General features: G+C 62.3%; 8 protein-coding genes and 1 long non-coding RNA gene across 18 annotated transcripts; 6 read left to right on the top strand and 3 right to left on the bottom strand.

The window, feature by feature from the left end:
- Positions 1-7699: 7699 nt before the first annotated feature.
- SEPTIN1 (septin 1) lies at positions 7700-14665 on the top strand. 6 transcript variants are annotated; one of them, XM_074998397.1, is made up of 11 exons: positions 7700-8359; positions 9497-9587; positions 9756-9842; positions 10958-11081; positions 11754-11888; positions 12674-12791; positions 13211-13312; positions 13390-13489; positions 13793-13958; positions 14211-14295; positions 14400-14665. In XM_074998397.1, the coding sequence occupies exons 1-11, from the start codon at positions 7700-7702 to the stop codon at positions 14478-14480; spliced, it is 1749 nt and encodes a 582-aa protein (XP_074854498.1). In that variant the 3' UTR covers positions 14481-14665. The 6 variants fall into 6 exon arrangements, with proteins under 6 accessions (XP_074854498.1, XP_074854494.1, XP_074854496.1 ...); XM_074998393.1 differs by having other exon boundaries at positions 9497-9842; XM_074998395.1 differs by having other exon boundaries at positions 9497-9842; positions 13395-13489.
- A 171-nt stretch (positions 14666-14836) lies between these two features.
- Positions 14837-17260, bottom strand: DCTPP1 (dCTP pyrophosphatase 1). Its single transcript, XM_074998461.1, has 4 exons — positions 17121-17260; positions 16071-16174; positions 15555-15665; positions 14837-15198 (listed from the first exon to the last, which is right to left on the bottom strand). Exons 1-4 carry the CDS (start codon positions 17139-17141, stop codon positions 14943-14945), a joined length of 492 nt encoding a protein of 163 aa, XP_074854562.1. The 5' UTR covers positions 17142-17260; the 3' UTR covers positions 14837-14942.
- A 732-nt stretch (positions 17261-17992) lies between these two features.
- LOC142015068 (uncharacterized) lies at positions 17993-20892 on the top strand. Its single transcript, XR_012646088.1, has 5 exons — positions 17993-18112; positions 18616-18689; positions 19790-19887; positions 20013-20249; positions 20733-20892. It is a non-coding gene; the product is annotated as an uncharacterized LOC142015068 (long non-coding RNA).
- Positions 20893-22278: 1386 nt separating this feature from the next.
- QPRT (quinolinate phosphoribosyltransferase) lies at positions 22279-25727 on the top strand. Its single transcript, XM_074998439.1, has 4 exons — positions 22279-22313; positions 23370-23930; positions 24762-24893; positions 24977-25727. Exons 2-4 carry the CDS (start codon positions 23379-23381, stop codon positions 25187-25189), a joined length of 897 nt encoding a protein of 298 aa, XP_074854540.1. The 5' UTR covers positions 22279-22313; positions 23370-23378; the 3' UTR covers positions 25190-25727.
- Positions 25728-26031: 304 nt separating this feature from the next.
- Positions 26032-30102, bottom strand: MYL11 (myosin light chain 11). Its single transcript, XM_074998460.1, has 7 exons — positions 30026-30102; positions 28694-28783; positions 27886-27961; positions 27670-27774; positions 27266-27344; positions 26611-26659; positions 26032-26422 (listed from the first exon to the last, which is right to left on the bottom strand). The coding sequence occupies exons 1-7, from the start codon at positions 30026-30028 to the stop codon at positions 26318-26320; spliced, it is 507 nt and encodes a 168-aa protein (XP_074854561.1). The 5' UTR covers positions 30029-30102; the 3' UTR covers positions 26032-26317.
- Positions 30103-32939: 2837 nt separating this feature from the next.
- Positions 32940-53756, top strand: TBC1D10B (TBC1 domain family member 10B). Its single transcript, XM_074998383.1, has 9 exons — positions 32940-34402; positions 36904-37003; positions 37399-37506; positions 37595-37701; positions 37994-38108; positions 45809-45874; positions 46142-46331; positions 50896-51050; positions 51375-53756. The coding sequence occupies exons 1-9, from the start codon at positions 33084-33086 to the stop codon at positions 51999-52001; spliced, it is 2787 nt and encodes a 928-aa protein (XP_074854484.1). The 5' UTR covers positions 32940-33083; the 3' UTR covers positions 52002-53756.
- Positions 53757-54077: 321 nt separating this feature from the next.
- Positions 54078-58363, bottom strand: LOC142015061 (sesquipedalian-1-like). Of its 2 annotated transcripts, none has more exons than XM_074998459.1 (2): positions 57769-58363; positions 54078-57622 (listed from the first exon to the last, which is right to left on the bottom strand). In XM_074998459.1, exon 2 carries the CDS (start codon positions 57608-57610, stop codon positions 57026-57028), a length of 585 nt encoding a protein of 194 aa, XP_074854560.1. In that variant the 5' UTR covers positions 57611-57622; positions 57769-58363; the 3' UTR covers positions 54078-57025. The 2 variants fall into 2 exon arrangements, with proteins under 2 accessions (XP_074854560.1, XP_074854559.1); XM_074998458.1 differs by having other exon boundaries at positions 57765-58362.
- Positions 58364-58642: 279 nt separating this feature from the next.
- Positions 58643-65543, top strand: CD2BP2 (CD2 cytoplasmic tail binding protein 2). Of its 2 annotated transcripts, none has more exons than XM_074998421.1 (7): positions 58643-58772; positions 59939-60155; positions 60718-60865; positions 62101-62258; positions 63075-63561; positions 63913-64040; positions 64243-65543. In XM_074998421.1, exons 2-7 carry the CDS (start codon positions 60081-60083, stop codon positions 64351-64353), a joined length of 1107 nt encoding a protein of 368 aa, XP_074854522.1. In that variant the 5' UTR covers positions 58643-58772; positions 59939-60080; the 3' UTR covers positions 64354-65543. The 2 variants fall into 2 exon arrangements, with proteins under 2 accessions (XP_074854522.1, XP_074854523.1); XM_074998422.1 differs by having other exon boundaries at positions 58750-58772; positions 59991-60155.
- A 16705-nt stretch (positions 65544-82248) lies between these two features.
- On the top strand, positions 82249-111608 carry ITGAL (integrin subunit alpha L). Of its 3 annotated transcripts, none has more exons than XM_074998375.1 (31): positions 82249-82513; positions 87284-87371; positions 89165-89282; positions 89487-89581; positions 89695-89759; positions 89984-90098; positions 90743-90870; positions 91730-91881; positions 91958-92111; positions 93385-93529; positions 93935-94011; positions 95186-95315; positions 95408-95544; positions 95706-95846; positions 96163-96372; positions 98936-99066; positions 99205-99362; positions 100993-101144; positions 101352-101483; positions 101857-101930; positions 102943-103084; positions 103619-103729; positions 103824-103906; positions 105085-105168; positions 105263-105335; positions 106096-106203; positions 106516-106593; positions 106818-106940; positions 110679-110777; positions 110946-111056; positions 111136-111608. In XM_074998375.1, the coding sequence occupies exons 2-31, from the start codon at positions 87305-87307 to the stop codon at positions 111277-111279; spliced, it is 3537 nt and encodes a 1178-aa protein (XP_074854476.1). In that variant the 5' UTR covers positions 82249-82513; positions 87284-87304; the 3' UTR covers positions 111280-111608. The 3 variants fall into 3 exon arrangements, with proteins under 3 accessions (XP_074854476.1, XP_074854477.1, XP_074854475.1); XM_074998376.1 differs by lacking the exon at positions 82249-82513 and adding an exon at positions 86295-86862; XM_074998374.1 differs by lacking the exon at positions 82249-82513 and having other exon boundaries at positions 86937-87371.
- The last annotated feature ends 16431 nt before the right edge of the window (positions 111609-128039 follow it).

Here is a 128039-nt window from a genome sequence, read left to right on the forward strand (position 1 = left end):
GCTGGTACGAGGAGCACAGCATGTTCGCTGCCTGCCTCTGGGGGGATGTTTCACCAGCCACGGGCATCCCTTGGGAAAATTCTCCAGGCAGGCACCATCTCCGCCACCCACCTGCGCTGCCTCCAGCCCCCTGCACGTCCACTCAGAGGGTGGGCCCCAGTGGAAGTCACGGGCCCCAGGTTTAATGCTAACACAAGGGGGTTTGTCCTACCCCAGCGCATGGCCGGCCTGGGACTCCTGAGGGCAGGAGTGGGATGGGGCTCAGTGCAGAGCTCGGGAAGTGCAGGGTTAGCCCATCCGTGGCCATTAGCCAGGCTGGGCGCAGAGGTTGCCCCGGTATCTCTCTGTCAACAGCTGGGGACAGGCACTGGGAGGGATCACTCAGTGACCCCCTGCTTGGTTCGCTCCCCAGGGGTGCCCAGCACTGGCCCATGGGGGGGCTGGGAATGGGAGGGACCCTGCTCAGTTCACTCCCCGGGGCGTCTGGCACCGGCCCGTGGGGGGCTGGGAACAGGCGATGGGAGGGACCCTGCTCAGTTCAGTCCCAGGGGCGTCTGGCACCAACCTGTGGGGGGCTGGGAATGGGTGATGGGAGGGACCCTGCTCAGTTCAGTCCCAGGGGCGTCTGGCACCAGCCCGTGGGGGGCTCGTGGGCTGGATGGGCCTGCGGGCTGAGCCCCTCAGTGGGTGGGGCTGGGGGGGGCAGGTGCTGCCTGGGGGTGGCCGAAGCTTGGGACAGGCACAGGGGAGAAAAATGCCGATTCTCCCCCAGCTCGCCACGTGCCCTGGGTACCCCCGTTCCAGTGCCGGCCCCCAGACCCGCTCGGCCACCGCCTGCCCCCCACATGCACTCAGCCAGACCTGACCGCCCCCGGCCCCAGCGCCAGGCCCCTCTTCCCGGGGACTCACAGCCATGCGGGGCCGGCTCTGACGCTGGCGTGGCGGGAGGGGACACGTGGGAACCGACCCCGGCTTGTAGCCCACGCAGGACTCGTGGGAATCAGGGTGGAGTAAAACCCCCGGGGTCGGGGAGGGGCCAAAGGTGACCGGGGAGGAGACCCAGGAGTCCAGGCTGCCAGCGCCCCCCTCCGCGCTGACCACTAGACCCCACTGCCTTCCCAGGGCCGGGAGGAACCCAGGAGTCCGGGATCCCAGGCCCCTCCCATCTCCTCCGCGCTGCGCGTTTTCCGTCCGGACAGAAAGGGGTTAAAACCATAGAGCTCAGCTGCTCCCTTCCTTGGGGGGGGAGTTGTGACATCACAAGGCGGGGGCGCCGAGTCCGGGCCGGGGGGTTGGTGTCAGCTCCGCCCCTCCACAACCGGAGTCAGCCCGGACGGGGCTCAGCGCTCAGGTGCCCGTGGTCGATCCAGAGTGACACCGGAGTGCAGTGGGGACAGGGCGGGCTCTAGTTGATCCGGAGTGACACCGGAGTGCAGTGGGACAGGGCGGGCTCTAGTTGATCCGGAGTGACACCGGAGTGTAGTGGGACAGGGCGGGCTCTAGTTGATCCGGAGAGACACCGGAGTGCAGTGGGGACAGGGCGGGCTCTAGTTGATCCGGAGTGACACCGGAGTACAGTGGGACAGGGCGGGCTCTAGTTGATCCGGAGTGACACCGGAGTGCAGTGGGGACAGGGCGGGCTCTAGTTGATCCGGAGTGACGCCGGAGTGCAGTGGGGACAGGGCGGGCTCTAGTTGATCCGGAGAGACACCGGAGTGCAGTGGGACAGGGCGGGCTCTAGTTGATCCGGAGTGACACCGGAGTGCAGTGGGACAGGGCGGGCTCTAGTTGATCCGGAGTGACACCGGAGTGCAGTGGGGACAGGGCGGGCTCTAGTTGATCCGGAGTGACGCCGGAGTGCAGTGGGGACAGGGCGGGCTCTAGTTGATCCGGAGTGACGCCGGAGTGCAGTGGGACAGGGCGGGCTCTAGTTGATCCGGAGTGACACCGGAGTGCAGTGGGACAGGGCGGGCTCTAGTTGATCCGGAGTGACACCGGAGTGCAGTGGGGACAGGGCGGGCTCTAGTTGATCCGGAGTGACACCGGAGTGTAGTGGGGACAGGGTGGGCTCTAGTTGATCCGGAGTGACACCGGAGTGTAGTGGGGACAGGGCGGGCTCTAGTTGATCCGGAGTGACACCGGAGTGCAGTGGGGACAGGGCGGGCTCTAGTTGATCCGGAGTGACACCGGAGTGCAGTGGGACAGGGCGGGCTCTAGTTGATCCGGAGTGACGCCGGAGTGCAGTGGGACAGGGCGGGCTCTAGTTGATCCGGAGTGACGCCGGAGTGCAGTGGGGACAGGGCGGGCTCTAGTTGATCCGGAGTGACGCCGGAGTGCAGTGGGACAGGGCGGGCTCTAGTTGATCCGGAGTGACGCCGGAGTGCAATGGGACAGGGCGGGCTCTAGATGATCCGGAGTGACGCCGGAGTGCAGTGGGACAGGGCGGGCTCTAGTTGATCCGGAGTGACGCCGGAGTGCAGTGGGGACAGGGCGGGCTCTAGTTGATCCGGAGTGACGCCGGAGTGCAGTGGGGACAGGGCGGGCTCTAGTTGATCCGGAGTGACACCGGAGTGCAGTGGGACAGGGCGGGCTCTAGTTGATCCGGAGTGACACCGGAGTGCAGTGGGGACAGGGCGGGCTCTAGTTGATCCGGAGTGACGCTGGAGTGCAGTGGGACAGGGCGGGCTCTAGTTGATCCGGAGTGACGCCGGAGTGCAGTGGGACAGGGCGGGCTCTAGTTGATCCGGAGTGACGCCGGAGTGCAGTGGGACAGGGCGGGCTCTAGTTGATCCGGAGTGACGCCGGAGTGCAGTGGGACAGGGCGGGCTCTAGTTGATCCGGAGTGACGCCGGAGTGCAGTGGGGACAGGGCGGGCTCTAGTTGATCCGGAGTGACGCCGGAGTGCAGTGGGGACAGGGCGGGCTCTAGTTGATCCGGAGTGACGCCGGAGTGCAGTGGGGACAGGGCGGGCTCTAGTTGATCCGGAGTGACGCCGGAGTGCAGTGGGGACAGGGCGGGCTCTAGTTGATCCGGAGTGACGCCGGAGTGCAGTGGGGACAGGGCGGGCTCTAGTTGATCCGGAGTGACACCGGAGTGCAGTGGGGACAGGGCGGGCTCTAGTTGATCCGGAGTGACACCGGAGTGCAGTGGGACAGGGCGGGCTCTAGTTGATCCGGAGTGACACCGGAGTGCAGTGGGGACAGGGCGGGCTCTAGTTGATCCGGAGTGACGCTGGAGTGCAGTGGGACAGGGCGGGCTCTAGTTGATCCGGAGTGACGCCGGAGTGCAGTGGGACAGGGCGGGCTCTAGTTGATCCGGAGTGACGCCGGAGTGCAGTGGGGACAGGGCGGGCTCTAGTTGATCCGGAGTGACGCCGGAGTGCAGTGGGACAGGGCGGGCTCTAGTTGATCCGGAGTGACACCGGAGTGCAGTGGGACAGGGCGGGCTCTAGTTGATCCGGCGTGACACCGGAGTGCAGTGGGGACAGGGCGGGCTCTAGTTGATCCGGAGTGACACTGGAGTGCAGTGGGACAGGGCGGGCTCTAGTTGATCCGGAGTGACACCGGAGTGCAGTGGGACAGGGCAGGCTCTAGTTGATCCGGAGTGACACCGGAGTGCAGTGGGGACAGGGCGGGCTCTAGTTGATCCGGAGTGACACCGGAGTGCAGTGGGGCAGGGCGGGCTCTAGTTGATCCGGAGTGACACCGGAGTGCAGTGGGGACAGGGCGGGCTCTAGTTGATCCGGAGTGACACCGGAGTGCAGTGGGGCAGGGCGGGCTCTAGTTGATCCGGAGTGACACCGGAGTGTAGTGGGGACAGGGCGGGCTCTAGTTGATCCGGAGTGACACCGGAGTGCAGTGACACTGCCCATCACAGATAAGCCTTTCCAGAAAGTGGCTATGGACATAGTGGGACCCTTCAGCAAGGCAACGCGTTCGGGGAAGAAATATATTTTGGTGGTGGTAGATTTTGCCACGCGATACCCAGAAGCAGTGGCCTTGACCTCTATCGACGCTGACACCGTGGCGGATGCACTGCTGTCCATTTTCAGCAGAGTGGGGTTCCCCAAGGAGGTCCTCAAGATCAAGGGTCCAACTTCATGTCGGCCCTGCTGCAAAGCTTGTGGGACAAGTGTGGGGTCCGGCACACCTGGGCCACAGCCTACCACCCGCAGACCAATGGGCTGGTGGAGAGGTTCAATGGGACTCTCAAGCAGATGCTGAGAACCTTCATGAATCAATACCCCCATGACTGGGACAAGTACTTACCCCACCTGCTGTCTGCATACAGGGAGGTGCCCCAGGAATCCACGGGGTTCTCCCCATCTGAGCTGCTGTACGGAAGGAGGGTACGGGGACCCCTGGACTTGCTCAGAGAAGAGTGGGAGGGGACGGCCTCTCCTGAAGGGGAGTCAGTGGTACAGTATGTACTGACCTTCCGGGAAAAACTCACCGAGCTCATGGGCCTGGCCAGGGAGAACCTCTCCATGGCCCAAAGGAAGCAAAAGGTCTGGTATGACCGTAACGCCCGGGCCCGAGCCTATGCCACCGGGGACCAAGTGATGGTCCTTGTACCTGTGCGGCGGAAAAAGCTGCAAGCGGCCTGGGATGGGCCCTTCAAGGTCGTCAAACAGCTAAATGACGTGAATTACGTGGTGGAACTGTCAAACCGGGCCCACAGCCACCGGGTCTATCATGTGAACATGATGAAACCTTACTGGGACAGAGAGAACTTGGTGCTGGCCGTGTGCAGACACTGGGAGGGGCAGGGGGATGATCCCTTGGTGGATTTACTCACAAGGACTGGAGCCGGCTCCTTGCTGGAGTCTATTCCCCTCTCAGACCAGCTGACCCCTGCCCAGCAGACGGAGATCAAGGAGGTGCTGCATTCGCATCAACAGCTGTTCTCGGACAGACCCGGACGCACTGACCTGGCTGTCCACCGAATAGAGACAGGCACCCACGCCCCTATCAAGTGTGTGCCATTCAGAGCCACAGGGAGGACGGCTCAGGACATAGAGCGGGAGGTTGAAGACATGCTGGCTCTGGGGGTGATCCAACCCTCGTCCAGCCCCTGGGCCTCTCCCGTGGTGTTAGTCCCTAAAAAAGATGGGTCTGTTCGGTTTTGTGTGGACTATCGCAAGCTTAACGCCATCACTGTATCGGACGCCTACCCCATGCCCAGGCCTGATGACCTTTTAGACAAGCTGGGGGGAGCCCGTTACCTCACCACCATAGACCTCACCAAGGGGTACTGGCAAGTGCCATTAGACGAAGATGCCCGGCTGAAGTCGGCTTTCATCACCCCTGTGGGGCTCTGCAAGTTCCTGGTCCTGCCCTTTGGCCTCAAGGGGGCACCTGCTACCTTCCAGCGTCTGGTGGACCAGCTACTGAAGGGGATGGAGAGCTTTGCCCTGGCTTACATGGACGACATTTGCATCTTCAGCCAGACGTGGGAGGACCATGTGTCCCAACTCAAGCAGGTGCTGGACCGACTCCAGAAGGCCGGGCTGACTATCAAGGCAGGGAAGTGCAAGGTGGGAATGGCTGAGGTGACCTACCTGGGCCACAAGGTGGGCAGCGGCTGCTTAAAGCCAGAGCCAGCTAAAGTGGAGGCTGTCAGAGATTGGCCCACACCCCAGACTAAGAAACAGGTCGAGGCCTTCATTGGGATGGCGGGGAACTACCGGAGGTTTGTGCCCCACTTTAGCTCCATCGCAGCCCCCCTCACGGAGCTGCGTAAAAAGGGAAAGCCTGACAAGGTGGTCTGGACCGAGCAGTGCCAAGAGGCCCTCTGCGCGCTGAAGGAGGCTCTGGTCAGGGCCCCAGTGCTGGCAAATCCAGACTTCAACAAACCCTTCCTGGTGTTCACCGATGCCTCAGACGTGGGGCTGGGGGCGGTGCTAATGCAGGTGAATGACAAAGGGGAGAAACACCCCATCGTGTACCTGAGTAAGAAGCTGCTGCCCCGGGAGCAGAACTACGCGGCCATAGAGAAGGAATGTCTGGCCATGGTGTGGGCACTGGGGAAGCTGCAGCCGTACCTGTTTGGACGGCGTTTCACCATGTACACCGATCACTCACCCCTGACCTGGCTGCATCACATGAAAGGGGCCAACGCGAAGCTCCTGCGGTGGAGTCTGCTCCTGCAGGACTACGCCATGGAGGTGGTCCACGTCAAGGGGAACAACAACACCATAGCCGATGCCCTGTCACGCAGGGAGGGCCCCGAACTGCCCCAGTCACTGGCTGAGTGACCCCGCTCAGTTCGGTCTGGAAGGGGGGAGAGATGTGATGGAGTGGGGGGTGTATGTGTGAGTCAGGCTGGATGTCTAAGGCAAGCAGCAGCTCCCAGTGGCTAAGGATGACCCTGGGGCTACAACTGGCAGGTAACACCTCGGCCTGAACAAAGAGGAGGGAGGAGCCGAGCTGGGTTTTTGTAACGGGGGTGGCAGTTAGAGGCGAGGGGAAGAGGAGCTGGAAGGCAGCCAGCCTGAGGAGGGGGAAAGCTACACCCCAGAGGGGCACCCCTCGGGGTCTTCTCCCCAGGACAGGTTGGAAGGACTGTCTCTGGCTGCTGTACTGTCGCTTCTGTGAGAAACTGGACATCTGTTGCCTAATAAACCTGCTGTTGTACCTGCTGAGTGAGAGTCTCTCCTGCCAGCAGACGGGGTGCAGTGCAGGGGGACCCCGGAACCCCATCACAGGCTGGCTGCCAGGACGCCTGGGTGCACCCCCAGATCTCCCTTCTCTCTCTCCCGCAGCTGCTGGGGCAGCCCCCTCTCTGGCCCCCTGCCGCCCGCCTCCCAGCCACGCCTCCCAGTGCCCGGAGTGCGGGAAGTCCTTCCAGCAGAGCTCCCACCTGCTGCAGCAGCAGGCCAGCCACTTGGGCGAGCGGCCCTTCACTTGCGGCGACTGCAGCAAGGGCTTCCGGCAGAGCTCCCACCTGCTCAAGCACCGGCAGGTGCACACCGGCGAGAAGCCCTTCGCCTGTGGGGAGTGCGGGCGCCGCTTCAGCCAGCGCTCCCACGTGGCCAAGCACCGGTGGCTGCACAGCCGGGCCCTGCCCTGAGCCGACTGGAGAGCCCAGGGCCGTGGGACGCCCGCCAGGTGTGGCCTGACTGCCGGGAGCCGGCTGGGCCGGGTCACCGGACGCCCATCGCGCAGGGCCGGATTGCCGGGAGCCGGCTGGGCCAGGACACCGGACGCCCATCGCGCAGGGCCCGGCTGCCGGGAGCCGGCTGGGCCGGGACACCGGACGCCCATCGCGCAGGGCCGGACTGCCGGGAGCCGGCTGGGCCAGGACACCGGACGCCCATTGCGCAGGGCCGGACTGCCGGGAGCCGGCTGGGCCGGGACGCCAGACGCCCATCGCGCAGGGCCGGACTGCCGGGAGCCGGCTGGGCCGGGACACCGGACGCCCATCGCACAGGGCCCGGCTGCAGGGAGCCGGCTGGGCTGGGACGCCGGATGCCCATCACACAGGGCCCGGCTGCCGGAAGCCGGCTGGGCCAGGACACCGGACGCCCATCGCGCAGGGCCCGGCTGCAGGGAGCCGGCTGGGCCGGGACACCGGACGCCCATCACACAGGGCCCGGCTGCCGGAAGCCGGCTGGGCCGTTTGGCTGTGGGGAGCCCAGGACAGGGGTTCCCCACCTGCCACAGGAGGTGGCCGGGGAGAGGCGCAGAGGGAACGCCCCATGGGGGAGCTCAGAGCGCCACAGCCGTGGACGCCGCCACGGGCCGAGAGCAGCTGTGGGAAATGCAGGGTCGGGGGGGCAGGACCAGTCCCCCATCTGGCCCCACCCCCTCAGCTCCAGCCTGTCCCCTCATCCATTCCCCCTCCGTCCCACTCCTGCCCCCAAGGCCTCCTGGATGGATGGGCCAGTGGCTTGGAGCGGGGGCTGGGCTGGGAGGAGGCGGGAGGCCAGGGTAGATGGGCCCCTGGTCGGGTTTGGGGCTGCTGGGCAAATCCTCTTTCTGGCTGCCCCTGGGGAGACCCAGCTCAGCCCCCCAAAGCCCGGCTCCCTGGCACTGCAGGGGGAGAGCGTGAACTCTGGGGACGCTCCGTGGGGGCCGCGCCAGGGCCGGGCTTGGGGCAGGAGTCCAATAAACGCAGGGCAGAGGAAAGGGCGCGCGGTGTGTCCGTCTGTCTGGCCGTCTGTCTGGCCGGCCGGCACCCCGGGGAGGATGCCCCCGCTCCCTGCGGCAGCACCCCCGGGCCAGGCCGGCCTGCGGGAGTGGGGGGGGCCGGCAGTTGGGCGCGTCACCGTTTCCGTCCTCGCCCCGCTGTGAGAGGAAGTGGGCAGAGCAGAGGCGCCAGGTGCAGCCGGAGCCGAGAGCAAACCTGCAGCACCATGGTGAGTGCCCCACCGAATACCCCGGCCCCCGGCGCCTGCCCCCCAGAGCCCCCTGCTGTGACCCCTGACGGCCCCCAGCGCCCGCTGCTGGGAGCTCCCCCGGCCTGTCCCCCCAGTACCCCCTGCTGAGAGCTCCCCCGGCCTGTCCCCCCAGTACCCCCTGCTGAGAGCTCCCCCCCCCGGCCTGTCCCCCCCAGTACCCCCTGCTGGGAGCTCCCCCCCCCGGCCTGTCCCCCCCAGTACCCCCTGCTGGGAGCTCCCCCCCCCGGCCTGTTCCCCCCAGGGCCCCCTGCTGGGAGTTCCCCCCGGCCTGTCTCCGCAGTGCCCCCTGCTGGGAGCTGCCCCCCCCATCACCTGCCCCCTCCCCACAGTGCCCCCGCTGGGAATATGTGGGAGCTCCCTCAGAGCCATCAGCGCTCTGCCCCCCTACTAAACACAGTGTACCCTGCAGGGCAGGGGCTGGGCCCAGGACTCCTGGGTTCTCTCGTGGCTCTGGGAGGGCAGCGGGGCCGGGGCCCAGGACTCCTGGGCTCTCTTGTGGCTCTGGGAGGGCAGCGGGGCCGGGGCCCAGGACTCCTGGGCTCTCTTGTGGCTCTGGGAGGGCAGCGGGGCTGGGGCCCAGGACTCCTGGGCTCTCTTGTGGCTCTGGGAGGGCAGCGGGGCCGGGGCCCAGGACTCCTGGGCTCTCTTGTGGCTCTGGGAGGGCAGCGGGGCCGGGGCCCAGGACTCCTGTGTTCTCTTGTGGCTCTGGGAGGGCAGCGGGGCCAGGGCCCAGGACTCCTGGGCTCTCTCGTGGCTCTGGGAGGGCAGCGGGGCCGGGGCCCAGGACTCCTGGGCTCTCTTGTGGCTCTGGGAGGGCAGCGGGGCCGGGGCCCAGGACTCCTGGGCTCTCTTGTGGCTCTGGGAGGGCAGCAGGGCTGGGGCCCAGGACTCCTGGGCTCTCTTGTGGCTCTGGGAGGGCAGCGGGGCTGGGGCCCAGGACTCCTGGGCTCTCTTGTGGCTCTGGGAGGGCAGCGGGGCCGGGGCCCAGGACTCCTGGGCTCTCTTGTGGCTCTGGGAGGGCAGCGGGGCTGGGGCGCAGGACTCTTGAGCCCTGGCCCTGGTGTGAGGGCCCAGCCCTGGCTGCCTCCGTCTCAGGACAAGGAATACGTCGGGTTTGCCACGCTCCCCAATCAGCTGCATCGTAAATCGGTGAAGAAGGGATTTGACTTTACCCTGATGGTGGCAGGTAAAGAGTTCGGCCCTAACCCTCCCCCGCCTTCAACCCTCTTCTCACCTGGGGCCAGGAGAGAACCCAGGAGTCTGGGCTCCCTGCCCCGCTCCCGAACCACCTGCCCTCCCGCAGCTGGGCAGAGAACCCAGGAGTCCGGGCTCACCTCCCCGCCCCACCCTGCAGGGGAGTCCGGGCTGGGTAAGTCCACCCTGATCGACAGCCTGTTTCTGACGGACCTGTACAAGGACCGGACCCTGCTGGATGCCCAGGGTGAGTGCTGCGGGGGAGGGGAACATGGGGACATGGCCTGGGGGGGAGGGTCGGGGTGCAGGCAGTGGAGGGGAAGGCCCACTGGGATTTGGGGTGAGGTGGGTGCAGGGGCTGGGTCAGACATTTGGGTGGGTGTGTCAGGACTTGGGGGTGAGGCAGGGGGTTTGGGGGCAGGGCATGTGTCAGAGTTGGAGTGGGGGCAGGGTCTGGGTATCAGGATTAGTTTGGGGGGGCTGGGGTAGGGTGGGGGAGGGCCCAGGGGTGCATGGGGTCCTGGGGTAGATCAGGGCTCAAGGATATATCAAGATTTGTTGGGGCTCTGGGGTGGATTGGCGTTGGCGAGGGGGCGGGCTGGATCAGGGCTTGGGGTGGCCCAGGGTGGATCGGAGCTGGCGAGGGGCTGGGATGGGGTGCGGCAGCCAGGCCCAGAAGGTGGATCAGGGCCAGCGAGGGGCTGGGACAGGGGTGGATCAGGGCCAGCAAGGGGCTGGGATGGGGGTGCGGTACCCAGGGCCAGGGGTGGATCAGGGCTGGGCCGGGGGGTGCGGCGCCCAGGGCTAGGGGTGGATTGGGGCCAGGACGGTGGAGCAGGTCCCAAGGCCGGGGGTGGATTGGGGCCGGGATGGGGGTGCGGGGCGTGGATGGGGGCCGGTGAGGGGCCGGGCCTGGGGTGCAGCGCCCAGGGCTGGGGATGGATCGGGGCCAGGACGGGGGTGAGGCGCCCAGGGCTGGGGGGTGGATGAGGGCCAGGACAGGGGTGCGGGGCCCAGGGCCGGGGGGTGGATCGGGGCCAGGACAGGGGTGCGGGGCCCAGGGCCGGGGGGTGGATCGGGGCCAGGACAGGGGTGCGGGGCCCAGGGCCAGGGGTGGATCGGGGCCGGGACAGGGTGCGGGGCCCAGGGCAGATCGGGGCCGGTGAGGGACCGGGCCAGGACGGGGGTGCGGGGCCCAGGGCCAGGGGTGGATCGGGGCCGGGACAGGGGTGCGGGGCCCAGGGCCGGGGGGTGGATCGGGGCCAGGACGGGGGTGCGGGGCCCAGGGCCTGGCGGGGGGAGCAGCGCCTGTGGCTGTCTGGGCGCGGGGGCCCTGCAGCTGGCGCTGCCCCACCTCCCCAGCCCGCATCCCGCGGACGCTGGCGATGGAGCGGCGAGCGGCGGAGCTGGAGGAGGGCGGTGTGCGGGTGAAGCTCACCGTGGTGGACACGCCCGGCTTTGGGGACGCCGTGGACAACGCCGACTGGTGAGGAGCGACCTGCCCGGGCTGGTCGCTAGCAGGTTATATTGACTGGGTGGAGCAGTGCATTGTGGGATGCACTCAGTGAGCCCCGCCCTTCTCTTCCCTGGGCCAGTTCCATATAAGGCCCAGCTGGGGTCTGGGGGGGGTAGCCAGGATCCTGGGAGGGAGAAGTGGGGGTCAGGGGCACCAGGGCTGTGCATTGTGGGGGAATGGCTCTAACCTCTCTTACCCTGCTCCTGGCTGGGTGCTCATACCGGGCTGTACGACCCAGCAGGGACCTGGGGCTCTTGGGGGAGGGATAGAGGAGGCCTGGGAAGGAGGCTGTCAGCACAGTGCATTGTGGGACACAACTAGAGGGCCATACGGGACTATATGGACCAGCAGGGATGGGGCGAGGCTGTGTGTGCGCGTGTGCGCGCGCGTGCACGCATGCGCTGAACCAGTGCATTGTGGGACACAACTGGAGGGCCATACAGGACTATACTGACCAGCAAAGATGGGGGAGGCTGGGTACGTGTGCGCGCTGGAGCAGTGCATTGGGGGACACAACTGGAGGGCCATATGGGACTATACGGACCGGCAGGGATGGGGGAGGCTGGGTGCGTGTGGGCATGTGCTGGAGCAGTGCATTGTGGGAGACCTTCGCTAACCCTGCCCCCCCCGCCCCGGTCCCAGCTGGGTTCCCATCGTGGACTATATTGACCAGCAGTTCGAGCAGTTCTTCCGGGACGAGAGCGGCCTGAACCGCAAGAACATCACGGACGGCCGGGTGCACTGCTGCCTCTACTTCCTCTCGCCCTTCGGCCACGGGTAGGGCGGGGGGCCTGCTGGGCGGGGGGGCATGGGGCCCCCAGCCCCGGGCGTCTCTGGAGGACTTAGGCCACGGGTAGGGCGGGGGGGCCTGCTGGGCGGGGGGGCATGGGGCCCCCAGCCCCGGGCGTCTCTGGAGGACTTAGGCCACGGGTAGGGCGGGGGGCCTGCTGGGCGGGGGGGCATGGGGCCCCCAGCCCCGGGCGTCTCTGGAGGACTTAGGCCACGGGTAGGGCGGGGGGCCTGCTGGGCGGGGGGGCATGTGGCCCCCAGCCCCGGGCGTCTCTGGAGGACTTAGGCCACGGGTAGGGCGGGGGGCCTGCTGGGCGGGGGGGCATGGGGCCCCCAGCCCCGGGCGTCTCTGGAGGACTTAGGCCACGGGTAGGGCGGGGGGCCTGCTGGGCGGGGGGGCATGGGGCCCCCAGCCCGGGCGTCTCTGGAGGACTTAGGCCACGGGTAGGGCGGGGGGCCTGCTGGGCGGGGGGGCATGGGGCCCCCAGCCCGGGCGTCTCTGGAGGACTTAGGCCACGGGTAGGGCGCGGGGGCCTGCTGGGCGGGGGGGCATGGGGCCCCCAGCCCCGGGCGTCTCTGGAGGACTTAGGCCACGGGTAGGGCGGGGGGGCCTGCTGGGCAGGGGGGCATGGGGCCCCCAGCCCCGGGCGTCTCTGGAGGACTTAGGCCACGGGTAGGGCGGGGGGGCCTGCTGGGCGGGGGGACATGGGGCCCCCAGCCCCGGGCGTCTCTGGAGGACTTAGGGCACAGGGGGGCTGCTCTCTCCCTGCCAGGCTGCGCCCCCTGGACGTGGCGTTCCTGCAGGCTGTGCAGCACAAGGTGAACATTGTGCCGGTGATCGGCCGAGCCGACGCCCTGACCCCCCGGGAGGTGGACGCCTTGAAGGAGAAGGTGAGAGTGGGGGAGGGGGTCCCCCAGCCCCCCGTGTTCCCCAGCCCCCCCCACCTGCACCCCCCATTTCCATCCTAGCACCCCAAAGCCCTTCCAGCCTGTGCCCCAAATGTCTCCCCTTGCAGCCCAAGTTCCCCCACCTCCATACATCCCTTGTAACCCCAGTTGCCTCAACGAAGCCCCCAGGCCCCCCCTCCCAATTCCAAACCAGATCCTCTGTCCCATGGCCCCCCCACACCTCAGTGCACCCCGTTTCCCTCCTTGCACCCCAAATTACCCACAGCCTAGCCCCATCTTCCTGTACCCCCTTCTGCCAGAGACCCACCCTCCTGCCTTAGCCCCAGCTTCTCCCAGGGGCGGGGGATGGGTCTGCATCAGGCAGGCAGCTTTGGGGTGACACCTCCCCCCAACACCCCCAGATCCGGGAGCAGCTAGAGGAAAACGCCATCAGCATCTACCAGTTCCCTGACTGCGACTCGGACGAGGATGAAGCATTCAAGGCCCAAGATGCAGAGCTCAAGGTTTGAGGGGCCGGGGGGGGGATTTATGGGGGGGCACTGAGCACCCCATAACCTTCTCCTTTGCCTCCTCCCCCCAGCACAGCATCCCATTCGCCGTCGTCGGCTCCAACAACATCGTCCGGGAAACCGCAGAGAAGGCCTTCCGGGGGCGGGCGTACCCCTGGGGGGCCGTGGAAGGTGGGGACCCTGGGGCTGGGAGTGGGATGGGGCTGAGAGGGGCACTGTGGGGTAGAGGGCTCCAGAAGGAGCACTGGGGGGGCAGATGGGGGTATGGGGCAGCAGAGGGAGTGGAGGGGGGTGTCAGGAACATGGGGGGCAGAGAGTCATTGGAGAATACCACAAGGCAGAGGGGTGGATGGGGGATACTGGGATTAATGGTGGGTACTGGGAGACACAGGGACCAGCCAGGGGCAGAGGGTCAGTAGGGCACAGCTGGGGCACAGCCGGGGACGAGGCCCCTGACTCCCCACTGCCCCCCAGTGGAGAACCCGGTGCACTGCGACTTCCTCAAGCTGCGCACGATGCTGGTTCGGACCCACATGCAGGACCTGAAGGAGGTGACCCAGGAGATCCACTACGAGAACTACCGGGCACAGTGCATCCAGAGCCTGACCCGCGTGGGCGCCCGCGACCGCGCCAGCCGCATGTGAGCCCCCAGGGAGCCGGGAGCCGGGCTGGGGGCAGCCGGAGGCCATGGGGCAGTGGGGAGCCGGGCTGGGGGCAGCCGGAGGCCATGGGGCAGCGGGTGCTGGGCAGCCGGGAGCTGGGCTGAGGGCAGCGGGTGCTGGGCAGCCAGGCACTGGGATGCAGAGAAATGAGCCTATGCAGGCCCCTGTGGGGGGGGGGGAGGGGAGCCTGGGGACACCGGACCCCCCCATCCCATCTCTTCCCCGCCCAGGAAGCTGTCCCGGCAAAGCGCCACGGAGCTGCCGCTGCTGCCGCTGGCGGAGACGGAGAAGCTGATCCGGGAGAAGGATGAAGAGGTGAGGGGGGGTGGGGGGTCTCTGTCCTGTCATATCCAGGCCAAGGGGGGGACTATACCCAGCCCCCACCTGACCGCCCCTTCCCCCTCCCGTCGCTCCCCCAGCTCCGGCGGATGCAGGAGATGCTGCAGAAGATGCAGGCGCAGATGCAGCAGAGCCAGGGGGAGCAGTCGGACGCCCTGTGAGGGTTTCGGGGGCCACAGCACCACCCCCGCATGAGCAACGCCTGGATGGAGCAGCAGGAGAACAGAGCGTGGCCGATGCTCTGGGGCAGCCTGTTACAAAGCCTCCCCCCTTCCTGCACCCCCGCCCAGCCCTGGCTTTGCCCCACACCACAGCCACCTCCTGCAATAAATCGGCCTGTGCTGGCACCGCAGCTCCCCCTGTCCATGTGGGGGCACCAGCCCCCTTTGCTCCAGCCCTCAGGGGTGCGCTGGGGGGAGCCCCAAGAATGGACGTGCTGGAGAAAGAGCTGCCCGCAAGGAAGGTTTTATTGCTTCAGAACAGCAGGGAGAAGAGCCTCGGGGCAGAGCACAGGGGGGCTGGAAGCCGCAGCTGAGAAATGGGGCTCATGGGGCAGCCCCCTCTGCTGCAGGCGCGGCGTTGCCCCCAGCAGGGGCTGCATCCTGCCGTCTGTGCACCGGGCGTCAGTCCTGGGGGCAGGCGCCCGCAGGTGGGGGCTGGTAGTGGGTGTACTTGCGGGCAGAGCCGTGGGCGCGGTCGGCCGGGTAGCGGGCGCGGTTCCGGTCCAGCTTGCGCAGGGCAGCCTGGGGCAGGTCCACGTGGCACTGCTGGGCCAGCGACACCAGGTACAGCAGCACATCGCTCAGCTCCTCCGCCAGCGCCGCCCGCTCGCCTGGCGCCCAGCCTGGGAGTCCCGCCCGCGCCTCCGCCCGCCACTGGCTGTGGGGAGAGACCCGCACCAGGTCACCGTGGGCCAGGGCTCCGCCGCCCCCCCCACGCCAGGGCTCCGCCGCCCCCACCTCCACTGGCTGTGGGGAGAGACCCGCACCAGGTCACCATGGGCCAGGGCTCCACCACCCACCCCTCCACCTACCACTGGCTGCAGGGAGAGACCCGCACCAGGTCACCCTCGGCCCGGGATCTGCCACTGGGTCCCAGTGCCCCGCCCACCCCTGGGCTCCACCACCCACACCTCCACCCACCCACAGCTCCTCCCACTCTCCCACACCGGGTCACTGCAGGGGAGGGGGAGCTAGGTTAGGTCCTGCCCCAGCACCCCCACCCCCCATACTCACAACAGCTCGGCCACTTCGCCCACTTCACCCACCAGCGCCAGCACCAGGTTCCGGGGCTGATGGAACTGGCACCAGCCGCGCTCGGCCACGAACTCTGCCTGCAGCCGCCGGCTGGGCAGGGAGAGGGGGAAGGCGTGAGCTGCTGGGCTGGGGGTGGGGGGACAGAGGGGGGCCCCAGTAAGGCAGGAGGGCAGGGGAGGAGACCATGGCAGGGCAGAAGTGGGTGCTCCTGGTGGGGGGACTGAGGGGGCCCCCAGCAGGGCACAGGGGGGAGAGGGGGAGGCCATAGCAGGGCAGAGGATGTCCCTTGGCAGGGCAGGGGTGGGGCAGAGGGGGTCCCCGGCAGGGCCGGGGGTTGGGGGGGCAGTAGAGGAGGCCATGGCAGGGTGGAGAATGGGGACCCCCAGCAAGGCAGGGAGTTGGGGGCAGAGGGGGGTCCAGGAGGGTGGGGGGCCCCAGGCAGGGCGGGGGGCAGGGGAGCGGCAGAGGGGCCCCGGGCAGGGCGGGGTAACTCACATGTCCTCCAGGGAGGGCTCAGCGCTGAAGGTGAACCCCGCGGGCGCCCCCCGCTCTGCTCCCGGCTCCTCAGCGGCCGAGATCTGCACCGTGGACGGCGGCTCCTGCGGGAACCGGGGGACACGTGACCCCAACGCCCCAGCCCGGGACCCCGCACCCCGGGATGCGGCGCTCGAGTCAGCGCACCGTGGCCAGGGGGTGGGAGCAGGGACCCCGGGGCGGCGGGGGGCAGGTCGGGGGGGGAGACCGGGGGGTAAGTGGGGGGCGGGGGGCCAGTGGAGCAGGGGGCAGTTAGGTAGAGGACCGGGAGGGGCGCTGGGGGGGAGATCCAGAGGGCAGGTCGGGGGCGGGGGGTGCTGGGGGATGGGAGGAGTAAACGGGGGGCGAGGGGGGCCGGTGGAGCAGGGAGCCGGGGGGCAGTTAGGTGGGGGGGGCGCTGGGCGGATGGGAGACCCGGGGGGGCAGGTCGGGGGCGGGGGGCTCTGGGGGGATGGGAGACCGGGGGGATGGGAGACCGGGGGGGCAGGTCGGGGGTGGGGGGCTCTGGGGGGGATGGGAGACTGGGGGGGCAGGTCGGGGGCGGGAGGCTCTGGGGGGATGGGAGACCGGGGAGGGGCAGGTCGGGGGCGGGGGGCTCTGGGGGGATGGGAGACCGGGGGGATGGGAGACCGAGGGGAGGCAGATCGGGGGCGGGGGGCTCTGGGGGGATGGGAGACCGGGGGGGGCAGGTCGGGGGCGGGGGGCGCTGGGGGATGGGAGGAGTAAACGGGGGGCGAGGGGGGCCGGTGGAGCAGGGAGCCGGGGGGCAGTTAGGTGGGGGGGGCGCTGGGCGGATGGGAGACCCGGGGGGGCAGGTCGGGGGCGGGGGGCTCTGGGGGGATGGGAGACCGGGGGGATGGGAGACCGGGGGGGCAGGTCGGGGGTGGGGGGCTCTGGGGGGGATGGGAGACTGGGGGGGCAGGTCGGGGGCGGGGGGCTCTGGGGGGATGGGAGACCCGGGGGGCAGGAGGAGCGGCCAGGGGTGGGGGAGACCTGCCCGCCCCCCCGCACCTGCCCGCGCTCCCCGGCCATGCTGCCCCGGCCCCGCCGTCTCGCACGCCGGCCTGCGCCCTCCAGCCAATCAGAGCGGGGCCCGGCCCGGCCGGCCAATCAGAGAACTGGAAGCAACGAGCCCGGGAACCCAGGGCGCCGACGGGCTCTTGTCGCGCATGCGCAGAGGCAGCTGCTGAAGCAGTTGCCCTCAGCTGGCGTCGGTCCCGGACCGGGAGGGGCGGGACTACAGCTGGGGGCGGGGCCTTGGGCGGGGTTAGGCCGGGGGAGAGGGGCACAGTACCGCGGGGGAGGAGCAGGCGAGCGATGGGGGAGAGGCAGTGGGGAGAAGTGGGGGGATGGGAGCGATGGGGGAGGGGCAGTGGGGGCTGGGAGCAATGGAGGGAGGGGCAGTGGGGGGCTGGGAGCGATGGGGGGGATGGGAGCGATGGGAGGGGGCAGTGAGGGCTGGAAGCAATGAGGGGGGAGGCAGTGGGGGGGTTGGGAGCAATAGGGGAGTGGGGGGGCCAGGAGCGATGGGGGAGGCAGTGGGGGGCTGGGAGTGATGGGGGGTCAGTGGGGGGCTGGGAGCGATGGGGGAGGGGCAGTGGGGGCTGGGAGCAATGGAGGGAGGGGCAGTGGGGGGGCTGGGAACGATGGGGGAGGCAGTAGGGGATGGGAGCGATGGGAGGGGGCAGTGGGGGCTGGAAGCAATGAGGGGGGAGGCAGTGGGGGGGTTGGGAGCGATAGGGGAGTGGGGGGGCCAGGAGCGATGGGGGAGGCAGTGGGGGGCTGGGAGTGATGGGGGGTCAGTGGGGGGCTGGGAGCGATGGGGGGTCAGTGGGGGGCTGGGAGCGATGGGGGGAGGCCGCCTCGCTGTGTGTGTCTTTGCAGGGAGCCAGGCCTCAAGAGAGGGCAGTACAAGAGAAAAGCCGTTTGCGCGGTGGCTCCCAGGGGTTGTCTCCCGCCGCGTTTGGGACGGGGGTGGCTGGCACTCATGGCTTTGGCTGGAGGTGAGGTGCACCCAGAGCGCTTCTCTTTCCACAGCCCGGGGGCATTTGGGGCGTCTTTCCTGCCGCACTCCACCCCCGGCTGGGCAGGTCACCAGGGTCCCCTCTCCACAGCCCATTGTCCTCCTGCAGGCCAGACCCGGCCATGCCAGGGAGCTGGGTCTGCCGGGCATCAGGCCTCTCCCTCTGCCCTCCTCTCGTTATCCCAGGAGCACCCGGCACACTGAGTGCCCCCCGCCTGCACATCCCCCAGGGCCCCCCGTTGTCACACCTCTCTTTCCCCGGTGTTTGTAACTGAGGTGCTCTGTTGCTGTGTGCTAGTGGAATCCCTTGGGGGCTGGGAACACAGACACTCACATGCCACGAAGGAGCAGCTACCCCGGCTGGCCAGGCAGCGATGACCCCTTCACCCCAAGGCTTGTGGTGTGACCCGCTGGAGAGTTGGGAAGGCTGGGGGGTCCCCGTGGCATCCTGGGGACCCCTCACAAGGGCTTTCGTTCTACTAGGAGATACCGTCTGCTTGGTGACCCTGCCCAGGAGTGCGCTACCGAGGACTTACCTGCCAGGTCTCCCTGGCTGAGTGCGTCCACAGTCCCGGACCTTCTCAAGGCCTTGCAGTCCCCTTGTGCATTGGAAATGCGCGTCCCACTACGATCCGCCTGCCATGCGTGGGCAAGAGTCGCTGCTTCATTTCAGAAACCAGACTCTGCCCCAAAGCAGCACCGCAAGGCGGACCCCTCAGGGTCGCGGCAGGGTGGCCGGGGAGGAGAAGGCCTCCCTGTATGTGATGGGGTTCAGGGGTCCCCATGCACTGCACCCCATCCACTGGCAGGAGTGACTCTCACTCAGCAGATACAACAGGAGGTTTATGAGGGAGGCAACAGATGCCCAGTTTCTCACAGAAGCGTCAGTACAGCAGCCAAAGACAGTCCTTCCAACCCGTCCTGGGGAGAGGCGCCCAAGGGGTGCCCCTCTGGGGTGTAGCTTCCCCCTCGCCAGGCTGGCTGCCTTCCAGCTCCCTCTCCCCAGCTTCTAACTGCCGCCTCTGATTCAAACCCAGCTCGGCTCCACCCTCCTCTTTGTTCAGGGCTGAGGTGTTACCTGCCAGCCCAGGTTATAGCCCCAGGGTCATCCTTAGCCACTGGGAGCTGCTCTGCTTGTCTCCCACATCCAGCCTGAGTCTCACCCCTGCACCCCCCCCTCCATCACATCGTATTCTATGGAATAGTAACAGAGAGGGAGCCGGGCTGGTCTATACACGATCAAAACGAAAAGCAGTCGAGCAGCACTTTAAAGACTAGCAAAATAGTTGATTAGGTGATGCTAGTCTTTAAAGTGCTCCTTGACTGCTTTTCGTTTTGATCGTATTCTGTCGTTTCCGAGCAGCATCTTCAAACCCTCCTGTACTGCAGCTTGGGGGTCACTCTGAAATTCACCTTCTTGTGCTCTTCCCTTCCCAGTTACTCCACCTGCACCTGGCTAAAATCTTCCAGGAGCGCTTGTTCTTTACTTTCAAAACAAAAAAGCAGTCAAGCAGCACTTTCAAGTTAGTTAGTTAAACCCGTGAACCCCAAGTGGGGCATAGGTCATCCACGAGGCTCCTCCACCTGGTTCTATCTTGGGCAAGGGCTTCAATCTGGCCCCATGAATATCCCAGTTCTTTTGCTTCCGTGACTGTAGATCTCCTCCATGTTATTCGGGGTCTTCCTCGGCTGCGTTTCCCCTGAGGATTCCATTTCAGGGCATGTCGAACAATGCTGGATGGGGGTTTCCTCAAGGTATGTCCCAGCCATCCCCATTTTCTCCTTTTTATTTGGATCCCCACTGGCTCTTGGCCGGTTCGTGTCCACAGATGTTGATTCGTGACTTTGTCTTGCCATCTTATTTGTAATATGTACCTCAGGCATCTCTTCAAAAACGTCTGCAGTTTGTGTGTTGAGGACCTTGTGGTGCGCCAGGATTCCCAGGCACACAGCTGGACGGACTTTACGTTTGAACTGAAGATTCTCAGCTCTGTTTCAACAGAGATGTTGTGTGACCTCCATACTGGCCACAGAGGTTGAAATGCTGCTGTGGCGTTGCCAATCCTGGATTTGAAGTCTAGGTCAGCACCACCGTCTTTATTCACAGCACCACCGAGGTAAGTAAGTTGTGCGACGCCTTCGAGGGTCTCTCCCCCTAAAGTGGTGTTGTCTTGTTTAGTGTGGTTGACCCTCATAGTTCTAGTTTTACATCCACTGATTTTCAGGCCTGCCTTTGAGGCAGCGCTATCCAGTGCTGCAGCTTTGCTGTCCATATGCTCATGCCGATGTGCCAGGAGAGCAATGTCATCAGCAAAATCGATACCCTCTAATTGACGAGAGAAGGGCCACTGAATACCCCTCTGGTGTCCGCTTGTTGTTTTTAGCATAATCCAATCCATAGCTATAAGGAAAAGGAGTGGAGAGAGCAGACATCCCTGTCTCACACCTGTTGGGACAGTGGGTCTGTCCCACAAAAGCTCATCACCTAATAAATTATTTTGTTAGTCTTTAAAGTGCTGCTTGACTGCTTTGGGGTTTGATAGTATTTAGACTCGTCTGGCTTTCTCTCTGTTACTGTTCTTTACTTGTCTGTGTTCCAGGCTGCCCTGGCTTTTGGCTGCCCCCGTGCTGCAATTTTCTAAACATTAACCAGGGTGAAAGGGTTTCGTCTGTGAAGCCCTCAGGGGAGTCTCTTGAGGAACAGCCCCCGCATGCTGGCGTGGCGGAGGAGTAACACCGATCCTGAAGCAGTGAATAAAGCTGGCAGACTTCACCCGCGTGGATTTGCTGCCAGCTTTTCCTTGGAAGGCAAGCGATACCTTCCCAGACCTGTTGGTGCGGGTTCCCCGGTCTGGGTGTCTTTGGAGTGTTACGAGCTTTGTAGGGAGCTGTGTTCCCTGGAGGCTGCCCGCAGGGGAGTCAGGTGCTGCCCAGCTGGTTTGCTGAGCACCTGCAGCTCCCCCGGGCGGCAGCCTGTGTCTATTGGCGGTGCACATCCTCACAGGCCTCCGTGTGTGTAGCAGAATTTATCCCCCCAGATGGAACAAATGAGAGCGAACCCTGACTGGGACCTGCTGGTTTCCTCATGTTTCCCAGACCATCCCCTCTGCCGTGTCTGTAGCAGACGTTGGACACAGCTCCGGGGGGCTGGGCACATGGGGTCCCCTCTCCTGGCACTGGTCAGTTACACGGCAAATGAGTGAAAATGTTACCCAACCCCCTGGGATTTAACTGTATTTCTCACGTCCCAGAGGGGAGCCGAGTCAGTCGGCATCTTCAAAACCAACACGTCCTGGGGCACCTTAGAGACGAACCGACACTCTGGAGCTGGAGCGTCCGTGGGCAGAGACCCCCCATGCTCCTAAATGTCGGTTATTTGGTGAGGTGCCCCAGGACTTCTGGTTGTTTCTCAGGTACATGACCCAGTGCGTCCTCAAACAACGATCCGCTGGTGTGGGCCCAGCGCCGGTTCCTCGCCTCGCCCAGAGCTGGGGGCTGATTGTCAGCCTACGGCGAAATCTCCCCGCCTCGAGGAGCTGCCCAGTGTTCAGCTACCCGGGGACCCGCAGGCCGTCACAGCGAGGAGACTGGGTCACGCCATACAGAATGCGCACACACACGTGCGCACATGTGCACACACACACTTGTGCACACCTCTATGCACACGCACACAGACTTGTGCGCACAGCTATGCACATGTGTACACACACTTGTGCACACACATGCACATGCGCACACACTTGCTCGCACACCTACAAACACATGGACTCGCGTGCGCACACACTTGCATACACGTACGAACTTGTGCACACCCATGTATGCACAAATGTTCACACTTGTGCGCACACGGCAGAACTGGCCAACTCTGGAGGAGGGGAGGGTGGAGGGAGCAAAGTCTGACGCGGCACAAAACACCACCGTCGCCCTCACCCTTTGGTGCTTGAGGTGCCCCCGTGGGGCAGGGGGCTGGGCACCGGGGGGGCCTTGTCCAGGGCTGGGCCAGGGGAGGGGTGGAGGCTGGGCCAGGACCTTCTATGCCTGGGTGTTTTCTTAGACCCCCTCCCCCCAGCCAGGCCCGCCCCCTACCTGCCCCTCCCCCCTCGCCCTTCCACGCAGGGAAGTCAGACCTGTCCCAGGTCTCCGGCCGGCTGCCTGTTGTGCCAGGGCTCCCTGCTCCCCCGGTAAGACCCCCCCCCGGGGCTCCCTGCCCCCCTGGTAAGAGCTCCCTGCCCCCCCCGCAGTAAGGCCCCCGCCCAGGGCTCCCTGCCCCCCCAGGTAAGATCCCCCACCCGGGGCTCCCTGCCCCCCCCCCAGGTAAGATCCCCACCTGGGGCTCCCTGCCCCCCTGGTAAGACCCCCCCCCGGGGCTCCCTGCCCCCCTGGTAAGAGCTCCCTGCCCCCCCCCCCCAGTAAGGCCCCCGCCCAGGGCTCCCTGCCCCCCCCCACGTAAGATCCCCACCTGGGGCTCCCTGCCCCCCTGGTAAGAGCTCCCTGCCCCCCCCCCGCAGTAAGGCCCCAGCCCAGGGCTCCCTGCCCCCCCCGCCAGGTAAGATCCCCACCTGGGGCTCCCTGCCCCCCCCCGGGTAAGGCCCCCACCTGGGGCTCCCTGCCCCCCCAGGTAAGATCCCCCACCCGGGGCTCCCTGCCCCCCCTTGGGTAAGGCCCCCGCCTGGGGCTCCCTGCCCCCCAGGTAAGAGCCCCCATCCAGAGGCTCAGTGCCCCAGGCCCAGGACCCCGAGGTGTGTGGCTAGGAGCAGGACACCCTCTGCCTTGTGGGTTTGCTCCGGGACAGATGGGGCTGGCCTGGACTTTGCCTTGTGCTGGGGGAGGGGTGAGGAATGCAGGGGAATGATAAGCTGAGAGGACCTTAGAATGGGGGGCAGTGGGAAGAGCTGGGACTGAGCCCCTTCTACAGTGGGGGAGGGGAAGTCTGGGGGAGCAGGGGGTATGTGGGGAGGGGGGGCAGGACCCTGGCTGTGGGGGAGCTCCCAACTGCTCCATCCCCATCCCCCCAGCAGGGGTCACTGGGGGGCAGGTGCTGGTTGTGGGGCGAGGTGGGGGAGGGCTGGCCAGGGGAGCTGCTCTAGCCTAGGACTCTCCCAGCAGGGTTGTGCTGGGTCCACCCACAGTTCCCCTCTCCCACCCCTTGGGGGCACCACAGAGATGCCCCGCCTCTGGGAAGCAGGGCACACTCTGGTACATCTTTGGCCCGGTACCTCTATGGTTTCCCATTGCAGACCAACACCATGGCATCCCGCCCGGACCTCTCCCACCTCCTCCCGCCCCTCCGCTTGCGCCAGCTGGTCCAGGACTGGCTCCAAGAGGATGCCCCAGCCTTCGACCCCGCCGGCTGTGCGGTGGGGGAACGCTCGGAGCGTGCTGTCCTCTCCTGCAAGTCTACCGGGCTGTTGGCTGGCTGCCCCTTCTTCGAGGCTGTCTTCGCGGAGCTGGGCTGCACCGTGGAGTGGGTGCAGCCCGAGGGGGCCTGGCTGCAGCCCGTGACCCATGTGGCGGAAGTCAGCGGCAAAGCCCGGCACCTGTTGCTCGGGGAGAGGACGGCTTTGAACTGCCTGGGCCGGTGCAGCGGTGTGGCCACAGCCGCAGGTCGGGCCTGCCAGCTGGCGCGAGAAGCAGGCTGGCCCGGGCGAGTGGCGGGCACCAGGAAGACCACGCCGGGGTTCCGGCTCGCGGAGAAGTACGCCCTGCTGGTGGGGGGAGCCTCGGGCCACCGCTATGACCTCGGGGACCTCGTCATGCTGAAGGACAACCACGTCTGGGCTGTGGGGGGGATTGCCCAGGTACAGGGGTGGGCTGAGCACCTGGGCCCCATTCTGCCTGTCTCTGGGAACATGGTGGGGCCCCCTAGACAGCCAGTGCAGATGCCTGGATCCCAGACCCCTCTCTGGGCATGAGGAGCGGGGTGTCTCCTACCCAGATGCCTGGATCCCATTTCCCATTTCTGTGGGGCTTCCTTAGAGTAGTCCCGGACACCTGGGTCCTTTCCTGTCTCTGGGAGGGCTGCGATGGGTACTGCAGCCCCGGACGCCTGGGTCCTTACCTGTCTCTGGGAGGGCTGCAATGGGTACTGCAGCCCTGGATGCCTGGGTCCCTTTCCCATCTCTGGGAGGGCTGCAATGGGTACTGCAGCCCCGGACGCCTGGGTCCTTTCCTGTCTCTGGCCATGTCTATGCTAGCCCCAACTTCGAAATGGCCACACAAATGGCCATTTCGAAGTTTACTAATGAAGCACTGAAATGCATATTCAGCGCTTCATTAGCATGTGGGCGGCTGCGGCACTTCGAAATTGACGCGGCTCGCCGCCGCACGGCTCGTCCCGACGGGGCTCCTTTTCGAAAGGACCCCACCTACTTCGAAGTCCCCTTATTCCCATCTGGTCATAGGAATAAGGGGACTTCGAAGTAGGTGGGGTCCTTTCGAAAAGGAGCCCCGTCGGGACGAGCCGTGCGGCGGCGAGCCGCATCAATTTCCAAGTGCCGCAGCCGCCCACATGCTAATGAAGCGCTGAATATGCATTTCAGTGCTTTATTAGTAAACTTCGAAATGGCCATTTGCGTGGCCATTTCGAAGTTTGGGGCTAGCGTAGACGTAGCCACTGTCTCCGTCCCCAGGCTGTCCGGGAAGCCCAGCGGGTGGCTGGCTTTCACCTGAAGCTGGAGGTGGAGTGTCGCTCGCTGGAGGAGGCCTTGGAAGCGGCTGAGGCTGGCGCCGATATTGTCATGCTGGATAACTTCTCCCCGGAGGTACCAAGGAGCTGCCGGGTGCAGGGGGAGGGCAGGAGGGACCCCAGACATCACCCGCATAACCCTGCCCCTTTCCCCCCTAGGACTTGCACCCTGCGGCCCGCGCACTGAAAGCCGCCCACCCCCGGGTGATGGTGGAAGCCAGCGGGGGCATCTCGGAGGAGAACCTCTCCCAGTTCTTCAGCCCATACGTGGACATCCTCTCTCTGGGCTGCCTCACCCAGTCTGCCCGGGCCGTGGACTTCTCCCTCAAAATCAGTCGGGAGACCCCGCCCCCAGGGGAGTTTGCCTTCTAAGACCGAGCACCTCTTTTCTCACGCTGCGTGTGAAGTTTTAGCTCCACGAAATCACGGGTCACAGGTTAAGAGGAAATGATCATGCGTCTCCCCCGTGTCGGGTGCTGGCCATGTTTTCTCACCTTGGCGCTCTCCTAAGAACCAGCCCCCACGAAATTTCCTGACCTGGGAACAAAATTTTAGCTTTGGAAACTCATGTGGTGGGGAGTTCCACTGACCCTGGGTTAATCATCTGCCTCTGAAATGCTCTACCTTAATGTTCCCATTGGGATTCTCTCCTAAGAAGTACCACATCTGGAATTTCCTAAGCCATGTGCGAAATGTTAACGCAACAAGATCACGTATCAGGGCGTTATTGACAGTTACATCCTATGGTGTCTCCAGGAGGTGCTGTCTTGATTTGTATGCTTTCACTTTGCTCTCAGAGCCGCTATGTACTACATTTTCGAAAGCCGCCTGTGAAATCATGTAGCAGAGGGTTCCACACCTTAATGGCTAAAATCATCGTATGCCTTTTCTCTGAAATGGGCTGGCTTGACGTGAGCTCCTCGAAGCAGTGTTAAGAAAGGTCAGATCCCCAATTTCCTGAGCCCCCTGTGAAACTAACTCCATGAAATCATGCGGCAGGGCAGTCCGCAGGTTAACAGACAGGCGACCGTATCTAGTGTCTTCCCTCCCAAACCTGCAGTGACATCCTGACCCAACCAAAGTTACAGGAAAACACCCACAGACTTCAATGGGACCTGGACTTCAACCACAGCTAGTTCGTTAGCCCACCCCAATCCCTATCCCCCGCGTCCTACGCCAGAAGCAGTTGCAACAGGACAGGCCAGGACACCAGGCGAGTTAAAAACAGGTTTCCTCAGCTTTATTGAGACACTTCTCAATTGTTGATATGGGTCCTGACCAGTTTCTTAGGACTCTGGCTGCAGGGTGGGCAAGGGGAAGGCAGTGGGATCCCAGCTCCCCACCCCGGAATCACAATAAATAAGAGAGGCGCGTGCAGGAGGGGGTCCAACGCCAAAGATGACTTGGAGCTGCCCCCAGCCTGGGGGGAATGGGTGGATGGGATCCCACAGCGCCAGCCCCCTGGATGGGGGGCAGAGGGGTTGGGAACGCCTGATGCATTTACTCCCCTTCTTTGTCTTCACCGTGTGTGATGACATAGCAGATGTTCTTGTAGTCCACGTTGCCAGCCACGTCTGGAGGAAAAGCTGCCCACATGTTCTTGATCTGGGGGGGAGGGACAGGAGCAAAAGGGGAGTTAAAATTGGGGTGACCCCACCCTCAAAGCCAGGGTCTTTGCCCCTCGATAGCAGATCCCCCTTCACTGCTGTTGCCAGAGCGACCAGAGTGGGTGGGAGAATCTGGAGGGTAGGATGGGGGGTGGGGATTGTATTGGTGACCCCCAAATTCCTCACCTCTTCCGGGGTGAATCTGTCACACTGAGTGATCAGAAGTTCTTCCAGGCTGTGAGGGGGCAAGCAGAGTGGTGATTAGACACCCCGAATTCTAGGGAGACACCCACAATTTCTCAGTACTGGCCCTCCCCAATGCCCCATGTCCTGGGAAGAGCGCCCCTGCTGGGCAGACCCCCACGCTGCCCCCTGCCTCTAGTGCCCCCTGCTGGGCAGACCCCCATGCTGCCCCCTGCCTCTGGCGCCCCGTGCTGGGCAGACCCCCACGCTGCCCCCTGCCTCTAGTGCCCCCTGCTGGATAGACCCCCACGCTGTCCCCCGTCCCCTGCCTCTAGCGCCCCCTGCTGGACAGACCCCCACGCTGTCCCCCGCCTCCTGCCTCTAGCGCCCCATGCTGGACAGACCCCCACGCTGTCCCCCGCCTCCTGCCTCTAGCACCCCATGCTGGACAGACCCCCACGCTGCCCCTGCCCCCTCCCTCTAGTGTCCCCTTCTGGGCCAAGCCTCCACTCCAGTCCCTAGTGCCCCCTGCTGGGCTGAGCCCCACATGTCCCTAGCGCCCCCTGCTGGGCTGAGCCCCACACGCCCCCTAGTGTCAGTGCTGGGCAGAGCCTCATGCCAGCCCCTAGCGCCCCCTGGTGGCGACAGGGATACTCACAACTGCTTCTTGATGGTTCCTTTGTTGTCCGGATCGAGAATCTTGAACGCCCCCATGATCACGTCCTCGGGGTCAGCACCTGGGGGGCACAGAGGGGGAGAACTGGAGGGTGGGGCATACCAATGTGAGTGTGAATGGGGGTGGGGCGTACCAGTGGCAGGTGGAATGGGGAAGGGTTTGTACCAATGGAGGTGTGACTGGGAGGATGGTGTGTACCAGTAGGGGTGTGAGTGGGGGGACAGGCTGTATCAATGGAGGGGCGGGATGTACCAACTGAGGTAAGGCTGAGGGGGGATGGGGTGTTCCAAGAGGAACATAGTGGTGGAGGGATATGGGAATGTACCAAGGGAAAAGAGCATGGGGGGACAAGAGGAGGTACCAACTAGGGTGTGGGGGTCACTCACCCTTGAGCTTCTCCCCAAACATGGTGAGGAAGACAGTGAAGTTGATGGGCCCGCTGGCTTCCTTAATCATGGCATCCAGCTCCTCATTCTTCACGTTGAGGCGCCCTGTAGGGGGTAGAATGAATCCCATCACCCCTCCTGGCATGGGCCCCTCCCACCCAGACAGGCCCCTCCCACCCAGTCAGGCCCCTCCCCAGGATGGCTCCGCCCCTTTACCCATGGCTGCGAATGTGTCTCGCAGGTCTTCCTTGTCGATGATGCCATCTCTGTTCTGGTCAATGACGGTGAAGGCCTACATGGGAGAGGAGCAAAGGCTCATGGGGCTGGAGCGATGCCAAGGGCCATGTGCCTGGCCCCCCCCCCCCCCCCCGGCTTCGCCCCCCCCCCAGCAGCTGTCCCCTAGAGACACCTGTCACCCAATCCCCCTCTGGCTCCTGTGGGACGGCAGGAACGCCAGGAATGTGCTCCTGGCTCCGCGCCACGGGCCCGGCAAGGCGGCCCCTCCCCAGGGGGACAGGTGCTGCATGCCGGAGGAGCTCTCCAGAGACGGGGGGGGGCTACCCCCACCCCTCACTTCTGCTGCGCCAGCCCTCCTCCTATCCTGCTTCCCCGCCCCTGGCAAGGATAGAGATGCCCCGTTGGCACCCATCTGCCCCTCCTACCTGGGCCTGTCCTGCCGCCCTGAGCTCCACATCTCCAGGGATTTCCTTGTAAGGCGGCTCCAGCCCAGCCACCCACGCCATGTCTCCACCCTCCAGCCCCAAAATAGATGTAATCCGGGCAAGGAAACTGCCCCAGCCTTGGCAGGGGCATGGGGGCAGGGGAGAAAGCTGTGTCCAGGGAGGAGGACGCAGTGGGTAGATCTCCTGAGAGGTGCCTCTCGGATTGGGGTGAGGATGTGGGGAGATGGAGCCCCCAGATGCTGCCCCAGAGTGTCAAGCTCTGCTGGGGTGATCCAGCCCCCCAGAGAGAGAAACAAACCACAGGGGCCAGTCTCCCTCCCCAGCTCCCTCATCCTCCTTACCTCTTTGAACTCCTGGATTTGGGTTTGGTCAAACATAGAGAAGACATTGGAGCTGCCTTCGGCTGCCTTCCTCTTCGCCTTCTTGGGTGCCTGGGGTTTGGGGGTGGGATGAAAGCAGACAGGTCATGGTGTGACAGAGGTGAGTCCATGAGCCACCACGTTCCCCCAGATCTGAGCCTTGGAAACAGGCCTGGTGCCCCATAATGCCCTCACCCCGCTGGGCAGCAGGTGCCCTGTCTGAGAGTTGGGGTGGGGGAGCACTTGCGGTGAGCCTAGAGATGGGGTTAGTAGGGGTTCAGGGGAGCTAAGGAGAGAACTGGGGCGTAGTGGGAGGGCTACAAGGAACCCGAGTGTACAGGAGATGTTGAGGGAATTGGGGTGCGTGGGGGACACTGAGCAGTGTATGGGAGTTGTTACAAGTATTGGGGGGGTGAGAATTACTGGGGTTTGCATGGGCATTAGTAGGGAAATTGGGGTGCAGAGCAGTTACTGGGGCTGTTAGGGGAACTGGGCAGCACGACCACTAGCGGGATGCATGAGGATTGACAGGGGGATGGGTGCTCAGCCATCATCAGGGCATGGGGTGGAGCTCCTGAGGAAGCCGGGGGGCATCGCAGTGACGGCTGGGGGGAGGGGACACAGGGAAACACCCGTTGGGCAGCGCACGTGGGGGATGGGCTGCGTTTTGGGGCAGGTACGAGGCTGGGTGTCCGTGTGAGGGGAAAGCAAGGCAGGGAATCCCCTAGCGCCGACCCACCATTTACTGATTAGGTTATGAGCTTCTTTGGGTCAGACCCACTTCTGCAGATTGTGGAGCTGAACTCAGCTGGGAGGGGGCTGAGAGCCAGTGGGGAGGCAGGGGCCTGTGCATTGGACCCTATCTCTCCCCCTGCCCCCCACAGGCCCAGAGCACCTGGATGGGGTGGAGAAATGGCGGGGAAGGGACCTGCACAGGCGTGATCCCCCCACACCTGCTGGAGAGCAGAATGTGCCTGAGCCGTCTTCTGGGTGTGGCTGGAGGGCGGGGGCAGGGCACCCCATGGAGGGGTGCGGAGGAGACTAGAGAGGGAGCCCCAGGAGCTGGGGTTGGAAAGAAGTGGGGCAGAGGCAGGTCTGTGGGGAGCTAGAGGGCTGGACTAGAGCGACAGCTGGGGGGTGTCTGTGGGGAGGGAGGGAAGGATGGGGGGTGTCTGGGAGCAGATGGACTGACTGATCCCCTGGGAATTTCTCTCCACGCTGCAGGTTCCCCAGGGTCCCAAAGCCGCAGCTGGGCGTGCGCAGAGGTGGGGTCACCACTCACTTCCCCTGGCCGCTCGCCTGCCTCTCACTTACCATGTCTCAGCGGGAGGTGGGCGAGCACAGCTGTGGGAATCTCTCCGGTGAGGAAGCTGGGCTGGCTGGGGAGCCCTGCCGATCCCCCTGGGGTTATATAGCGCTCCCGGGAGGAGCAGGGGGTGGGCCACACCAAGAGCTAACTATAGCAGCATCTTCAAGTTTGGCTCGGAGGAGCCCAGGGCTTGAAATAGATCCCGGCGGGGCCGCTCCTTTCTTGGAGAAAGGAGACTGGAGAGTTGGGATCCCTCCAGCCTGTGTGGCCCCCAGCCTGTCCCACGCCCCCGCAAGGGTCCCCTGACCCCTGTATTGCCCCAGCATAGAGCCTGGCTCAGTGCATCCAGCTTCCCTGCCCTGCTGCTGCCCCAGTCACCCCCTGCTCCCCCAGGCGTCACCAGCCCCACTACTGGGCCTTGGCTTGTCCCAGCTGCTCCTCAACGCCCCTGATAGGATCCTCCCTCTCTTGTGCCCTCATGTGTCACAGCTTTATGGGTCCCCCTCTTGCCCCACTGACTTCCCTGTGTATCCCCCCAAAGATCCAGGCCATCCCACGCCTGTTTCACCTCTCCCTTGGCCCCCCGCCCCCGCTGTGTGCCTCCACGTCTCTCCCAAAGAGGGTCCCCACTGAACAGGCAAGTCCCCTCGCCCTCCGTTGGCTGCCCCAAGCCAGGTCGCCCATTCCTGAACCCCGAGACCCCGTTGTTCTCATTTGTGTCACCCCGGTAAAGGGCCCCCCTCCAGGGTCGTGCCACCCACTGGTTGGCCAGGTTTATGTCTTCATGCCAGAAAAATGGGGCGGGGTGGGTGGACAGCCACTGCCAACTAGCGTCCCTGTGCCCCAGAGCAGGGCCTGTGTGCTCTTTCCTCTCTCCATCGCCTGCCCCCTTCCTGTCTGTCCGGATGTCCCCAGGTAACGTTCCTTCTCTAGACAGTGGCACCAGCTGTGTGCTCCATGTCACCAGCAGAGAGGCCCCTAAAGGTCCCTGCTCACCCTCACCTCTCCCCCATGCACCGATGCCAGGGAGGGGCCGGCCTCCCGCCCCCACCCAGCACACCCTGGGATGTACCACCTGCCCTAGGTGTGCAGGGGAGGTACAGGGTGAGCTGGAGGTGCCAAGGGGCTGATCCTGGAGGGAACCCAGCCGGGATGGGTTGATGGGAATATTGCACATCAGCTCCTTCCCATCGGTAGGATCAAGAGTAACCCTCCAGGCAGGGCTAACAGACAGCAGTGTCGCCTCCCCCCCGCAACTACTCGCTGGGCCCACTCCCCTCCCACGGAACCTAGGCATCCGGGCTCCCTAAAGCACCCGGCCCCGCCCCCAGAGCCAGGGAGGGAACCCAGGCGTCCGGGCTCCCCAAAGCACCTAGCCCCGCCCCCAGAGCCAGGGAGGGAACCCAGGCGTCCGGGATCCCCAAAGCACCCGGACCCCGCCCCCAGAGCCAGGAAGGGAACCCAGGCGCCCGGGCTCCCCAAAGCACCCGGGCCCCGCCCCCAGAGCCAGGGAGGGAACCCAGGCGGCCGGGATCCCCAAAGCACCCGGGCCCCGCCCCCAGAGCCAGGGAGGGAACCCAGGCGTCCGGCTCCCCAAAGCACCCGGGCCCCGCCCCCAGAGCCAGGGAGGGAACCCAGGCGTCCGGCTCCCCAAAGCACCCGGGCCCCGCCCCCAGAGCCAGGGAGGGAACCCAGGCGTCCGGCTCCCCAAAGCACCCGGGCCCCGCCCCCAGAGCCAGGGAGGGAACCCAGGCGTCCGGGATCCCCAAAGCACCCGGGCCCCGCCCCCAGAGCCAGGGAGGGAACCCAGGCGTCCGGGATCCCCAAAGCACCCGGGCCCCGCCCCCAGAGCCAGGGAGGGAACCCAGGCGGCCGGGATCCCCAAAGCACCCGGGCCCCGCCCCCAGAGCCAGGGAGGGAACCCAGGCGGCCGGCTCCCCAGAGCCCCCGGCCCCGCCCCCAGAGCCAGGGAGGGAACCCAGGCGTCCGGCTCCCCAGAGCCCCCGGCCCCGCCCCCAGAGCCAGGGAGGGAACCCAGGCGGCCGGCTCCCCAGAGCCCCCGGCCCCGCCCCCAGAGCCAGGGAGGGAACCCAGGCGTCCGGCTCCTCCGCACCGCTTGACCAAACTCCCAGAACCCTTTTCACTCCGGCCAGCCTCCTGTCTTTGCCCATTGGCAGCTCCTGTGCCACGCCTCCTCGTTTCCCATTGGCCGCCGCTTCCAATGACCCTCCTCTCCTATTCGTTGCCCACGAACACCACAACTGTCACGAGGGGTGGAATCTGCTCCCTTCCGAGCCTGCTATTGACCGAGCAGCCAGCTCCTGGCTGCCCATTCGCTGGGGAGCCTGCCACTCCGATACGATGCGCTCGCTCATTGGCTTTCAGAATGGCCGGGCAGGTCCCTCTCTTCCTGGCGTGCGCCGGCCGGCCCCGATGCTGATTGGTTGAGCTGCAGGGCAGCTGACGCTAATTGGCTGAGAGAAGGCCGGTCCTCCTGGGACTGGAGGGAATCAGACCTAAGACCCACCCTTCCTTTCAGAGACCCGCCTCGCCTTTTCGCTCCTGATTTGTTTCACTCCACCTTCTGATTGGGCCCCGGGGCAGTGCCTGTGCTCCCATTGGCCGAGTCGACACTCGTCCCGCCCCATCGCGCCAGCCATTTGTCACCCGCCCTTCCTCTTTTGATCACCATCTTTCGAGGTCCATCGAGTTCTTCCTCCCCATTGGCCGCAGCGCCGACCTTCCCTCTTCTGATTGGTTCATCTCGGTGCCGCTCCCTCCCACTCGGCCCCGCCCTCCATTGGCCCTCCCTCTCCTTCCTACTGATTGGCGGTCCCGGGCTCCCACCCGGCCTGTCATTGGCCGAACCCCCACGTGGCACCGCTGGGCTGCGCGCGCAGGCTCGGGGGGGGTGGCTGGCGTCTGGTTGCTGGATGCCCAGGCTGAGGCAGAGACCCAGCGAGGCTCCCGCCTCCGCCCCTCCCCCCCTACTCTAGGCCGGGCTGCGGCGGGGCCGCCCAGGCCGCCCCCCCCAAGGGGCTGGGGGAGGAGTCAGCTGTCGCCATGGAGATGGGGGCTGGCGACGCCCCGTCGCCCCCACCCCGGTACAACGCGCAGCGCTCGGCGCTGTACGCTGCCAGGCTGGGTGCCAAGGCGACGCCAACCGCACCGTCCGCCAGCCCCCCGGCCCCCGCGCCCTTGGCTTCCACCAGGCACCTGGGCAGCGCCGCCGTGGCGACGGGCGTCCCGGCAACATCTCAGGGCAGTGCTGCCATGGGGACGGGTGACACGGTGACATCTCCGGGCGGCGCTGCCATGGCGACGGGCAGCACCGTGGCATCGCCGACGTCAACGGGCGGCGGGGTGACATCTCCAGGCAGCACCGTGGCATCGCCGACGTCAACGGGCGGCGGGGTGACATCTCCGGGCAGCAACGTGGCATCGCCGACGTCAACGGGCGGCAGGGTGACATCTCCGGGCAGCACCGTGACAACAGGCAGCGTGGGGATCTCTGAGGACAACAATGCAACGGGCAGCATGGCAACGCCTGCAGCGGTGACAGGTGGCCTGGCTCAGTCTCCAGGTGGTACCGTGGAATCTCTGGCGGTGACGGGCAGCGTGGGAACGTTTCCGGCGGCAACAGCCAGCGTGCCATCATCTGCAGGCAGCGTGATGGCAGCTGGCAATGGGGTGGCATCTCTGGTGGCACCGGTGTCTCTAGGCAACCTGGCAGCATCTCCAGCAGCAACCAGCAGCAAGGCAGTGGCGACAGGCGGCGAGGGGCCGCATCTGGCACTGACAGGCAACCCTGCAGATCCAGTGGAGTTTCCCATGGCCCCAACACCCACAGCCAACATGGCGGCCGCCGCAGTCAATGCGGCGATGGCTCCCACGGAGGCGATGCGGGCGGCAGTGGTGGATGTGACGGCAGCTTCTTCTGGAGGGGAGCCTTTGGCGTCTCCCGCCATGCCCGGCAGCCCGCCGGCTGCAACGGCAGCCCCTCCCACCCCGGTTAAGCCCCTCCCTGCCCCCTTCCCATCGCCGGCAGTGGTGGTGGTGGCGCCCAGCCCGGTGGCGCAGGAGAAGAGCTACCCCACAGCCACGGAGGGCTCTGTGCCTCTGGATCCTGCCGCATCCCAGGACATGGGGTCGCAGTCCAGCCTGGGCCCGGGGATCCCACCTCCTCGGCCCCCGCCGGCTCCGGACACCCTGAGTTACCTGGATTCGGTCAGCCTCATGTCGGGCACCTTGGAATCCCTGACGGGCCCCGGCTTCCCAGATGATGCCAGCTCCCTGGGCTCAGACTCGGAGATCAATGGCTTGGCTTACCGCCGAACAGACAAATATGGCTTCCTGGGGGGCAGCCAGTACTCTGGAACGCCGTGAGTACCCCAGCAGCCCCTCGCCTTCGTGCTTTCCTCTCCGGGAGCGCTGGCTCTGGGCTGGGGCCGAGGCGGGGGTGGGAAATGGGACCCAGGGCCTTTCCCCTCTAGGGGGCGCCTCTCTCACCCCCTGCCAGGGCAGGGAGCTAGCTGCCTCTGGAGAGTGGGGAACTGCCCCCTGGGCCTTTCCCCTCTGTGGGTGCCAGCTGCCGTCTCTTCCAAGGGTCCCGCAGCCTTTCCCCTCCGGCCTCGTTCCCTGGCCCCAGTGGGGAGTGGGCGGGCTGGCTGGCTCGCTCTCAGCAGAGATGTCCTCAGCGCAGCGTTGCGGAGAGACAGAGATGGAGTGCCTGGACCACGGGGCATCTGAGTGCGAGCAGCACTCTGGACTTCCTTGGAGACGCCCCTCTGCCCCTGCCCCCGGGCAGGTTCTGTCCCCAGCTGTGCTGAGGGATCTCTTGGATTTCCTTCGGGGATCTTTCCTGCTCTCCCATCCCATCTCTCTTGCCTCCCTGGGGCCTCTCAGCCCCCTGCTCTCCCTCCCCTGGGAGGACTGGCTCACTGGCTGTGGGTGAGCCAGGGCCAGTTTTCCATGGCTGGGAGCCTGTGGCCCGCTCCCAGGCCCATCAGAGCTCCTGGCCTATTTGAGGTCACTCCCACACCACCCAGCCCTCTCTCTGCCCTGGGCCTGTTGCCTGCCCATTCTAGCCCTGGCTGGAGTGGGGTGGCAGGGGCTGAGCCCTGGCCAGCTTGTCACACGAGTGGCTTGACTCAAGCAGGTGGCACTCCTTTCTGGGCAGGGTGTGTCCCATTCCTGGGACTCAGAGCCCCCCCAGATGCAGCTGAGTCCCTAGTACGGGGGCTACTTCCAGCCCCTGATTGGAGGAGCCCCGGTCAGACAGCTAGACCCAGGGGTGATCTGGAGGTGGCGGGGAGCAGGGGGGGCCCAGGGGGTGGGCGAGCACAAGAGCAGATAAGCTGGGCCCTGAGGCTGAGCGGGGAGGCCAGGCTGAAGAGCTGGAGCAGAGGGGGCGAGGGGGGGGTCTGAGCTGTGGGTATGGGGCTGGTGCGGGGTGGGGGAAAGACTAGCAGGGGGTGGGGTAAGGCAGCAACGCTGGACATCTTCTTCCATCCCAGAATCCTCCTCTCCTGGGGGAAGCAGGAGCAGAGCCCTGCAGTGGGGGGGGAGATCTGCACCTGGGACATCTCCCAGCTCCCCCCCACCACACGTGCGAACGCCCCCACTTCCCTTCCTGAGTTTCTCAATGAGGCAGCCTGGAGCCACCACTTCCTGTTTCTCCCCCCTCCCTCCCCATGCGCTCCTCGCCCTGTGGAGTCGCAGCTCAGCCTGGGTCCGCCCCACTCCAGGGACCCGTCTGCCCTTGGCCTGGCTGCTGAGCGCTAGTCAGGACTCAAGCTGGGGAGGGGGCCTGGGGGTGGGTGGGCTGAGACCCAGCGGACTCATCACGTGACCGGGTTTGGGATGGCTTCTGGGTGTTTGATCTGGAGGATGGGGCTCCATGTCCAGTTCCCTGGCGGGGGCTGGATGGGAGCCTCTGCCCCCTGAGGGGAGTTGCCTGCCCCCCCCCATGCACACAGCTCCTGGCAGGGCTGGGGCGGTTGTGAAGGAGGAACTGAGGTGCTGAGCGGCTGCGCTGCAGGCCCGAGCAGAGCTTTCCAGGCCTCACAGGGGGCAAAATCCTCTCAGCCCCTCAGCCTTTCCACCTTCCTCCCAGGCTGGTCCCTGGCACTTTGGGCCTTGTTAATTTCACTTCCTGGTCACACCCACCCACCACATCGCTGGGATGGAGCTTAGGTACAACTGGGGGCAGGGGAGCCCAGGGCTGGCAGAGCCTGTGGCTTGGGCGTGAGGGGCACCGGCAGGTCTGGGCTGTCAGGGGCTGCAGGTTGGGCGTGAGGGGCACCGGCAGGGCTGGGCTGGCAGGGGCTGCAGGTTGGGCGTGAGGGGCACCGGCAGGGCTGGGCTGGCAGGGGCTGCAGGTTGGGCGTGAGGGGCACCGGCAGGGCTGGGCTGGCAGGGGCTGCAGGTTGGGCGTGAGGGGCACCGGCAGGGCTGGGCTGGCAGGGGCTGCAGGTTGGGCGTGAGGGGCACCGGCAGGGCTGGGCTGGCAGGGGCTGCAGGTTGGGCGTGAGGGGCACCGGCAGGGCTGGGCTGGCAGGGGCTGCAGGTTGGGCGTGAGGGGCACCGGCAGGGCTGGGGAAGACGCCGGGTCCCTGTTGTAATTCCAAACACCGCAGAGGGCTTGGAGGGTGCTGGCGCTGGTGTGCTGTGGAAGTGCACTGGGGTTGCTGGTGTCAACCAGGCACAACCCGGTTGCCTCCCCCGCCCCTTTATCCGGGGAAGCCCCAGCCCTGGCTGCCCTGACCCCCCTCCAGGGCAGTGCTGTGGGGTCGCTCGCCCGGCGGGTGCCCTGCGCTGGCTGCACCTGGGGGCGCTGCGTGCAGCCTGGCTGTGCCAGGTCTCTGATCTGCTCTCCTCCCAGGGAGAGCGCCATCCCGGTGGATGTGGCCCGGCAGCGGGAGCTCAAATGGCTCGATATGTTTTCCCACTGGGATAAATGGCTCTCGCGGCGATTCCAGAAGGTGAGTGGTCCAGCAGCCCCAGCCCAGCCCAGCAGGGGGGCTGTGGAGGGGGGGAGGCGGGGCGCGGCACTGGCTGCTGGAGAGGGGGTCCCAGCTGCTCCTGCCCTGCAGGGGGGCTGTCGGGGAGGCGCTGGCTGCGGGGGGTCCCAGCTGCCCCTGCCCTGCCCTGCCCTGCCCTGCCCTGCAGGGGGCTGTGGGGGAGGCGCTGGCTGTGGGGGGGTCCCAGCTGTCCCTGACCTGCAGGGGGGCTTGGGGGAGGAGGCGCTGGCTGCACGGGGTCCCAGCTGCTCTGGCCCTGCAGGGGGCTGTGGGGGAGGCGCTGGCTGCGGGGGGTCCCAGCTGCCCCTGCCCTGTGTTACCCGGTCGTGCTCCCATCGTGGCGGTGTTCTGGGCAGGTGAAGCTGCGCTGTCGGAAGGGGATCCCCTCGTCTCTGCGTGCCAAAGCCTGGCAGCTGCTGTCGAACAGCAAGGAGCTCCTGGATCAGAACCCCAAGAAGTTTGAGGTGCGTGGCCCCCCCGGGGCAGCAGGGGCGGGGAGGGGCATGGGCTGGCGAGTGGCTGTGTGGTCTTACTGCTCCCCTGTGGCCCTAGGAGCTGGAGCGCCAGCCCGGCGACCCCAAGTGGCTGGACGTGATCGAGAAGGACCTGCACCGGCAGTTTCCCTTCCATGAGATGTTCGCTGCCCGGGGAGGCCATGGGTGAGTGCCTGGGAGTGGGAGGCCTGCGCTCGACCCGACTGGAGCCCCTCTGTCCACTGAGCTGGGGCCGAGCCGGCACCCCCGAGAGGGGACTGTCCCCTAGTCCCACTCCCACCCCTGAGCTGGCCAGTCACTGCCCTGGGGCGGAGCCTGCGCCCCCGAGAGGGGAACGGCCCCGAGCCCCACTCCCACCCCTGAGCCGGCCAGTCGCTGCCCTGGGGCGGAGCCGGCGCCCCGTAAAGGGCAAGGCCCTTCCTGTGTGTCTAACCCCCAGTTACTCTCCTCCCCGCAGGCAGCAGGACTTGTACCGCATCCTGAAAGCCTACACCATCTACCGGCCCGACGAAGGGTACTGCCAAGCTCAGGCCCCTGTTGCTGCTGTCCTGCTCATGCACATGCCTGCTGAGGTAGGAGCAGCCCCGGGCGCTGAGCAGGAGTCCCCCTCTTTCTGGGAAGGTCCCAGCATTGTTGTCTCTCGTGTGGGGCTGGATTTACCCCTCCAGCGTGTCCGTGGTTTGGGGCTGGGTGCCAGGACTCTGGGTTCTCTCCCCGGCTGTGGGAGGGGAATACGGCTCTGGGGGTTTCACGGGGGGGCTGGGTGCCAGGACTCTGGGCCCCGCCCCTGCTGGTGCCTGCGTGTGACATCTGCCGGCCCGCGTCTCTCTGGCGTGATTGCATTCGTGTGTCTGTTTTCCAGCTCCTGTTTCTCTTTCGCCAGCCTGAAGCCTGGTCTGTCAGTCACGCTGGTCAGTGGAGGGTGGGGGAGCCGGCGTCACCTTCCCCCCATGCGTGTTGGTGTCCCCCCCCCTTGCACTGTCCCCATGTTGCTCTGGCTGGCGGTGGGGCGTCTCGCCTGGCAGGCGTGCGCTGCAGAGCCCAGTGTGGGGTTAGACCATGGGAGCTAACAGGCGGCGATCGGCTGTGGCGTCCCAGCAGCTCTGCTTTCGCTGCAGGCTAGCCACTTACTGGCTGTGCTGTCGGGCTGGGCTCAGGAGTGTGCCCTAGGCACGTCCCCTCAGCTGCTCAGTCGAGTTAGCTGATGGGTGCGTGTGGATTGGGTCTCCTAGGTGATCAGATGTCCCGGTTTTAAAGAGCCTGCTGTATTGCCGCCCTCCCGTGGCTGCCTGCGTTTTCTCTCCCCTCTCCCGTGGATGCTGCTGCTGGCCGGACCCCTGCTCGCCAGCTGCCGGCCAGCAATGAGTGCTGGGGGGTTGCAAAGCTGGTGGGTTCGGCTGCTCCCTGGCTGTGGACTTCCTCTGGGCCAGCTGGCGCCCCAAGGCCCCGTCCCCCTTCCAGCCAGCAGGGGCTGCTTGCTGCAGGCTCCCCGGCTCCCAGCCGTACCCCTTCACCTGCTCACTGCGCTGCTCCTCCACAGCCCCCCAGGGTGTGTCCTGCTCCCAGCACTGTGGCCAGGCAGCCCCGCTCCGATCTGAGCACTCCGCTCACCAGCAGCCAGGCTGGCAGCTCCTCCCCGCGCTGCCCCTGGGTGGACTGGCCCCTGGGAGCGCTCACGCCCTCTGGCCCAGGGCGCCAGCCAGGAGGAGCCAAGCCCTGCTCCAGCCGGCGCTGGCCTGGGGACGTGTCTCCGCCCTGCAGCTGAGCTGTGCAGTGGTGGGGGGAAGCTCCTTCTGGCCCGTGTGTGCCCGACCCTGCAGGCTCTGCAGTAGTGCCCACCAGCCCCGCCCCGCATCCTGCCCCCAAGCGTCCCCTGGGCCCCGGCGCTCGGTGCATCACCAGGGCGGAGCCCCCTCCTGCCTGCGCTGGAGCCTGGGGGCAGGAGGGGCTGGCACATGGTGGTGGCCAGCAGCAGCCCGGAGGTGTTCGTGCCTTTCCGTGGGCGGGGGGGAGGAGCTGCCTCTAGCTGTGGGCGATGGGGAGGGGAGAGACGTGGGCCAGGCTGTCCCCACCCCGGGGGCTGAGAGCGGCTCCCGGCCCTTCCCTCCCACGGGGTGGGGGGCGGCTGCTGGCCACGCTCTGGCGTGACCCCTCAGGGAACGCTGGGGCTGGTGTGGGCTGCGCTGTGTGGCCCCCACAGGCTGGCTCCGGGAGAGGCTGCTCTGGCCCAGGGCCCAGCCAAGCCTGGGGAGTGGGGGGCTCTGGGCAGGGAGGGTTGAGTCATGTGTCAGTTACCTGCATCCCTGTGTGGGAGAGGTGTCAGGTAGTGTGTGTGTGCGTGTGTGAGAGGTGGGGGGCAGTGTGCGTGTGTGTGTGTGAGAGGTGGGGGGCAGTGTGTGTGTGTGTGTGTGTGTGAGAGGTGGGGGGCAGTGTGCGTGTGTGTGTGTGTGAGAGGTGGGGGGCAGTATGTGTGTGTGACAGACCGAACAGCTAACACGGGCTATGGACTACCCCGTCTGTCTGTACCCTGGGCTGGCAGGTAACACCTCAGCCCTGAACACAGAGGAGGGAGGAGCCGAGCTGGTTTTGAATGGGAGGCAGCAGTTAGAAGCTGGGGGAGAGGGAACTGGGAGGAGCCAACCGGGCGAGGGGGAAGCTACACCCCAGAGGGCCACCCCTCGGGCTCCTCTCCCCAGGACGGGTTGGAATGACTGTCTCTGCCGGCTGTACTGACACCTCTGTGCTGAGCTGGGCTCTGTCGCCTCATAAACTTCCTGTTATACCTGCTGAGTGAGAGTCACTCCTGCCTGCGGGTGGGGTGCAGAGCTTGGGGACCCCTGAACCCCATTACAACTAGTGGCAGGGGTGGGATACACCCCATCTGCAGACGGTCTTCCAGCAGTGACTGACAGGGTGCAGCAGAAGAAAGGTGACTCAGAAAAGCCAGGGTGCTGGAGGCAGAACAAAGCAATTTTTGGGAGTTGCAGCTTCGGCCAGTGAGTCAGCACCCCAGGAATGGTGGGACGGTGGATCACACCCAGCTCCCGAAGGCAGACCTCGTGAGGCTGTGCAGACCTGGGCCTGACCGTGGGGAAGGCGACCAAGGCCCAGCTGATTGCCCGGCTGGAAGAGAGTGACCCATCCAGGGGTCAGATCCCGTCCCAGCAGGAAGCAGCCGGTCACCTCCTGGGAGTGTTTTGGATTCTCAGGCAGGAGTGGGGGCTGGACGCTGCCAGAGGGATGCGGTGCCCACCCAGCTGTGCTCTGCTTGCTGTGGTTCAGCCTGGGCAGACTCCTCTGTGACAGAGCTGCGACAGCTGGAGATCCAGGTGCAATTAAAGGAATTGTAAGACCAGGAGAGATAGCGGCAGGAGCACGAGCGGACCGTGGCGGAGATGAGACGTGAGGAGGCCCCGGCTGCAGTGAGCAGGGAGAGGGCCAGGAGGCCCGGGACCGGCAGTCGCTTTGAGACACACGTGCTGGCCCAATGTAAGGACGTGGGGGACCTGGACGGTTTCTCACCTCCTTCCAGCGAGTCTGCGAGGTGCACCAGGTCCCCCCAGCCGAATGGCTCCGGCAGCTCACCCCCTGGCTGGACCAGAAGGCCACAGCGGTGCTCAGCCAGCTGGAGCGGCTGCAGCCCAGGGACTACGAATGGGTCAGACAGTCCCTGCTGCAGAGGTTCGGGCTGACCTCTGGATGCACAGGAAGAAGTTCCAGGAGGAAGGGCCGGGCCGGGTGTGACAGGGAATCCCAGAGGGACTAGTCCCCCGCTGGGCAATGGAGGAAATCACGTACGCGAGCCCAGGAAAGAGGGGCCAGCCAGGGCCTGGACGGAGCAGCCGGCCCAAGGGACACAAGGAGACCTGGGCTGTTTATCACTGTGGGCGGGGGGGCATAGACAGGCCTGTGCTCCAAGTTGCGAGCCGGCAGAGGCCTCCTACGGTTATCTGGGTGGAGTCCCAGTGGCCAGAGGAGCCGGCTGCCCAGGGGGAGGGGTGGATCCCCAGGCCAGCACCTCTGGGACACTTGACACCCAGAGGTGGGCGTCTCCGTGTACTGGGTGGGGGCGGGGCGGCCCTGTGCAGCAAGAGCCTCGTGCCCCTGGAGGTGGGGCAGGAAAGTGGTGGGTTTCTGGGACACGGGGTGCAGGTGACGCTGCCCAACCCCCAGCTGTCCCTGGGGGAGGGGCACAGTACCCATTCAAGGGACTTGCAGCCCAGGTGCATCTGAAATGGGGGGCTGAGTAGAGCCCCGAGGACGTGGGGCTGCTCCAGCACTTGGCTACAGAGGAGCTGATGGGAGGTGACCTAGAGGAGTGGCAAGAAGGACCCCCAGTGCTCTGGTCACTACCCATAGCCAGAGCCAGCGAGGAGTTAGCGGCTCTGACTCAGGAGGGCGCCCAGCGGGGGGCGCAGAGCCGCCCCCTCCCCCCAAGAGACGGGCTCAGCAGGGCTGGGACTCTGGACGCAGGCAGTGGTGGGGAACAGGTCCCTGTCCTGTCCCCAGCTGGTGGATTCAGGCTGAGGTGCAGGCAGACCCCTCCTTGCAGGCGCTGAGGGGCTGGGCTGTCCGGGGTGCGGCTCAGCCCCTGGGGGGAGACTGTCAAGAGAGATTCCTGTGGGAGAGGGGTTCCTGCTCTGGGAATGGCTCCCCCCAGGGAGAGGAGGATCATGTGGGATCCAGGGGTAGCTGGAGGTTCCCCAGCAGAATCACCCCAGGCTGCTGTAGTGCCCGTCTTTAAAAAAAGGAAAAGGGGACAGTCTAGGGACCTACAGACCGGTCAGCCTTACCCCAGTCCCTGGGGAAATAAGGGAGGGGATCCTCACGGGATTCGTTTGGGAGCACTTGGAAGAGGGGAAAGTGATCAAAAGTAGCCAGCATGGATTCACCAGGGGCAAGTCCTGCCTGACCCATCTGATTAGCTCTGTGACGAGGTAACAGGCTCTGTGGACGTGGGGAAGTCAGTGGACGTGACATACCTTGACTTCAGCAAAGCTTTTGATATGGTCTCCCACAACATGCTTGCCCATAAGTTAAGGAAGTGTGGATTGGATACAAGCACTGTAAGATGGATGGAAAGCTGGCTTGATGGTCGGACCCAAGAGGTAGTGGTCAATGGCTCAATATCTGGATGGCGGTCGGTTTCAAGCGGAGTGCCACAAGGCTCGTGTGATGGGGTTCGGGGTCCCCCAAGCTCTGCACCCTGTCTGCGGGCAGGTGTGACTGTCACTCGGCAGGAGAACAGCGGGTTTATTAGCCAACAGGACACAGCGTCGTACAGAGGAGTCAGTGCAGCCGGCAGAGACAGCCAGTTCCATCCATGTTGGGGAGAGGAGGCCCTGAGGGGCCCCCAGAGCTGGGTCCTGGCCCCCTCCTTTGTCTCTCTCTCCCAGCCCAGACTCACTGCTTCCAACTCCCAGTTCCAGTTTAAACCCCTCAGGCTCCACCTCCTCCTTTGTCTGCAGTACAAAGGTGTTACCTGGTTGTCAGGGTTACCCTCAGCAGAAGCCTCACACCCTCTGTGAGCCACACACACACACACACACACACACACACACACACACACACACACACACACACACACACACACACACACACACACACACACACAGGTATCCCCCACTCCAGCACAGCTCGGTTCTGGGACCAGTGTTCAACATCTTTATTAATGACCTGGCTGAGGGACGGGACTGCACCCTCAGCAAGTCTGCGGATGAGACAAAACTCGGGGGAGAGGTAGATACGTTGGAGGTTAGAGAGAGAATCCAGAGGGACCTGGATAAATTGGAGGACTGGGCCAAAAGAAATCTGATGCAGTTCAACAAGGAGAAGTGTAGAGTCCTGCACCTGGGGCGGAAGAATCCCAAGTGTTGTTACAGGCTGGGGACTGACTGGCTCAGCAGCAGTACGATGGAAAGGGACCTAGGGGTTATGGTGCATGAAAGGCTGGATATGAGTAACCAGTGGGCCCTTGTAGCCAAGAAGGCTAACGGCAGACTGGGGTGCATTAGGAGGGGCATTTCGAGCTGATCTAGAGAAGTGGTTGTTCCCCTCTGTTCGGAACTGGTGAGGCCACATCTGGAATACTGTGTCCAGTTTTGCCCCCCCCCCCCCCCCCCCCCAGTATAAAAAGGATGTGGATTTGCTGGAGCAGGTTCAGAGAAGGGCAACAAAAATGATTAAAGGGCTGGAGCACAAGACCTATGAGGAGAGGCTGAGGGATTTGGGGTTATTTAGTTTACAGAAGAGAAGACTGAGGGGTGATTTAACAGCAGCCTTCAGCTTCCTGAAGGGGAGCTCTAAAGAGGAGGGAGAGAAACTGTTCTCAGTGCTGTCAGATGGCAGAACAAGGAGCAATGGTCTGAAGTTGCAGAGGGGGAGGTGTAGATTGGATATTGGGAAAAACTCCCTCCCCAGCAGGGTGGTGAAGCACTGGAATGTGTTGTCTAGAGAGGTGGTGGATTCTCCATCCATAGAGGTTTTTAAGTCCTGGCTTGACAAGGTCCTGGCTGGGATGACTTTAGCTGCGGTTGATCCTGCTTTGGGCAGGGGGCTGGACTCGATGACCTCCTGAGGTCCCTCCCAGCTCTAGGAGATGGGCATTTCCATATATTATTATTATATTTTACCAGCAAGACTACCCGGATGGGAGGAAGTACATCCTGGTGGGGTTGCATGTCGTTACCCCGAGGCCGTGGCTCTGCCTTCTACCAAGGCAAACATGGTGACAGAGGCTCTGCTGGCCATTTCCAGCAGGGTGGGGTTCCCCAGGAGATCCTCAGCGACCAGGGGACGTCCTCATGTCTGCCCTGCTCCGGTGCTGGCGGGAGCAGCCTGGGATCCGGCTCTCCTGGGCCTCGGGGGGTCGCTCCCAGCCTGACGGGCCGCAGGGAAGGTTCCATGGGACACTGGAGCAGATGCTGGAGGCTTTTCTGCACTGGCACCCGCAGGACAGGGAGGAGCACTTGTCCCACCTGCTGTTTGCACCCAGGGAGCTGCCCAAGGGCCCAGCAGGTCCCCCCGACTGAGCCGTGGTGCAGGAGGGGGAGGGGACCCCGGGTGTGCTGAGAGTTATGGGAGGGGGAGGTACCCCGGATGGAGAGTCGGGGGCGGAGGAGGTCCTGGCCTTCCGGGAAAGGCTGGTGGAGCTCATGGACCCGGCCAGGGAGCCCCGGGGCAGAACCCAGGGCAGGGGAGGGGCTGGTACGACCTCTGCGCCGGCCCCTCAGAGTCGTCCAGCAGCTGCACAAGGTGGAGCGGCTCCTGCAGGACACGGCCAGGCAAAGGGGAGCACCGATGTCACAGTGCGGGGGGAGCTTCCCCAGGTCACTGCCTGGGTGACCCCACTCAGCTCGGTCTGGAAGTGGGGAGAGCCAGGGTGTGATGGGACGGGGGTGAGCGATGGGCCGAGCAGCTCCCATTGGCTAGCGATGTCCCTCTGCTGTCTGTAACCTAAGCTGGCGGGTAACACCTCTGTCCCTGAACACAGCAGGGAGGAGCCCGGCTGGTTTGAATCGGAGGCGGCAGTTGGAAGCTGGGGGGAGCTGGAAGACAGCCAACCTGTGCTGGGGGGAGGCCAGACCCCAGATGGGGCTCCCCTTGGGCTCCTCTCCCTGGGGTGGATTGGAATGACTCTGCCGGCTGTACTGACTCCTCTGTATGAGCTGTGCCCTGTTGGCTACTAAACCCGCTGCTCTGGCTAGTGAGTCACTCCTGCCTGCGGACGGGTGCAGAGCTTGGGGACCCCGAACCCCATGGCAGCATGTCACCCCTTCCCAGGCAAACCTTAACGATAGGCAGGTAAATCAAAAGGCTCCAGCTGCGCAGGATTTCCTGTACCAGGGCTTCGTCAGCCCGATCTTCCCATGAGCATTTGCATTGCTGAGTTCTGCTTGGTCCCCACTGACCTCACGGGAGCACAAGGAATTTTCCCAGGTGTCCTGCATTCAGCCCTGGGAAATGTGGTCACCCAGGCTGAGTCTGCACCAAAGCTTACCTGGGGGTCGCTGCGTCGCACTGGGCTGGGGAAAAGTGTGCTGTCTGCGCACTGGCGTGAGGTCGACCTGAGCCCCGGGCAGCCACGGCGCGCTCGGCGGAAGGAGAAACCCTGGCCGTTGCCGTCGGCTGCATCTCTGCTGCCGTTCCGGGCAGCGTGACTGCAGTGCCACAGTGGTACAGCTGTGCCAGATCTTCTCTCTGCCATCTCTTGTGCCTCCTGGCATCGGGGGTTTCTGTCTGTCCGGCTTCTCACGTCTCTCTGTCCCTGCAGCAAGCCTTCTGGTGCCTCGTCCAGATCTGTGAGAAGTACCTGCCGGGTTACTACAGTGCGGGGCTGGTGAGTAGCTCCCCTGCAGGCGGGGCGGGGCGGGGCGGTCTCACCGTGGGGGAGGGGATTCTGCTGAGTGACTGTTAGTGGGTGGGGAGGAGAGGGGAGCGTGTGGTGGTGAGGGAAGGGGGCTGGGGCCGGGGGATGGGGACTGGGGTGTCCTGTGGGGGACGGCAGTGGGAGTGGAGGAGATGGGGGAATGAAGGCACCCTTTGAGGGTGGGGTGGGGGTACAGAAGGAATGGCAGAGCATGGTATGTTCCACTCCTCCCGGCAGGAAGCCATCCAGCTGGATGGGGAGATCTTCTTTGCCCTGCTGCGTCGGGCATCGCCCATCGCCTATCGGCACCTGAAGAAGTACAAGATCGACCCCATCCTCTACATGACAGAGTGGTTCATGTGCATCTTCTCCCGCACCCTGCCCTGGGGCTCTGTACTGCGCGTCTGGGACATGTTCTTCTGCGAGGGTGAGGTGCTCGCAGGCCCGTGTGTCTGTCCATCCATGCTGCTGTCAGTGTCACCACCCAGCGCAATTCATCAGTCCGCCTCCGTTCGACACGGCCGCACCAGCCCTCCCTATCCCAGCATTCCAACTCAGTCCATCGTCCCAACCTAACCCAACCCATTCTCCAGCCATCCATTGTCCCAGCCAAACCCATCCATCCGTTGTCCCAGCCCAGCCTGTCCATCCCCCCCAACCAAACCCCCAGCCATCCGTTGTCCTAGCCCAGCCCGTCCATCCCCCACAACCAAACCCCCAGCCATCCGTTGTCCCAGCCCAGCCTGTCCATCCCCCCCAACCAAACCCCCAGCCATCCATTGTCCCAGCCAAACCCATCCATCCGTTGTCCCAGCCCAGCCTGTCCATCCCCCCCAACCAAACCCCCAGCCATCCGTTGTCCCAGCCCAGCCTGTCCATCCCCCCCAACCAAACCCCCAGCCATCCGTTGTCCCAGCCAAACCCGTCCATCCAACCAACCAAACCCCCAGCCATCCGTTGTCCCAGCCCAGCCTGTCCATCCCCACCAACCAAACCCCCAGCCATCCGTTGTCCCAGCCCAGCCCGTCCATCCCGACCAACCAAACCCCCAGCCATCCATTGTCCCAGCCCAGCTCATCCATTTGAACAACTGAATCCATAGCCATCCAACCCTCCCAGCCAAGCCAACTATCCAACCAACCCAGCCCCCATCCATTCATCCATCATCCCAGCCCAACCGTCCGTCCATCCAACCAACACAACCCCCAGTCATCCATCCATCATCCCAACCCAATCCATCCATCTGACCAACCCAAACCCAGCCATCCATCCAACCAACCCACCCCAGCTATCCATTGTCCCAGCCCAACTGATCCAACCCTCCCAGCCCAAGCCATCCATTGGACTAGTGCAACCTGTCCATCCCACCAACCCAACACCCATCCATCCATATTCCACCCTAACCCATCCATCCGACCAACCCAACCTCCATCCATCCATCATCCAAGCCCAACTCATCTATTTGACCAACTGAATTCATAGCCAATTGTTCTCCCAGCCCAATCTGTCCATCCAACCAACCCAACCCCCATCCATCCATCATATCAGGTCAACCTGTCCATCCCATCAGCTCAACCCCCATCCATCATCCCAGCCTAACACATCCATCTGACCTACCCAGCCCGTTCTCTAGGCATCCATCATCCCAGCCCAATCCGTCCATCCAACCAACCCACCCCAGCCATCCATTGTTCCAGCCCAGCAGATCTATCAGACCCTCCCAGCATGATCTCAAAATAAAAAAGGAATTGTATAAGAAGTGGAAACTAGGACAAATTACAAAGGACGAATATAGGCAAACAGCACGAGCGTGCAGGAGCAAGATTAGAAAGGCTAAGGCACAAAATGAGCTCAAACTAGCTACAAGCATAAAGGGAAACAAGAAGGCTTTTTACAAATACATTGGCAACAAGAGGAAGACCAAGGAGAGGGTAGGGCTGTTGGTCAGTGACGAGGGAGAAACAGTGACAGGGAATTTGGAAATGGCAGAAATGTTTAATGATTTCTTTGTTTCGTTCTTCACTGAGAAATCTGAAGGAAGGCCTGACATAGAGAATGCTAGTGAAAAAGGGGTAGGTTTAGAAGTTGAAATAAGAAAAGAACAAATTAAAAGTTACTTAGAAAAATTAGATGTCTGCAAATCACCAGGGCCTGATGAAATGCATCCTAGAATCCTCAAGGAGCTGATAGAAGAGGTATCTGAGCCTTTAGCAATCATTTTTGGAAAATCGTGGGAGACGGGAGAGATTCCAGAAGACTGGAAAAGAGCAAATACAGTGCCCATCTATAAAAAGGGGAACAAGAATAACCCGGGAAACTACAGGCCAGTCAGCTTAACTTCTGTGCCAGGAACGATAATGGAGCAGGTAATTAAAGAAATCATCTGCAAGCATTTGGAAGGTGGTAAGGTGATAGGGAACAGCCAGCATGGTTTTGTTAAAAACAGATCATGTCAAACCAATCTAATCGCTTTCTTCGATAGAATAATGAGCCTTGTGGATAAGGGAGAAGCGGTGGATGTGGTATACCTAGACTTCAGTAAAGCATTTGACATGGTCTCACATAATATACTTATCAATAAACTACGCAAATACAACTTAGATGGGGCTACTATAAGGTGGGTGAACAACTGGCTGGATAACTGTACCCAGAGAGTAGTTATTAATGGTTTTCAATCTTGCTGGAAAAGTATAACTAGTGGGGTTCCGCAGGGGTCTGTTTTAGGACCGGTTCTGTTCAATATCTTCATTAACGGTTTAGATATTGACATAGAAAGTACACTTATTAAGTTTGCAGATGATACGAAGCTGGGAGGGGTTGCAACTTCTTTGGAGGATAGGGTCATAATTCAAAAGGATCTGGATAAACTGGAGAAATGGGCTGAGGTAAACAGGATGAGGTTTAATAAGGACAAATGCAAAGTGCTCCACTTAGGAAGGAACAATCAGTGTCACACATACAGAATGGTAAAGCACTGCCTAGGAATGACTACAGCAGAAAGGGATCTAGGGGTTATAGTGGACCACAAGCTACATATGAGTCAACAGTGTGATGCTGTTGCAAAAAAAGCAAACATGATTCTAGGATGCATTAACAGGTGTGTTGTGAACAAGACACGAGAAGTCATTCTCCTGCTCTACTCTGCGCTGGTTAGGCGTCAGCTGGAGTATTGTGTCCAGTTCTGGGCACCGCAGTTCAGGAAGGATGTGGAGAAATTGGAGAGGGTCCAGAGGAGAGCAACGAGAATGATCAAAGGTCTAGAGAACATGACCTATGAAGAAAGGCTGAAAGAATTGGGCTTGTTTAGTTTGGAAAAGAGAAGATTGAGGGGGGACATGATAGCAGTTTTCAGGTATCTAAAAGGGTGTCATAAGGCAGAGGGAGGGAACTTGTTCTTCCTTGCCTCTGAGGATAGAACAAGAGGCAATGGGGAGGTTCAGGTTGGACATTAGGAAAAAATTCCTAACTGTCAGGGTGATCAAACACTGGAACAAATTGCCAAGGGAGGTGGTAGAATCTCCATCACTGGAGATATTTAAGAAGAGGTTAGATAGGTGGCTTTCAGGAATGGTCTAGAAAGTGCTTGGTCCTGCCATGAGGGCAGGGGGCTGGACTCGATGGCCTCTCGAGGTCCCTTCCACTCCTACTATTCTATGATTCTAAGCTGTCCATCTGACCAACCGAACCCCCAGCCATCCATCATCCCAGACCAACCCATCCATCTAACCACCAGCCTACTCTCCAGTCATCCACAGTCCGAGCCCACTCTGTTTTTCCAACCAACCTCACCCGACTGCCAGCCATTCATTGCCCAGCCCGGTCCGTCCATTCCACCGACCCAACTGCCATCCATCCATCATCTCAGCCCAGCCTGTCCATACCACCAATCTAACCTATTCCCCGGCCGTGTATCAGCCCAGCCCAGCCCAGCCTATCCAATCAAACGTGTTCCCCAGCCATCCAACGCTGCAGTCTTACTTGTCCTTCCAAGCCACCCAACCTGTTCCCAGCCATCCATCTGAGCAATCCAACCCCACCCACCCTCCATCCATCTGACTAGCCCTACCAATCATTTGCCCATTTCTCATCCATTCACCTGACCAATGGTGTCATCCGTTCATGAGACCAACCCATTCCCTGTTGTTCTGGTTAACCCAACCCATCAATCTGTCCTCCCACCCACCTGTCCTGGCCAACTGCTCTCCCATCGGTCACAGCCCACTAGCTATTGTCCTGACCAGCCCAACCCATTTTGTATCCATCCATGTGACCTTCCCTTCCCATCCCATCCCTCCTTCGTACGTCCAACCAGCTGAACCTCTCCCCCCGCCCCCCGCCACCACCCCTGGCGTCCAGCCCAAACCACCATCTGTCCAACCAACCATTCAACCTGGTCCACTTCTACCATCTGCCCATACAACCCAATGCGGCCCAGTCCCTCCAAACCTCCCATCTGTCCATCAGATCAGCCCCACCCCTCCCTGACCCACACAGCCCATGTCAACCACCCCCAGATTTCTTCTTTCGGGCGGGTGTGCCACACCTGCTCCACTGCAGGGCCTTGCCCAGCCCCTGCTTGGGCACCTTCCCCTCGGCCCCGCCCCAGTCCACCTTGTTTCTCCCCAGGAAACCCCTCACCACCTTTCTCCATTCCTCCTCCACTTCCCACCTCTGCTGAACAGCTGATGAGCAGGGCCCACCTGGCAGCTGACCGAGTAGCTGTGGCCCCAGAGCACCTGTTAGCCTTTCTTTTTTCCCCTATGGGTGCTCCAGCCCCTGAACACCCAAGAAGTCTGTGTCTGTGCAACGCTGCGTCCAGCCCCATTTGTTCACTCACCTGCCATCCCACCCACTCCCTCAGTCCAGATGTCCCTTCCAGCCATCCAGCTGACCCCAGCTCTGCTCTCTGCCCCGCGTATGTAGCTGACACCCAGCGCCAGAGTCCTGAAGCCCTGGGAGTTTTACCAGTCTCTGCCCTTTCCCCACCGCAGGGGTGAAGATCATCTTCCGAGTGGGCCTGGTCCTTCTCCAGAACACTCTGGGCTCGGTGGAGAAGCTGCGCAGCTGTCAGGGCATGTATGAGACCATGGAGAAGCTGCGCAACCTGCCAGCACAGTGCGTGCAGGAGGAGTTCCTCGTCCCCGAGGTGAGCCCTACTCAGACTGTGCTGAGCAGGGGGCAGGCTGGTGGAGGGTGTGCCAGGGAGACCACCAGGGTCAGCGGGGGATGCGGTCGCCTGCAAGTCAGTGCTGGTCCCAGTGCCCCAGGTTGGCATTAGGGGGCGCTGTGCTGCGGGGGGGGGGGGGCAGGGCCCAGCCGGGGGGAGGGGATCAGGGCCCAGCAGGGGGTGCTGTGCTGCGGGGGCGGGGCGGGTTACTCAGCAGGCGACGCTGTGCTGGGGGCTGCGGTTTACCCAGCGGGGCTAGGCCGTACTCCCGCCAGGAGTCTGACTGGCGCCCGTGACGCCCAGGTGGTGAACCTGCCCGTGACGGAGGCGCTGATCGAGCGCGAGAACACGACGCAGCTGAAGAAGTGGCGCGAGACCCGCGGGGAGCTGCAGTACAAGCCCTCCCGCCGGCTCCACGGCTCCCGTGCCATCCACGAGGAGCGGCATCGCATGAACCCGCCCCTGACCTCCAGCACCAGCCTGCTCAGCCTCACCGGCTTCAAACAGCGGGCGGCCCGCGGCGGCAACTTCTCCCCCACCCACTCCGCCGCCCCACCCCCGGCCGCCAGCCCAGGCCAGGTGGTGTCGGAAGGGCTGCACCCCGCTCTGCCCTCCCCCACGGGGAACAGCACGCCGCTGGGGGGGGCCAAGAAGGGGGGCACCAAGGAGGAGAAGAGGAGGGAGAAGGAGCGGCAGAGGCAGGAGAAGGAGCAGGAGAAGAAGCTGCAGAAGGAGCGGGAGCAGCAGGAGAAGAAGCTGCAGAAGGAGCGCAAGCAGCAGAAGGAGCGCGCCAAGGAGGAGGCCAAGCAGAAGAAGGAGAGGAAAGTCTCCACGCGCCGGAAGGAGGCCAAAGCCCCGCCCCCCACCGAGGACGGGGGGCAAGATGGGGACCCCACGGAGGGCTCTGTGCTGCAGGACACTTACTTCTGAGCCGCGGGGGGCACCTGCTGCTTCCTGCCCACCACAGCGCCAGCCAAGGACCAAGGGGCAGGGACCCAGAAGAAGGGAGAGGCACCGGCTGGGAGGAAGCTGGAATCCAAAGGGGGTCTGGCCGGGGCAAGGACCGTTGAGCTCTGATCCACCCTGCCGGGGACGCCCGAGAAGCTTCCTCCTGCCACCAGGGGACCCGCTCACCGACTCGGAAAGCCAAAAGACTGCTGTGCTCCCCCATGTTCCCCCTTTTCTGTCCGCTGCCCGCCCACCCGTGGAACAAACAGGTACAGGCTTCTGCCGTGTGCTTTCCCGGGCGTGGGGCCGTCGCCTGCGAGTCTTAACCAGAATATAATGTATTAATACCAGCCCTGCCCGGTGACTGTACATAGGAGAATCCCTTCTAACCTATTTAACTGCCCCAGCCGTGCCCCGCCCCGCCCTGGGCTGGTGTAAGAGCCACACTCCCGCTTGCCCCCAGCTTGGCGGCACTGTCATTCCCAAACACGGCTCGTGGGGACGGACGCGGGTGTCAGGTCACTACAGTTGGACCTTGACTTTCCTTGGCAAGACGGATAAACTGCATCGTCTGCCTGGTGCATGCAGACAGGGCGTGTACCAGCACCGGAGTCCTCTATTTATTCGTAACCCAGTGATCCTGGGACAGTGAAGCTCATTCGCCTCCCCGGGCCACCTTGAGGAAGTTGTCACGTGCTAGACGAGAAACTTTATCGATAGCCCCGTGCTTCCAGACAAGAGACTGATACAGTTGTTCTGTCTTCCCACGCAGGAGTGAACTTTATTGACAGTGCAGCGTTGGAGGCGTTGGCCAGTGCTCTTGTCTGCCAAGCCTGGGCTGCCAATAAAGTTCACTCCTTGTTTCATCTGAGATCTTCATTTCTTGATTGGCATCCTGGTGGCTCAGTGTTATGACCTCCTTGTGGGGCTCCTGGGGAAGATGGCGAACTTTATCGGCAGCCCCCTTTGCTGACAGAGTTTCTTCCCTGTAGCGTGGGGATGAGCTTTATGGACAGCCCCGCGGTCACGGAAAGGCCATCACATGGCGTGGAAGGGCTGGGCTGAGCTTTATCGGCACGCCACTGTGTGCGGACAGAATAGCCCATCCCATGTAAGAACTGGCAAGAGCTTTATCGACGCCCTTGTCTTTGCAGGCCAGGTGTCAATAAAGTTCATTTCATGCAAGGGCTGTGATCGGTCCCCCGCTGTGGTGAACAGGGAACCAGTGAAGTCCTGCCCCCGGCGGCTGATGCCATGGGGCCTGTTCAGAGGCAGCTGTATCCAGCTAGAACTATGCAGCCCTCCTAATTTGCCCCACGGGGCTTAAACGGGTCCCTAGATACCCCGCCCCCGGAAACGCCCTTGTTTCTCTCCTCAAGTTCCTGCCTCCCCAGCATATCTGTGACTTTCCCACCCCCTCATCAGCACACTCCAGTCTGCCCAGGCCCCTCAGAGACCCCCGCAGGGACCCCCGCAGCCCCTTGGAAAACACGCGCTAAGCCCCGGACTTTCCCCTCTCAAGGCGGTACGCTGTGCAGCCAGCAGAGGTAGAGCCGAATGGGGTTTTCTCACGGCGCTGACACTTCCCCACTGGCTGGGGGGGGTGGGGATGGCTCCGGGCCCGCGAGTGCTGGCTTTGAAACATTTCCATTGCTGGTGCAAGGCTAGCCAACAGCACCAGGGCTCCTGGGCCCTGGCCCTGCCTCTGGCTACGTTTACACGAGCCCCAAACTTCGAAATGGCCACGCAAATGGCCATTTCGAAGTTAACTAATGAAGCGCTGAAATGCATATTCAGCGCTTCATTAGCAGGCGGGCGGCCGCGGCACTTCGAAATTGACGCGCCTCGCCACTGCACAGCTTGTCCCGACGGGGCTCCTTTTCGAAAGGACCCCGCCTACTTCGAAGTCCCCTTATACCCATGAGCTGATGGGAATAAGGGGACTTCGAAGTAGGCGGGGTCCTTTTGAAAAGGAGCCCCGTGGGGACGAGACACACGGCAGCGAGGCGCGTCAATTTTGAAGTGCCGCAGCCACCCTCATGCTAATGAAGCGCTGAATATGCATTTCAGCGCTTCATTAGTAAACTTTGAAATGGCCATTTGCGTGGCCCTTTCGAAGTTTGGGGCTCGTGTAGACACAGCCTCTAGGTGCAGGCTGGGGGCTAGTGAGTTAGCGCAAGGGAGGCCGGGATTCCTGGGTTCTCTCCCCAGCTTTGCCGCTCCCTGCCCATGTACTTGAACAAAGTCACTCCCCCTCCGTGCCTCAGTTTCCCTTCTTTGGAAGACACAGCTTTAACTTAACCATGTAGAGTAGCTCTTTGGAGCAAGAGACGCCAGTACTGCTGTTGGCCTCTAACCAAACCTCGTTCCCACAACTCATCTCCCCCCCACCCTGCCCTTCACTCCACCCCAGCCAGCAGAGCTGCAGTCTGCCATCCCCTCCCACTCCCCCCTTGTACATACATGTCTCTCTACGCATATATTATATATATGTCTCAGTAATGTAATTATGTATACAGACGTTTTGGGTTTGGCCATGAGGTCTTATTTAATGGGACAGACACTGGAACATAGAGTTACAGCCCCCTCTCCAATCCCCCCTCTCTTTTTAGCCCTCTCCCTTTCCTGGGCAGGAAGAGCAGAAAACTGGATGTTTACATTTCACATCTTTTTTCCTTCTGTCCCCAGTGCCCCCACCCCACCCCATTGTTTGTGCCTCATTCTTGGAGATTTTATTTTGTCGCTTTGTTTAAAAAGGTTAACAAAAAATACTGCAAACTCGGCAGCAGAGCGAGTGCTGGTTTTTGGGGTCGTGGTTGGATCGGGGGATGTTGCCCTCTGAGGATGCTTTTGGGTTGTAGGGTTTTGGGGGGGTAACTCTGGGTTGGGGCATCATACTGCTCAGTGGGCCTTTGAGCTGGGATGATGGAACTTTCTGAGAATTGTTGGCTGGGGGTCATGGGTCTTAGAGGGTTGTTCTGAGTGTGGTTCTTTGAAGGTCATCAGTTTGGGGCCCATGGTTCTTGAAGGTCACTGCATTCTAGGTCTTCATTGTTAGCTCTTTAGGGGTCATTGTGTTGGGAGTCTGGCGCTTAAAAGGCTGGATGGGGTCACAAAGGTCTTTGAAGGCCATTGGGTTCTCAGTCTTTGAAGGACATTGGTTCTTGGAGACTCATAGGAGGTCATGTCTCTTGGTGTCATTGGATTGAGTCTGGCTCTACGAGGGTCATTGGGTTGTAGGTCCCTGAGAGTCAGTAGTTTGCTGGGGTTGTTCTTTCAAGGCCATCAGGCTGTAGACCACTGAGAATCATTGACTGATTGGCCATTCCCAACTCAGGGACCTTCAGAGAACCCTGGCCAGCGACCCTTGTCACGGGCTTGGGGTGACGGCGGTTTGCCGAGGCTCTTGGTGGGTCACGGTCTTGGTTCTTTGAGTCCTTTGGTTCACAGGATCAGTGCTCCTGAGCAGACCCAAATTAATCCTTGGCCAGGCCCATTCCAGGGTGACCCCTCTGGGTGCACTGTCCTGAGGGTATGCCTCCTGGGAGCCCCGCTCAGAGCCTTCAGCACCCTGTTCCACACTGCGAGCCTCCATCAGCAAGTCTACCTGAGTAGTACACGTGGGGAGGCCTGATGCACCCCCACAGGGCCAGGCACCCGATTTTAGGCAGCCCGCAGTGACTCAGCCAGGGCAAACCAGCAGGTTTGAGTTGGCTGCAGGGACATTCCTTAGCACAGAGAGGCCGTTGGTCAGGCCCAGAGCTCAGGTCTCTGTTCCCCATAGGTGAGTGCTACAGGTCAGGGTTTTGTTTTCCAGTTGCTCGGGACTGGCTGGCTTCTTGCCACCAGCAGCCATGTAACACATTGGCCATTGGCTGGACCCAGGGAGTTGGTAGACACGCCCCAGCTGGCCCTCTGGGCGAGGGATCTCCGCAGGGCCTACACAAGGGTGGTTGGTGCAGTGTGCCGGGGGCCACGGGGATGCCTTGTACTCTGACAGACCATTGAGAAAATGGCCCACTTCATCACACCGGAGCGTTGTGTTCTGGCTCGTTGGCCTGAGGGTTGTGTCTCTGCTCCCTAAGGGTCATGGAGGTTAGTGAGTGCCAGGACTCCTGGGCTCTGACAAGGGAGTGGGGTCCAGAGGGGGCTGGAAGCCAGGACTGCAGGGTTCTGTTTCAGGCTCGAGGAAAGGGAGTGGGGTGCAGTGGATGGCAGGAGCCTGGGAACAGGACTCCTGGGGAGGGGAGCAGGGGCTATGGGGTCGGATATCTCAGCTGGGGGACGAGCAACAGCCCCAAGGACCAGGGTGGGATTTGGGAGGGGCGAAGCCATGAAGTTCTGTGCTGGGGCCGCCAAGGTGCTGGTGGTGGTTGGGGGGGGGGCTGGGGCAAATGGTGGTGGCACTGCTGTTGAAAGAGGTCAAGGCTGGAGCCCCCTGGAGGGACGGATGGTCGGGGATGGCCCAGGTGGCCCTTATGGACCAAGGGCAGGGACTGGCCGGATGAAGGGGGCCATTCTCAGATATAGGAGCTGCCCCCCAATGTCTCGGGGGTGCTGCGGTGCAAGGTGGGTGCTGCAGGGGGCATGCTTGCTCTCCATGCCCCCCCATGCTGGAGTTGCTGCCCCCCATGCCCTGCCCTGCCCTGCTCAGCTCAGCACGCCCTGCTGCTGGCAGGATGTGACCAAACAGTGCCAGTGCCAGGCCTGGGTAGAACTGTTTTATTGTTATGTAAATGGGCGTGACAGTTTGGCACTGAAATGTCCCTATTCGCCCGTAACCCTGCCCCATGAGGGAAGAGGTGTCTGTCTCCCTGCCCCCACGCGGGGGGGGGGGTTATAGGCCATCCCACCCACTCACAGCCCCCTTACAGCTCTACCAGTGTCCCTTGACACTGCCTCAGAGCCCTGGTTCCCCATGCCCCCCACTGGGGCCCAGTTCCCCGTACCTACGTTTCCTGTGTTGGAGGGCAACAAACGTGGATTCCTTCCCCCTCCCTCACTCCCTACCCCAAGTCAATCAGGTCCCCCAGGACAGGCTGAACCCCTTCCCCCCTTGTCTCCCTCCACCTCGCCCTCAGCTTCACAATCTCCTCCCCGAACTGCTGGTGCAGCCCCTCGAAGTCTGGCAATCCCACTTCTATCACCACTGGGCCGGGACATGCAGCCCCCTCCTGCGGCAGGGCGGCCCCGAGCGCCCCGCTTGTCCGGTACTGTCCCTCCAGCTCGGTCAGCAGAGCCCGCAGGTAGGCGAAGCTGGCCGTGCTCAGAGCCCGCACCCAGCCCTCCATGGAGGCCTGGTCTTCGGCCGCCAGCTTGTAGGTGCGGTGGCCCAGGGGGCAGGAGATTTCGAAGGTGAACGGCTCGCTGGCGGATTCCCGCAGCTCCACGGTGCAGCCCTCCAGCAGGATCAGCCCCAGCGGCTCGCGGTCCCCGCGCCGCTCCCAGTAAAAGAGCAGGTTCCCCCGCAGCTCGCACCAGCGCCGCTGGTAGGTGCCGCTGCGGAGGCTCTTTTTGCAGAGCTGCCCCTGGCGGTCCGGGGCCGCGGGCAAGCGGGCGTAGCCCAGGAGGCTGGTTTCGTGCAACTTCATGGGGCCGGGGACCTGGGGAGGGGAGACAGGCGGTGGGAGGCGGGGCCCTTCCGGCCGAGGGGCCCCGGCCCCGGGGCAGGGCTGGGAAAGGATCCAGGGGCCCTCCTGCCCCCAAGTGCCAGCTCCGCCGGCCCCGGGCCGAGGGGAGCTTTACCTGCCTGCTCAGCTGCTCCGATCCGCCGGTGCTGGATGCCCCTTGGCCCGGGCGCGGCGCCCGCCGCCGTCCCGTCTCCCCCTGCCCTGTCCCCCCGGTGCGGTGCGGCGCAGTGCGGTCCCGCCCCGTGCGCCCGGCCGGCCGGGACCCGTCTCACCCCCCCCGGGGCGCGGCGCGGGCGGGCGGGCGCTGGAATGAGGAACTGCCCGCGGGCGCTGCCCCGCTGCCGCTCCCCGGTGTCCTACGCGGACCCGTGTTCGGGGGCAGGGGCGGGCCCCGGGGTGGGGCGCCCCGCGGGGGCTGGGGGCTCTGGGGGGCCGGGGGGAGCGAACGGGTGGTTGGGTCGCTCGCTCTGCGGCGGGCGGGGAGACAGGGGGGCCGGGGCCGGGGCCGGAGGCGGCAGCAGCGCACCCCGACGGCACAATCCCCCCCTCGGGCCACGGGGCTGGGCCCGCTCGGGGGTCCCGCCTTGGCCGCCCGGCCCGGCCCGGCCCGGGAGAACCGCGCTAAGGGACGGGGGGATCCCGCCTCTCCGGCCACGCCCCCGAGGCAGCGTCACAGCCTGGCGCGCGGGGGGCGGGGCCGGGGATCCCCTGACAACAGCGTGTCCGGGCAGGGGGCGCTGCTGGGGGCGGGACCGACAGCTGCCAGCGGCGGGGCGGGGCGGGGGGCGGGGCCCGAGCTGGTGGGCGGGGCTTGCGAGGACGTTACGGTTCGCGGCTGCGCCCCGCAGCCTCAGGAAATCGGGCGCTGCCCCTTCAAGCGTTGCCAGGCGCCCGCCCGCCACAGCAGCCAATGACAGAGGTGAACGCCACTTCCGGTTCCACCCTCAGCCCCTCGGTGGGCTGGCTGACGTCACATCCGTCGAGACGAGCGTGCGGCCGCCGGGCCCCAGCCGCCGAACTGAGATGGCGACAACCCCTGAGTGAGGGGCCGAGCTTGGCCCTCCGTGACGTCATATCCGGCGGAGTGACCCGGAAGCGGCGGCCGCGCGAGCTCCGCAGGCGGGTGAGTGGCCCGGCTCGTGGAGACGCTGATTAGCATATGCAGATGAGGGGCTGCGGGTGCCTTTGGGGCCGCGCTGGCACGGGCGCCGTGACCCCTCCGGGTCCGGTGATTTACATATGCAGATTGGGCTCCCGCGGGGGGGGGATTCGTCCGGTGATTTACATATGCAAATTAAGGGGTTATAAGCTTGTCCTGCTTGTGCCAAAACGACGGGGCGTCACCGAGGAGAGAGAGGCGAGTGATTTGCATATGCAAATGAGGCAGCTGGTCGGGGCCGGCGTGGGGGGCAGCAGCGGTGTCGGGCGCGGCCAGGCGGGTTACAGCGACCCCGCCCACCCCCAGCCCGACAGGCCTCCCGGGGTGCCCGGCCCGAGCCAGGGACCCGCCCGTCGCTCCTCCCCCGCGGGAGCCTCATCTGCATATGCAAATGTGCGCTGGGCCTTCCCTGGCCTGCACGAGTCCCGAGCCGCTGACGGGCTTATCGGGGAGCCCCCCGGCCACTGACCCCCGGGTCCCCTCCCCTCCGCCCCCCTGACCCCCTGTGTTATCGTAGGGTCCCGCCCGCCCCCGCCCTCGCCCCCGCCCCCTGTGTTACCGCCTGGTCCCCTCCCCCTCTGCCCTCCCTGACCCCCTGTGTTATGGTAGGGTCGCCCCCGCCCCCACCCCCCTGTGTTACCGCCGGGTCCCCTCCCCCTCTGCCCCCCAACCCCCTGTGTTATCGTAGGGTCCCCCCCGTCCCCACCCACCTGTGTTACCGCCAGGTCCCCTCCCCCTCTGCCCTCCCTGACCCCCTGTGTTATCGTAGGGTCTCTTCCGCCTCTGTCCCTCTCGCCCCCTGGGTTATCGTAGGGTCTTCTCCGCCCTCGTCCTTGTCACCCCGTGTTATCCCCGGGTCCCCTCCGCCTCTGTTCCTCTCGCCCCCTGTGTTATCCCCAGGTCCCCTCCGCCTCTGTTCCTCTCGCCCCCTGTGTTATCGTAGGGTCCCCTCCGCCTCTGTCCCTCTCGCCCCCTGTGTTACTGCCGGGTCCCCTCTGCCTTCGCCCCTCTCGCCCCTTGTGTTATCGTCATGTTTCCTGCGCCATCTTCCCCGTGGGGTCTCCTGGGCGAGTGCTTGTCTTGTTCCTGGTGGGTGGGCTCCCTTGCAGACACCTGGTTTGTTATTCTAGGGTCACCTGCTTGTTGGCCTTCCCCTTTGCGCTCCTGGCTGTGCGGCTGCAGGTTCTAGACCCCAGAGAGGGGTGGTGGAGCTGGAGGGGGGATACCCCCATTCTCACCCGTCTCCTTCCCCCCTGGACCGGCCGGGGCACCATGCCCAAGCGCAAGGTGACATTTGAGGACCAGGAGGAGGTGGAGGAGGAGGAGCTGGCCATGCCCAAGAAGAAGGTGAGTTCTGGGGATAGGAGAATGGAGGGAGGAATCTCTGGGGGGAGGGAGGGTTGCAAAGGGGGTCCCTGTTGTGGAGATGGGGCCTGAGAGGGGTCCCCAGAGAGCACAGGCTCTTGTTATGGGCGGTGGGAGTACGGATACCTGCTGGGCCCATGGTACGGGGACGGGCGGTCCCTGCCCATGGGCTGGATAGGGGCGTGTGTCTCCAGGTGACGCTGGGATGGTGGCAGTGGGGGCTGTGTCTCAGGGGCCGTGTCTACACGTGCCCCAAACTTCGAAATGGCCATTCAAATGGCCCATCTGCTCATAGGAATACGGGGACTTCGAAGTAGGCAGGGTCCTTTGGAAAAGCAGCCCCGTCTGGACGCGCCGCGCGGCGGCGAGGGGCTTCAATTTCAAAGCGCCGCGGCTGCCCGCATGCTAATGAAGCGCTGAATATGCATTTCAGCACTTCATTAGTAAACTTCGAAATGGCCATTTGAATGGCCATTTCGAAGTTTGGGGCACGTGTATACGTAGCCAGGATGAGCAGGAGGTTGAAATCCCCCTTCCTCTCCAGCTGGCAGAGCCTGGCCTGGGGGCCAGCGGCCCGGGGAGCCGTTTCAAGGGCAAACACTCCCTGGACAGCGACGAGGAAGACGAGGACGAGGAGGGGGAGGATGGCAGAGCCAGTAAATACGACATCCTGGCGTCAGAGGACGTGGAGGGTGAGACGCGGGGCTGGGCTGCGGGGCAGAGGTCGGGCTGGGGACTGGAGGGGGAAGGGGGAAGATTGGGGAAGGGGCTGGTGTAAGGGGAGGGAGGGGAGAAAGAGGGCTCGGGGGGGGCCATGCAGAGCAGGGAAGACAGGAAATGGGAGAGACTGCGGTGAGCCTGAGAGGCAGGGGGTCTCCCTGGCCATGGGACAGGAAGCTGGGGAGGCTGGCAGGGTCTGGCAGGCCAGAGTTTCCTCAGGCAGAGGGGCAGGTGGTGGGGTGGATGGCAGTGGGGTGACATGCAGGGGTGGCTGTGGGGTGGACAGCAGTGGGTGATGTGTGGAGGTCGTCATGGGGCAGATGGCGGCGGCAGCTGATGTGCGGGGGGTCGCCGTGGGGCGGGCGGCAGGGGTGTGACGTGCGGGGGGTCGCCGTGGGGCGGGCGGCAGGGGTGTGACGTGCGGGGGGTCGCCGTGGGGCGGGCGGCAGGGGTGTGACGTGCGGGGGGTCGCCGTGGGGCGGGCGGCAGCGGGGTGACGTGCAGTGGGTTGCCGTGGGGCAGGGGGCAGGGGGGTGACGTGCAGTGGGTCAGCAGGGGGGTGACGTGCAGTGGGGTGACGTGCAGCGGGTCACCGGGGGGCGGGTCACCGGGGGGTGACGTGCAGCGGGTTGCCCCGGGCAGGGGGGTGACGTGCAGTGGGTCGGCGTGGGGAAGGCGGCAGGGGGGTGACGTGCAGTGGGTCGGCGTGGGGTGACGTGCAGTGGGTCCCCGTGGGGCAGGGGGCAGGGGGGTGACGTGCAGTGGGTCGGCAGGGGGCAGGGGGGTGACGTGCAGTGGGTCGCCGGGGGGTGACGTGCAGTGGGTCCCCAGGGGGCAGGGGGGTGACGTGCAGTGGGTCGGCGGGGGGCAGGGGGGTGACTTGCAGTGGGTCGCTGGGGGGTGACGTGCAGTGGGTCGGCGGGGGGCAGGGGGGTGACGTGCAGTGGGTCGCTGGGGGGTGACGTGCAGCGGGTCGGTGGGGGGCAGGGGGCAGGGGGGTGACGTGCAGTGGGTCGCCGGGGGGTGACGTGCAGTGGGTCCCCAGGGGGCAGGGGGGTGACGTGCAGTGGGTCGGCGGGGGGCAGGGGGGTGACGTGCAGCGGGTCGCTGGGGGGTGATGTGCAGTGGGTCGCTGGGGGGTGACGTGCAGCGGGTCGGTGGGGGGCAGGGGGCAGGGGGGTGACGTGCAGCGGGTCGCCCCGGGCAGGGCAGGAGTCCGCCACGATCGACTACGAGGACGGGGTGCGGATCACCCCCTTTAACCTGGAGGAGGAGATGGAGGAGGGGCACTTCGACTCGGAGGGGAACTACTTCCTGCGGCGCAGCGCCCTCCTGCGCGACAACTGGCTGGACAACATCGACTGGGTGAGCCGGCCGGGGGGGGGGCGGGGCGGGGCGCCGAGTGGGGGAGGTGGGCCGCCCGGGGTGGGAGCCGCCAGGCGGAGGGCGCCGTGCCTGGGAAGAGCTCACGGGAGCTTTCCCAGGGGACGAGGCCAGAGCAGCCGCTAGTGAGAGTGCAGTGGAAGAGCAGTGATCACGCGCGTGCGCTACTCATGCACTCACACCCGTGCACTACTCGTGCACACTCTCTTGCCCGTGGGCATGCTCGCTCTCGGCCTGTTGCTGGCTCTCAGTGAGGTGGCCAAGCTCGCGGCAGCCACGGCTGGGGTCCCGGTGCGGTGGCGGAGGAGCACAGAGGCCGGGGCAGAGCCGCCCCCGTGCGCCGCACTCTTGCACCGGGAGCAGCGCTCTGGGAGTGCCAGGTCCCCACCCAGGGATCGCTGCTCCAGCGTTGTCGCCGGGCCCTCCTCACCCAGGGAGGAGGCTCTGCACCATCCAGGCCTCTTCCAGCCCCCCTAGAACGGCTGGGGGCTGTCTCGCACGTCTCGCAGGCTGCCCTCGCTCGCACGTCTCGCACGCAGCCCTCACTCACGGCACACCGCAGGGCTTTCAGCAGCACGGAGCTGAGAGCAGCGTTTAGGCAGCGCCCTGCTTGTTGTGATGAACTCCCCTTGCACCTTTCGCACGACTCACCTGAGTCGCAGGACAGTGTGAGACAGGAGACCCCCCGCAGCGTTGTCCTGACCTGTGCCATTCTCCATCTCAACCGGCGTGTGATGCTGCCGGGGCCGGGGCCGGGGCCGGGGCCGCCAGCCCAGCGCTGATCTCTGCCTCCCCCAGGTGCAGATCAAGGAGAAGCCGCCTGGCAGCCGGCAGCCCTCGGGGGCAGAGCAAGAGGAGGACGGGGACCCCCCCGGCGGGCACCCCCCACTGGACAAGCAGACCCTGCTGGAGGGGATGGTGGAGCTGGTGCGGCCAGGAGAGACCGTGGCCCGGGCTATCCAGAGGCTGGGCAGCAGGGGTGGAGCCAGGGGCGCATGCCCCCGCCGTGCCTGGACCCGGGCCAAGGCCGACACCCCCACCCCGCCAGAGGAGACGGAGGCGCCAGGGTCCCCCCAGAGGCGGGAGCAGCTGGAGCGGCTCTCGGGATTGGCCGACCAGATGGTGGGGCGGGGCGTGTACGAGATCTACCAGGAAACCCGCGAGAAGTTGGCGCTCAGGCTGCGGGCACTGACCCAGCCCCCCCCAGCCCCCGTGCAGCCCCCCCCAGCCCTCGACATGTTCGCTGAGGACATTGACGAGGCCAGTCTGAGAACCCAGGCAGCTGGTGAGAGCCCTGTGGGTCGGGAGCGAGGGGCACTGGCAGAGCTGTGCTTTGGGGGGCAGGACTGGGCTGGTAGGGCTTGCTGTTAAATAGTAAAGAGCACTGGGGGGCTGGGGCAGCCCAAGGCTGGGCTGGCAGGGGCTGCACATCGGGAGTGAGGGGCATTGGGGAGCTTGGGGAAACCAGGGCTGCGCTGGCCGGGGCTGCAGGTTGGGAGTGAGGGGCACTGGGGAGATGGGGGACCCCCAGGGTCGGGCTGGCAGGGCTGTGGGTCGGGACCGAGGGCACCAGCCGGGCTGGCAGGGCTCTGAGTGGGGCGTGAGGGACTTTCTGACCCATGGCTGTTCCTTGCAGGGGGCGTGGAGGCAGTGGCACAGCCCCAGGGCGGGGAGGAGCCGCTGGCCGAGGTGATGTGGGAGTACAAATGGGAGAACACAAATGGGGCAGAGCTGTATGGGCCCTTCAGCAGCAGCCAGATGCAGGTGAGAACCCACCCCAGAGCTGGGGTCCCCCTGTGCCCAGCCCCACCCGCTCCTGGGGGCCACGTGCCAGCACCCGGTGAGGGGTTCCCGGGGGTCTGCGTCCCAGCCCAGGAAGAGGTGTCCCTGTGTGCCCGGTGCTGGGCACAGGGCCCCTGACCCCCGAGTGCCGGCCCCCCCGTAAGCCCTGTCTCTCTCCCGATAGGAGTGGGTGAACCAGGGCTATTTCGAGGATGGCGTTTACTGCCGCAAGGCTGACAATTCAGAAGGCCAATTCTACAACTCGAAGCGGGTGGACTTTGACCTGTACACGTGATCTGCGACCGGCGTGCGAGCCCTCACGCTGTGGGGCTGGACTCGGGGGAGGCCGGGGGCACATGGGGGAGGGGGCAGAACCCTTGCTTGTAGGGTGTGGATGTCTCGTCTTTATTTTTGTTTTTCTGGCTGGATTAAAATATATCTATGTCTTGTAGCGTGCTGGTGCTGCGGCCCCTGGCCGGCTGGCGTCCGCCTGTGGTGGGCCTGCGCAGCCTTAGCAGAGGGGGGTTTTCTGTCCAGCTTCTGCCTTGGTGTGGGAGGGGCTCTGAGGCGATGCGCAGCTGTTTGTGTCAGTTTATTAGTACCTGAGGGGTCACCGTGTTAGTCTGTATTCTAACAAAGCAAAGCAGCCGTCGTGTTGTGCTTTAAAGACTAACAAAATGATTCATCAGGTGTTGCGCTTGCCCGGAACAGACCCACTTCGTCAGCTCCGCCCGGAGCAGGCAAGTAGCCCAGCCCAGCGCTCCAAAAACTGAAATAAAAACTGACAAACGAGGTACGTGGGAATGGAGGGGTTGGGGCGAGGGGGTGTTAAGTGTCTCGCCCGAGATGGTTACGAACGCCAAAGGAGGGGACGCGCTTCTCCTAGCGGGTGAGATAATTGCTTTTGCCATTGAGACCAAGTGTTAACGTGTTGAATTTGAGCATGAACTCCAGGTCCCACGTCTCCCTTTGCAATCCGCGGCTCAGGGCTCTCTGTGGTGGGACGCATGTTCTCAGGTCTTGAACGGAACAGCCCACTCCACTGAAGGGCTCCCTGCCCGGCTCACGTGCCTTGAGATTCCTCGTGTCTGTTCTGCGACGGGCACGTTGCTTTGTTTTCATGGGCTCTCCTGGCAGAAGCAGGGCTCCAAGTCACAGCGTCCCTGGGTCCCTTGTCACAGTCTGGTCTCAGGAGAGCTGAGGCTTTTGTGTGTGTTCTGCTTTGTGATTGTAGGGTCTCCTGATGCCTGCTGTGGATTTGTAGGGTCCCTCGGGAGCGCTGGGACACCAGGCCCTGTCTGAGTGTCATTTTAGTATTGTAGAGTCTGACAGACGTGAGGATTTGTTAAACACTGGGGCACTGGTGAACGCAGCTTTGTTTCTGTAGGGCGGTACAAGTCCTGGGGGTGTGCGCTTTGACTGCTGTTGTTGTTGGCTGTCTAACAAACGCTGCTCTGTTGTGATTGCTTCTTTCCCAAGAATGAAGGCTGCGCGTGGTGCTTTTGTTATGTGGGCCCTGTGTGTTATTGTAGGGTCTCCTCATCTGTTATTTCAAGATGCGGGGATTGTGTGCGCCAGCTAATTATCGGGGTGTTCTCTACAGTTACAAAAAGTGCAAACTAGGCAAAGGCCCAGAACGAGCTCAGACTAGCTCGGGGCGCAGAGTGTAGTAAGGAAAGGGTCCTAACGGGTTCAGGAACAGAGGACCAAGGGCAGGGTAGGGCCATTGCTCGGAAGAGGGAAAACCAGTAACTGGAAAGTGCAGAGGGGTTTACTGACATCTTTGTTTCAGTTTTCACCAGACAGGTCGTGGTGATGGGACGTCTACCTGGAGGACGCCAAGGAGCATGAGGCAGGTGCAGGAGTTCAAATGGGGGATGAACAATTTACAGAGCGTTGTGATGAGCTAGGAGATGTACCCAGCGCTGCTCGGCTCCTTACCGGAAGTTTTTTCTTTCCTACTCCTGGCCCCACCACGGGGGGGGGGAGGGGGGTCACAACACAGATCCCAGCCCCACATGCCTGTCCACAGAGGGCTGGGGGCTGGGTCAGGCCAAGACTTCTGCTCCCTTGCCCACCCCTGTCTCCAGGTTGGGGGATCGGGTCAGGCCACAGCGCCCAGCGTGCCCTGCCTGTCCTCAGAAGGTGGGGGCTGGTCTCAGCCATGGCTCCTGGCTCCCCTGTCAGTCCCAGGGGTGGGGGGCAGATAAAGCCCTGGATCCTGGGTTCTGGACATGGCCTGAGATCTTTTGGGGGGTGCGTGGGGGGGAGCAGGGCCAGGCTGCAGCAGCCCTGCAATGAGCTGTGGGGGCCAGGGGCTGGGCTGTGTTCCCCGGCTCCTGTGTGAGCTCTGGGAGGTGGGCGGGGGCAGGGCTGGGTCGCAGCACCAGGCCCAGCCTGAGCTCCAGGGGGCGTGGGAGGGCGGTGGTGGTGGGGAGGCTGGGCCCGGGCTGCAATGCTGGGTCTGAATCCAGGACTGGGGGACAGGCCATGGTGCATTCCCCCAGCTCCTGCCAGCGCGGTGGAGCTCAGGGCCATGACTCGTGCCCCTGTCCGCGGCCAGAGCAGTAGGTCGGGGGAGAGTGGGGCTCAGGCTCTTGTGCCCAGCTTGGAAAGAGCAACAGGACTGGGACTGGGATGCTTTCCCCAGCCCCAGCATGACTTGGGAGTGAGGCAGGGCTGGGTTTCCCGGCCCCAGCATGTCAGGGGAGGCTCATTGGGTGGGTTTAACGGGTAGCAGGAGTTCCCCTGTGGGGGTGTTGGGGGTGGGGGGTAACTTACCCAGCTGGAGGCAGTCAGGGACAGACCCCCATCTCCACGTGGCCACTGTGCTCCTGCTGCAGCTCCCTCCAGTGGTCCCTGTGCCATATCAGTGTTCCCTGCGCTCGCTGCCCCCAGCGGTGAGCCTGGAGTGTGTCGTTCCTCCTCTCAGTGCCCTCCTGTCCCGTGTCTGGGCGGTCCTGGGGTGTCAGGCATTGCCTGCTTCTAGGCACAGCCAAACCCCGACCTTGGGTAAAGGCAGGGTGAGGACGCTGCGTAGCATGTTTCCTGGTTGTCTCTCTTATGGGCTAAGAAGAATTCTTGAACACACGTAGCACAGACAGGCACGTTCTAAAGTACATTAGGTGGATATCATCAAATCACCTAAGACTGATCCTAGAACACTCCAGGAGCTGATTGAGATGGTATCTGAGCATCAGCTATTCACGTTTAAAAGTCATGGAAGACGGGCCAGATTCCGGAAGCCAGGAAAAGGGCAAACTGTAGATAGTGCTACCCGTAACACGGGAAATAAGTACAACCCTGGGAATTACAGAGCAGTTATCTTAACTTTTATACCAGGAAAGATACTGAAGCAAACAATTAAGGAATCCATTTGCAACAGTCTAGAAGATGATAAGGTGGTAAGTAAGAGTGTGGACCTGTAAAGAGCAAATCACGTCAAAGCAACGGATGGTTTTCTTTGGCAAGGTGCTAAGACTTGTGGATGAGGGGGAAGCAGTAGATGTGGTGTATCTAGAATGCTGCAAGGCATTTGGTACCGTCTTGCGCAGCCTCTTTAACAAAGTACGGAAATACACCCTAGATGGAGCAGCTTAGTGTAAGGTGTGTAGCTGCTGGTCCTCCCTCCCCGGCTGGATAACCGTTGGACAGCGGTTCCCAGAAAATTGTTACCCGTGGTTCACAGTCATGTTAGAAAGGCATTACAGAGATTAGGTCTTGCACCACTTCTATTCCGTAGCTTCAGCAGTGACTTAGATAACGGTACAGAGAGTACACTTAGGAAACTTGCTGATGATACCAAACCAGGAGGGGTTGCGAGTGTTTTGGAGGATTGATGAAAATTGAAAATGGTCTGAGCACACTGGAGAAAGGATGAAATTCAATAAGGACAGCTGCAGAGTACTCAGGGAAAAAAACAGTCAGTTGTACACATAAAATGGGAGATAATTCCTATGATGGGGTCAGGCCAGGGGGCCAGGGAAGAGCGATGCAAGGGAGGGACATACGCTTGAGGTTAAATAGGTCACTGTTCCCAAAATAAACTAGCAGGGGCTGATGCAGAACCAGCAGGGACCTGCTAGAATCAATCAGGCTAATTAAATACCTGGGGCCAATGAGGACTTTTGCAGACTCAAGGGAGCCAGGTTAATCAGGGCAGCAGGAGCCAATAAAGAACCAGCTGAGACTGGCTATAAAGAGGCTCCTCTTCTGCTGGCTCAGTGCTGGGTGAGGAGTGGAGGAGAGAAGGAGCTGGGAGCATCTGAGAGGAACAAGCACGAGCAGGTACCAGAGGGAAGAGCCTGCAGCAAGGAGGGGGCTGGGGACGGTAGCTGTCAAGCAGCTGGGACTTGACACAGGGCAGGCAGCTGCTATCCCAGGTTCCATGGGCTGGAGCCCAGAGTAGAGGGTGGGCCTGAGCTCCCCCATTCTCCCATATCCCCGACCCAGCAGTGGAGGAGGACTGACTCAGTTGGCGGGCAGCAGAGACGAAGGAGTCTGGTCACCTCTCCCTTCCCTGGCTGGCTGGTGATGAGCGTAGCTCGCCAAACAGCGAGCAGGTGTCTAACCCAAGGGCTGCTCTGAACCTCAGGCAAATTATACCCGAAAAGTGTGGGGCTGCCAAGCTGAAGAAGGAGCTTTGCCGCATAGAGCACAAGCTAAGTATCAGTCAAGAGTGTGACGGTGTTGCAGGGGGCGAGGTGAGATGTGTATTAGGAGCGCTGTTGTGGGCAAGACAGGAGAAGTAGTTCTTCTAGTCTGCTCTGCACTGAATAGGCCTCAGCTGGAGTCCTGTCCCCTGCTGTGGGCCCCACATTTCAGGAAAACCCTGGGCAACTTGGAGACCAGCCAGAAGAGGTCTGAAACCTATAATCGGTGAGGGACGACTGAAGGAAGAAATAGAGTGTTTTGCTTAGGGAGAAAGGAGGAGCCTGAGGGGACACGTTAGGAGTTTTTTAGTACAAGGAGGGAGAAAAATTGTTCTCCCGGACCTCTGAGGGAAGGACGAGAAGCAATGACCTAAACGGGAGGAAGGGAGGTTTCATTTGGGTGTTAAGGAAAACCTGCTACCTGTCAGGGTGGTTAAGCACTGGAATAAATTGCCAGGGGAAGCTGTGGGATCTCAGCCCTGGAGACATTTAAGAGCACTTTAGACAGACATCTGCCAGGGATTACTCCTGGATTTGCTGATCTCTTGAGGTTGCTTCCAGTTAGTCCTAGAACGCCAGAACTGGCAGGGACCTCGAGAGGTCATCAAGTCCAGTCCCCTGCCCTCTGGTTCTAGGATCTAACCCCTCTCTCCTCAGTCCGGTCTCCTCCCACTTTCCCAAGGCCCCCCGTTCCCTCATGCCACTCTGCAGAATTCAAGCCCCTCTTATGACCCCCAGCAAGGCCCCAGCTCCACCTCCACGTCCAGCCTTCCCCCACTCCTATCTCCCCTCCCCGCAACTCATTGCCTGGGCTCTCACCACCAGGCTTCCCTCCCCTACATTCCTCCACTGATTCACTTCTCCCTTCTCCCCACTGATCTCAACCCCCTACCCACCCACCAGCTGCTGGAGAACCCAGGAGTCCTGGTTCCCAGCTCCACCCCTCTTCCAACTGTCTAGAGCCTCCTCCCTTCCTAGAGCCGGGGGGAATTCGGGAATCCTGGTAATAGCGACCCTGGTATGAAATGTCCTGTCCTGGGGCGGGGGAGGCAGGGGACTTTCTTGTCAGCGCTCGGCTCTGGGATGGGGAAGTACCGGCCATTGGTTGTGCTGACAGTGAAAGGAATCGGTGCAGGGGTTTCTTTCACACGTCCGTCAGCTACCTGGGAACTTTTCAAACCACCGCAAGAGGCTCGAGTGCCTGACAGCCACTTGTAAAGCGGAGAGCACAACTTTCGCAGCCTGGCTGGACAGCTGCGGGCGAGAGGCGGCGAGAGACAAACGGACGGGTGCCTCTCGGAAGGGGAAGTGAAATCTATCTGAGGAACAGAAAACCAAAGCTGTTGAGACGGTGGTCGGAGGAGAGCTGGGCAGGGGGACAAGCGTTAGCAGGATGACAGCAGTGGCTGGGTTAGTCTGGAGCTTCGAGAACAGCCAGAAGTCTTGCGGCACCTTATGGACTAAGATGTTCTGGAGCATGAGCTTTGGTGGGCAAAGACCCACCTCAGCCGACGCGGGAGTGTTAGAAGTGCATCTTGCCGCTCATGAAAGGAGTACGTCACTTACGCGTGCGTCAGACCAGGGACACAGACCCACCTTTGTTCACTAGACGAGTGAACTCCCCCCACTAATACAGCCTTAACCCCTCCCCGCGGCTCCAACCCGCCACAGCCTGGCCCCCCCCCACGACCTGGCCCACTCCCAACACTCACCCGGGCTGGGCCCCGAACCTGCCCCCAGGGAAGTTAAGGACTCACCGCTGGTGCAGCTCAGAGGAGCAGCTGGTGCTTCCAGCTGCTCATGTCAAGGGGCTCCAGCCGCACAGCAGGGTGCTTCCAGCCATGCTCTGCAGTTCCCCCAGCACCCCCTGGCTTGGCCTGCTCCCAGCACCCTGGCCTGCAGCACCCCTGGCTTGGCCTGCTCCCAGCACGCCCAGCCTGCAGCACCCTCTGGCTCAGCCTGCTCCCAGCACCCCTGGCCTGCAGCACCCCCCTGGCTTGGCCTGCTCCCAGCACCCTGGCCTGCAGCACCCCCTGGCTTGGCCTGCTCCCAGCATGCCCAGCCTGCAGCACCCTCTGGCTTGGCCTGCTCCCAGCACCCCCCGGCTTGGCCTGCTCCCAGCACCCCTGGCCTGCAGCACCCCCCCGGCTTGGCCTGCTCCCAACACCCTGGCCTGCAGCACCCCGCGGCTCGGCCTGCTCCCAGCACCCCGCGGCTTGCAGCACCCCGGCTTGGCCTGCTCCTGTGATGGAGTCGGGGGAGTGCCTGTGTGAGACTCAGGCTGGATGTGTGAGACAAGCAGAGCAGCTCCCAGTGGCTAAGGATGACCCTGGGGCTATAACCTGGGCTGGCAGGTAACACCTCTGCCCTGAACAAAGAGGAGGGTGGAGCCGAGCTGGGTTTGAATGGGAGGCAGCAGTTAGAAGCTGGGGGAGAGGGAGCTGGAAGGCAGCCAGCCTGAGGAGGGGGAAAGCTACACCCCAGAGGGGCCCCCCTCGGGGTCTTCTCCCCAGGACGGGTTGGAAGGACTGTCTCTGACTGCTGTACTGTCGCTTCTGTGAGAAACTGGGCATCTGTTGCCTCATAAACCTCCTGTTGTACCTGCTGAGTGAGAGTCACTCCTGCCAGCGGACGGGGTGCAGTGCAGGGGGACCCCTGAACCCCATCACAGCTCCCAACACCCCCCAGCCTGCAACACCCCCCAGCTCAGCCTGCTCCCAACACCCCCTGGCCTGCAGCTCCCTGCACAACCCCTGGCTTGGCCCACTCACAACACCCTCTGGCACACAGCTTCCCCTGCTCCCCCTGGCCCAGCCTGCCCAGCCCAGCCTGCTCCTAATGCCCCTCCAGCCCACAGCTCCCCCCAGCCCAGCCCACTCCCAATGCTTCCCACCCCCCGGCCTGCAGCTCCCCACACAACCCCTGGCTCAGCCCATTCACAACACCCCCTGTCCCAGCTTGCAGGTCCCCTGTGAGCCCCTGGCCCAGCCTGCTCCTAATGGCTCCCCCAGCTCACAGTTGCCCCCGCTCCCCCTGGCTCAGCCTGCCCAGCCTCACCTGTTCTAACGCCCCCCTGGCCCAGCCTGCCCAGCCCACTCCTAATGCATCCCCAGCGTGCAGCTCCCTGCGCACCCCCAGCCCAGCCCAGCCCAGCCCAGCCCAGCCCAATCCCAACACGGTCCACAGCCCGCAGCTCCCCACACAACCCCCAGCCCAGCTCGACCGGGCCTGCTCCCAACACTCCCCTAGCTCCCAGCCCAGCCCAGCCCAGTCCCTGCCTTCACCAGCCCACCACACCCCCACAGGTAGCGCTGGTGCACTCCAGAGGAACAAGCAGCCACCTCCTGCACCAGAGCCGGCACCAGGTCTCAACGCTCCCTCCCTCCTGCCCATGCCCCAAACTGCCCCCGCCGTTAACCCTCTCCAACCCACGGGTCGCTCGCCTGCTGCCGCCGCCTGCCTCCTTCCCGCGTCAGGAGCCCCAGGGCCCAGTCACAGACGTTGACCTGTATTTAGTGTCCCTCTTTCGAGTTTTCGCCTATGAGCAGGGAGCTGGGAACCTGCCGTGCTCGTGTAGGGAGGGACGAGCGTCCGCCCAACTACAAGTTCTTCAAAAAATACATCAGGAGCAGGAGGCCTATTGGGCGACCACGTCTTCCTGTCACCCCCCCGTCTGCGAGTCCCTTGGTGGCTGACCGGCCCGATTCTGGAGCCGCAGAGCTTCTCCCAGAGGCGGCGGGTTGGTGGCCCTTGGAAGGGCGTGGGGCAGGTTTTGCTGCTCCTTATCGGCCTCTCCTCACCCGCACTGCGGCGGGACCTCTCAACCTGCACCGCCCCCTCCCAGGTCACCGCTGTCCCCGGGAGACAGCCTTGGGCAAGTCATCGCGCGTGCAAGAAGGACGTCACGCCAGTCTCGAGCGTGGGCGATGACCTACTCTGTGAGGTGCCAGTGCCTCAGTCGAGGATGTTGCCATGAGGTCTTCAGTTTTCCTGGTGGGACAGGGCGTTGGCGGCGACGAGCTGAGGTTCCCCACGGTTCGTGAGCAGGAGCGCTCCACGGGAGCCGCTGTTGCCGACTTCCCCCCGGCGGTCTGCCAGAGATCTGCGTCTCTTTCGACCCTGGCGTTGAAATGCCCCTGGTGCACAATCCTGTCGTCTTTGGGGATGTCTGTCAGGACTGTGTCCAGCTGGGCGGAGAACTTCTCCTTCCTGTCTGAGTGCACATAAGCACTGGTGACAGGTGCCTGTTGGTTTTTGGGATGCTTCAGGTGGAAAGTCACAAGATGCTCATTGGTGTCGACAGGGACTTCGGATGGGATCTGTGTTAGTTTGTTTTTGATGGCAAATCCTACTCCGAGAATGTGGTTTTCTTCCTTTGGGGGGGTCCTTACCAGACAAATGTGACCTCTCCACCGCCTTCTCTTGGCCATCCGTCTGGCCTGCGCATTTCTGCCAGGGCAGCGATATCAATGCTGAGTCCCTGCAGCTCATGGGCGATAATTGCCGTGTGCCTTTGGGGTCACTCGCTCTCTGGGGTGTCCGTTAGAGTACGAATGTTCCATGTTCCAAAGTTTACTGTTCAGTTTCAACTGCCTAGTGGTGAACTCACTGGACAGGGTTATCCAGTCGGGGGGCTGAGCTGCACTATGTTTCGGGTACCTTTCCTACCCGCTCTCTCCCTGGCTGGGGTGAGCAGAGCGGATCCTAAACAGGGCTGCTCAGTCGTGGATGCAGCAGCCGGACGGTTCTACCACCTCAGTCCTCAAAATGGAACGACCGATACACACACCCACTGCCTACGTGCTGGTTCGTGACTAAAAGCTTCCAGATTTCACAACCCTGCTCCGTCGCCAGTCACCATAGGGCTTAAGTTTAGGAGAGTGGCACACAGAGGAAGATGCCCGTGCGTGACTTCTTGTAATGTGGGTGGCCTGTTGCACTGCAGCCGCCCCATGTTTCGTGACGGATAGCAGGCCCAGGTCCAATGGCATGAGATCCACAATGACGGGGAGCCTCCTGTCTTCTGCAGCCTTCCTCCGCCTTCGCAGCCATTGTAGCATCACCCTCACTGTCCTCCGCCTGTTCTACCATTGAGGCCTTTGGGATTATCCTTTGTCTGGACCCTCCCTCTTGACTTTGTCACCATGGGTGACCCTGCTGGGAGTACGAAACACCCTAGGGCATCTCTCTCGGGTTCCTTGGAACATACATGCCCACTCACCACGGCAAGGGGATGATCTGAAGAGGGAGGTTAAACTATATGCAGAACAGATTTGTCAGATACAGAGATGCACGTGATTTGTTGAGGAAACATTGAGAGAGGTTCTGTAAAGAAAAAAATCATGCCTCACTAATCTACTAACATTCTTTGAGGGGGGGTCAATAAACCTGTGGAGGAGGAGGATCCAGTGACTATAATATGCTTAGATTTCCAGAAAGCCTTTGACAAGGTCCTTCAGCAAAGGCTCTTAAACACGGGATGAACAGAAAGTTTTCCATCACCCCGTTCTCATGGATTGACAACTGATTAAAAGATAGGAAACAAAGGGTAGGAATAAGTGGTCAGGTGAGTCTTTTGGTTAACACTTGAGGCAAGAGCAACAAGGGTTATGTGGTGGGTGTCTACTATAGATCACCCAATCAAGTGGATGAGGTAGATGAGGATTTCTTCAGCCAACTGTCAGAAGTTTCCAGGTCACAGGTCCTGGTTCTCACTGGGGACTTTAATCACCCTGACATCTGCTGGGGACCAACACAGCAGCACACAGACAATCCAGGAAGTTTTTGGAGAATGTTGGGGGCAACTTCCTGGTACAGGTGCTGAAGGAACTGACCGGGGCCATGCACAGCTCGACCTGCTGCTCGTAAAACAGGGAGGAACTAGTAGTATTAGTAGTAGGCATCCTTCAGTCTGCATAGACTATGGATCGCGCCCTTTAAAGTTTCAATTGAGGACTTCATTTACAGCGTCTACTGTGACTATGAAGACCCACACGAGAGTGACAGTCCTTGCTGCATCTCTTGCAGATGTGGTGGGTGTCTGGCAAGTCCTTAGTGTGCTTTCTGTGCGCTCGCTTCTCCTCTGCTAGCTGTCTGATCCTCATCTCGCCCTTCTGAAGGCCCTTGTGTAACCCCTGCCTCCATCTGCTGCGGTCGTCTGCTAGTTCTTCCCAGTTGTCCAGCTCGATGTCTACCTCTCTGAGGTCTCTCTTGCAGACATCTTTGTAGCGCAACTGGGGGCGTCTGGGAGGTCTTTTGCCAGAGGCGAGCTCACCACACAGGATGTCTTTTGGAATCCTTCCACCATTCATCCTGCGGACGTGGCCAAGCCAGCGGAGCCAACACTGCCTGAGGAGGGTGTGCATGGTTGGGATTCCAGCTTGCTCGAGGACGGTGGTGTTGGTCACTCTGTCCTTCCATGATATTCCAAGGATGCGCCTGAGGCAGCGCAAGTGGAAGAGGCAAAGTAGACATGGGTGGCAAAATGGGGAGAAGTGGTCACAAAATGGTTGATTTTGGGATCCTGGCCAGTGGAAGAAAGGAGAGCAGCAAAATGCACATCTGAACTTCAGAAAAGTGGACTGTGACTCCCTCAGAGAACTGATGGGCAGGATTCCTGGGAGGCAAATATGAGAGGGACAAGAGTCCAGGAGAGCTGGCAGCATTTTAAAGAAGCCACATTGAGGATGCTGGAACAAACCCCCCGGCGTGCAGAAGGAAAAGCAGATGTTGTACGTGACCAGCTTGACTTAAGAAGAAAGCTTTGGTGAATAACCACAAACAGGAAGCTTGCGAGTGAGAACTTGGCTAGGTGACAAGGGAGGAGTGTAAAACCGTTACTCAAGCATGCTGGGGTGTGGTCAGGAAAACCAGAGGGCAGACAGAGAGGTGCCTAGTGAGAGATGTTCAGAATAAGTAGAAAGGTGTTACAGAGATGGTAGCAACAAGCAGGTCAGGAGGGAGAGTCTGGGGCCCTTCCTGAGTGGGGAAGGCAACCGAGTGAGAAATGACGTGGGAAAGCTGAAGTATTCTTTTTGTTGCCTCAGTCTTCACAGACAAAATCAGCCCCCAGAGTGCTGCACCGGGAAGCATTGCATGAGGAGGAGGTGAGCAGCCCTCGGTGGGGAAAGAACCCGTCAAGGACTGTAGAAAAGCTGGACGTGCACAAATCCCTGGGTCTGGATAACGCATCTGAGAGTGCTGAGGGCGTTGGCTGAAGTGGTTGCAAAGTCATTGGTCTTTCTCTTCAAAACTCTTGGTGATGAGGGGAGGTCCCAGGTGACTGGAAAAAGGCAAATGCAGCGGCCACCTTTAAACAGGGAAAGGAGGAGGTTCCAGGACCTACCCACCAGGCAGCCTGACCTCAGTCTCTGGAAAAATCGTGGAGCAGGTTGCCAGGGAATCCATTCTGAAGCACTCGGAAAGGGGCAAGTGATCAGAAACAGTCAGCATGGATTCACTCAGGGCAAGTCGTGCCTGACCAATCTGCTTTGCTTCTATGGGGAGGCACCTGGTTCTGGCTATGGGGAAGGCAGTGGATGTGATACACCTTGGCTTCAGCAAGGCTTTTAATACAGTCTCCCACAGCGTACCGGCCAGCACGTTAAGGCAGTATGGCTTGGATACATGGACTGTAAGGTGGATAGAAATCCAACTAGATTGTCTGGCTCAATGGCTTCATGTCTGGTTGGTGGATGGTGCCAAGTGGAGTGGCCCCCGGGGTCAGCTCTGGGGGCAGTTTTCTTCAACATCTTCATCAGTGCTCTGGATGCGGGGAGGAACTGCGTCCTCAGCACACTTGCAGATGACCCTAAGCTAGGGGGAGAGGTAGATACATTGCAGGGTCGGGACAGGGTCCAGAGTGACGTAGACAAATTGGAGGGTTGGGCCAAAAGAAATCTGATGAGGTTCAACAAGGAGAAGAGCAGAGTCCTGTACTTCAGATGGAAGAATCCCAAGCGCTGTTGCAGGCCGGGGACTGATTAGCTAAGTTGTAGTGCAGCAGAAAAGGACTTAGGGATTACAGGGGCTAGATATGAGTCAACAGTGAGCCCTTGTAGCCAAGAAGGCCAATGCCATATTGGGGTGCATCAAGAGGAGCATTTCCAGCAGATCTAGAGAAGTTATCCCCTCTACTTGGCACTGGTGAGGCCATGTCTGGAGTATTGTATCCAGTTCTGGGCTCCCCCAGTATAGAAAGGATGTGGATGCATTGGAAAGAGTCCAGCGGAGGGCAACAAAAATAATTAAGGGCTGGAGCACGTGACCTATGACAAGAGGCTGAGGTATTTGGGCTTGTGTAGTCTGCAGAAGAGAAGAGTGAAGGGGGATTTGATAGCAGCCTTCAACTTCCAAAGAGTGTGGAGAGAGGCTATTTTCAATGGTGCCAGATGGCAGAACCAGGAGCAATGGTCTCAGGTTACAACTGGGGAGGACTAGGTTGGATATGAGGAAAAATTATTTCACTGGTGTAGCACTACAGCACTGGAATGTATCGCCGAGAAAGGAGGTGGAATCTCCAGCCCTAGAGGTTTTTAAGGCCCAGCCTGGCTGGGATGATTTAGTTGGGGTTGGTCCTGTTTTGAGCAGGGTATAGCCTACATGACTTCCTGAGGTCTCTCCCAACCTACTTTTCTGTGATTCTATGAATTATTAGGAAAGGGATAAAGAATCATAGGATCATAGAACACTAGGACTGGAAGGGACCTCGAGAGGCCATCGAGTCCAGCCCCCTGCCCCAATGGCAGGACCAAGTACTGTCTAAACCATCCCTGGTAGACGTCTATCTAACCTGTTCTTAAATATCTCCAGCGATGGAGATTCCACAACCTCCCTTGGCAATTTATTCCACTGTTTGACCACCCTGACAGTTAGGAACTTTTTCCAAATGTCCAACCTAAACCTCCCTTGCGGCAGTTTAAGCCCATTGCCTCTTGTTCTATCCTCAGAGGCCAAAAAGAACAAGTTTTCTCCCTCCTCCTTATGACTCGCTTTTAGATACCTGAAAACCGCTATCATGTCCCCACTCAATCTTCTCTTTTCCAAACTAAACAAGCCCAGTTCTTTCAGCCTTTCTTCATAGGTCACATTCTCTAGACGTTTAATCATTCTTGTCGCTCTTTTCTGGACCCTCTGGAATTTCTCCACATCTTTCTTGAACTGGGGTGCCCAGAACTGGACACAATACTCCAGCTGAGGCCTAACCAGCGCAGAGCAGAGCGGGAGAATGACTTCTCATGTCTTGTTCACAACACACCTGTTAATGCATCCCAGAATCACGTCTGCTTTTTTTTGCAACAGCAACACACTGTTGACTCATATTTAGCTTGTGGTCCACAATAACCCCTAGGTCCCTTTCTGCTGTAGTCATCCCTAGACAGTCTCTCCCCATTCTGTATGTGTGAAACTGATTGTTCCTTCCCAAGTGGAGCACTTTGTATTTGTCCGAATTAAACTTCATCTTGTTCACCTCAGACCATTTCTCCAATTTCTCCAGATCACTTTGAATTATGACCCTAAGAATACGACAGTAAATGCCATATTGCCTCTATACGAATCCATCCTATGCCCACATGTTGAATACTGCATGCAAATGTGTTTGCCCAATGACAAAAATGTTTTGGAATTGGAAAAGGCTCAGAAAAAGAGGGAAATGATTTGGGATCTGAACTGGCCTCTGTCTGAGGAGAGATTAAGCGGACTCAGTGCTCAGCATGGAAAAAAGGCAGCTAAGAGGGTATGGTAAAGGCCTGTAAAATCCCGACTGGCTTGGATAAAGTGAGCAAGGGAAGGGTATTACCCACATGTGACGAAGTGGGGGATTGTCGTAGTGTTTGGTATGAGTCTGGTGCGTGTGCCCCAGTTTCCTCGTGTGCCACGTGTGCGAGGATGTGGTGGAAGAGGGTTCAGTGTTGCAGAGGACCAGGTGTGACATTGTCTGCCAGTGTCCCCCAGACAACGGCCTGGATTTAAGATCCCAGTGGTTGGTGACCACGAGGTCCAGGCCATCTCAACACGCAGCTGCTTCTGGCTGTCTCCGGTGGGAGGAGAAAGGGCCGAGGAGGGAGGACCGATCTGCCAGTTCGGACAGCGAGGGACCAGAGAATGGAATGGGGGCCCAAGGTGACCTCCCTACCAGGGGCGCAACAGCGGCTGGAGGAAGGTGGTGTAGGAGGTTGGCTGGAAGGAGGGGGCTGGGGCTGGGAACAGAGAGCAGCCAGAGCCCCGCTGGAGGCGGGAGATGTGTCGTGCTAGTCGATGTCAAGCCTGGGGCCTGGAGACCTGCCCGTGCTGGGTTCAGATATGCAAGGGGCCTACTGCATTATGCTGGCTGAGAGTCACTACAGGCTAGGGAGGGGGTGGGGGAGGGGATTGCTTTCCCTGGGTGTGGGGCACAGAACAGGTACACTCCCTGCAGGGGCCCACAGCAGAGACAAGCCCAAGGGCCTAACCTCAGCAGGAGAAGGCGGCCTTTGCGGAGGTCTGTCCGGCCGAAGCAGGGTCACTCCCTGGGGCCATAGGGAGCCGAGTCTGTGGCCGCAGAGGGTGGTTGGTGGATGCATCTTGTGGGCAGTTGGCCGTGAGCAGAGGGGCTCTGCCATAGGCGGCTGCCAGCCAAGGGCGTTGCAGGAGCCAGAGGTGGCCTATAACCAGCTCCCTCAAAGGGAACCCGGCACTGATGTAGGGCTGGGGGCTGGGGGCTCACGAGGGCAGCAGATCTCTCGGGTGGTGGAGAGCAGCTCATCCAGGGAGCAGCTTCTGGACCTCACTGAGGCCTTGGGATTCAGTGAGAACCTGGAGCAGCAGGAGGCGGCCAGGCCCAGTTCTCAGCACGGAGGGGAAGGTTCCACTCTGCGGCCCCCGTCCTGGCCCACTGGTGGGTGTGACGAGGAGGAGGCAGGAGCTGCAGGAGAGAGGCTGAGAGGACTCACCAGAGGTAAGTGAGGAAGGGCCCTGAGATGCCATTTCTGCAGGGAACCCAAATGCGTCCCCGTGTAGTAGGTTCCTGGGGCTGGGGCTGCCTGTCCCACCTATGACTTTCCAAAATCTGGCAACTCTACCCAGCATCGATGGGAGGGCAGTTGTGCGGAGGAGAGATTCTGGAACCTGGACTCTTGTTGGTGTGAGGCAACCCCAAAGGACTTGGGTGTTAGCTGCACAAATTTCTTTATCCCTTCCCCACTTCAGGGACACACACACCTTTACCAATCCAGAAGCCTTAAGGCAAGACCTTGTTAATTTAAACTCCCACGCTTCCCCAGTTCCTAGGGCCCAGGGCACAATTCCCTGTGGGTCTGCGGGATCTGTGCCACCAAAAAAGTCTTGCACAGTACAAATTGGATAAGGGGGAGAGTTCTGTGCAGATAATAAATTTGGTGGAGAACGCGGGCAGCCTAGGTTTGGACTTAATTGAGCTAACCTAACAGAGCAACAACAGAATACTATTGTGACAAATAGTAACAGAGAGGGAGCCGTGCTAGTCTATACACTATCAAAACAAAAAGCAGTCAAGTAGCACTTTAAAGACTAGCAAAATAGTTTATTAGGTGAGCTTTCGTGGGACAGACCCACTTCTTCAGACCATAGCCAGACCAGAACAGACTCGATATTTAAGGCACAGAGAACCAAAAACAGTGAGCAAGGAGGACAAATCAGAAAAAGATAATCAAGGTGAGCAAATCAGAGAGTGGAGGGGTGGGGGGGAAGGTCAAGAATTAGATTGCGTTAAGTATGCAGACGAGCCCCTATAGTGACTCAGAAAGTTCCCATCATGATTTAAACCATGTGTTAATGTGCCGAATTTGAATATAAAAGCCAGCTTGGCCGCTTCTCTTTCCAAAACGGTGCGATAATTCCTTTTCAGTAACACACGTACCTTAAAGGAATTATCGCACCGTCTTGGAAAGAGAAGCAGCCGAGCTGGCTTTTATATTCAAATTCGGCACATTAACACATGGTTTAAATCATGATGGGAACTTTCTGAGTCACTATAGGGGCTCGTCTGCATACTTAACGCAATCTAATTCTTGACCTTCCCCCTCACCCCTCCACTCTCTGATTTGCTCACCTTGATTATCTTTTTCTGATTTGTCCTCCTTGCTCACTGTTTTTGGTTCTCTGTGTCTTAAATATTGAGTCTGTTCTGGTCTGGCTATGGTCTGAAGAAGTGGGTCTGTCCCACGAAAGCTCACCTAATAAACTATTTTGCTAGTCTTTAAAGTGCTACTTGACTGCTTTTTGTTTTGATTGTGACAAATAGTAAAATGTTCACCCTGAAGCAACAGGAGGGGAAGGAAACCAAGCAAAGGGGCCAGGAAGGGTGGGTGTTAGCTGAACAGCCCCTTCTCCTTGCTAAATGGGTAGCAGAACAGGCCCCAGGCCCTGAGGACAAGATTCTTCCTGGGGGAGAGGGGCCCTTGATTCTGCTCGTAAAGGGGTTTGAAGCATTCTGTAAGTGCATAAAATGAAAACTAGATAAAACAGCAGTCAAAGCAGCAGCAGCCTGGGCATGGCAGAAACCTGTCACTGGGTGCAGCACGCCAGGATAGGTGAGAGGAAGATGATACATTCGATTTGGCTGTAGCAAAGGACAGTCTGGCTCAGTATAAGACATCTGAGTGGGCCAGTGCAGCTTCAGCATTACAGAACACAACAGCTCTCCAAGCAAAGAGAGGAGACCGGGAACACCTGAAGCTCCAGGTGGGAAGCCTGAATAGGGAGCTGTCTACATTGCAAATGAAGTTGCAGGAGGCACAGGCGGCTGTGGGGGCCGTGTTACAGGAAAGTGAGGATTGGGCCCAGTCCAGCAACAACCATTCAGTTTGCAGACAGCAAATAGAGAAGCTAGAAAACATGTTGGGAGCCCAGAGGGTGGGACCAAGAGCAGAACCTGACCCAAGCAGTGCACAGCAGCAAAGGCAATTCAGGCAAACCGCTACGGAGGTTTCTGATTTGACCCCAGCTCAGGTACGAGCCTCTGCTCAGCAACTGGGACCCCTAGAAAGGACACGTCTGGACTGGGAGGAGGGCAGCAGATTCTGAGGTTTTGGCCCAGGCCTGTACCAGTGCTTCGGACTGGGCAGTGACGTGCAGTGCCGAGGGGCCCTTAGGTGGCAGTGGTGTTGCTGCTACTAGCTGGGACGGGGTGAAGGAGGTAAGGAAGGTTGTGATGCCAGCCGGACAGCTGGGGAAATTGTTCCATGTAACAGAACAGGGCCCAGGTGACTCCCCAGAGCCGTATGTTACCAAGAAGGAAACATTGGCCAGGGCTGCTGGGGCTGGGCCGGGGTACCAGGAACCGCCCCTGATTCCAGTACGTTGGCCTGTAAGACGGGATGGCTGGATGGCTTGAATTCAAAAATGAAAGTGGTTTCAGGACCCACAGACCCCACCAGGTGGGATTTAAGGCAGGGTAGTTTCCCGGCAGCTTCGAGTGGTTTATTCGGGACACACAGGGAGAGGCAGGAAAAGGAAATCAGTGGAGTCTGTACAGGCAGCAGCTGTTGGGAACAACAGGCCCCAGATCTTCCAGGGGAGCCAGGAGAAAAGGGGCCTGGTGCACCGAGCCGAGGGAGAGCGAAAGGAAGGGAAAGGAGCAGCAGGAAGAGGCAGAAGGAAAAGACTTGGCAGAAGAACTCACCTCCAAGCCGCAGCCTGAGAGCAGAGCTGCCAGGACCCCTCCGCGTGACCGTGTGTTGCAGAGACCCTGACTCAGTCTGGCCCAGAGGATCGTTTCCCAGCAGTTCCGAGTATTTGTTCCGGGACACAGGGACAGGCAGGTACCGCTGGCCTCTGCCAGGATCGGTGAGTAGGACCCTGAGTGCTGAGTGTGGCGTCTGCTCGCCGGGAATTGCCACTCACCAGAGAGCAAGGCTGTTCCCGTGGGAGGCTTTCCAGGGGTGCAGACCCTGGGACGTTACCCCCTCGGGACTGGGCAAGGGGGCAGGAGGGGTAAAGAAATCTGTGCGGGTGACAAGGGGAGGGGCCGGGCAGAAGCCGGTCAGCAGCTGGCGGCCGCATTACGCTTGGGAGATGCACGCGGGGTCTTCTCCGAGGGAGGGGGCAGGAACGTGGTGTTTACCGAGTATCTGGCGCTGTCGTGCTCTGTGCTCAGGACGTTCCCCGGGTGCTCACGGACACACACTCTCGCTTGCCGCCGAGGAGCCAAACCAGAGCACCTGGGACCAGGGCCTCAGATGGGGCCCCGAGACAGCTTGGCCTGCGGGTGCCACAGGGAGATGCCCAGTGGGGCAGTCCCCACCCCCTCCCCTTTGTGGGGGAGGGAGGCGGGTCTGGCGCCTGGGGCAGCCCAAGCCCCAAGGGGGCGGTTGGACCCCCAGGGTTGGGGTGTGCAATGAGGGCACATCTCTGAGATGGCCCAAGTGGGGCTGCGGGGGGGGTGTGGATGTTGCTCACCATGCTTGGTGGTGGCCCTGTGCTTAGGGCCGACTGTGATGGGGTTCGGGGTCCCCCAGGCTCTGCCCCCGTCCGCAGGCAGGAGTGACTCTCACTGGCAGGAGAACAGCGGGTTTATTAGCCGACAGGACACAGCGTCGTACAGAGGAGTCGGTGCAGCCGGCAGAGACAGCCAGTCCAATCCATGTGGGGAGAGGAGACCCTGAGGGGTCCCCAGAGCCGGGGCCTGGCCCCTTCCTTTGTCTCTCTCTCTCCCAGCCCAGACTCACTGCTCCCAACTCCCAGTTCCAATTCACACCCCTCAGGCTCCACCTCCCCCTTGTCTGCAGCCCAGAGGTGTCACCTGGTCACCAGGTTACCCCCAGCAGGAGCCCCCCACCCTCTGTGAGCCCCACACGTACCCCCCACTCCATCACATCTCTCCCCGCTTCCAGACCGAACTGAGCGGGGTCACTCAGCTGGTGACCTGGGCAAGTTTGGGGCCCTCCCCTCATGACAGGGTATCGGCTGCAACCTCGGTGCTCCCCTTGATGTTACCACCTCCACGTCGTAATCCTGCTGGGGGAGGCTCCACGTCAGGAGCTTGGCATTAGCCCCTTTCATGTGATGCACCCGGGCAAGTCTCTTTAGTTCCCTCGGGTTGGTTGGTCTCCCTGCTTCGGTCTCTGGTCCATCAGCCACGTTCTCAGGTCGGGCAGGCAGAGCCCATACAGCTGCTGCAGCACCAGCAGATCAAACAGTTCTTCTCTGGTCTGGGCCCTGCCCCGTCTTCCCACCAGCCCATACAGCTGCTCTGGCACATGTTTGGGATTCAGTTACAGCCCAGTAAAGGAAGGTACAAATGCTTCCACCCTCGGCATTTAGCCAGACCACCACAATGGTAGCAGCATCCACTGGTTACAGCAGTCAGTGTGAGTAACAGAACAAACCCATTGCAATTGTACATTTACGTTGCTCTTTGGTTTACCACAACCTTTGTGTAACGTCCTTGAGAATCTGGTATTTTGGGGCTAAATGGCTGAGGCCTTTCTTTGCACCAGCAAGTGCTAATCCTCCCTTGCCCCGTGGGGTGGAAATCTGAGCTCTCTGGCTGTGCCCTCCCTTCTAGCAGTAGCTGGGCCGTTAGTGATCCTCGGGAAGACCCCTCCTCCCAGCCAGGCTGGACATTTCCAAACCAAACTGCTTTCTGACAGCTGCTTTTTGAGTCCCAGATACAGAATCCACATGAAGGAATCCCTGTGAAAACAACACAGCCGTCCAGTAGCACTTTAACAAAAAATGTATTAGGTGAGGAGCTTTTGTGGGACAGACCCACTTCTTCAGCCCAGAGCCAGCCCAGAACAGACTCAATATTTAAGGCACAGAGAACCAAAAACAGTAATCAAAGTTGACAAATCAGAAAAATATGATCAAGGTGAGCAAATCAGAGAGCAGGGGGGCGGGGAGGAGTCAAGAATTAGATTAAGCCAAGTATGCAAAAGAGCCTGGATGGTGTCCCAGAAAATTTGCATCTCAGTTCAAACCACGTGTTAATGTGTTGAATTTGAATATGAAAGGAAGTTCAGCAGCTTCTCTTTGTAAAGCAGACTGAAAATTCTTCTCCAATAAGACACAAACTCTTAAGTCACTAACAGAATGGCCCACTCCATTGAAATGTAAACGAACTGCTTTGTGGATCAGGAATGTGGAACAGGAATCCCTGTTTCTCCCTTACTGGCCCACCAGGCCCACAGCTCCTTTGTCCTTCCACCTCCGACTTCTGCCTCCCCCTGGAATCAGAAGTGGGTCCGTCACAAGAACACAAGTGTTCCCAGCACCTGGAGATGGGGAATTCCTGGCACGGTCATGCAAGTGACCTGGCTCAGGACCACAGTCTTAGTGCGCTGGTCACACCCAGTCACCTGGTTCTCACAGGGCTGCTCACATTCTCTTACAGCTTTCACTTTACTTGGGCCAACTTCCAACTCCTGAGAAACCTTTACCCTGCCTGCTTTGGACCCTTGCAGAGCACAGCCAGGGGTTCACACTCAGGCACGTCCTGACCATCAGGAAGTGAAACAAACTTCTCCCCAGGCAAAGGGCTGCTCTGGCTCTTACAGACATGCACCTTTCCTGTTCACTCTCCTTCACCTCACTCCCATTTCCCACAGTCCCCACAGACGGCTCAGGAAAAGTTTTGGGGAAATTCTCTTCCTCAAGAGCTCCCCCAAACAACAACTCACCCCTGTCTGGCTCCACATGGGCACTGCTCCCTTGAGCCACAACCAGCTCCTGGGTTTCACCTACACCCAGGATCCCTTCTGGCCCATCAGGCGGATTCCCACATAATCCCCTTCCAGGCAGACAGCCAGTACCACCAGACAGAAGGTCAGAGTCCCTTTCCTCCCTTCTGCTACCAGCTTCTTTATCTTCATCAGGCAGCGTAACTCCATTGCCAGTCTGCTCTTCCTGTGTCCTGGCGAGAGGATGACTCTGGTAGGACAGAGTCTCTCACCCCTCCCAGTAACAGCTCAGCATCAGGCAAAGAGCAAGTACTAGAATCATCTGGTCTCTGGGATTCCCTGATGATACTAACTGGATTAGACCAAGTTAAAGCATCATCCCCCCTGAGAGACACAGAGGCAGGCCCACTTCCCAGCTGGGCTTCAGCTGCCCTCAGATCCAGCTCTGGGATCTTGGCCCCATCTCGAGCCCCCACAGGCTCAGACAAAGGAGTCACTTCCCCAGAAGCAGAAGCACTTTTCTTGCACCAACACGTCCTGCTGGTGTAGTACCCAGCGGCCCAGAGACCCCATCTGGGGTGAGCAAAGTCTCTGCTCTACAGCCTCGGCTGAGAGCCAGCTGGCCTTTAGCTCACGTGGTAGAGCGCAGGGCTTCAGCCCTTCCGCTCACAGGTTCCACACCTGGGGCCAGCAACCCGGGTCTGTTGGGGTTACACTGGTAAGGGGGAAGTGGTGGATGTGGTACACCTGGACTTTAGTAAAGCATTTGATACCCGCTCACGTGACCTTGTCATTAACCAGCAAGGGCTGGGGCTGCAATGAGGGGTGGGATACCTGTACCCAGAGAGGAGTGGGCAGCGGTGTGTAGCAAGGGGGCTCTGCAGGGGTCAGTTCTGGGGTGGGTGCTGTTGAATATCTTCACCGCTCATTTAGCTCATGGCACAGAGGGTGCGGTTATCGCGTGCGCAGATGGTCGCAGGCTGGGAGGTTGGCGGCTGCTTCGGAGGACGGGGTCAGAATTCAAAGTGATCTCGACCAGCTGCAGAAGTGGTCCGGGGCAAAGAAGATGAAGGTTAATAAGGACCAATGCAAAGTGCCCACGTAGGGAGGCGGAAGCAGGGGCATACACAGAATGAGACGCGACTCCCAAGGGTGGAGCCCGGCCGAAGGGGATCCAGAGGTCATAGTGGACACAAATGACATGTGAGTCACCAGTGCGAAGCTGTTGCAAAAAGCAGATGTGATTCTGGGAGGCGTTAGCGGGAGTGTTGTAACCCAGCCACGAGAAGTCATTCTTCCGCTCTGCCCTGCGCTCGTTCGGTCGCAGCCGGAGCCTTGTGTCCGCTCTGGGCCCCGCATTTCGGCAAAGATGTGGCAGAACTGGGAAGAGTCCAGAGATGAGCAAGAAGGCGCGTGAAAGGGCGAGAGATCGTGAGCTATGAAGGCGACTGAAAGAACCGGGCTTGTTCACTTGGGAAAGAGCGGGCTGAGAGGGGGCGTGACGGTGGCTGTCAGGTACCTAAAAGAGGGTTACAAGGAGGCAGGAGAGACCTTGCTCTCCTGGGCCTCTGAGGCCAGGACGGGGAGCAACCGGCTTCACCTGCAGCCAGGGAGGTCCGGGTTGGACAGAAGGAAAAACTTCCCACCTATCCAAGTGGTTAAACACTGGAGCAAATTGCCTGGGGAGGCTGGAGCCATTGAAGAGCCGGTTAGATAAATACCCCACAGGGACGGTCTAGCCAGTGCCTGGTGTGATGCGCAGGGCAGGAGCTGGACTCGATGACCTCTCGAGGTCCCTTCCCATTTGAGCCTCCTGTGAGTCTGTCCAAGCTGAGGGTGGCGCTGGGCTCCCCAGTGAGCCGCAGGCTCGGGTTGTGTGGGAGGCGGGGGACGAAAGAAGGTGAAGGAAATGAGTCTGCAACTCCCAACCCCACAGCACCAGGCAGGACGGAGCAAAATGACGGCGCCAACCTCTGAAATGCAGCTGCTCCTCACGGCTCTGATGGCATCAAACCTCCTGCAAGGTACCCAGCTGGGCTGGCAGGGGCTGCGGGTGGGGAGTGAGGGGCGCTGGTAGGGCTGCGAGGAGCCCAGGAGGGGGCTGGCAGGGGCTGCGGGTGGGGAGAGAGGGGCACTGGCCGGGCTGGGGGGAGCCCAGGAGGGGGCTGGCAGGGGCTGCGGGTGGGGAGAGAGGGGCGCCGGTAGGGCTGTAGGGAGCCCAGGAGGGGGCTGGCAGGGGCTGCGGGTGGGGAGTGAGGGGCGCTGGTACGGCTGCGAGGAGCCCAGGAGGGGGCTGGCAGGGGCTGCGGGTGGGGAGAGAGGGGCGCTGGCCGGGCTGGGGGGAGCCCAGGAGGGGGCTGGCGGGGCTGCGAGGAGCCCAGGAGGGGGCTGGCGGGGCTGTGGGTGGGGAGTGAGGGGCGCTGGCCGGGCTGGGGGGAGCCCAGGAGGGGGCTGGCAGGGGCTGCGGGTGGGGAGTGAGGGGCGCTGGTAGGGCTGCGAGGAGCCCAGGAGGGGGCTGGCGGGGCTGCGGGTGGGGAGAGAGGGGCGCTGGCCGGGCTGGGGGGAGCCCAGGAGGGGGCTGGCGGGGCTGCGGGTGGGGAGTGAGGGGCGCTGGCCGGGCTGGGGGGAGCCCAGGAGGGGGCTGGCGGGGGCTGCGGGTGGGGAGAGAGGGGCGCTGGCTGGGCTGGGGGGAGCCCAGGAGGGGGCTGGCGGGGCTGCGGGTGGGGAGAGAGGGGCGCTGGCCGGGCTGGGGGGAGCCCAGGAGGGGGCTGGCAGGGGCTGCGGGTGGGGAGTGAGGGGCGCTGGCCGGGCTGGGGGGAGCCCAGGAGGGGGCTGGCGGGGCTGCGAGGAGCCCAGGAGGGGGCTGGCGGGGCTGTGGGTGGGGAGTGAGGGGCGCTGGCCGGGCTGGGGGGAGCCCAGGAGGGGGCTGGCAGGGGCTGTGGGTGGGGAGTGAGGGGCGCTGGTAGGGCTGCGAGGAGCCCAGGAGGGGGCTGGCGGGGCTGCGGGTGGGGAGAGAGGGGCGCTGGCCGGGCTGGGGGGAGCCCAGGAGGGGGCTGGCGGGGCTGCGGGTGGGGAGTGAGGGGCGCTGGCCGGGCTGGGGGGAGCCCAGGAGGGGGCTGGCGGGGCTGCGGGTGGGGAGAGAGGGGCGCTGGCCGGGCTGGGGGGAGCCCAGGAGGGGGCTGGCGGGGCTGCGGGTGGGGAGTGAGGGGCGCTGGCCGGGCTGGGGGGAGCCCAGGAGGGGGCTGGCGGGGCTGCGGGTGGGGAGTGAGGGGCGCTGGCCGGGCTGGGGGGAGCCCAGGAGGGGGCTGGCGGGGCTGCGGGTGGGGAGTGAGGGGCGCTGGCCGGGCTGGGGGGAGCCCAGGAGGGGGCTGGCGGGGCTGCGGGTGGGGAGTGAGGGGCGCTGGCCGGGCTGGGGGGAGCCCAGACCCCCCTGTATGTTTCTTCTCAAGCTGTTTTGTGCCTCTCTCTGTTTCCTCTTTTTGATCTCGAGTCTCATGGGGAACCTCGTGGGTGCTGTTGTGTCCTGAGGGATTTCTGCACAGCTCCCCTCCCCAGGGGCTCCCATCCACCCCGCCGGGACCCCTGCCCCCTTTCCCCTCCCCACGGGTCTCTGCCCCACACCCTTAGTTCCCAGCTGCCCAGGAGACGGGCTGGGGAGCCGCAACCAGGCAGCTCCTGGGGTGGTGGGTAAATGGGGCTAGTGCAGGGGCCTGTGTGGGAGGGGACCTATGAGCCCCCCATCTCTTCCGTTGGTCTGCCCACCGCCAGTGCTGTGAGCTTCCCCCAGCAGTGCCCTGCCTTTCGCCCCGACCCCCAGGTCCAGCCCCCGCCCAGGCCTTCAGCATTGAGACCCACAACGCCACCGTCTTCGAGGGTGACGCGGAGGCGCAATTCGGGTACCGAGTCGTCCCAGTGCATTCGAACGGCAGCTCCTGGTGAGAGGCTGGGCGGGGATGGGGCCAGGACTCCTGGGTTCTCTTCCAGCCTGGGGGGTGGGGGGGGGCTGGGGAGGCTCAGGACTCCTGGGTTCTCTTCCAGCTCAGGCGGGGTGGGGAGGCTCAGGACTCCTGGGTTCCCTCCTAGCTTCGGGGGCGGTGGCATCAGAGCCCATAATCCAGCCTGTGCCCATCTTTCCCCAGGCTGGTGGTGAGTGCCCCCCTGGGGGGGAACGGGACGGGATCCCTGTATCGCTGCTCCTACCATGGGGGGACCTGTCAGCCCATCCCCCTCCCTGGTAAGTGACGGGGTCTGTGGTGGGGTCTCTGGCCCCTGCTCTCTCTTGGGGGGGGTGGGGGTGTTTTGGGGGGTGCCTAGTGGGTGTCTCTCCTGCTCGCTCTGTGCCCCCAGAAACCCCCCCGGTCTCCATGGGTCTGGTGCTGGCCTCTGACGAGAGCTCGGGATCCCGAATCATCGTAAGTCACCTCCTGCCCCCCAGGCCTGGCTATGGGGAGGGGCTGTGGGGCAGGAAGGGAAGAGGGGAGGGGCTGTGGGGGAAGACAGGGCTGTGGTGGGAGGGGCAGAGAGCAGGGGAGGTGGGGGGTCGGCAACACCTACAGGTGAAGCGCAGATGTGGGCTGAGGGGATAGTATGCGGGGCTGGGATGAGGGATCCCCGGTGACCCTGGTTTCCTCCCCAGGCCTGCGGCCCCCGGCTCCAGCAGCCCTGTGAGGAGAATGTCTATCTGCAGGGGCTCTGCTACCTGTGGGGGGGCTTGGAGAGGCTCCCCCGGGCCCTGCACCCCACTAGCCAAGGTGGGGATGCAGGCAGGGGGTGCTGCTCCGGGCTGGTGATGGTGCTGGCTGGCTGGGAGATGCCAGCTGGGGGGTGATCCCGGGGGGTAACAATAGCAGGGGGCTGACACCAGGGGTGCCGCTGGTGGGGGGGGTGATTCTGGTGGGGGGGTGACATGGGGGGTGATGCCGGGGGGGGGTGACACGGGGTGTGATGCTGGTGGGGGGGTGATTCTGGTGGGGGGGTGACATGGGGGGGTAATGCCGGGGGGCGTGGCACGGGGCGTGATGCTGGTGGGGGGGTGATGCCGGCTGGGGGGTGACACGGGGGGTGATACTGGTGGGGGGTGACACCGGGGGGGGTGACACGGGGGGTGATGCTGGTGGGGGAGTGACATGTGGGGGTGATGCCGGCGGGGGGTGACACGGGGTGATGCTGGTGGGGGGGTGATGCCGGCGGGGGGGTGAGACGGGGGGTGATGCTGGTGGGGGAGTGACATGGGGGGGTGATGCCGGCGGGGGGTGACACGGGGTGATGCTGGTGGGGGGGTGATGCCGGCGGGGGGGTGAGACGGGGGGTGATGCTGGTGGGGGAGTGACATGGGGGGGTGACACCAGCGGGGGGGGGTGACACCGGCAATGGTGCTGATTCCCGCCACCCCCAGAGTGCATTTCGGGGGTGGACGTGGCCATTCTGTACGACGACTCCCAGAGCATCCAGCCGCAGGACTTCACACTGATGAAGACCTTCATCGAGCAGCTGCTGCGCAACCTGGCGGGGCCCCGCGCCCAGGTGGGTCCGTCCGTCCGTCTGTCCCTGTCCTGCACGTCTGTCCAGCCATCCCTGCGTGTCCGTCCGTCCCTGTCCTGCATGTCTGTCCAGCCATCCGTGTGTGTCCATCTGTGATGGGGTTCAGGGGTCCCCCTGCACTGCACCCCGTCCGCTGGCAGGAGAGACTCTCACTCAGCAGGTACAACAGGAGGTTTATTAGGCAACAGATGTCCAGTTTCTCACAGAAGCGACAGCATAGCAGCCAGAGACAGTCCTTCCAACCTGTCCTGGGGAGAAGACCCCGAGGGTGCCCCTCTGGGGTGTAGCTTCCCCCTCCTCAGGCTGGCTGCCTTCCAGCTCTCCCTTCCCCTCGCCTCTAACTGCCGCCCCCGATTCAAAAACCAGCTCAGCTCCTCCCTCCTCTTTGTTCAGGGCAGAGGTGTTACCTGCCAGTTGTAGCCCCAGGGTCATCCTTAGCCACTGGGAGCTGCTCTGCTTGCCTCAGACATCCAGCCTGACTCACACATGCACCCCCCCACTCCATCACACCATCCTTCCCTGTCCTGCACGTCTGTCCATCCATCCCTGCGTGTCCGTCCGTCCGTCCCTGTCCTGCACGTCTGTCCAGCCATCCCTGCGTGTCCGTCCGTCCGTCCCTGTCCTGCACGTCTGTCCAGCCGTCCCTGCGTGTCCGTCCGTCCCTGCACCGTGCATCTCTCCAGCCGGCCCTGGGCTGTCCCTCCATCTGCCCCTCCATGTGTCCGTCTGTCCCTGTGCACTCAGCTGGAGGGGCTGAGCCCTTCTGTGTGTCCATCTGTCCATGCGTCGGTAGCAGGGCAGCTGGTGCCACTCGATTTCACCCCCGACTCCCCTCCCCCAGCTCGCCGTGGTCCAGTTCTCCTCTGAGATCCACCAGGTCTTCAGCTTTACCAGCTACACCAAGAAGGGGCTGTCGGCCGTGGTGCAGGATCTGATGGCCTTTCCCCAGCTGAAGGGCAACACCCACACCCCCTCTGCCATCCGCTTCGTGGCGTGAGTACCTCCTGGGGGACGGGTAACGGCGGCCGCCCCAGACCACCAGCCCTGACTCTGCACCCTCTCCGCACAGCCAGGAGACCTTTGGTCCCCAGCACGGTGCCCGGCCCAAAGCCAAGCGGCTCCTGATTGTCCTGACCGACGGGGAATCCACAGATGAACAGACCACCTTCGCTGAGGCCATCCAGGCGGCTGACAGCAAGGAGCTGATCCGATACGCCATTGGGGTACGGCAGGGACCTCGCGGCGGGTGTGTGGCAGAGACTGGGAGAGTCCATGCCATGTGCTGGGCTGTGGGTAACCCTCCCGGTTCCTTCAACGCCCTCGGTACAGGAGGTGCCTTGAACCTTTCGGGGTCCCCAGCAGTTTGGAAGCATCCTTATGGATGGGGGTGCAAAGAAGTTCTTCAACGGCTGCAGTGGCTGAGAGGTTCTAGAAGTCCCTGAGCGGGTCTGGGAGGTTCTGGAGGATGCATGAGACCTGTGGGACTCTGTGCAGTTTCTGGGCTCCCTGCAGTCAGGAACAGCCCGTAACATTTCTGTTCTCTGCGGGTGTTTTGAAATTTCCGGCTCACTGAAGGTCATGAAGGTTCTGGGTTGTGAGAGGATCTGGGATGAGCTCGGTACTTCGGCAGGTTCTCTGGAGGTTCTGGAGCGTCCTTAAAGATCCTGGGCTCTAGGAGGCTCTGGAGCCCTGAGATGTCCTGGCACATTGGTCAGTACTGTTAGGTGTTGAGCGGTTCCACAATCGTTTCGGGTGCCTGGAGGGTCTCAAGGTTGCTTGAAGGCTCTGAAGCAGGAGTGAGGCGCTCAGGAGAGCCCCAGCGGGTTCCCAGAGGAGTGGGGGGTAGTTCTGGACTGGGGTTTGGCCAGATCGAGGCAGGGCTCCCGGGGGACACCTGGAAGGGCAGCGGAGAGTTTTGGTGGACGAGGAGGAGGTTGTGAGGGGGGCTGAAATGGATCTGAAAGGGTCTGTAGGTGTCTGGTGGGTGCTGGGAGCCAAGAGGGATTATGGGAAGCTGTGAGGGGTTCTGGGGAGGTGTGTGTGTGTGTGTGTGTGTGTGTGTGTGTGTGTGGCGGACTGGGGATGCAATAGGGGCTGTGCGGAGACATGGAAGCTCTGGGGCGGTGAGAGGGCCTCAGGAGAGGTATGAGGGGTTCTGGGGAGGTAAGACCATCTCGGGGGCGGCGTGCTGGGCTCTGGGGAGGCAGGAGAGCCCCTCCGGAGGCATGCTGGGCTCTGCAGAGGTGTGAGGGTCTCTGGGGAGGCAGGACTGTCTCAGTCGGGGGGAGAGGAGCTCTGTGGAGGAGACAGAGGCTGTGGGGAGCAGTGCGGAGCCCTGGGAAGACATGGCAGGCTCTGGACCCGGCCGAGGGAGGATGGGAGATTGGGTCCTGGGATGTTCTGGAGGGTTGATGGTGGGGGCTCCATGTCAGCAGGAAGGTTTCTGGGTTTGGGGGTCTGGATGCTCCTCAAGGGCTGCCCCTGTCCTGGTCGCAGGTGGGCAACGCATTCTCCGCAGCGCAGGCGCGCCAGGAGCTGCTCACCATCGCCTCGCGGGCTGAGAACGTCTTCCGGGTTGGGAGCTTCGCCGCCCTTAGCACCCTCCAAGAGCAGCTTCGCGAGAAGATCTTCAATATTGAAGGTGAAGGGCCCTCCCCTGCCCGGACGCCTGGGTCCCATTCCCTGCCCCGCTTCCCGGGAGTGCTGGTGTGGGGAGTTCTCCTACCCGGACGCCTGGGTCCCATTCCCTGCCCCGCTTCCCGGGAGTGCTGGTGAGGGGAGTTCTCCTACCCGGACGCCTGGGTCCCATTCCCTGCCCTGCTTCCCTGGGTGCGCTGGGGGGGGGCAGTTCTCCTTCCTGGACACCTGGGTCCCATTCCCTGCCCCACTTCCCGGGAGTGCTGGTGTGGGGAGTTCTCCTACCCAGACACCTGGGTCCCATTCCCTGCCCTGCTTCCCTGGGTGCGCTGGTGGGGGGGCAGTTCTCCTTCCTGGACACCTGGGTCCCATTCCCTGCCCTGCTCTAACTCCCTTTTCCTCCCGAAAGGGACAGGCCAGGTTTCCAACAGCAGCTCCTTCCAGCTGGAGTTGTCGCAAGGTGGATTCAGCGCCCTGCTCACCCCGGTGGGTGGAACCCACATGCGCACCCTGAAGCCCCACAGAGGGGGAGGGTCAGGCCCACAGGCTCCAGCCCCAGCTGGGGACAGGGGCCGAATGGACCCCCAGGCCAGAGTCACACCGCACCCCACGCCTGGTCCCACCACTGGGTGAGGCCAATGCCAGCGATTAACAGGCCAGTTGCAGCAAACGCTGGATTTCGAGGAGGCCGATTTAGCAGCTGTGAGGAGCTGTGGCCGCCCGCCAGCCCTGAGCCCCACTTAAATCTGCCCCCACCACCAAAGAAGGAAGAGCCTGGACTGCTGCCACCGTGGGGGTGGGGCACATACGTGGGCAGGTGCCACTCACCTACGTGTCCCGCCCCTGGTGGGAGGAGCATGTGGCGGCTCCCGCGGTGGTGGTGGCTCTTCCGGCTGCATGGGGCAGGGTTCCCCCAGCCACGTGCCAGTGGGCTCTGGTGGCTCCTCCAGCGGCAGTGGGGCTGGCTGCTTTGGTGAGTCCCAGGCATTGGGGGCTGGGGAGCCTGGCAGGGTGGGTGGGCAGTAAACCCCCAAATTTAATGGACTTGCAGCTTTAACGGACACCCCTCCCCCATTAGTCCAGTCTATCAAGGGTTCACTGCCCTGCCAAGCTTGTTACAGGCCTGAGCTCTTCCTGCCCCGTGTCCTCCCTGGGCTCCCTCCAGTGCCCAGCGAGCCACCCACCCGCCCCCAAAGGCCACCTGCAAATCGACGGTCCCTCACCCCGGGGGGCCCACCTGGCCTTCCAGAGGCAGCTCAGTCCCAGCTCTCTGCACACCAGTCTGCAGCGATTGGCCAGTCACTGGGGGCGGGACCAGCATGGAGAGGCGGGGCAACTACAGACTGGCCAATCATTAGTAGCAATTTCAGTGCATCAGTGTCCTGAATGGTTCCCTCATTATTATTTACCTGGCTAATTACTACTCTGTTTCCTGTCATCGAGTGTTGCTTTAGATAAGTAATGGTGGGAGCACTTGGTTTTGTGAATAGTAACGGGGGCTCGTTAGGGCTCCAGGGTCATTAAGCCAAGCAGAGCAGAAGGGGAGGGGTTCGTGGCTGATTGGTCACAGCCCTGCGTGGCAGTGGGGTTGGGGGACGGGCGAGGACTCCTGGGTCCCTCACAGACCCCCATCCCCTGTCTCTCTCCTGCTCACCCCCAGGAGGTGGTTGTGGTGGGTGCGGTGGGAGCCTACGACTGGGCGGGGGGGCTGGAGGAGCAGGATGACCGGCTCCCCCCAGCCTTCCTCAATGAGTCCGCGCTGGGGGCAGAGGCCAAGGACGCGTACCTGGGTGAGTGGCTCTGGCGTCCCCCCCACCTTTCATCCCACCTCGTGCTCCTCCCCACCCCCACCCCCGCTACTCACCCTGCCCCCCCCCCACAGGCTATGCCGTGGCCCTGGCCCGCCGAGGGCACCACGTCCTCTACGTCACCGGAGCCCCCCGGTTTGGGCACGTCGGCCGGGTCAGTGTCTTCCAGAGCCGCAGGGGGCGCGTGGGGAACAGCGTCCTGGGGGAGCAGGTGAGCAGTTCGCCCCGCCCCACCCAACCTCGCCCTGTCCGTCTGTCTGTCCCCGGCTCCCCTGTCCCTCTGTGCTCTCACCCACATCTGCCAATTCGTAACACCTGCCCCGTCCAGCCCACCAGCACCCTACACCCCGTCCTTCTGTCTCCCTCCCTCAGGTGGGCTCCTCCTTTGGGGCTGAGCTCTGCACCCTGGACCTGGACGGTGACGGTAACACAGACCTGGTCCTGATTGGGGCCCCCAACCACCAGAACCGCAGCCGGGGCGGCCTGGTCCGGGTTTGTGCCCTGGGGGACCTGGTGAGCTGGGGGGGAATCGGGGGGGAGGGGAGACGGCGGGTAAAGGGCTGGTGGGGTAGAGACAGAAGAGATGGGAGGGGGATGGAAGGTAGGTGCTGGGGAAGTGGGGGATGGGGCGGGGGATGGGCAGGGTGATGGTGAAGGAGCGGGGGGTGGGCGGAGTGATGGGATGGGGAAGGGGCAGCGTGATGGGGTGGGGGATGGGCGGGGGATGGGGACAGGGAGAGGTGGTGTTGGTGGGGGAGGGGATGATGGGGGAAGGGAACCAGATGAGGAGGGCAGGGCTGGGCTCTGACTGGGTCTCTCTCTGCCCTAGGGCTCTCTGAACTGCACCCAGACCCTGTGGGGGTCCCCGGGGGACGGGCTGGGCCGATTTGGAGCAGCAGTGGGGCCCCTGGGGGATGTGAATGGGGACAACACAAGTGATGTTGCCATCGGGGCCCCCATGGAGGACGAAGGCCGGGGGGCCATTTACATCTTCCTGGGGAACATGGGGAGACCAGCCCTGAAAGAGCCCCACAGCCAGGTGAGACCCTCCCCAGGGCTGGGGGTTGGGAGGGAGGGGCACTGGCAGGGCTGGGGGACAGGGCTGGGGGGGGCAGGCAGGGCTGGGCTGGCAGGGGCTGTGGGTCGGGAGGGAGGGGCACCGGCAGGGCTGGGCTGGGCTGGGCTGGGCTGGCAGGGGCTGTGGGTCGGGAGGGAGGGGCACCGGCTGGGCTGGGCTGGGCTGGGCTGGGCTGACAGGGGCTGTGGGTCGGGAGGGAGGGGCACCGGCTGGGCTGGGCTGGGCTGGGCTGGCAGGGGCTGTGGGTCGGGAGGGAGGGGCACCGGCTGGGCTGGGCTGGGCTGGGCTGGGCTGGCAGGGGCTGTGGGTCGGGAGGGAGGGGCACCGGCTGGGCTGGGCTGGGCTGGGCTGACAGGGGCTGTGGGTCGGGAGGGAGGGGCACTGGCTGGGCTGGGCTGGGCTGGGCTGGGCTGACAGGGGCTGTGGGTCGGGAGGGAGGGGCACTGGCAGGGCTGGGCTGGGCTGGGCTGGCAGGGGCTGTGGGTCGGGAGTGAGGGGTACTGGCTGGGCTGGGCTGGGCTGGCAGGGACTGTGGGTCGGGAGTGAGGGGTACTGGCTGGGCTGGGCTGGGCTGGCAGGGACTGTGGGTCGGGAGGGAGGGGCACCGGCTGGGCTGGGCTGGGCTGGGCTGGCAGGGACTGTGGGTCGGGAGGGAGGGGCACCGGCAGGGCTGGGCTGGGCAGGGCTGGGCTGGCAGGGGCTGTGGGTCGGGAGGGAGGGGCACCGGCTGGGCTGGGCTGGGCTGGGCTGGGCTGGGCAGGGCTGGGCTGGCAGGGGCTGTGGGTCGGGAGGGAGGGGCACCGGCTGGGCTGGGCTGGGCTGGGCTGGGCTGACAGGGGCTGTGGGTCGGGAGGGAGGGGCACCGGCTGGGCTGGGCTGGGCTGGGCTGGCAGGGGCTGTGGGTCGGGAGGGAGGGGCACCGGCTGGGCTGGGCTGGGCTGGGCTGGGCTGGCAGGGGCTGTGGGTCGGGAGAGAGGGGCACCGGCTGGGCTGGGCTGGGCTGGGCTGGCAGGGGCTGTGGGTCGGGAGGGAGGGGCACCGGCTGGGCTGGGCTGGGCTGGGCTGACAGGGGCTGTGGGTCGGGAGGGAGGGGCACTGGCTGGGCTGGGCTGGGCTGGGCTGGGCTGACAGGGGCTGTGGGTCGGGAGGGAGGGGCACTGGCAGGGCTGGGCTGGGCTGGGCTGGCAGGGGCTGTGGGTCGGGAGGGAGGGGCACCGGCTGGGCTGGGCTGGGCTGGGCTGGGCTGACAGGGGCTGTGGGTCGGGAGGAAGGGGCACTGGCAGGGCTGGGCTGGGCTGGGCTGGCAGGGGCTGTGGGTCGGGAGGGAGGGGCACCGGCTGGGCTGGGCTGGACTGGGCTGGCAGGGACTGTGGGTCGGGAGGGAGGGGCACCGGCAGGGCTGGGCTGGGCAGGGCTGGGCTGGCAGGGGCTGTGGGTCGGGAGGGAGGGGCACCGGCTGGGCTGGGCTGGGCTGGGCTGGCAGGGGCTGTGGGTCGGGAGGGAGGGGCACCGGCTGGGCTGGGCTGGGCAGGGCTGGGCTGGCAGGGGCTGTGGGTCGGGAGGGAGGGGCACCGGCTGGGCTGGGCTGGGCTGGGCTGGCAGGGGCTGTGGGTCGGGAGGGAGGGGCACCGGCTGGGCTGGGCTGGCAGGGGCTGTGGGTCGGGAGGGAGGGGCACCAGCTGGGCTGGGCTGGGCTGGGCTGGGCTGGGCTGGGCTGGGCTGGCAGGGGCTGTGGGTCGGGAGGGAGGGGCACCGGCTGGGCTGGGCTGGGCAGGGCTGGGCTGGCAGGGGCTGTGGGTCGGGAGGGAGGGGCACCGGCTGGGCTGGGCTGGGCTGGGCTGGCAGGGGCTGTGGGTCGGGAGGGAGGGGCACCAGCTGGGCTGGGCTGGGCTGGGCTGGGCTGGGCTGGGCTGGCAGGGGCTGTGGGTCGGGAGGGAGGGGCACCGGCTGGGCTGGGCTGGGCTGGGCTGGCAGGGGCTGTGGGTCGGGAGGGAGGGGCACCAGCTGGGCTGGGCTGGGCTGGGCTGGGCTGGGCTGGCAGGGGCTGTGGGTCGGGAGGGAGGGGCACCGGCTGGGCTGGGCTGGGCTGGGCTGGCAGGGGCTGTGGGTCGGGAGGGAGGGGCACCAGCTGGGCTGGGCTGGGCTGGGCTGGGCTGGGCAGGGCTGGGCTGGCAGGGGCTGTGGGTCGGGAGGGAGGGGCACCGGCTGGGCTGGGCTGGGCTGGGCTGGCAGGGGCTGTGGGTCGGGAGGGAGGGGCACCGGCTGGGCTGGGCTGGGCAGGGCTGGGCTGGCAGGGGCTGTGGGTCGGGAGGGAGGGGCACCGGCTGGGCTGGGCTGGGCTGGGCTGGCAGGGGCTGTGGGTCGGGAGGGAGGGGCACCGGCTGGGCTGGGCTGGGCAGGGCTGGGCTGGCAGGGGCTGTGGGTCGGGAGGGAGGGGCACCGGCTGGGCTGGGCTGGGCTGGGCTGGCAGGGGCTGTGGGTCGGGAGGGAGGCTCACTGTCCCATCTCTTCCCCCCCGCCCCAGCGTATCTCTGCCAGGAGTCTTTCTCTTGCTCTCCGGTTTTTCGGTCAGTCTGTCCAGGGGAGGATGGATCTCAGCGGGGACGGACTGACGGACGTGGTTGTGGGGGCCCTGGGCCGGGCCGTGCTGCTCAGGTAGGGGAGTACCAGTTGGTGGCACTGCTGCCAGGAAGCTCACAGCACTGAGGGTGGGGGAGAATTCAGGGCTGTCAGGCTGGGCCACGTCTGTCTGTCTGTCCCTCCCTCACTGTCTGTGCTTCTCTGTCCTGGCAGGACCCGTCCAGTGATCAGTGTCTCCTGCTCCCTGTCGCTGGTTCCGACCCACATCCCCCTGGGCGAGACTGGCTGCATGGGGGCGTCTAGCAGGGCAGCTAGGCAGGTCGCCCTGACCCTCTGCTTCAACCTCAGCCACATCAGCCAGTGGGGACCAGGTGAGACGCCCCAAGTCACCCTCCACCTCTGCCGGCCACGTTCCTCCCTCCCGCTGGTCCCTAAGGGCGCTTCTGATTGACACGCTGGCTGACAAAGAGTCACACAACCCCCTCCGGTCCAAGGCGCCGGCTTCTTCTGTGCCGCAGCCAGGGCCCCTCTTGGCACACACCAGAGGTTTGGAAAACCAAACTCTCCCAATGCAAACAGGTTCCTCCAGTCCCAAAGGACCAGCCACGTTCCTGGGTCCATTTGGACCTCAGACCTGACCCCCGAGCGCATGCTGCGCCCGGCCTTTAGCTTGGAAGGAAGAAAGAAAAGATTGAGAGTGTGATGGGGGCAGGCACAGCAGATCCCTGGGGATGTTCCCTGTTGTGCTGATCAGGCCACTGACCCCCACCGTCTTGCTCTCTGGGGCTTCCCCACCACCCTGTGCTGCTGAGCCAGATCCTCTGGTCTCCCCCAGCCAAGGCACAGAGCTGGGGTCACCGCCCCCCCCTCAGAGCACTGCAGACGCTGATTTACCAGAGCTCTGGGCAGGTGCAGTTCGAGGGCACAGCCCCTCAGAAATCAAATCCCTCCCCCCAAAGGGATCAAAACCCCAGATAAATCTGTCTCAGTGCAAAAGACTTCACTGGGAGGGCTCATTAGCTATGACCCTTTACCAATGAAAGGGGGGCCTGCACAGTGACATGCACAGATACCCTCCCCAGGTAATAACCAGTCACACTGGGCTTCCTTATAAACAACAAAGGTTTTATTAAGCAAAACAGGAGGATTTCAGTGGTTAGAAGTGAAAACCGGCAGATCAAAGTGAGTGATTGAATTACAATAAAAGAAAACACAGCACTAGTTCTATCTCACTAAGACTCTACCTGTGAGTTCTTACCCTATGCAGCCGTTCTTATATCAGGTGAGCATTTCAGGTCAGAAATGAGCTTCTCCTGACCTGGGTCTCCAGTAAAGTTCTTCCGCATTCTTAGGGTGTGTCGAGCAATTTCCAAGTCAGGCTGAAGACTAAGGGGCAGAAAGAACCCCATCGCTTAAACAGACTGTCCCCCGGGGCGGGAACCCTCTGTTTAACACCGCCCCCCCCCATGTGGGAAAACACTGGATTCCCAGGCAGAGGCCTGTACCAGGCAGGCACACCTCTTCCCCAGCCAACTATTCCCCAGACTTACCATCCAGCTAGTGGCCCGGTCGTCGGGGTCCCAGAGGCACCGGTGATGGCCTCATTGACACCTTTGTAACTAGGAACAGACGAACATTCCCCAGGCCTACCTGCCCCTACGAGAATGAGCAATGTGCAGGAATGGGGGTCACAGGCCCAGCAGCTTGTGCCATTGAAAACGATGGGGCGCAGGAAGGACTTTGGCTGAAGCACCTCTGTGCTGTGCACATCTCGGTCCCGGCCCGTTTACCAGGAGAGGGGCGGGGGCAGCCCAGAAGGTGAAATTGCTAAAGGAATCAAGTTACATCCACCAATTGCAACCTCAGAACCCAATGACATCATCGTCCTGTGGCCCATCCACCCTCCCACCTGCTGCCACATCCCTGCCGTGGCCCCCCGCCCGGTCATTGGTGGCTGGCCGGTCTGTCCTGTCCGTCAGTTCCTCACTCCCTCCCCCACAGTGCCGCTCCGTGCCCGCCTCTCCCTCACGCTCCAGATGGATGCTGGGAGTTCAAACCCGCGCCTGGTGCTGCAGGATGGAACCTCAAGGCTCCTGGAGACCCTGCGTCTCAGCGCCATGCCGCACTGTGCCACCAAAAGCCTGCACGTCCGGGTAGGGTCCTGCTCCTGCCCGCACGGCATGGAGACGAGCGCGGCCCTCGGGCGTTCTCTGCTGAGGGCACTGCTGTGTGGAAGCTCACAGCACGGGGTGGGGGAGCCTCCAGTTGGGGCACTGCTGTGGGCCACTCGCAGCACAAGGGGCAGGCCCTGGCTCAGGGGCACTGCTCTTGGAAGCTCACAGCACTAACTCCTCCCCCAGCCCTGCCTGGAGGATTTCCTAACCCCCGTGGAGCTGCAGGTGAATTTCTCAGTCCGGGGGGAGCCAATCTCTGGCATGAAGAACCTGACGCCCGTGCTGGCCCCCAACACCAACACCACCACCCGCCTGCTGGTAACCCTCCCCCATGCGCTCGGACACCTGGGTCCCCTCCCCTCCCCTCCCCTGAGTGCTCAGAGGCCTGGGTCCCCTCCCCCGTGCGCTCGGACACCTGGGTCCCCTCCCCTGTGTGCTCGGACACCTGGGTCCCGTCCCCTCCCCTCCCCTCCCCTCCCCTGCCCTGTGCACTCGGACACCTGGCTCCCCTCCCCTTCCCTCCCCTGTTCACTTGGATGCCTGGGTCCCCTCCCCACCTTCTCCTGCTACTGCACTAGGCCATAGGACTTTGGTCCCCTCCCCCAGCACTGCCCTGCGCTCCCGGGTCCCCGCCACAGCCTGAGCGTCCTGAGCACCCAGCTCCCACCCAGCCTTGCTCTTGGCCTCGCAGGTCCCCTTTGAGAAGAAGTGTGGGGCAGACGAGGTGTGCGTGGCTGACCTGCGGGTCTCCTTCAACTTCTCGGGGTGAGTGAGGCCCCATTACACCCTGACCCCCCCGGTGCTCCCTAACCCCCGGCTGCCCTGCACCCCATAGTCCCCTGCCCTCCAGCAGCCCCCAGCCCCCCGGTGCTCCCTAACCCCCAGCTGCCCTGCACCCCATAGTCCCCTGCCCTCCAGCAGCCCCCAGCCCCCCGGTGCTCCCTAACCCCCGGCTGCCCTGCACCCCATAGTCCCCTGCCCTCCAGCAGCCCCCAGCCCCCCGGTGCTCCCTAACCCCCGGCTGCCCTGCACCCCATAGTCCCCTGCCCTCCAGCAGCCCCCAGCCCCCCGGTGCTCCCTAACCCCCGGCTGCCCTGCACCCCATAGTCCCCTGCCCTCCAGCAGCCCCCAGCCCCCCGGTGCTCCTTAACCCCCGGCTGCCCTGCACCCCATAGTCCCCTGCCCTCCAGCAGCCCCCAGCCCCCCGGTGCTCCCTAACCCCCAGCTGCCCTGCACCCCAGTACCTCCTGCCCTCCAGCAGCCCCCAGCCCCCCGGTGCTCCCTAACCCCCGGCTGCCCTGCACCCCATAGTCCCCTGCCCTCCAGCAGCCCCCAGCCCCCCGGTGCTCCCTAACCCCCGGCTGCCCTGCACCCCATAGTCCCCTGCCCTCCAGCAGCCCCCAGCCCCCCGGTGCTCCTTAACCCCCGGCTGCCCTGCACCCCATAGTCCCCTGCCCTCCAGCAGCCCCCAGCCCCCCGGGGCTCCCTAACCCTCAGCTGCCCTGCACCCCATAGTCCCCTGCCCTCCAGCAGCCCCCAGCCCCCCGGGGCTCCCTAACCCCCGGCTGCCCTGCACCCCATAGTCCCCTGCCCTCCAGCAGCCCCCAGCCCCCGGTGCTCCCTAACCCCCGGCTGCCCTGCACCCCATAGTCCCCTGCCCTCCAGCAGCCCCCAGCCCCCGGTGCTCCCTAACCCCCGGCTGCCCTGCCCCCCAGTACCTCCTGCCCCCCGCGCCCCCTGCTGAGGGAGGCTGGCTGGACTCAGCATGTGCTTGCAGGGCCCCAGGACTCCGGCTCAGTTCCAGTTTCCTGCTTAACCTGACGGTGCAGCTTGAGAACGTGGGAGAAACGGCTTATGGGCCAGCGCTGGCGCTGCAGTACCCCCCGGGGCTGTCCTTCCGCGGGGGCGCCGTCCTGCGGGTACTGGGGCTGCAAGTTGGGAGTGAGGGGCACCGGCGGGGCTGGGGGGCAGGGGCTGTGGGGCAGGGGTGAGGGGCACCGGCAGGGCTGTGGGGCAGGGGCTGGGGGGCAGGGGTGAGGGGCACCGGCAGGGCTGGGGGGCAGGGGTGAGGGGCACCGGCAGGGGCTGTGGGGCAGGGGTGAGGGGCACCGGCGGGGCTGTGGGGCAGGGGCAGGGGCTGGGGGGCAGGGGTGAGGGGCACTGGCAGGGCTGGGGGCAGGGGTGAGGGGCACCGGCAGGGCTGGGGGGCAGGGGTGAGGGGCACCGGCGGGGCTGGGGGGCAGGGGCTGTGGGGCAGGGGTGAGGGGCACCGGCAGGGCTGTGGGGCAGGGGCTGTGGGGCAGGGGTGAGGGGCACCGGCAGGGCTGTGGGGCAGGGGTGAGGGGCACCGGCAGGGCTGGGGCAGTATCTCAGGGCTGGGGGACCCCAGGGCCGTGGCCAGGCATGGGGGCCGGGGGGTGTCACTAACGATCCCTGGTTTCCTGTCTCCCCAGTCCCCCTGGCCGGTCGCTCTGGTCTGCAGCACGCCCCTGGCTCTGAGCCCTTTGCCCGTCCTGAACAGCTCCTGCCAGCTCAGCCCCCCGGCCCTGCGGGAGAGAACAGCAGTAAGTGGGGCCATCGGTGCCCCGAGCGCGCCTGGGCTCAGCTCTCGGCTCTGTGCCTGGGCCGAGTCTCACCCCTCTCCGGGCCCTCCTGCAGGTTGTCCTCCGTCTGGCGTTGCTCGTCTCTTCCGACGCCCCCTGGGCCGACGACCTGGCCTCCTTCACCCTGCAGGCTGCCTGGTACGGCCTGGCTGCGCGTGCAGGGGAGGGACCCGTGGTGCTGGGGGGAGGGCGCCAGGCACCCCCTGCACAGCTTCCCTCCCACCCGTGTGCCCAGGGCCGGGCAGGCTCCCCGCGGACCGAGACCGACCGACTCAGCTCCTGTCCCCACTGGGGATGCGGCACGTGGGGAGTCACTGCCAAGCTCTGCCCCCAGCCGACCCCGCGCGCCCCAGGCCAGCGCTCACACAGGCTTTCCCCGGAGCGCCCCACTGCCAGCGGTGCCTTGTGCCCGACGCCGGCTGGCAGGGAGCAGCCCCGGGCCGCAGCCGCAGACCCCCAGGCCACAGACAGGGTCTCGGCTGCTCCGCTGAGGTCACCGGCCGGGAGCAGCCCCACTGCTCGGCAGGGCCAGCCTGAGCCTCGTTGGCGGCTTTGTCGGGGGCGGGACGCAGGGCTGGAGACAGGACAGCGCCAGCGCAGCTGCTTCCTGGTGCCCCGTGGCCGTGGGGCGGCTGCAGCCTCGGTCCCACCATCAGCGTCCAGCCCCCAGGAATCCCCTGCCCGCCCTCCGGCACCTCCCCATGGCCTGCTGACCCGGGGTGACCCCGCTGCAGCCTCATCCCTCGTGGGGGCCCCGGAGCCAGCGGGGCTGGGCCCAGCTCATTGTCCAGGGCCTCAGCCAGACACTAGTCAGGAGGCGCAGACCGAGGTGAGACAAGCGTCTGAACACGAGGATCTGACCAGGCACAACATTGTTACAAGGACCACACACGGCACGGCTGCTCTGGTCCCTTGCACTGTCGTACTAGCGATAACCTCCAGTGCACAGCCCCTTGCACGATTGTACTAGTGATAACCTCTGGTGCACAGTCCCTTGCATGATTGTGCTAGTGATAATTTGGGTGCGTGGTTTTTTGCACTCTCATACTAGTGATAATGTCTGGTGCACAGTCCCTTGCACCATTGTACTAGTGATAACATCTGGCACCCAGTTCCTGTAGCATCCCCCTCCCTCCCTAACCTGTCCGTCTGTCCACCCTCCGTCTGCCCATCCCCTCACTCCCAGCCCCCATTCCTGCCCCAATCCCGCTGAGCCACAGCCGTTTGCCGGTGCCTGGGGGGCGGCTGGGCCATGGGGAAGCGGGGGGCCAGGAGCCCAACGTGTGGTTCATCCGACCTGCTTCCTTCCCCTGCAGTCGGAATGAGAACGAGACGCTGGCGGACAACGTGGCCACGCGGGAGCTGCCAGTGCTGCGCCCGGTCGGGATCGTCGTGACAGGGTACCTGCTCCCTGCCCCACCCCCCCCGGCTCGGCCAGCCCCATCCTGGGGGGCCTGGGCTCCGCCCACACACTGACACCCCCCTGTCCCCCAGGCTGGACTCTAGCACCTATGTCAATGTCTCCGCGGAGCTGCCGGAGCGCAGAGCAATTACCCACGGCTACCAGGTGAGACAGACTGGCCACACCTGGCTCTGGCGCCTGGAGCAGGGTCAGTGCCTGAGACTGGCCACACCTGGCTCCGGCGCCTGGCACGGGGCTGGTGGCTGAGCCCGGGCGCACTCAGTTCAGTGGTATCTATGCACACCAACCCCCCTGAGCTGTTAATCACAGAACCCCAAGGCTGGAAGGGACCTCAGGAGGTCATCGAGTCCAGCCCCCTGCTTTAAGCAGGATCAACCCCCCCACTAAGTCATCCCAGCCAGGACCTTGTCCAGCCGGGACTTAAAAACTTCCAGGGATGGAGAATCCACCACCTCTCCAGGCAACACATTCCAGTGCCTCACCACCCGCCTGGGGAAGGAGTTTTTCCTAATACCCAACCTACTCCTCCCCCTCTGCAACTTCAGCCCATGGCTCCTTGTTCTGCCTTCTGACACCACCGGGAGCAGTTTCTCACCCTCCTCGTTAGAGCTCCCCTGCAGGAAGCTGAAGGCTGCTATTAAATCACCCCTCAGTCTTCTCTTCTGTAAACTAAACAATCCCACATCCCTCAGCCTCTCCTCACAGGTCTTGTGCTCCAGCCCCTGAATCATTTTCTTTGCCCTTCGCTGAACCCGCTCCAGTGCACCCACATCCTTTAAACTGGGGGGCCCAGAGCTGGACGCAATCCTCCCGCCGTGGCCGCCCCTGTGCCGAGCAGAGGGGATAGTAACTTCTCTAGGTCGGCTGCAACTGCTCCTCCCAATGTGTTTCTCCCGCTCCCCAGGTGCGGAACTTGGGGCCCCTGGCTGTGCCCATTACTGTGACCTTCGACCTTCCCATCCGGGCTGAACTCGGCTTCCTCTGGGACGTGGCCATCAACCTCAGTGGGGGGGTGAGTGCCTGGAATGGGGGTGGGGTCACAGTAGGAGCATTGAGAGCCAGGACTCCTGGGTTCACTGCTCATGGCAGTGGGGGGTAGTGGTTAGAGTGGGGTGGGGGGTGGGGAGTCCAGGACTCCAGGGCTTAACCCAGCTCTTGGAGGCTGGGTGGGGTCTGGTGGGTTAGAGCGGGCGCAGTTGGAGCCCAGACCCTGGGATCTCCCCTGGTTCTGGAAGGGGAGAGGGACCTAGGGGGTGGACCTGGGCAGCTGGGAGCCCAGACTCCTGGGTTCTGTTCTGGCCTAACCTGCTCCTTTTCCTTGCAGGAAAAACCGTTCACCTGCACCCCTCCACAGACGCGCCGAATGGGAACTGCAGCCGCCACCCCAAAGGAACCTGTGACTGTAAGATCAGAGCTGCAATGCAGCCACCTCTGGGGTGGGGCAGGCGCTGGTTTCAGAGGGGCCCCTCGCCTGGGGCTGAGACACCAGCCCTCTGGGGCAGGGCAAGGCTGGGCACACAGAGACCCGTGGCCTGGCCCTGGGATGCAGCCACCTCTGGGGAGGGGCACTTGTGTCACCTTGCCTGGGCACAGGAGGTGCAACCTGACTGTTTTCTTTGCTCCCAGCGCGGGTGTCTGGGGGCAACTGTCTGCACCCAGGTCCAGTGCCAGGTCACCTCCCTGGCCAATGGAGAAGTCCTGAGATTTTACTTCTCTGGGGAGCTGTACCGAGCCAAGGACGGAGCTAAGGTAGGGCTGGGGGGTGGGGGTGGGGGGGTGGTACCGCTGATGGAGCCTTGGCCTTAGGCTGCGAGGGGTGCGGCCCCAGGAATATTCAGGGGCTCAGCTGCAGCCAAGTGACCTGCAAGGGCCTGAGTGTGAGCCGGTGAATTCGGGAGCAGCGGGGCCTTGGGGGCAGGGTGCGTGCGTGGAACCAGGGGCTGGGTGATTAGCATCACTGGCTTATCCCAAAGCACTGGCAGGTCCCCCAGGCTGAAGAGAAGCGCCAGCAGGTGGGCTCAGGGGAGTTCTGCGACTGAGTTTGGGGGAAGAGTTTGATGCACCTCAGAAACTCACTGGGCCGGGGATAATCAGTGGGGCACAGTCACACCAGGGGGCAAAATATACTGGGCGGTGCTCAGACCTGTCGTGCTGGGGGTGGGGAGGGGCACCGTATGGGTAAGTAAGAGCAGGATCAAAGAGTAGAAATCTTAAATGAACCAGATTGTCCCGTTAGACCTCTCTGCGTGGCCATTTCCGGCTCTCACAATTGCCATTGCGCTACCCAGCACCTGGCCAGGATGGCGACAGTGACTGTGAAATGCTCAGGGAGGTTAGAGAGGCATCGAAATCAAAAACTCAGGAATAATGGGGGACTTCAACTACCTCCACGTTAGTGGGGTACCTACGACCTCAGCACGGGAGGCAGAGATGAAGCCGCTTCCTGGAGCAGATGGGTCTGGAACCCACAAGGGGAGAGGCCATTCCTGGTTTACTCCTAAGGGGAACACAGGATCTGATCCAGACAGTGAATGTAGCTGGGCCGCTTGGACACGGTGAATTAATGAAATATGACATCCCAGGGGTGGGAAAAGGCCCTCAACAGCCCACCAGTGTGGCATGTAGTTTCAGAAAGGGGAACTACACACGAAGAGGAGGTTCACTGAACGGAAATGCAAAGGTTCAGTGTGTAATAGGACAGGGTTTCTCGGCACAGCTAAAGAAATGAATCCAGGGGACCTTCGCTTAAAGTCCAGGCCACTCACAGCCCCAGGCTGGGATTTCCTGCTCGCTACGGCAAATCCAACCAGCCACAGAAGCACCTCGGCCAGCCCCACCAGCCAGTCAGACGCCACACATGCAAACCCACAGACTTCTCAGCTGCTGCGCCAGCCCAGCCCAACAGCCCCCAACTTAGGTGGGACATTCTTAAACCTGTTTCACCCAACGCCGCACAGAGTCTTCTGGGCCCCAAAGGGTCCAGCCCCAGTCCCTGGTCAATATAGACTCGGCTCTTACCCAAATCCATCACATCCTAAACGTCTACAGGTCTATTAACACAAAAAAGAAAGAACAGAGCGAGGAGAAAAATTGTTAAAGTGATTCTTTACATGCATCAGAGACAGCTAGTGGTGCAGGCCCTCAGTATGACACGCTGATTCTTGAAAGTCTCTGAAAGTTCAGGTTACATGGCCTTAGTGACTGGAGAATTGTGGGCTTGGCCAGCTGGAGGCAGCGTGCGGGTTCATGGGTCCTTCGAGCAGGAACCAGGACAAAGAAGCAAGTTCCAGTCCAGGATGGCCGCTGCTAGGTCCACCTCATGGTTCTATCTAGTGTCCAGGGACAAAGCCCCTTCTTCCCATCAGGCCCTTGGGGGTCGAAAGTCACCGGGCCCAGGTGAGCCGCTGTGGGAAAACGCCATTGGTCGCTGCTTTTGCCTGCACACCAGAGTCATTTCCATGGCAGGTGGAATCTCTGCCTGGGCACCTCACTTCAGTTCATTTGCTCACCTGACCCATGGGCAGCATCCCATCGACAAGTCCCAGCATCTGGGAGGTGGATTTGGTGTCTGAGCACCTGGTTTCCACCCCATTGTTTAGCCCAGTGTCCTGGCTGGGGCAGAGTTCACACCTGTTGTGAGGCTCAGCACTCAAACATTTTCTAACACAGCTACAGAGCTAAAGTCTGTACCTTCACCTACCGACCCGATGCAGACGTACACGTAGCATATATAGCTTCAGGGCATCCTCAGCTGTAATTAGACACTCACACAGCCCCTTCCCCCAAGCACAAGATCTGGGGCCAATAGATACATTGGGCACATAAAAGTGGCTTCCATATTGAATATAAAAATCCAGCCACATGACACAGTGCCAAAAGTAAAACCCCTGCAGAGTGCATGGAAACTTCTCAACGGCCCCATGAGAGAGGCTCAACTTAAATGTGTGCCCCAAATTAAAAAATGCAGTAAAAAAACAAAAAAGTGCTCCCAGGGCTTAGCTACCAGGTAAAATATGGTCTCGCGTAATACTCTTATCGACAAATGAGGCAAGTCCAACTTAAATGGGGCTGCAATAAGGTGGGTGCATAACTGGCTGGCTAATCGTACCCAGAGAGTAGTTGTTAATGGGGCTCAATCCTGCTGGAAAAGCATAACAAGTGGGGTTCCACAGGGGTCTGTTTTGGGACCAGTTCTGTTCAATATCTTCATTAATGATTTGGATATTGGCATAGAAAGTACGCTTACTAAGTTCCCAGATGATACCAAGCTGGGAGGGGTTGCAACTACCTTGGAGGATAGGGTCATAATTCAGAATGATCTAGATAAATTGGAGAAATGGTCTGAAGTAAACAGGATGAAGTTTAATAAAGATAAATGTAAGGTGTTGCACTTAGGAAGGAATAATCTGTTTCACACATACAGAATGGGAAAAGACTGTCTAGGAAGGAGTACAGCAGAAAGGGATCTAGGGTTTCTAGGAGATCACAAGTTAAATATGAGTCAACAGTGTGATGCTGTTGCAAAAAAAGCAAACATGATTCTGGGACGCGTTAGCAGGTGTGTTGTGAACAAGACACGAGGAATCATTCTACCGTTCTACTCTGCGCTGGTTAGGCCTCAGCTGGAATATTGTGTCCAGTTCTGGGCACCCCAATTCAAGAAAGATGTGGAGAAATTAGAGAAGGTCCAGAGAAGAGCAACTAGAATGATAAAAGGTCTGGAGAACATGACCTATGAAGAAAGGCTGAAAGAATCGGGCTTGTTTAGCTTGGAAAAGAGAAGATTGGGGGGGGACATGATAGCGGTTTTCAGATATCTTAAAGGGTGTCATAAGGAGGAGGGAGAAAACTTGTTCTTCTTGGCCTCTGAGGAGAGAACAAGAGGCAATGGGCTTAAGCTGCAGCAAGGGGAGTTTAGGTTGGACATTAGGAAAAAGTTCCTAACTGTCAGGGTGGTCAAGTACTGGAATAAGTTGCCAAGGGAGGTTGTGGAATCTCCCTCGCTGGAGATATTTAAGAACAGATTAGATAGATGTCTGTCAGGGATGGTGTAGATAGTGGTCGGTCCTGCCGTCGGGGCAGGGGACTGGACTCGATGGCCTCTCGAGGCCCCTTCTGGTCCTGGTGTTCTATGATTCTGTGATAAAAGCAGCAGGGAGCGATGCAAAGACTTTGTAACAACAACGGGAGTTAAACCCTCGTGCGGAGAAGCGAAAGGCGTCGATGCTGGCGAATGCAGCGTAAAATAGAACAAGGCCAGTAAGGGACAGTGAAACTCAAAGGGGAACAGCCCCCTGTTTTAAGGCAATTGGAAGCTGGAAACGGCTAACCACCCTCCCAGAGCCGCAGGCCGGCGCGGGTGATGCGGGGAGGGGAGCAGGCACTGGGCTTTCTGGGTACCACCCACATGTCTGGAGCCCCAGTGATGGGGATGGCAGCCACCACTGCAGCCTGTCCTCACCCCCTCTCTGTCCTTCTGTCCCCCAGCTGGAAGCCCAACGGCTCTGGCTCCGCAGCGAAGCCGCCGTCAGCATTGATGAGACCAAATATTTCCAGAGCCAGCCAGAGGAATTCCAGTACAGCCAGGTACTGGGAGCCAGGACGCCTGGGTTCTCTGTGGGGTAGGGGCACTAGGGGAAAATAGGCTGGGCCAGGCCTCTGGGGTTCCCTGCCGGCTTGGGTGGGGGCACAGAGTGAGGGAGGGGCTGGGAGCCCCTACGTCTGGGTTCTCTCCCACACCACATCTTCCCACAGGTCACCACAGAGGTGGAGGTAATTTCCCATTTCAACCCGGTGCCGGTGATCGTTGGCAGCTCCGTCGGTGGCGTGGTCCTCCTGCTGGTGCTGGTGGGCCTGCTCTACAAGGTGAGCCCCCCTTGGCTGGCCTGGCCTGGCCCCCTGTCTGTCTGGCAGCCGTCCCGTCTAACTCTGCTCCCTCTCCCAGTTCGGCTTCTTCAAACGGAATCGTCTCATGGGCCCGGAGGAGACCCCTGGAGGAGAGACTGTGTCTGCGACTCACCAGGGCAATGGAGCCCCACCTGAGCCCCCCACTGCCCAGGGACCCCCGGACCCCCAGGGGACAGCATGACATGCATGGGGTGGGGGGAGCCAGGACGGCTGGATTCTCTCCCTGGCTCTGGGAGGGGTGTAGGGCTGGTGAGTTAGAGTAGGGGGTATTGGGAAGCAGGACTCCTGGGTTCTCTCCCTGGCTCTGGAAAGGACATGGGTGTGGTGAGTTAGAGTAGGGGGTTTTGGGAACCAGGACTCCTGGGTTCTCTCCCTGGCTCTGGGACAGGAACATGCGGGGGTTGGCAACCAACACAGCAAGAAAGGCCTCTATGTAACGTGGTAAAAACCCCCCAATGACTGAGGAGCAGCAATGCATGTGACTAGCGAGGGGCCTGAATAAATAACGTCAAAGCCTTTTGTCCCCCCGTGTTACGCACAGCGCGCGCAGTGATTTGCAGCATCACTGCAGGATGGTCACAAATGTCTTACACGGGCTTTGTTCCCAGCAGAATGCAGCAAACCTGCACCCTGCCACCTTGTTCCCGGCGCCATTGTTCATAGGTGCTGCCACCGCGGCTCCGGCACCGGCTCCGGCACCGGCTCCGGCACCGGCACCGGCACCGGCTCTGGCTCCGGCACTGGCTCCGGCACTGGCTCCAGCTCCCTGCCCACAGAAGAAAGAGCAGCACTTGGTTTAGTTAGTTTAGCAGCCAGCCAGACCATTAAACCAATTACGCTGAGTCCTGCTCTTTCAGCGCGCAGGTCGGGGAGCTGCTGCTGCGGCTGCATGCGGGGGGGCCATGCAGCCAGCAAAGCAGCAGGAGCCTGTGGACGTCCTTTTGAAATGTAAGCCCTGGGTTTGGGGTGGGGGCACTTAAGGAGTGTTTAGCCTGGGCTGGGCTGGGGCTTGGGCTGTGGGACGCGGGCGGGAGGTTAAGCCTAGGGTGGGTTGGGGCTGTGGGGGGGTTGAGTTGACCCAGGACTACATGGCTGCCTGGGGGGGTGGTGAGCCGAGGGAGGGGGTGGGTTGAGCTAGCTCGGGGGGGGGGTTGAGCTGGGGATGTGTGGGTGGGTTGAGTAGGAGTGAGGGTGTCGGGGGGGGCAGTTCGGTGGCTGGGGAGTCTGTGGGGCGCAGTGTGGGGCTGTGGGGGAGTTAAGTCTGGGGGGGGTTGAGGCTGCGGGGGAGTTAAGTCGGGGGGCTGGTTGGGGCTGCGGGGGAGTTAAGCCTGGCGTGGGGGTTGGGGCTGTGGGGGAGTTAAGTCCGGGGGGGGTTGGGGCTGCGGGGGAGTTAAGCCTGGTGTGGGGGTTGGGGCTTAGGGGGAGTTAAGTCCGGTGGGGGTTGGGGCTGCAGGGGAGTTAAGCCGGGCGTGGGGGTTGGGGCTGCGGGGGAGTTAAGCCTGGCGTGGGGGTTGGGGCTTAGGGGGAGTTAAGTCCGATGGGGGTTGGGGCTGCAAGGGAGTTAAGCCGGGTGTGGGGGTTGGGGCTGCGGGGGAGTTAAGCCGGGGGGGGGGGGTTGGGGCTGCGGGGGAGTTAAGCCTGGCGTGGGGGTTGGGGCTGCGGGGGAGTTAAGCCTGGCGTGGGGGTTGGGGCTGCGGGGGAGTTAAGCCTGGGGGGGGGGGGTTGGGGCTGCAGGGGAGTTAAGCCGGGTGTGGGGGTTGGGGCTGCGGGGGAGTTAAGCCGGGGGGGGGGTTTGAGCTGGGGATGTGTGGGTGGGTTGAGTAGGAGTGAGGGTGTGGGGGGGGCAGTTCGGTGGCTGGGGAGTCTGTGGGGTGCAGTGTGGGGCTGTGGGGGAGTTAAGTCGGGGGGCTGGTTGGGGCTGCGGGGGAGTTAAGCCTGGCGTGGGGGTTGGGGCTGCAGGGGAGCGGGTGCACACGGCCCCCAGTGTAACACAGGCACTGCCGTCATGGGGCTTGTTTGGAACGTGTTTCGCTCTCCCCCGCGGGTGAGTTTGATACGCGTTTGTCCTCCGGCGCCGCCGCTGTGGGTACAGGAGTCGGCGCCTGTTTCAGGTGCTTTTCACACCTCAGTGGGGGACGTGCAGCTCCATGGGATCGTTTTGCACCAAAAAAGTGTTTTAAGACCTTTATTTTGAATTATTTTTGCATTAAAATTGAGCTCCGACCCCTACGGGGCCCATCAGGCTCCAGTTCCCACGGGGGCAGGTTGGGACTCAAGTTCCGGCGGGTTGGGGGCTCTGGGCTTGAGCCCCAGCACCTTTCTAGAAGAGACGCACCGGCAGCTGCTAGCGACGCACCGGCACCTGCTAGAGAATTCCAGGAGCCAGACACAGTTTGGGCCTGTTCTGTTCACATGCAGCATCTCAGCCCCCCTGTGTCGAAGCGCCAGGGTGGATTTCTGCCTTCCCAATCTGCGAGTTCAGTCTCCAGCCCCCTGCATTTAGAAGTGCACCTGTCCTCGTCCTGCGAATCAGCCGTTCCAGTTCCACATCCGCGTCAGTAAATGAGGAAAGGTTCAGGGCAGAGGGATCTGCTTCAAGGGGTTTCACCACAAAGGGCAAAGTTGCCTTTTGCTTTCTAAATTCTGGAAAGCCCCGGCAGAGGCTTCGTGCATTTTCAGTGCCACATTTTTAGGTTTGCGATGTTGAGCTCACGCTTTCTCGCCTCCTCCAATTGTTTCAGTGACAGGAAATGACCCAGCAAACCTGCCTCAATGTCTCTCTCAATGATAGTTTCTTCTCAAACGGTCGCACCTCTTCAAAAGGCGGGAGAGCTGCTCCCTTTCCCTTAAAGCTTTCTGCTGAGGCCATTTCAATGGGAGGCGAAGTCCACCAGGAAGTGAAAGTTCTGTAGCCACACAGCATCTGTCAGCTCTGCGTATTTACAGCTGTTTTCCCGCACGAACACCTTCACTTCTTCCCGGCAGGCGGCAAAAGGCGCAAGCACGTTTCCCCGGAAAGGCACCAAACCTTGTTGCTCTGGAGAAGGTCAGAATATCGACAATTGGCCTTTTCCAGGAGCACGAGGAATCACCAGTGGTTTAAGCCTTTTGCCATTATGTCGTTGATGATCTGCATTACCAGAGTCATCACCTCTGTGGTCGCAGCTGGAAGCCTTTGTGCGCAGAGCGCTTCTGGATGAGTTACGCACTGAAACGATATCACAGAACGACCCAACGTTTTCTGCAAGAGAAGTAAACCCCTGGAGCACCCCTTTCATACCTGGTGCCCGTCAGCCGCGACTGAGATGAAGTATCGGAGGGGTGGCCGTGTCAGTCTGGATCCGTAACAGCAACGAAGGGTCCTGTGGCACCTTATAGACTAACAGAAAAGTTTTGAGCATGAGCTTTCGTGAGCACAGACTCACTACATCAGATGCTCACGCTCAAAACTTTTCTGTTAGTCTATAAGGTGCCACAGGACCCTTCGTTTCTGACTGATATGAAGTGGCTGGTGTTTCTTTCTTTCATTTCTTGGCAGTCAACGACAGCTGAAAAGTATCTTCTCCCTTGTTCGGCCTTTGAGAAGCTGCGACTGAATAAGCTCCTCTTGGGGTCCTTCTGAATCACTGACGCAACATTAACAACATCACTCAACTCATCACAAGCAAGCGAGAAGCCCGGGGCTCTAGTAATACCCTTACTTGGCTGGCTGGGGCAAGCTCGATGGCTTTTTTAGGTCTCTTCCAGCTCTATTGTTCTGTGATTCTATGAAATGTGAGTTCCCCTTCCCAGCAGGAACGCCGCCAGCTTCCTTTGCCTTTCCAAAGTCAAGACTTCATTGTCAACATGACCAAACCACAGACACCGTGTCCTGTTGCACAAAGCACGGCACCTATCAAAGGGGGCGTTGCCCAACCTTTGCAGCTCACACATTGTTTGCTATTCAGATCTGAGTTGCTCACTGTTGGGCTTTCAGACATTCCCCCTCCATCGAAAATAATCAGGAGGGTTTTGCTTTGGTTTTTTACTTTGAAATTCTGGCGCCGGGAGCCACAAAGAGGTGCTGAAAGAGCCACATACGGCTCCGGAGCCACAGGTTGCAAACCCCTGGGGAGCGTCTTTTATCAGATTATTTCATTCCCCTTTCTGCCCTGTGTTTCCTTTGACTCTTTCCTTTGGGTTAAACCGTTCCCAGGTCTTGGAGCCAGAGTCTGGTCTGTGAGTTAGTTGCTGCCCCGAGTCCCTGTGTCTGTCCCGCCCGTGGGCTGAGAGGGGAAGGAGAGCGAGTCCCCCTGCAGCATCTGGGCCAAGGCCAGGGGCTGGTCTGCACGTTGCCAGCACTCAAAGGCAGAACAGCTGCTGGCGAGCTCCAGAGCAAGCCCAGACCGACGCAGTCGCGTCAGCCTGCAGCTGGGGCTGGGGAGCAGCGGCCGCCAAGCTTTCGCCTGTGCACAGCCCTGTTCCTGGGGCTGGGGGGAGGGTTATTGAATTCTGGGGGGCAGGGGCACAAGCCTGGCCACGTCGAAAGGCCCCTCTGCCCCCCTAGTTCAGAACGAGGCACCCAGAGGGGCCGCTCCCCTGGGTTCTTGGTGCTGGGTCCCTCAGCAGACAGCGCTCAAAGGGATCGCACCATCCCCGCGGTCGGGGCTGCAGATCCCAGAGGATCACCCACCCATCCTGTGCCTGCCACGGTCATGGGAGCAGCACCCCACTGCGCTGGAAGCGCACGTCCTGTGCGGCCGGGGCCCGGGGGGTGGTTCTGAACTCTGGGTGCCAGTGGGGAGGGCTCGTGGGGATCCTTGGGGCGAACAGGAGGGTGGCAAATTCTGAGGCCAGGGCTGGTTTCCGCTCCCGCAGCCCATCGCAGGGCCACCGCGGAGACGTGCCGGACAGAGCGTGGGACGTGACTGTCTGTCCTTCGGCCCCAGCTAACGCCGCCCCTCCCCCCACCGTAACCTTGATTTAATCATTAGCAACTTTATTACCCCAGTTCTCCTCTGCGCTGTCACCAGCTGCCGCCCGTTCCCAGAACTGAGACTTAGCAGCTCCTTCCCAGCAGGTGTTCAGCCCAGGGCGGTTACCCCCAGGGACGTCACTCACCACGGGAGTTTTCCAGAGCTCCCCAAGAGGCCTGGGTCTGGTCTCGTCCGGTCGCTCCCCGTTTCCTGGGACGTGGGGTCCTGCGGCCGCGGTTGCTCCCTCGAACGTGCAGAGACGCGACGCGCAGGGGCCCAGCTCGGAGCTGGCAGAGCGCCAGGCAGCACCTTCGTTTTCACTAGCAATGAGAGGTCCTGCAGCACCTCAGAGACTAACAGATGTTGTGAAGCGTCGGCTTTGGTGGGCAACGAGCCGCTTCCTCTGGCGCACGAGTCACCCAGCGGAGGGGGTCTCTGCCCACAGACGCTCCTGCACCAAAGTCTGCTCGTCTCTACGGTGCCCCAGGACCTCTGGTTGTTTCTGCAGATAGGGACTCACTCGGAGACCCTCCGATACACGTTGCTTTCACCGGCTCCCGCGGAGAAATCCAGGCACGAGGGGCCTCGTTAACTCGGGCAGCCCATCCCCCACCGGCACAGCCTGGCCCAGACACCCGGCTACCCGTAGCAGGGGCATTTGCCTGCCCGCGGTGCAGGAGATTTGCCCCGGGGACTGCAGCTGAGTCCCTCCTGGCAGAGGTGCTGAAACAATTTTGTAGCGCGGGTGCTGGGAGCCAGTGAACCGAACGGAAACCCCTGGGTGTATTGGAAACCACTTCCAGCGGCCCGGGGCTGCAGCTGTCCCCACCCCACTCACTGCAGCACTGAGACCTCCCGGCTCTCGCGGGTCCCAGGCGGGCAACACTCGCTGCTGTCACACCCCATGGGCTCTTTCCCCTCTTCACAGCCGCCCCCTGCCTGTGCCTAAGGAGACACAAACTCCTGTTTGCACCTAGGCTTGGGGACAGAAGATTGGCAGCCCTACTTGCCTGGCTGGAGCCCCGGCTCAGGGCAGGTCGGCTCCCCCTGCCTCCCCAGACTGCCACCTACCCTCCTGGCTGGAGCCCCGGCTCGTGGCAGGTCGGCTCCCCCTGCCTCCCCAGTCTGCCACCTCCCCTCCTGGCTGGAGCCCCGGCTCAGGGCAGGTCGGCTCCCCCTGCCTCCCCAGACTGCCACCTCCCCTCCTGGCTGGAGCCCCGGCTCAGGGCAGGTCGGCTCCCCCTGCCTCCCCAGACTGCCACCTCCCCTCCTGGCTGGAGCCCCCGCTCAGGGCAGGTCGGCTCCCCCTGCCTCCCCAGACTGCCACCTCCCCTCCTGGCTGGAGCCCTGGCTCAGGGCAGGTCGGCTCCCCCTGCCTCCCCAGTCTGCCACCTCCCCTCCTGGCTGGAGCCCCGGCTCAGGGCAGGTCGGCTCCCCCTGCCTCCCCAGACTGCCACCTCCCCTCCTGGCTGGAGCCCCGGCTCAGGGCAGGTCGGCTCCCCCTGCCTCCCCAGACTGCCACCTCCCCTCCTGGCTGGAGCCCCGGCTCAGGGCAGGTCGGCTCCCCCTGCCTCCCCAGACTGCCACCTACCCTCCTGGCTGGAGCCCCGGCTCAGGGCAGGCTCTCTCTCCCCACCTGTCCCAGACCACAGTGTTTCTGCCTCATGCTGCCTCCATTTCAGACACGTGCCTGGCACAATGGAGTCTTGGTTCTTTGACTGCCACTAGCATAACACAACTACTAAATGACGTACAGCACCTGGCACTGTGTGGCCTGGGTGGTAACGTTGCTCTATAATCGCTGCTGTGGCCTTACACTCCAACGCACTAGGGCCTTGTGGAAAAGGCGAGACTGTGAGCATTCAAATGTGGTTTTCCCACCCCCCCAGTGTCAGGAAAACACCTCTTAGTATAACAGTACCCTGGGGTGTGGGGGCGCCCAGGGAGGGGCCGCACCTCTGGCGTAGGGATGTCGTGTCTCTTCAGGGCAGTTCATGCACCTTTGGTCCCCACCTGGCTCCCAGCTCTCGCCTGCGGCTCCAAGAAGCTGTCGCATGCAGCGGCCACACCCTGATAAACCACTTCGCCAGGCGGCTAAACCAGGTGAGGGCAGGTCTGTAACCTGCGGTGAGAGAGGGAATTGCCCATCCCAGCCTGCAAAGTCGGCCCCGGCGGGCTGGGCGGAGGAGATCGACAGCGAGATCCAACGACCAGGAAGGTGGTTCTGCAACGCTCTGTGGAGAGCGAAGGGCACGACAAGGCGCCAGAGACGGCCTGGCCATCCCCTGCCGCCCAGGAAGGCCCAGCCGGGACGACTTTTCGTACCACTGGAACCAGGCTGCTGAGGTCGAGCGAGTGGAACTGCCCCGGGCAACGGCTTTTCCACCATAAACGTTCTCCCACACAGGTGCTTTGCACATTCGACATCATCAGCCACGACGGACGACCTGCATCTTCCATAGCTTCAAACATGCCAAAAATAGGGCTCAAGTCTCTGTGTGTGTCCGTTTTAGTGAAATGGGAATGATGTACCCGGCCATATGCAGCCATTTTTTTCTCTGCGCGTGCGCACGTGCGCACACACACACGCACACACACACACGTTAGATCAGAACTGAAATGCCGTTGGGAGACTGCAGCATCACGTCTTTACTGCTTTGCCCCCACAGTAACAACACAGACTGACCAAACGCAGACAGAAAGAAAACAGGCTGCTCCCTAAGGCAGGGAGACACAGCAGCGATGGGTTGGACCACAGAGGCCCCTTGAGACTGTCATCTGATGAGCTAATCACACCACTGAGGCTACTCTGCTGCCCTTTGGGGTGTCTCGCCACCCTGTCTTGCTGGGCGAGAAGCTCTGGTCTCCCCCATGACAGGCCCAGAGCAGGGTAACTGTCCCTGGCAGAGTAACACAGACATTGATACCAGCTCAGCCCTCTGGACATGTTGTGCTCAACCAAGAACACAGCAAAAGAAACCGATCCCGAGTGACTGGGTCCGTCCAGGAGCAGGTCGTTGTGTGTCAGTGTCACGTCAGCTGTGAGTGCCCCTTGCTAAGCTTGCCCAGCCCGATCCGCCGTCCTAACGTGGGACAGGGCATCGCAACACTATTCAGCAGCCAGGCTCCATCGCAAGCCTGGAGAGAGGCTCAAGGATCGCTCAGAAAGGCACACCCAATGGCAAAGACGTGCCTACAGGCCACAGTGGATGCAGCTCACGCGGTGGCTGGGTCTGTGGCCACTGAGATGAGGTGACCTCCGTCAGGAGGGGATCCTGGCTCCAGGCTTGGGGCATTCACTGTGCAGGACCAAAGATCTGCCAAGGAGGGAGCAGAGCTATTTAGCAGGAAACTGGCAGTGCCTTGCTGAAAGACGGCACCGCGTGCCAGGCACAGGACTCGTGAGCACAGCCACACCTAGACAACCGTGCAAGTACCACCCTCAACTGCACAGGCAACAGGCACCTTCCACCCCCAGGCAGCCAGACTGGGGACGATGTCCCTGCGATGCGACAGAAAACGGTCTCTGCTGGCTGTGCCGTGTGCTTTGCTCCATCCACACCCCAGCAAATCGGCTGGCTTGGCTGAGAGGCGCGTGGAGACCAGTCACGCGGGGGCTTTGGGAACCTGTCCCACCTCGTTCCATCAGACACGGACGGACGTCAGGACCAAGAGCAGGTGCCAGATCGCGCTGCCCACGACCGTATCATCCCCTCCCCCTGCTTCAGCCCTCTTCGGGGCCTTTCTCGCAGCAGCCTTGTGCCAACAGACATGGCCTGGCCGCCCCAGCTGGGAGCCACAGCCGAGCGGCCTCGGGACAAGCGAGGACGGGGTCTCGACTTCGGGTGACCAGCCGGCGCATCTTTCCCAGGACGGCCCTTTATTTTACCTGTCCCCCGGGCGTCCCAACGCTTTTAAGAAAATGGGGAGATGGTCCTGTTTTTTGTGGGGCTTTGTTCCCTGGCACCCTGTGCCTTGGGGGGCACCTCCGCTGCCAGGGAGCCCCACTGCAGGGCAGCTGCCCAGTTCCCTGGCACCTTCTGCCTTGGGGGGCACCTCCACTGCCAGGGAGCCCCTCTGTGGGGAGGCTGCCCCCTTCCTTGCGCTCCGAGAGGCCGTGAAGCCCCTGTTCTCAGCACTCCACTGCCATGAGGTTGCCGAGCTCCCACCCTCCACCTCCCGTCATCAGGAGGCTGTGGAGCCCCCACCCCAGTGCCTTGCTGTGGGGCTGTGTGCTCCACCTCCAAGCAGCCCTGACACGGGAGAGCAGCTCCCCATCTCCGGGGACCCGTGTCCCATGAGGCCATGTGGTCCCCCTATTTCTACTCTCGTGTCTCCTCACCCTGAAGACGACGGCCAGGCTTGCGGGGCGATCTCCCAGCCACGCCAGAGCTGAGGGAACCCGGCCACTCCGCGCCAGGCCTCGGGTTCCGGGTGGACACGCTCGCCTCCCCCAGCCGCTGGGTCGTGGCTCTCGACGTGCAGAATTCCCACTTTCCCATCAGCCGTCCAAGCAAACTCCCGGCGTCCTTAGCTCTGCTGCTGCCGCCAGACCCCCGTGTGCCCATGGACAGCTGGACCCACAGCTCCCTCGGCTGGTGATGCCTGCGCTCCCCTGAGGCACATCTCAGCTGCCTTCCGTTGGCGCGTGGAGTCCGTGAGCCCTGGCCTCGTGCCCCGGGCGGCCGTACTCAACGTTCCACAGGGATACGGTGGTGACGAGACCCTGGGTGGTGTGAGAAATCCCCTCGAATTTTTCCCAGAACCGCCCTTTCTTGCGAGGAAGAAGCTCCACAGGCCGGGTCTGCAGAGCCCTGCGTCCCCTCCTGGTGGCCACCCCGGGCAGTATCTTTGGGAGCCAAACTGCTACAGCTGTGATGGGATCATGGCTGCCTATCGTCTGCTCCAAGGGGGACGTTTAACGGCTCCTCCAGGAACAACGGGGGTGTGGCGTGGGGCTCTCCCTACGGTTGCTGAAGCCTCTGGAGAGGCACGGCCTGGAGCAGAGGTTTGCCAGTGCTGGGTCAGGCTGGGGAGCGGAACCAGACTTGTGGCCTCTTTCCAACCCCGCAAGGGACACGGCTTTGGGTCCAAGGGTCCGGCCTGAGGCTGAGTTGGGATTTTAACCTGTCCGATGGGGATTTCTGGGGCAGGCAGTGGGCTGTGAAGCCGAGTGTTGCTCCCAGGGTCTCCCTGGAGGCTGCAGCCCAGGCAAAGGGCGCTTGTTTTGGGAAGCCTTTTGGGCTCTTGTCATGTCTGTGGGGAGCAGCCACGGCCCAGGTGCAACCTTAAGGCAGACCAGCTGCTGGGGGTTGTAGCTCGGTGGATTTACCGCCGTGGTGGCGTCATGGGTCTTTGATTCCGCTGCTGCTGCTGCTGCTGCTGCTGCTGAGAGCCAGATGGCTGCTTGTGCATGTGTGTTCAGTGTGTGGGCCCAGGGATCGCAGGAGGCCTCAGGAGGGGCCCCAAAGGCCACAGACCAGCTAAGGATGGAAGGGGCCCAGCCAGCCTCATTGTAAAATGAAGTACAACAGCAATTGTCAGGAGATTCTGCTTCCCCACCGCACAGCTGAGCCTGTGAGACTCAGTCAGTGGGGGGCTTCCCCTGCCCCTAGGTCAGACAGCGACTGGCCCCCAGGACACCACTTCACATACAGCCCCAAACCAATCACACCCCTGCTGCTGGCTCAGGTTTCCACCCTCTGATGCTGCTTAGAAGCCCCCATCCCCCTGTGCTGCGTGGTTCGGTTACTGTCATTTTAGAGCCTTGCCTGGCCCTGGGGCTGGAGCTGAGGAGTGGGTACCCAGGGCGTTTTAGTGAGGTGGTGGTGCCTTGTGAGGTCAAAGTCTGAACGGTACCATCAAAACAAACACGCAGCCCAGTAGCACTTTAAAGATGAACAAAATAATTCATTAGGTGATGAGCTCTCGTGTGACAGACCCACTTCTTCAGCCCAGACCAGACTCAAGATTTAAGACACAGAGAACCAAAAACAGTGAGCAAGGAGGACAAGTCAGAGAAAGATAATCAAGGTGAGCAAATCAGAGAGTGGAGGGGTGGGGGGGAAGGGCAAGAATTAGATTGAGCCAAGTAGTGACTCAGAAAGTTCCCATCCCGGTTCAAACCAGGTGTTAATGTGCCGAATTTGAATATAAAAGGCAGCTCGACCGCTTCCCTTTGAATAGGGCTGTGAAATTGGTTTTCAGTAACACTCTCCGATTTGCTCACCTTGATCACATTTTTCTGATTTGCCCACCTTGCTTCCTGGTTCGGTTCTCTGAGCCTCACATAGCGAGGCTGCTCCGGTCCGGCTCTGGGCTGAAGAAGTGGGTCTGTCCCACGAAAGCTCCTCACCTAATACGTTATTTTGCTTGTCTTTAAAGTGCTACTTGGCTGCTTGTCACTTTGATAGTACCCAGCCGAGCCAGCTCCCTCGCTGAGCGGTACCAGTTATTGCTCTGCACCGGGCCTGGCTGCCCGTTAGTGCTTTGCGCTCCCAGCCCTGTTTGGGCCAAACTCTGTTATCAGGGGTCTGCCGTTTGCTCCCAGCTCAGCGTTGCTTTCTGTCAACCCTGATTTGGCCAGTTGTTAACCAGGCCTCGGGGGTGACCTGCAGTGGGCTGCATCCCAACCCTGCAGGCACAAGGGAGTGGGACCCAGGCCCCCGCCCAGAAAGAGGTGACAGCTGGAGGCCTGAGACCTGAACCCGTGTTCCCACGGCAGTCGTGGAGTGGACGGAGCGGAGACTGTGCCAGACAGTAGGCAGCCCCACAGACCGGCTCCTTGCCTCCTTTCATCCCCGGGGGTCTCTGATCCCTTGGCACATCCCCATCGGCGACCAGTTGTGTGGTAAGCGACTGTCTTTCTGGGCATCAGCTCAGAAATCTCAGGGGTCCATCGCTTCCCCACAAAGGCCAGGCATTCCACAGGACCGACCCCCCGCCACTTTCTGAGCAGCGCCGGGAAAAGCCCATTCCCTGCCCAAAGCGTTGGCCAGCTCCGTCTGTAGGTTCGCCCCTCTTTGGAGTGCAGAGGTCAGAACAAGGCTGAGCCAAGCAAGAAAACCTGCAAGGGGAGTTCTGCGGGCAGGACCTTGAGTGAAAGCGAAAATGGGCACCGTGGTAAACAGCCTCCTCGAGAGAGAACTACTGGCGAGAATTCCTGCCCACGCTGCCAAGTGCAGGCGTGGAGATTTCCATTTTCCCGTGACCACGGCGCTAGCCAGTGAGATCGCAGGGCTCCCGCCCTCCGGGACTTCCCACTCGGTACAATTACAGAACTTGTACAGCCGCTCCACAGACACCTCAGCTTGCTGATCCCCCGGGACCTGCAGCATCTCCCGTGCGCTGCCGGTGAGTTCTCCGGGGCTGTGACCACGGCCGGTAGGTGAGATGACCGGGCAGGAGGCGGCAGCATTGGCCGGTGACTAGGGCAGGGGTCGGTTTCATTCTCTGCCTTGTCTTTACCTCCCTGGGTGAGTTGGGACGAGTCGCTCTGGGCCGGGGGCACAAAGGAGGCGGCTGTTTCAGAGCAGTTTGCCCGGGGGTCAGACGAGCGCATCTGGGCCGAGGCCAGCAGCACGCCCGTCCTCGCTCCAGCCAGACGCGTGCCTGGCCGAGGGCAAGTGGGGCTTCACTGCAGCCATGGCGCAGACACGCAGCCGCCCTGGCCCGGACCCCTCCCAGGCAGGCTGTGGGGCTCCCCATCCCATTCCCCGTGGTTCCAGCTCAGGTGCTGGCTCGGAGGGGGGCCCTGGGCCCTCAACCCATCCCTACCCCGTGTGTCACTGGGGGACAGGAGGGGCCTAGGCACAGCCCGTACCTCTAGTCACATCCTGCCTGGGGGCTCTCCTGTGCCACAGCCGGCTCATGCCTGGGAAAGTAGCGCCGGCCCGGCTCACAGCTGTCCCCGGCCCACCCATTCGACCCCGCCTGCAGGGGGGAGCTGGCCCCTCTCACATCAGCACCCGCCTGCCCGTCAGGAAGGGCTGGTTCCCTTTCCCTGCACCCCCCGGGGCTTCCTTCCATCGCCTCCACGCCCCCTTCGCGGCGTCAGCTTCGCCCCCGTGGCACCCGCAGCCCCAGCCCGGCCAGCCCGCGGGGGGCGGGGGGGAAACAGAAAGCGAAAGGGGAAAGCGAAGCAGCTGGCGCCTCTTAAGGGCTTTTTGCAGCTGCTTGTGCGCTGGGGAGCCAAAGGCGAGCGGCGGCCCCAGGAAAGCCCCCAAACTGGCAGTGCCCCGCTTCAGGAGAAGGAGAAGTGATTACACGCGCGAGCCACCAGGCATACCCCCCCGCCCCCCCCCGGCATACCCCCGCCCCCCCCGGCCCACCAGGTATACCCCCCCGCCCCGGCATACCCCCCTGCCCCGGCATACCCCCCCGGCGCCCCGGCATACCCCCCCGGCATACCCCCCCGGCATACCCCCCTGCCCCGGCATACCCCCCCGCCCCAGCATACCCCCCCGCCCCGGCATACCCCCCCAGCCCCCCGGCATACCCCCCCGGCCCCTGACCACCAGGCATACCCCCCCGGCCCCCCAGCATACCCCCCCGCCCCGGCATACCCCCCCGCCCCGGCATACCGCCCCACCCCCCGGCATACCCCCCTGCCCCCCCAACCACCAGCCAGGTTCCAGGTTGAGAGTTTCTGTGTTGTGGTCTATAGTGGCAGGTGAGGATTTGTTGCAGGTTGGCGGCTGTCTGTAGGCGAGGACAGACCTGCCTCCCAAGGGCTGTGAGAGTGAAGGATCATTGTTCAGGATGGGTTGCAGATCACTGATGATGCGCTGGGGAGGCCTTAGGTGGGGGCTGTATGTGATGGTCAGTGGGGTTCTCTTGTTTTCCTTGCGAGGAAAGCAGACCGAACACACAGACGCCTGGGGAGTCTCCAGAAAATGCCGCTCTCCAGCAGCACCGCCCAGGAGGTGCCCAATGCATATTCATAAGATTGCTCCCCCAGCCTATGCATATGCATGAGCTGCACACCAGAGAGGACGCTCTAGGGAAGCATCTTGCACAGGGACCCCGGGTTTGTCTTCCCAACCCTGGAGCACCGAGCCGGATCCACCCCTCCCCCAGCCAACTCCCCTAGGCAGTGCAGCTGCGGGGGGCAACTATTGGTAACAGCAACAAGACAGGAGAATGTGGCGGGGGAGATGTGGTAGGGGTGTGTGTGTGTGTGACAGAGAGAGTGTATGAGAGTGGGGGGTGAGTGTGTGTGAGGGGTGTGTGTGAGAGAGTGTGAGTGTGTGTGTGTGTGAGGGGGTGAGGGGGTGTGAGGTGTGTGTGTGAGAGAGAGAGAGAGTGTGTGTGTGAGTGTGAGGGGTGTGTGTGTGTGAGTGTGTGTGTGTGTGAGTGTGGGGGTGAGGGTGTGTGAGGTGTGTGTGTGAGAGAGAGAGAGTGTGTGTGGGTGAGTGTGAGGGGGTGTGTGTGTGAGAGAGAGAGAGTGAGTGTGTGAGGGGGTGAATGTGGGGGAGAGTGTGTGTGAGTGTGTGGGGGTGAGTGTGGGGGGTGAGGTGTGTGTGTGTGAGAGAGAGAGTATGTGTGTGGGTGAGTGTGTGAGGGGGTGAATGTGGGGGAGAGTGTGTGTGAGTGTGAGGGGGTGAGTGTGTGTGAGGGGCGTGTGTGAGAGAGAGTGTGAGTGTGTGTGTGATAGATCCCATGCGGAGGCTGGTAAGTGTTCATGGCTGTATACGTGTTACCAATAAGTGCAGCGTTTCGCCTTTTCCCCGGAAAGATCCCGTCCTGTACCATTCAGTACATCACCCCAGCAGTGCAGCCAGGCCAGGGCAGCTCCTGGCCACTGACTCCACCTGGCTGCAGGCCCGGCCCTGTGGCGCAGGGAGGTGTCTCCTGGCTCAGCCCTGCCTCGAGCGCTCGCAGCCCGTGGGAGCTGGATGTTCCTCTCCTGGGAGCCCTGTCCTGCTGCCCCTGCCCCCGAGTCTCTCCCAGAGCCTTACGCAGGTGGGGGGAGGCTGAGTGGGGAAGGGCTCCAGGCTCCTGCAGACCGGCCCAGCATGCGCTCGGTACTCTCTGGTTGCGTAGCTGTCGGGGCCCAGCTCCCAGCACTCCCTGTTTGCTGAGCGGGGGCGGCTGCTGGCACAGAGCCAGGGGTTGCCCAGCTGAGAGCAGCGCCCCCGGGCCGGCAGCGTGTGCGTGTCCGTGGGTGGTGCGCGTCCGCCCAGGCCTCGGTGCACCCAGAAGGTGCATGTGCGGGCGGCTGGAAAAGGTTCGGGGCTCGTGGCTCTGCAGCCCGAAAGCTGCTGCCGCCTTGGGGCCGTAACCAGTGATTCAGAGCAGCTCCGTTGTCCTGACAGAGCCCCAGTGAGGTGCGTGTGACAAACCCGGCGCCACCGTTGATCTACTTCGGAGGGGTTCTTGTCCTAGGCTTGCTGGCGGCACTACTTACTCTTGTAAGTACCGGCTCGCCCCTCTAAACTTTGCACCCTGGAGCCACTGGACAATGGGGAAAACCTCATCCCTGCCAGGCCAGCCCCAAGCCCAGCCCTGCCCTGCCCCTCGCTCCCACCCGCAGCCCTTGCCAGCCCAGCCTTGGGCTCTGCCCAGCCCTGGCGGTGCCCCTCATTCCCATCCCACAGCTCCTGCCAGCCCAACCCTGGACTCACCTCCAGCCCTGCCAGTGCCCCTCACTTCCAGCCCTGCGCTCCCCCAGCTCTGCCAGTGCCTCTCACTCCTGACTCAGCTCTGTTCTCCCACGAGCACAAAACACTAAAGACACTGTAAAAACTTCTATACTTCTCAGAGCTTTCTTTCTCCCTCTGCCTGCCTGCCAACGGGGTGTGAACTGAAGAGGGTCCAGAGACATAGCAGTGGAAACGGTCACTCCCATGGACATCACTCTTCCAGGCCACCTCCAGAGTCTGACCCTCCCCCTGAATCTCCCTCTCGCCCAAGTGAGTCCAGCTCTGGGAACAGCGAAGTTCGAAACCGAAAAATGAATTCCCACTCTGAGAGCAAGTCAGAAAAGAAAATCGCTCTGCAAGAATCTGGGCGTATGGTAAGTGCTGCATTTTACAGGGTTGGAGGAACAGCCCACCCTGGCTGGGTTAATTGGCAGTGCCCCTGGCTCAAGCACTCCTCTGCAGGGCTCCAGTACCTGGCCTTACCTGTGTTACACAGGCTTGAGTTTGGTGGGACTTGTGTGTATGGAGATACACATCTCATAGAGCTTGAAGGGACCTTAGGAGGTCACTGAGTCCAGTCCCCTACACTCTTGGCAGGACCAAGCACCATTCCCTCCCCCCCCCTTTTATTTTTTACTCTATTTGCTCCAGACCCCTCTTTAGTAAAGAATAAAATTGCAAGGCACGTAGAAGAGCACGAATTGTGGAGCAAAAGTCAGCATGGTTTCTGCAGAGGGAAGTCGTGTCTAACTAATCTATTAGAATTCTTTGAAGGGGTTAATAAACATGCAGACAAGGGGCACCCAGTGGACATAATATACCTAGATTTCCAGAAAGCCTTTGACACGGTCCCACACCAAAGGCTTTTATTTAAATTAGGCGGTCATGGGATAGGAGGAAAGATCCTTTCATGGATCGGGAATAGGTTCAAAGACAGAAAACAAAGGGTTGGAATAAATGGTAAATTTTCACAATGGAGGGGGGTAACTAGTGGTGTTCCCCAGGGGTCAGTCCTGGGACCGATCCTGTTCAACTTGTTCATCAATGATCTAGAAAATGAGGTGAGCAGTGAGGTGGCAAAGTTTGCAGATGACACCAAGTTGTTCAGGACAGTCAAAACCAAAAGGGATTGTGAAGAACTACAAAAAGATCTCAGCAAACTGAGTGATTAGGCAGCAAAATGGCAAATGAAATTTAATGTGGGTAAGTGTAAGGTAATGCATGTTGGAAAAAATAACCCAAATTACACGTACAACATGATGGGGTCAAATTTAGCTACATAGATCAGGAAAGGGATCTTGGAGTTATAGTGGATAGTTCTCTGAAGACATCCACGCAGTGTG

Source organism: Carettochelys insculpta, chromosome 6 (genome assembly GCF_033958435.1).
Source record: "Carettochelys insculpta isolate YL-2023 chromosome 6, ASM3395843v1, whole genome shotgun sequence".
NCBI classification, from domain to species: domain Eukaryota; kingdom Metazoa; phylum Chordata; order Testudines; family Carettochelyidae; genus Carettochelys; species Carettochelys insculpta.

What these genes read in the sequence shown, in the direction of transcription:
- CD2BP2 (XM_074998421.1), top strand. Translation starts at nt 60,081, where the DNA reads ATGCCCAAGCGCAAGGTGACATTTGAGGACCAGGAGGAGGTGGAGGAG. An exon ending in TGGCCATGCCCAAGAAGAAG is followed by an intron (nt 60,156 to 60,717) that starts GTGAGTTCTGGG and finishes CTTCCTCTCCAG; the next exon opens with CTGGCAGAGCCTGGCCTGGG. An exon ending in GGCTGGACAACATCGACTGG is followed by an intron (nt 62,259 to 63,074) that starts GTGAGCCGGCCG and finishes TGCCTCCCCCAG; the next exon opens with GTGCAGATCAAGGAGAAGCC.
- ITGAL (XM_074998374.1), top strand. Translation starts at nt 87,257, where the DNA reads ATGAGTCTGCAACTCCCAACCCCACAGCACCAGGCAGGACGGAGCAAA. An exon ending in GAAGATCTTCAATATTGAAG is followed by an intron (nt 93,530 to 93,934) that starts GTGAAGGGCCCT and finishes TCCTCCCGAAAG; the next exon opens with GGACAGGCCAGGTTTCCAAC. An exon ending in GGCCAAGGACGCGTACCTGG is followed by an intron (nt 95,316 to 95,407) that starts GTGAGTGGCTCT and finishes CCCCCCCCACAG; the next exon opens with GCTATGCCGTGGCCCTGGCC.
- LOC142015061 (XM_074998459.1), bottom strand. Translation starts at nt 57,610, where the DNA reads ATGAAGTTGCACGAAACCAGCCTCCTGGGCTACGCCCGCTTGCCCGCG.
- SEPTIN1 (XM_074998393.1), top strand. Translation starts at nt 7,700, where the DNA reads ATGGGGGAGCTCAGAGCGCCACAGCCGTGGACGCCGCCACGGGCCGAG. An exon ending in GCCGTGGACAACGCCGACTG is followed by an intron (nt 11,082 to 11,753) that starts GTGAGGAGCGAC and finishes CCCCGGTCCCAG; the next exon opens with CTGGGTTCCCATCGTGGACT. An exon ending in CCCCTGGGGGGCCGTGGAAG is followed by an intron (nt 13,490 to 13,792) that starts GTGGGGACCCTG and finishes ACTGCCCCCCAG; the next exon opens with TGGAGAACCCGGTGCACTGC.
- QPRT (XM_074998439.1), top strand. Translation starts at nt 23,379, where the DNA reads ATGGCATCCCGCCCGGACCTCTCCCACCTCCTCCCGCCCCTCCGCTTG. An exon ending in CTGTGGGGGGGATTGCCCAG is followed by an intron (nt 23,931 to 24,761) that starts GTACAGGGGTGG and finishes CTCCGTCCCCAG; the next exon opens with GCTGTCCGGGAAGCCCAGCG. An exon ending in TGGATAACTTCTCCCCGGAG is followed by an intron (nt 24,894 to 24,976) that starts GTACCAAGGAGC and finishes TTTCCCCCCTAG; the next exon opens with GACTTGCACCCTGCGGCCCG.
- MYL11 (XM_074998460.1), bottom strand. An exon ending in AAATCCAGGAGTTCAAAGAG is followed by an intron (nt 27,962 to 28,693) that starts GTAAGGAGGATG and finishes TCTCCCATGTAG; the next exon opens with GCCTTCACCGTCATTGACCA. An exon ending in AGACACATTCGCAGCCATGG is followed by an intron (nt 27,775 to 27,885) that starts GTAAAGGGGCGG and finishes TACCCCCTACAG; the next exon opens with GGCGCCTCAACGTGAAGAAT.
- TBC1D10B (XM_074998383.1), top strand. Translation starts at nt 33,084, where the DNA reads ATGGAGATGGGGGCTGGCGACGCCCCGTCGCCCCCACCCCGGTACAAC. An exon ending in GCTGCCCGGGGAGGCCATGG is followed by an intron (nt 37,702 to 37,993) that starts GTGAGTGCCTGG and finishes TCCTCCCCGCAG; the next exon opens with GCAGCAGGACTTGTACCGCA. An exon ending in GTTACTACAGTGCGGGGCTG is followed by an intron (nt 45,875 to 46,141) that starts GTGAGTAGCTCC and finishes TCCTCCCGGCAG; the next exon opens with GAAGCCATCCAGCTGGATGG.
- DCTPP1 (XM_074998461.1), bottom strand. Translation starts at nt 17,141, where the DNA reads ATGGCCGGGGAGCGCGGGCAG. An exon ending in GAGCCCTCCCTGGAGGACAT is followed by an intron (nt 15,666 to 16,070) that starts GTGAGTTACCCC and finishes CTCCCTGCCCAG; the next exon opens with CCGGCGGCTGCAGGCAGAGT. An exon ending in GGCGAAGTGGCCGAGCTGTT is followed by an intron (nt 15,199 to 15,554) that starts GTGAGTATGGGG and finishes CTCTCCCCACAG; the next exon opens with CCAGTGGCGGGCGGAGGCGC.